This window comes from Pongo pygmaeus, chromosome Y (genome assembly GCF_028885625.2).
Source record: "Pongo pygmaeus isolate AG05252 chromosome Y, NHGRI_mPonPyg2-v2.0_pri, whole genome shotgun sequence".
NCBI classification, from domain to species: domain Eukaryota; kingdom Metazoa; phylum Chordata; class Mammalia; order Primates; family Hominidae; genus Pongo; species Pongo pygmaeus.
In genome coordinates this window covers 26,163,341-26,306,404 of record NC_072397.2, presented here as the reverse complement: position 1 = coordinate 26,306,404, position 143,064 = coordinate 26,163,341, and the positions used below count along the sequence as shown (strand labels likewise).

At 38.5% G+C, this 143,064-nt stretch overlaps 1 protein-coding gene across 2 annotated transcripts; it reads left to right on the top strand.

Moving 5' to 3' along the window:
• The first annotated feature begins 23,685 nt into the window (after window positions 1-23,685).
• On the top strand, window positions 23,686-86,284 carry LOC129025961 (deleted in azoospermia protein 4-like). 2 transcript variants are annotated; one of them, XM_054473498.1, is made up of 29 exons: window positions 23,752-23,969; window positions 30,266-30,412; window positions 30,687-30,778; window positions 31,337-31,388; window positions 31,824-31,887; window positions 31,977-32,116; window positions 33,521-33,592; window positions 36,040-36,111; window positions 47,981-48,127; window positions 48,403-48,494; window positions 49,055-49,106; window positions 49,537-49,600; window positions 49,690-49,829; window positions 52,143-52,193; window positions 58,572-58,718; window positions 58,992-59,083; window positions 59,644-59,695; window positions 60,131-60,194; window positions 60,284-60,423; window positions 61,818-61,907; window positions 64,251-64,322; window positions 66,661-66,750; window positions 69,073-69,144; window positions 71,485-71,574; window positions 73,898-73,969; window positions 76,313-76,384; window positions 77,160-77,194; window positions 81,882-81,980; window positions 85,991-86,113. In XM_054473498.1, the coding sequence occupies exons 1-28, from the start codon at window positions 23,967-23,969 to the stop codon at window positions 81,943-81,945; spliced, it is 2,340 nt and encodes a 779-aa protein (XP_054329473.1). In that variant the 5' UTR covers window positions 23,752-23,966; the 3' UTR covers window positions 81,946-81,980; window positions 85,991-86,113. The 2 variants fall into 2 exon arrangements, with proteins under 2 accessions (XP_054329474.1, XP_054329473.1); XM_054473499.2 differs by lacking the exons at window positions 33,521-33,592; window positions 36,040-36,111; window positions 69,073-69,144; window positions 73,898-73,969; window positions 77,160-77,194 and having other exon boundaries at window positions 23,686-23,969; window positions 85,991-86,284.
• Window positions 86,285-143,064: the final 56,780 nt, after the last annotated feature.

The following is a 143,064-nucleotide window of genomic DNA, read 5'->3' as shown; positions in this document are numbered from 1 at the left end:
TTTAAAGTACCTACAGAAATAAATAGTAGCAAGTCTGTGGAAAAGGGAGGGAGACATCAACAGGCCAGAAACTTGGACTCCTTTCTGTCAAGTTTGAGATACAAGGGATTGGATGGGAGGAAATGCCAGTTTTGACATTCAGGGTGTTCGTTCTTTCAAGAAGTAGTTACTGAGTGCTTGTGATTACCAGCTACTGCAGATGCAGGAGTGAACAGAATAAAATAGTGTCTCTTTGCTCAGGGATTTTACATTTTGATGGGAGAATTCACCTTCTAGGACTTACAGGAAGACGCTAGGCCTGCCTAGAGACTTATAGAACATTCTCAAGATCAGAGCAAGGGCCTAGAGCGGGAGCAAGCTGTGGGGCAGGTGGTGGAGCCAATCACATAACTTTGGGGACCACTCCAGCACCCTGTTATACACACAGGGCTAAGTGGCTATGACCTTTATCCTCAAACTTCACTTCTGTACTGACGGAAAGAATTGAAACGTGACGTTTTGAACTGGCAAAATGCTGGACTTCTATAACGTGGGAAGTGTCTCACTACTGACATCTAGTAATGCGGGATAAAAAAAAATAATAACGTTTTGTTTCCAATAGGCAGATAAACCCATAAAAAAAAGGAGGGAAATTCCAAGTACCAAAAATAAACTGAAAACTAGAGCAATGAATTGTTCAACTGATTCTTCTCCTGCCCTGGATATGGGGGCTGGGTTGTAGGGCAGCCGGTCATACTGGTTTGCCCAGGACTTACTGGTTTTAGCACTGAGAAATTCCTGCGTCCCTAAGGAAACCAGAAGGATTGGTCGTCCTAGGTGTGGGCAAAATGTTACTCTCTCTAAGTTGAGTTCTGGATGTTTAGGGGCAGGAGGTTAAGGGCTCAAGGTGGGAGCTGGAGCTGAGTACTCTGCGAAAAGCCGTTGTCCCTAAAATCCTTAGGAAAAGGATAGAGTGGGGAAAATGTAAATCATCACATGAACGAGCAGATGAGGAAGCTTGCCCCATCTCTGGATGAAGAAAATACGTATTTAACTCTCATTAAATTTTGAAACCCTAGACCTGCATTTCATCAAAGTTTGGGGTTTAAATCTATAACGTGTTATTGGAATCTGCAAGCCAAGAAATGGGTCCTCCTACACCATCACCCTCTCTCCTGCCTAAAGAGGTCCTAGACATGGGGCATCTAGAATGCCTGGCAGAAGCAAACATAAAGCCGACTTGGATGAATCCTTCTACAACCTAGGCTGAAAGAAAGTGATCCTATAAGGACACGCTCACAGTAAAAATTTGTAGAACACTACTTACCTTGAATAAGAATGGCATACAAACAAGAAAGTTAAAACTTACAGAAGAAGCTTCTCAGTAGCAATAGAAACTAGAAGATAACAGTAATATGCTCACGTGTGTACGCGTTTTTTTGGTGTGTTTTTTTTGTTTTCTTTTTCTCACGTTGTTTTTTTCCTCAACTTATTTGGAGTAATGCAGTCTATATTTTTAAGTGACTGTTGTACTATTTTAAAATGTAAACTTAAAATATAAAGCTAATACATAGCTTTACTCTCCTCTTGAATAATACAAAGGCTTTCAGGATGTTTTAGCTCTAGACACCCTCCCCTCTCTCAGTTTATATGTTATTCACTATTTTAGCTCTATCCTGGTTTCGTCATATAAATTAGACATCGTTTTTTAGACCCATCCACATATGTAATAACATTTTGCTTACCATTCCTTTGTATATGTCAGATCTGCCTTCTGAATCATTTTCCTTATGCCTGTAGCAAATTCCTTATAATTTCCTTGTGTGACAGTGTGATGTGGTAAACCCTTGGGTTTTTTCTACCTAAAATATTTTGATTTTTCCCTGTTGTTTCATAATTCTACTGAATACATGATTCTAGGTCTAAAAGTATTTTCCCTCTCAGAATATTGAGCATATTACTCTGTTATCTTCTAGTTTCTATTGCAGCTGAGAAATCTGCTGCCAGTCTTTTTGCTGTGTAAGATCAGTTTTTCTTTGGTGTTCTGAACTTTCACAATGATGTAAGTAGGTGTGGAGTTTTAAAAAATTTCTCCTGCTTAGGAGTTTTAACGTTTTCTGGATTTGTGTGTTAGTTCTTAACAGTTCTGAACAGTTTCACCCATTTTCTTGTTAAAGGTTAGCTGGTCAAGGGATCAAACATTATTTCTATTTTATATTTCATAAGTGATTCTTAGAATTTACTTTTCTTTAGATCATGAATTTTTCAAAGGCTGGTGCTGTTTTCTTGAAATCTTATGAAATCTCTTAAAAAATTTTTAGGATCAAAACTGATTGTATCCATTTCAATGTGTTAAGTAAGATTAGTGGCATAATTTGTATCAGCTCAGAAATAAATCTCTATATTTCTTTCTTATACGTTGGGGGAGAAGATGTATACATGCTGGTGTCTTTGAACACCTCTGCCAGTTCTTCTGTGCTCCTAAAGCACAGTTGGGAAACACTGGATTGGCAGAACTCTATAGAGCTTTAGGTATGCAAAGTTAGGCCCAAGGGACTAAAGAGTAGAGTTTCAAATTATTCTGCCTAATAAATGAGAATAATCAAATTACAAGGGGAGAAACCAAGCAAGGGGGTGGGGGGAGAAGTGGAAGTCCTGGAAGCTGGAGAAAAGAAGTAACCTTGCAGGTGGGCTTATTTGCTCACACCTGTAATTCTCACACTTTGGGAGGCTGAGCCTGATGGATTGCCTAAGTTCAGGAGTTTGAGACCAGTCTGGGGAACATGGGAAAACCCTGTCTCTACCAAAAATACCCAAAATTAGCTGGGTGTGGCAGTGTGCACCTGTGGTCCCTGCTCCTCAGGAGGCTGAGGTGGGAGGATCATTTGAGTCTGGGAGGTGGCGGTTGCAGTGAGCCAAGATTGCCCCCACTGCATTCCAGCCTGGGTGACACAGTGAGACTCCTTCTCAGAAAAATGAAATTAAAATAACCTTGCAAAGAGACAAGAAGTTGGATCCTGCAGTGAAAGCTATCTGAGTATATTAGAAACTTAAAAAATTTGTGTGTCCATGCCTCACCCCAGACCAATTAAATCAGCTGAGGGCAGGGCTCAGAAGTCAATATTTTTTTTTTAAGGAAATGTTTCTCTTGTTACTCCAATATGGAGCCAAATTTGAAAATTGGTGCTATTGGTGCTATGGAGGCTTGCTACTCAGTGTATGATCCTCAGATCAGCAACTTCACATCACGTGGGTGCTGTAGAATCTCAGGTCCCATGCCAAACCTACCGAATCAGAATCTGCGTTTTAACAAGATCTCCAAATGGCCCATGTGCACACTGACGGTCGAGAAACATTGCCATAGAGAGCGCTTGTAATAAACAAGTTGCACCCCTCTGGATTTGAGAATGCTTCACCTTATGAATAAATAGTCTTATTTTCTCAGCCTGTCTTGCAGCTACATCTTGGGCAGGTAACCTACAAACATCAGTGAGATGCACCCATCCCAAATTTTTAACAGGGGACTATTGATGCTGTAAAGAAGGGAATGCAGAGAATACTTTCTGGAGTAGAGTATCAACAGCAGCAGCAGCAGCAGCCGTGGTATCGGTTAGAGCGGCAATGGCCACTACTGTCAGTTGTGCAAGCCATGATGTAACTCAGTGCCCAGTGGTGACAGCTGAGGTGTCTTCACTGGACAAGTTCTGCGGCATGGTTTTGTGTGTCATTCCTGGAGACAGCCTGGCTCTTTGGTTCATTTTGAGATTCTGTGAGCTAGTTATCCAATACATTTTAATAAGTTGTTTTCCTGTTTAAACCAGCCAAAACTTCTGTGACTATTGCTTGCAACAAGGCATCTTGACTACATTAGGTGATGAGTGAGGTTAGCCAAACTGCTTTTAAAAAGAAGGTTAACAGCTTTGAGATTTATGTGATTATGTAGCATACTGTCCTGCCATTGTGTCCAACCTTTACCAAGCTTCCAGTACACACACAAATGCCTTATGTCAGTGGTATTTTGTGAGGAGTGTCGAGGACACTGTCCATTGCAACATGGGTCAGGGACGGCATGCTGATTCACGGCAAGATGATACGTAGATGAAATAATTCGGCAGAAACAGTAGCTTACAGCCAAAAGTGACCTGGAAAAGCAAAAATCGTAAGCTCAGTATGCCCAGCAAGATAGAAAGAACTATGTGCTATTCCCATTGCATGTTAGCAAATGTTTAAACCAATTCCATTTAAATCTCAGGGTATGGTGCCTCATCTTCTATTGGGCCTGTATTCATGGGGTCCAGCATGGCAACACACATCTCACGTACACTTGTGCATACTTACAGATATGTCTATTAACTGAGCAACATTGGCTTAAGTCCTGCTTATTCACCTTTAACCCTACTGCCTGCAATAATAGTTTATTCAGTCAAAACTTAAATCTCCTAAGCAGATTGTCTGAATTTTGGGATTGGTCTGAAGCAAACTTACATAATCTTCGTGATGGCCTCTTGATACTAAATATTAAATATTTAACTGAAAAATTATTGATTTGTTAAAAGTAATAATATTGACACAAGGCACTGATACTGATATGGTACATACTATGTACCAGGCATTATTGTAATCATTTTACTTCTAGTTCATCTAATCCTCATAACAATACTAGGTGCTATTATTATCTCAAATTTTACGGAGAAGGACGTAGAGGTACACAGAGGTTGGATAACTTGCCTGAGATCATAGTTGGTAGGCATCAGAGCTGTGATTTAAACCCAGTCAGACTTTAAAATCTGAGTTCTCAACCATTATGCTATATTAGCAAACTGCATGGAGGAAGAAAGCGGTAATATAGTGGGACAAATTTATGTATTAAATCTCTTGTTCCCGTGAGAGTAGCTAAACAAAGAAGCAGAACCACAAATCTAAGCCCTAAACAACACTATGGTGTGAATGTTTGCCCCCACTCAACCCTTCACCTGTACATACGTTGAAACTCTAGTCCCTGAGGTGATGGTATTAGGAAGTGGAGCCTTTGGGAGATGAATTAGGTCATAAGGGCAGAGCTTTCGTGAATGAGTGATGGTATTAGGAAGTGAAGCCTTTGGGAGATGAATTAGGTCATGAGGGCAGAGCTTTGGTGAATGGGATTGATGCCCTTATAAAAGAGGACTCAGGGAGCTTAGTTACTCCTTCTACCATGAAAGAATACAGCAAGAAGTTGGCAGTCTGCACCCCAGAAAAGTGTCCTCACCAGAACCTCACCATGCTGACACCCTGGTCTTGGACTTGCCAGTCTCCGAAACTGTGAGATACAAATTTCTGTTGTTTATTAGCCACCCAGGTTCAGATATTTTTATTGTAACAGCCTGAATAGATTAAGAAAGGTAGTACTGGGAGAGGGGTGCTGCTATAATAAATGCCTAAAACTATGGAATCAGTTTTGGAAATGGGTAAAGGGTAGAGGCTGGAAGAGTTTTGACACGTATCCTGGAAAAATCCTACACTGCTGTGAACAGACCAGGCCATAAAGGGCGATTCTGATGAGGGCTCAGAAGGAGAAAAGGAGAGCTGTAGAGAAAGCTTGACTCTTCTTAGCGAGTACCTAAGTAGTTGTGAACAGACTTCGTAGAAATACAGACAGTAAAGACCATTCTGACATGAGGAACATGTTATTGGAAACTAGAGGAAAGACAATCCTTGTTACAAAGTAGCAACAAACTTGGATAAATCATGTTCACGTACTATTGTTTTGTGGAGTATTGCTTTTATTATAGCAGCCTGAACAGATAATACATCTATCTACACTAATGAATTGCTCCAAAACAATTGGCCCTTGAGGAGACTATCTGCTTAACAAAAGTGAAATTTCCACATTTCCTTCTGAATTTTGCCTGTTAACAAATCTTTCAGTACTTTTTTCAAATGTTGGAATCAATCTTATCTCTACAGGACTGACTCCCTACTCACACACATACTTCTCCCAGTTGCTTTGAAACTGCTTTTTCTGCATCAGGAGGCATCACCACTGAGCAAACTCTTGAAGATCACAAGTTGAACACTTGTGGAGGAAGCGGAGAGAAAAAGCTGGTATAACTCACTCTTCTTCCTTTCCTCGTCCCTAATCATGCTAACCTTCATTTCCATAGTTTTATTCTTTCTATGTTAATCTTTTGTTTCTTATCCATTTTTGACAATACGAGTAATAGACAATATATGTCCCTTTCTTTAAAATACTAAAAACATTAAGGTAGGCTTAAGTTACCTTTTGACCACCAGCTCTACATCCCAGATCCATTCCCAGAGATTGGTAGTTTGGTGTAAATCCTTTCAGATATTTTTCTATATGTTTCCTTTTATACACTTATACACAACATTTGATATTTGAACGTACAGAACGTATTTACTAACATAAAATATGTGGTATTTTTATTATACTTGTAATAGAGAAATTATATTCATATAATAAGTAATATGTATATATATACACACAGTGTAGAAAATATATGCTTACACTATATATTTATACTTAAACGGTATATAGAGGGAATATATATTATTTTGGGGTATATGTTCTCGAACAAAAGTGCTATTAAAATGTATGTAACTTGATTTTTTTTCCTCCAGGAACATGACTCAGAAATATCTACATTAATAGGTAGATTTTTTTTCTTTTTTAGAAGTGGGGTCTTGCTATGTTGCCCAGGCTGGCCTGGAACTCCTGGGTTCAAGTGATCCTCCCACCTCAGCCTATGAGTAGCTGGGACTAGGGGGGCACACCATCACACCCAGTTACTCAGAAATTTGTAATGTCAGCATATATATCTACTTAATTCCTTTTAACTTTGGCATAATTTTACATAATATGGATATGCCACCGTTATTAGCCATTCCCTGGTCAATGGACATTTAGGTCATTTGTACTTTGTCATGGTTATTAATAATATACAATGAACCTCTCTCATTGGAGCCAAATGAGTATTTGTTTTTTCTGGGGTGAACACCAAGAGATATATCTGTCGGTTCATGGATATGCACATTTCAGATTTTAATAGATATCAGAAAATTGCCCTTTAAAGTGCTGTGCCAGTATGTACCAATTTACACTCCCACCATTTGTTAGTTAGAGTCTTCATTTGTCTATTCGCTTTCCAATATTGATATCACTACTCTTTAATTTGCCAACCTGATGGTCAAGAAGTGGCATCTCATTTTCATTTTACTTTGGTTTTCCCTGATTGCTCATGGAGTTAAACTTTTTTCTACTGTTTGTTGACTGTTTGGATTCCTCATCGTTGAAAGACCTGTTCATAGCCTCTGGTCATTTTTCATTTGAGTTGCTTGTCTTTATCATATTGTTTTGTGGTAATCTGGCTTCCTTCGTTTTTTTTGTTTTTTTTGTTTTGTTTTGTTTTTCTTTATTCAGACGGAGTCTGGCTCTGTTGCCCAGACTGGAGTGCAGTGGCGTGATCTTGGCTCACTGCAACCTCTGCCTCCCAGGTTAAACCAATTCTCCTGCCTCAGCGTCCAGCATAGCTGGGACTATAGGCACACAACACATGCCTGGCTAATTTTTGTAATTTTAGTAGCGATGAGGTTTCACCATATTGGTCAGGCTGGTCTCGAACTCCTGACCTCAGGTGATCCACCCACCTCAGCCTCCCAAAGTGCTGGGATTACCGGCATGAGCCACCACACCCAGCCACCTTCCTTCTTTATCTTCCTTCTCAGTCCTTCAGGCAAAGGTGCAGTGGTATTGGTGCCTCTTTGAAGTTCCACTTCAGTGTAATGAACTACAGTTACATTTATTTCCAAGAATTTCTTTTCCTAAACTGGAGAAATTTAAGCCATGAATCAGAGAGAAAGGGAAATCTCTGGTGTAAACATTAACCACTAACCTTTCAATGTCTTTGAACCCATCAACTCTGCTGGACCTCTTTCTAAAAAACAGATGAGAGTTGTTACTCGAGTCAGTTAGCCCTTTAGTACTTTCAAACTTTTTTTTCAGGAGCTCAAGGAATTGCCAAAGAGAAGGAGAACTGTTATCTGTGATTTCTAAAGTGCTTTCCTAAATATTGATTGCATTTTTTAGGCAATGCGACAATCTCAAAGCACTTTGCTAAGGGCAACATTGTGTTGTGGTCTAACAACTGTTAAATTTCTCATCTTGCCCCGATTCCCTTAATTTACAATGAGACTATCTGTAGAGAAATGAGGTGAGACATCAGGTGAGTAAATACACATTAACAGGGGCAGCATTCACAGATTCTCAGGAACGGTTCTGACAACAACTTGATTAATGCAAAACTAAATTAATCTCTGATCACCATAAAAAACGAGAAGCTGAAATGTTTCTTTTTTTCTCATGAAGGATTTTTTTTTTTTTTCTGTGACTTATGTGGAATTGACTGAAAAAAAAAAAAAAAGTCCACAATTTCAAAACCCTTTTGGCAAAAACTCTGTGTACCTATACCTAGCATTTCAGCCAGCATGAGCAAGTACGAGGAACTGAAACGACTCGTACTTGAGAATATAGTCAAAGGAAAACCATGGAATAAAGAAAAACCAGACACAGAGATAATATACATACTTTTTATAAAAAGGAAGGAAGTTGAGGGAAACCTTTTCTGTTATTTCCAACACCTAGTCAGTCAACAAGTTTTATTTTGTTTTGTTTTGTTTTTAAGAGACAGATCTTGTTCTGTCACCTAGGCTGGAGTACAGTGGTGTTGTCATAGCTCACTGCAGTCTCAAATTCCTGGGCTCAAGGGATCCTCCCACCTCAGCCTCCCAAGTACTATGTACTTGGGAGTACTAGTACTATGGGTACTAGTAGCTAGTACTATGGGTGCATGCCACCGTGTCCAGTTAATTTTGTTTTCATTTTTGTATTTTTTGTAGAGATGGGGTCTGATATGGTAAGGCTCTGTGTCCTCACCCAAATCTCATCTTGAATCGTAATCCCCATAATCCCCACATGTCAAGGGAGAGACCAGGTGGCGGTAATTGAATCACAGGGGACAGTTTCCCCCATACTGTTCTAATGATAATGAGTTATCATGAGATCTGATGGTTTTATAAGGGTTTCTTCCCCCTTCCCTTGGCACTTTTTCCTGCTACCTTGTGAATAAGGTGCCTTGCCTCCCCTTCACCTTCCACCATGATGGTAAGTTTCCTGAGGCCTCTCCGGGCATGCTGAACTGTGAGTCAATTAGAGCATTTTTCCTTTATGAGTTACACAGTCTTGGGCAGTTATTTATAGCCGTATGAAAATGGCCTAATAGAGTAAGTTGGTACGACCGAGAGTGAGGTGCTGCTATAAAGATATCCAAAAATGTGGAAGCAACTTTGGAACTGGGTAACAGGTGGATGTTGGAACAGTTTGGAGGGCTCAGAAGAAGACAAGAAAATGAGAGAAAGTTTGGAACTTCCTAGAGACTCCTTGAATGTCTTTCACCAAAATGCTGATAGTGATATAGGCAATGAAGTCCAGGCTGATGTGGTCTCAGATGGAGATGAGGAACTTGTTGGGAAGCAGAGTAAAGGTGACTATTGCTATAATTTAGCAAAGAGACTGGGAGCATTTTGCACCTACCCTAGAGATCTGTGGAACTTTGAACTTGAAGGAGAAGATTTAGGGTATCTGGTGGAAGAAATTTCTCCGCAGCAATGTGTTCAAGAATTGACTTGGATGCTCCTAAAAGCATTCAGTTTTATGCATTCATAAAGAGATGGTTTGGAATTGGAACAGGTTTAAAAGTGAAATGGAGTGTAAAAGTTTGGAAAATTTGTAACCTCATGATGTGATAGAAAAGAAAGAAAAACCCATTTTCTGTTGAGAAATTTGAGCTGGCTTCAGAAAGTTGCATAAGTAACGAGGAGCCAAATGATAGTCACCAAGACAGTGGGGAAGATGTCTCCAGGGCATGTCAGAGAACTTCATAGCAGCCCCTCTTGTTACAGGCCTGGAGGCCTAGCAGGAAAACATGGTTTCATGGGCTGGGCACAGGGCCTTGCTGCTTTATGCAGTCTTGGGACTTGGTGCCCTGCATCCCAGCCATGGGTAAAAGGGGATAACATAGAGCTCAGGCTATTGCTTCAGAGGCTGCAAACCCCAGGCCTTGGCATCTTCCACGTGCTGTTGAGCCTGTGGGTGCACAGAAGCCAAGAAGTTAGGTTTAGGAACCTCTGCCTAGATTTCAGAGGATGCATGAAAATGCCTGCATGTCCAGGAAGAAGTTTGCTTCAGGGGTGGAGCCCTCATGGAGAACCTCTGCCAGGGCAGTGCAGAAGAGAAATGTGGGGTTGAAGCCCCTCCATGGTCCCCATTGGGACACTGCCTAGTAGAGGTGTGAGAAGAGAGCCACTATCCTTCAGACCCCAGAATGGCAGATCCACTGACATCTTGCACTGTGCTCCTGGAAAATACAAAATACACTCAATGCCAGCCTGTGAAAGCAGCCAGGAAGGGGGTTGTACCCTGCAAAGCCACAGGGGTGGAGCTGCCTACGGCCATGGGAACCCATCTCTTGTATCAGCATGATCTAGATATGAGACAGGGAGTCAAAGGAGATCGCTTCAGAGCTTAAGATTTGACTGCCCTGAAGATTTCAGACTTTGCATGGGGTCTGCTGCACCTTCATTTTGGCCAATTTCTCCCATTTGGAATGGGTGTATTTACTCTGTGCCTGTACCCCCATTGTATCTAGGAAGTGACTAACTTGCTTTCGATTTTACAGGCTCATAGGCGAGACTTGCCTTGTCTCAGGTGAGACTTTGAACTTGGACTTTTGGGTTAAATGTTGGAATGAATTAAGACTTTGGGAGACTGTTGGGAAGGCATGATTGGTTTTGAAATGTGAAAAGGACATGTGATTTCGGAGGAGCCAGGGACAGAGTGACATGGTTAGGCTTTGGGTCTCCACCCAAATCTCATCTTGAATTGTAATCCCCATAATCCCCACGTGTTGAGGTAGAGACCAGGTGGAGGTGATTGAAACATGGGGGTCACTTTCCCCCATGCTGTTCTCATAATAGTGAGTGGGTTCTCATGAGATCTGATAGTTTTCTAAGGAAGTCTTCCCTCTTCACTTGGCGCTTCTCCTGACTGCTGCCTTGTGAAGGAGGGGCCTTGCTTCCCCTTTGCCTTCTGCCATGGTTGTAAGTTTCCTGAGGCCTCTCCAGCCATGCGGATCCATGGGTAAATTAGACATCCTTCTTTATGAATTACCCAGTCTTGGGCAGTTCCTTATATCGGTATGAAAATTGACTAGCATGGGATCTCAGGTTGGTCTTGAACTCCTGGTCTCAAGCAGTCCTCAACCTTTGCATATCAAAGTGTTAGAACTGTATCCCATCATATCAGGCCAACAAGTTTCTTTAAGTGGATTATCTAACAAATCTTCCTTTCCACTTCACCACTTCCTTTTGGACCATAAGACATATCCTTGGTTAAAGGAAAACCAGATCATGTTCTCGTTATTTTGGAATATTCCAGTACCTACATTAATGGTATTAATACCACTTTAAAACTCTATCAAACACTACTGTCAATATATCACTTTTCAGCTCTACTCAGAAACCTTCCAGGGTACCCTAGTAGCAATTTTATTATATTGAATATAAGCTTTAAATTTAAGCTGGCTCCTACAACCCTTCAATATGACCCCATCCTTTCTAGCTCAGCATTGTCTTCTCATACAGCGTTCCATGTTCCTTCCATTTAAAATGCTCTTCCAGCTTTTCTTTTATTCTCTGAATTCTACCTCTTACAGACAGTCCAATCAAGTTTTCCCTTCTTTGTGAAATTTTCTGTCTTCTCCACTTTATCTTCCCCTCTTATGGCCATTTCAGTACCCACAGTATGTAATGTGCCATTTTGGATGGCAATACCTGTGAAAATGGGGAAAATGTTTGGATTTGCATTGGGTTTGCATTGTCCCTAGCATTGCACTTAATGACACTGGTTTTCCTTTAACCAAGGATATGTCTTATGGTCCAAAAGGAAGTGGTGAAGTGGAAAGGAAGATTTGTTAGATAATCCACTTAAAGAAACTTGTTGGCCTGATATGATGGGATACAGTTCTAACACTTTGATATGCAAAGGTTGAGGACTGCTTGAGACCAGGAGTTCAAGACCAACCTGAGATCCCATGCTAGTCAATTTTCATACCGATATAAGGAACTGCCCAAGACTGGGTAATTCATAAAGAAGGATGTCTAATTTACCCATGGATCCGCATGGCTGGAGAGGCCTCAGGAAACTTACAACCATGGCAGAAGGCAAAGGGGAAGCAAGGCCCCTCCTTCACAAGGCAGCAGTCAGGAGAAGCGCCAAGTGAAGAGGGAAGACTTCCTTAGAAAACTATCAGATCTCATGAGAACCCACTCACTATTATGAGAACAGCATGGGGGAAAGTGACCCCCATGTTTCAATCACCTCCACCTGGTCTCTACCTCAACACGTGGGGATTATGGGGATTACAATTCAAGATGAGATTTGGGTGGAGACCCAAAGCCTAACCATGTCACTCTGTCCCTGGCTCCTCCGAAATCACATGTCCTTTTCACATTTCAAAACCAATCATGCCTTCCCAACAGTCTCCCAAAGTCTTAATTCATTCCAACATTTAACCCAAAAGTCCAAGTTCAAAGTCTCACCTGAGACAAGGCAAGTCTCGCCTATGAGCCTGTAAAATCGAAAGCAAGTTAGTCACTTCCTAGATACAATGGGGGTACAGGCACAGAGTAAATACACCCATTCCAAATGGGAGAAATTGGCCAAAATGAAGGTGCAGCAGACCCCATGCAAAGTCTGAAATCTTCAGGGCAGTCAAATCTTAAGCTCTGAAGCGATCTCCTTTGACTCCCTGTCTCATATCTAGATCATGCTGATACAAGAGATGGGTTCCCATGGCCGTAGGCAGCTCCACCCCTGTGGCTTTGCAGGGTACAACCCCCTTCCTGGCTGCTTTCACAGGCTGGCATTGAGTGTATTTTGTATTTTCCAGGAGCACAGTGCAAGATGTCAGTGGATCTGCCATTCTGGGGTCTGAAGGATAGTGGCTCTCTTCTCACACCTCTACTAGGCAGTGTCCCAATGGGGACCATGGAGGGGCTTCAACCCCACATTTCTCTTCTGCACTGCCCTGGCAGAGGTTCTCCATGAGGGCTCCACCCCTGAAGCAAACTTCTTCCTGGACATGCAGGCATTTTCATGCATCCTCTGAAATCTAGGCAGAGGTTCCTAAACCTAACTTCTTGGCTTCTGTGCACCCACAGGCTCAACAGCACGTGGAAGATGCCAAGGCCTGGGGTTTGCAGCCTCTGAAGCAATAGCCTGAGCTCTATGTTATCCCCTTTTACCCATGGCTGGGATGCAGGGCACCAAGTCCCAAGACTGCATAAAGCAGCAAGGCCCTGTGCCCAGCCCATGAAACCATGTTTTCCTGCTAGGCCTCCAGGCCTGTAACAAGAGGGGCTGCTATGAAGTTCTCTGACATGCCCTGGAGACATCTTCCCCACTGTCTTGGTGACTATCATTTGGCTCCTCGTTACTTATGCAACTTTCTGAAGCCAGCTCAAATTTCTCAACAGAAAATGGGTTTTTCTTTCTTTTCTATCACATCATGAGGTTACAAATTTTCCAAACTTTTACACTCCATTTCACTTTTAAACCTGTTCCAATTCCAAACCATCTCTTTATGAATGCATAAAACTGAATGCTTTTAGGAGCATCCAAGTCAATTCTTGAACACATTGCTGCGGAGAAATTTCTTCCACCAGATACCCTAAATCTTCTCCTTCAAGTTCAAAGTTCCACAGATCTCTAGGGTAGGTGCAAAATGCTCCCAGTCTCTTTGCTAAATTATAGCAATAGTCACCTTTACTCTGCTTCCCAACAAGTTCCTCATCTCCATCTGAGACCACATCAGCCTGGACTTCATTGCCTATATCACTATCAGCATTTTGGTGAAAGACATTCAAGGAGTCTCTAGGAAGTTCCAAACTTTCTCTCATTTTCTTGTCTTCTTCTGAGCCCTCCAAACTGTTCCAACATCCACCTGTTACCCAGTTCCAAAGTTGCTTCCACATTTTTGGATATCTTTATAGCAGCACCTCACTCTCGGTCGTACCAACTTACTCTATTAGGCCATTTTCATACGGCTATAAATAACTGCCCAAGACTGTGTAACTCATAAAGGAAAAATGCTCTAATTGACTCACAGTTCAGCATGCCCGGAGAGGCCTCAGGAAACTTACCATCATGGTGGAAGGTGAAGGGGAGGCAAGGCACCTTATTCACAAGGTAGCAGGAAAAAGTGCCAAGGGAAGGGGGAAGAAACCCTTATAAAACCATCAGATCTCATGATAACTCATTATCATTAGAACAGTATGGGGGAAACTGTCCCCTGTGATTCAATTACCGCCACCTGGTCTCTCCCTTGACATGTGGGGATTATGGGGATTACGATTCAAGATGAGATTTGGGTGAGGACACAGAGCCTTACCATATCAGACCCCATCTCTACAAAAAATACAAAAATGAAAACAAAATTAACTGGACACGGTGGCATGCACCCATAGTACTAGCTACTAGTACCCATAGTACTAGTACTCCCAAGTACATAGTACTTGGGAGGCTGAGGTGGGAGGATCCCTTGAGCCCAGGAATTTGAGACTGCAGTGAGCTATGACAACACCACTGTACTCCAGCCTAGGTGACAGAACAAGATCTGTCTCTTAAAAACAAAACAAAACAAAATAAAACTTGTTGACTGACTAGGTGTTGGAAATAACAGAAAAGGTTTCCCTCAACTTCCTTCCTTTTTATAAAAAGTATGTATATTATCTCTGTGTCTGGTTTTTCTTTATTCCATGGTTTTCCTTTGACTATATTCTCAAGTACGAGTCGTTTCAGTTCCTCGTACTTGCTCATGCTGGCTGAAATGCTAGGTATAGGTACACAGAGTTTTTGCCAAAAGGGTTTTGAAATTGTGGACTTTTTTTTTTTTTTTCAGTCAATTCCACATAAGTCACAGAAAAAAAAAAAAAATCCTTCATGAGAAAAAAAGAAACATTTCAGCTTCTCGTTTTTTATGGTGATCAGAGATTAATTTAGTTTTGCATTAATCAAGTTGTTGTCAGAACCGTTCCTGAGAATCTGTGAATGCTGCCCCTGTTAATGTGTATTTACTCACCTGATGTCTCACCTCATTTCTCTACAGATAGTCTCATTGTAAATTAAGGGAATCGGGGCAAGATGAGAAATTTAACAGTTGTTAGACCACAACACAATGTTGCCCTTAGCAAAGTGCTTTGAGATTGTCGCATTGCCTAAAAAATGCAATCAATATTTAGGAAAGCACTTTAGAAATCACAGATAACAGTTCTCCTTCTCTTTGGCAATTCCTTGAGCTCCTGAAAAAAAAGTTTGAAAGTACTAAAGGGCTAACTGACTCGAGTAACAACTCTCATCTGTTTTTTAGAAAGAGGTCCAGCAGAGTTGATGGGTTCAAAGACATTGAAAGGTTAGTGGTTAATGTTTACACCAGAGATTTCCCTTTCTCTCTGATTCATGGCTTAAATTTCTCCAGTTTAGGAAAAGAAATTCTTGGAAATAAATGTAACTGTAGTTCATTACACTGAAGTGGAACTTCAAAGAGGCACCAATACCACTGCACCTTTGCCTGAAGGACTGAGAAGGAAGATAAAGAAGGAAGGTGGCTGGGTGTGGTGGCTCATGCCGGTAATCCCAGCACTTTGGGAGGCTGAGGTGGGTGGATCACCTGAGGTCAGGAGTTCGAGACCAGCCTGACCAATATGGTGAAACCTCATCGCTACTAAAATTACAAAAATTAGCCAGGCATGTGTTGTGTGCCTATAGTCCCAGCTATGCTGGACGCTGAGGCAGGAGAATTGGTTTAACCTGGGAGGCAGAGGTTGCAGTGAGCCAAGATCACGCCACTGCACTCCAGTCTGGGCAACAGAGCCAGACTCCGTCTGAATAAAGAAAAACAAAACAAAACAAAAAAAACAAAAAAAACGAAGGAAGCCAGATTACCACAAAACAATATGATAAAGACAAGCAACTCAAATGAAAAATGACCAGAGGCTATGAACAGGTCTTTCAACGATGAGGAATCCAAACAGTCAACAAACAGTAGAAAAAAGTTTAACTCCATGAGCAATCAGGGAAAACCAAAGTAAAATGAAAATGAGATGCCACTTCTTGACCATCAGGTTGGCAAATTAAAGAGTAGTGATATCAATATTGGAAAGCGAATAGACAAATGAAGACTCTAACTAACAAATGGTGGGAGTGTAAATTGGTACATACTGGCACAGCACTTTAAAGGGCAATTTTCTGATATCTATTAAAATCTGAAATGTGCATATCCATGAACCGACAGATATATCTCTTGGTGTTCACCCCAGAAAAAACAAATACTCATTTGGCTCCAATGAGAGAGGTTCATTGTATATTATTAATAACCATGACAAAGTACAAATGACCTAAATGTCCATTGACCAGGGAATGGCTAATAACGGTGGCATATCCATATTATGTAAAATTATGCCAAAGTTAAAAGGAATTAAGTAGATATATATGCTGACATTACAAATTTCTGAGTAACTGGGTGTGATGGTGTGCCCCCCTAGTCCCAGCTACTCATAGGCTGAGGTGGGAGGATCACTTGAACCCAGGAGTTCCAGGCCAGCCTGGGCAACATAGCAAGACCCCACTTCTAAAAAAGAAAAAAAATCTACCTATTAATGTAGATATTTCTGAGTCATGTTCCTGGAGGAAAAAAAATCAAGTTACATACATTTTAATAGCACTTTTGTTCGAGAACATATACCCCAAAATAATATATATTCCCTCTATATACCGTTTAAGTATAAATATATAGTGTAAGCATATATTTTCTACACTGTGTGTATATATATACATATTACTTATTATATGAATATAATTTCTCTATTACAAGTATAATAAAAATACCACATATTTTATGTTAGTAAATACGTTCTGTACGTTCAAATATCAAATGTTGTGTATAAGTGTATAAAAGGAAACATATAGAAAAATATCTGAAAGGATTTACACCAAACTACCAATCTCTGGGAATGGATCTGGGATGTAGAGCTGGTGGTCAAAAGGTAACTTAAGCCTACCTTAATGTTTTTAGTATTTTAAAGAAAGGGACATATATTGTCTATTACTCGTATTGTCAAAAATGGATAAGAAACAAAAGATTAACATAGAAAGAATAAAACTATGGAAATGAAGGTTAGCATGATTAGGGACGAGGAAAGGAAGAAGAGTGAGTTATACCAGCTTTTTCTCTCCGCTTCCTCCACAAGTGTTCAACTTGTGATCTTCAAGAGTTTGCTCAGTGGTGATGCCTCCTGATGCAGAAAAAGCAGTTTCAAAGCAACTGGGAGAAGTATGTGTGTGAGTAGGGAGTCAGTCCTGTAGAGATAAGATTGATTCCAACATTTGAAAAAAGTACTGAAAGATTTGTTAACAGGCAAAATTCAGAAGGAAATGTGGAAATTTCACTTTTGTTAAGCAGATAGTCTCCTCAAGGGCCAATTGTTTTGGAGCAATTCATTAGTGTAGATAGATGTATTATCTGTTCAGGCTGCTATAATAAAAGCAATACTCCACAAAACAATAGTACGTGAACATGATTTATCCAAGTTTGTTGCTACTTTGTAACAAGGATTGTCTTTCCTCTAGTTTCCAATAACATGTTCCTCATGTCAGAATGGTCTTTACTGTCTGTATTTCTACGAAGTCTGTTCACAACTACTTAGGTACTCGCTAAGAAGAGTCAAGCTTTCTCTACAGCTCTCCTTTTCTCCTTCTGAGCCCTCATCAGAATCGCCCTTTATGGCCTGGTCTGTTCACAGCAGTGTAGGATTTTTCCAGGATACGTGTCAAAACTCTTCCAGCCTCTACCCTTTACCCATTTCCAAAACTGATTCCATAGTTTTAGGCATTTATTATAGCAGCACCCCTCTCCCAGTACTACCTTTCTTAATCTATTCAGGCTGTTACAATAAAAATATCTGAACCTGGGTGGCTAATAAACAACAGAAATTTGTATCTCACAGTTTCGGAGACTGGCAAGTCCAAGACCAGGGTGTCAGCATGGTGAGGTTCTGGTGAGGACACTTTTCTGGGGTGCAGACTGCCAACTTCTTGCTGTATTCTTTCATGGTAGAAGGAGTAACTAAGCTCCCTGAGTCCTCTTTTATAAGGGCATCAATCCCATTCACCAAAGCTCTGCCCTCATGACCTAATTCATCTCCCAAAGGCTTCACTTCCTAATACCATCACTCATTCACGAAAGCTCTGCCCTTATGACCTAATTCATCTCCCAAAGGCTCCACTTCCTAATACCATCACCTCAGGGACTAGAGTTTCAACGTATGTACAGGTGAAGGGTTGAGTGGGGGCAAACATTCACACCATAGTGTTGTTTAGGGCTTAGATTTGTGGTTCTGCTTCTTTGTTTAGCTACTCTCACGGGAACAAGAGATTTAATACATAAATTTGTCCCACTATATTACCGCTTTCTTCCTCCATGCAGTTTGCTAATATAGCATAATGGTTGAGAACTCAGATTTTAAAGTCTGACTGGGTTTAAATCACAGCTCTGATGCCTACCAACTATGATCTCAGGCAAGTTATCCAACCTCTGTGTACCTCTACGTCCTTCTCCGTAAAATTTGAGATAATAATAGCACCTAGTATTGTTATGAGGATTAGATGAACTAGAAGTAAAATGATTACAATAATGCCTGGTACATAGTATGTACCATATCAGTATCAGTGCCTTGTGTCAATATTATTACTTTTAACAAATCAATAATTTTTCAGTTAAATATTTAATATTTAGTATCAAGAGGCCATCACGAAGATTATGTAAGTTTGCTTCAGACCAATCCCAAAATTCAGACAATCTGCTTAGGAGATTTAAGTTTTGACTGAATAAACTATTATTGCAGGCAGTAGGGTTAAAGGTGAATAAGCAGGACTTAAGCCAATGTTGCTCAGTTAATAGACATATCTGTAAGTATGCACAAGTGTACGTGAGATGTGTGTTGCCATGCTGGACCCCATGAATACAGGCCCAATAGAAGATGAGGCACCATACCCTGAGATTTAAATGGAATTGGTTTAAACATTTGCTAACATGCAATGGGAATAGCACATAGTTCTTTCTATCTTGCTGGGCATACTGAGCTTACGATTTTTGCTTTTCCAGGTCACTTTTGGCTGTAAGCTACTGTTTCTGCCGAATTATTTCATCTACGTATCATCTTGCCGTGAATCAGCATGCCGTCCCTGACCCATGTTGCAATGGACAGTGTCCTCGACACTCCTCACAAAATACCACTGACATAAGGCATTTGTGTGTGTACTGGAAGCTTGGTAAAGGTTGGACACAATGGCAGGACAGTATGCTACATAATCACATAAATCTCAAAGCTGTTAACCTTCTTTTTAAAAGCAGTTTGGCTAACCTCACTCATCACCTAATGTAGTCAAGATGCCTTGTTGCAAGCAATAGTCACAGAAGTTTTGGCTGGTTTAAACAGGAAAACAACTTATTAAAATGTATTGGATAACTAGCTCACAGAATCTCAAAATGAACCAAAGAGCCAGGCTGTCTCCAGGAATGACACACAAAACCATGCCGCAGAACTTGTCCAGTGAAGACACCTCAGCTGTCACCACTGGGCACTGAGTTACATCATGGCTTGCACAACTGACAGTAGTGGCCATTGCCGCTCTAACCGATACCACGGCTGCTGCTGCTGCTGCTGTTGATACTCTACTCCAGAAAGTATTCTCTGCATTCCCTTCTTTACAGCATCAATAGTCCCCTGTTAAAAATTTGGGATGGGTGCATCTCACTGATGTTTGTAGGTTACCTGCCCAAGATGTAGCTGCAAGACAGGCTGAGAAAATAAGACTATTTATTCATAAGGTGAAGCATTCTCAAATCCAGAGGGGTGCAACTTGTTTATTACAAGCGCTCTCTATGGCAATGTTTCTCGACCGTCAGTGTGCACATGGGCCATTTGGAGATCTTGTTAAAACGCAGATTCTGATTCGGTAGGTTTGGCATGGGACCTGAGATTCTACAGCACCCACGTGATGTGAAGTTGCTGATCTGAGGATCATACACTGAGTAGCAAGCCTCCATAGCACCAATAGCACCAATTTTCAAATTTGGCTCCATATTGGAGTAACAAGAGAAACATTTCCTTAAAAAAAAAATATTGACTTCTGAGCCCTGCCCTCAGCTGATTTAATTGGTCTGGGGTGAGGCATGGACACACAAATTTTTTAAGTTTCTAATATACTCAGATAGCTTTCACTGCAGGATCCAACTTCTTGTCTCTTTGCAAGGTTATTTTAATTTCATTTTTCTGAGAAGGAGTCTCACTGTGTCACCCAGGCTGGAATGCAGTGGGGGCAATCTTGGCTCACTGCAACCGCCACCTCCCAGACTCAAATGATCCTCCCACCTCAGCCTCCTGAGGAGCAGGGACCACAGGTGCACACTGCCACACCCAGCTAATTTTGGGTATTTTTGGTAGAGACAGGGTTTTCCCATGTTCCCCAGACTGGTCTCAAACTCCTGAACTTAGGCAATCCATCAGGCTCAGCCTCCCAAAGTGTGAGAATTACAGGTGTGAGCAAATAAGCCCACCTGCAAGGTTACTTCTTTTCTCCAGCTTCCAGGACTTCCACTTCTCCCCCCACCCCCTTGCTTGGTTTCTCCCCTTGTAATTTGATTATTCTCATTTATTAGGCAGAACAATTTGAAACTCTACTCTTTAGTCCCTTGGGCCTAACTTTGCATACCTAAAGCTCTATAGAGTTCTGCCAATCCAGTGTTTCCCAACTGTGCTTTAGGAGCACAGAAGAACTGGCAGAGGTGTTCAAAGACACCAGCATGTATACATCTTCTCCCCCAACGTATAAGAAAGAAATATAGAGATTTATTTCTGAGCTGATACAAATTATGCCACTAATCTTACTTAACACATTGAAATGGATACAATCAGTTTTGATCCTAAAAATTTTTTAAGAGATTTCATAAGATTTCAAGAAAACAGCACCAGCCTTTGAAAAATTCATGATCTAAAGAAAAGTAAATTCTAAGAATCACTTATGAAATATAAAATAGAAATAATGTTTGATCCCTTGACCAGCTAACCTTTAACAAGAAAATGGGTGAAACTGTTCAGAACTGTTAAGAACTAACACACAAATCCAGAAAACGTTAAAACTCCTAAGCAGGAGAAATTTTTTAAAACTCCACACCTACTTACATCATTGTGAAAGTTCAGAACACCAAAGAAAAACTGATCTTACACAGCAAAAAGACTGGCAGCAGATTTCTCAGCTGCAATAGAAACTAGAAGATAACAGAGTAATATGCTCAATATTCTGAGAGGGAAAATACTTTTAGACCTAGAATCATGTATTCAGTAGAATTATGAAACAACAGGGAAAAATCAAAATATTTTAGGTAGAAAAAACCCAAGGGTTTACCACATCACACTGTCACACAAGGAAATTATAAGGAATTTGCTACAGGCATAAGGAAAATGATTCAGAAGGCAGATCTGACATATACAAAGGAATGGTAAGCAAAATGTTATTACATATGTGGATGGGTCTAAAAAACGATGTCTAATTTATATGACGAAACCAGGATAGAGCTAAAATAGTGAATAACATATAAACTGAGAGAGGGGAGGGTGTCTAGAGCTAAAACATCCTGAAAGCCTTTGTATTATTCAAGAGGAGAGTAAAGCTATGTATTAGCTTTATATTTTAAGTTTACATTTTAAAATAGTACAACAGTCACTTAAAAATATAGACTGCATTACTCCAAATAAGTTGAGGAAAAAAACAACGTGAGAAAAAGAAAACAAAAAAAACACACCAAAAAAACGCGTACACACGTGAGCATATTACTGTTATCTTCTAGTTTCTATTGCTACTGAGAAGCTTCTTCTGTAAGTTTTAACTTTCTTGTTTGTATGCCATTCTTATTCAAGGTAAGTAGTGTTCTACAAATTTTTACTGTGAGCGTGTCCTTATAGGATCACTTTCTTTCAGCCTAGGTTGTAGAAGGATTCATCCAAGTCGGCTTTATGTTTGCTTCTGCCAGGCATTCTAGATGCCCCATGTCTAGGACCTCTTTAGGCAGGAGAGAGGGTGATGGTGTAGGAGGACCCATTTCTTGGCTTGCAGATTCCAATAACACGTTATAGATTTAAACCCCAAACTTTGATGAAATGCAGGTCTAGGGTTTCAAAATTTAATGAGAGTTAAATACGTATTTTCTTCATCCAGAGATGGGGCAAGCTTCCTCATCTGCTCGTTCATGTGATGATTTACATTTTCCCCACTCTATCCTTTTCCTAAGGATTTTAGGGACAACGGCTTTTCGCAGAGTACTCAGCTCCAGCTCCCACCTTGAGCCCTTAACCTCCTGCCCCTAAACATCCAGAACTCAACTTAGAGAGAGTAACATTTTGCCCACACCTAGGACGACCAATCCTTCTGGTTTCCTTAGGGACGCAGGAATTTCTCAGTGCTAAAACCAGTAAGTCCTGGGCAAACCAGTATGACCGGCTGCCCTACAACCCAGCCCCCATATCCAGGGCAGGAGAAGAATCAGTTGAACAATTCATTGCTCTAGTTTTCAGTTTATTTTTGGTACTTGGAATTTCCCTCCTTTTTTTTATGGGTTTATCTGCCTATTGGAAACAAAACGTTATTATTTTTTTTTATCCCGCATTACTAGATGTCAGTAGTGAGACACTTCCCACGTTATAGAAGTCCAGCATTTTGCCAGTTCAAAACGTCACGTTTCAATTCTTTCCGTCAGTACAGAAGTGAAGTTTGAGGATAAAGGTCATAGCCACTTAGCCCTGTGTGTATAACAGGGTGCTGGAGTGGTCCCCAAAGTTATGTGATTGGCTCCACCACCTGCCCCACAGCTTGCTCCCGCTCTAGGCCCTTGCTCTGATCTTGAGAATGTTCTATAAGTCTCTAGGCAGGCCTAGCGTCTTCCTGTAAGTCCTAGAAGGTGAATTCTCCCATCAAAATGTAAAATCCCTGAGCAAAGAGACACTATTTTATTCTGTTCACTCCTGCATCTGCAGTAGCTGGTAATCACAAGCACTCAGTAACTACTTCTTGAAAGAACGAACACCCTGAATGTCAAAACTGGCATTTCCTCCCATCCAATCCCTTGTATCTCAAACTTGACAGAAAGGAGTCCAAGTTTCTGGCCTGTTGATGTCTCCCTCCCTTTTCCACAGACTTGCTACTATTTATTTCTGTAGGTACTTTAAAAGATTTTGGGGTGGGTGTGACGCTAACAGTGATTGTGCTAAACCTGTGCATTCCAGAAGCCATTTTGAAACTACAGCCCAGACACATTCTCGTTTTTTAAAACTACACCATATATTTCAGTATGCATACTTATTTCAAGGGTGTTTTGGAGGCGATGCGTGTGCCTGTCGGTCTACGTGAGGGCGGTGCCTGCCTGGGACCAGCACACACGCACTGCGTACCCTGCGTCCTCTACCCACCCACAGCGTGGGGGACGCCGTCATCCCCCGCAGGCCTCCACCCTCCAGGGGGCGTGAGCGCTGCCACCCATTGGCTGAGGCCGATACCACGCGCCCCGATACCCGGCACAGGAGCCACCTCCCAGAGACCCCCGGTCCACGCCTCAGTCGGCCTGCGCGCCTCAGCCTGGCGGTTCTACCTCCGAGGGTTCACCCGCCCTTGGTTTTCCTTACACCTTCGCCTTTGGCTCCTTTGACCACTCGAAGCCCCACAGCGGGTTCCAGCGGACTTCACCAGCGGACCCAGAAGTGGTGGGTGAAACACAGCCTCTGTTCCTCCTTGAGCCTGTGGGGAGCTGCTGCCTGCCGCCATCATGGTGAGTTGAAGGAAAGACCTGAGGGGCGAGGCCTGTGGGGTTTTCACCGGTGGGTGAAACCAGGCTGCGCCTTATCCTCGGTTTTCCTGTTTCGGGGCCACCCGCCTGGACGCATTAGGAGCCGTGACCCGCAGGGTGGGGCGAGGCGGCCTGGCAGCAGTGCGGCCCACACACAGAGAGAGGCAGGCACAGAAGTGGCGGGACAGCGAGCATGGCGTGGGTCCCCAGGACGCGCTGCCTCACAGTTCGCTTGCAAGGGCCACAGCCTTCGTGCAGAACCCATTTCCTGCCCCAGGTTCTCTCCTGGTAGCGATTTGGGGTGTGGGTTCCCCACCCCCACGCGTCCCCACCTCCACTCCTAGGCGCCCTTTCCCCCTCCCCCACTCCCATGCGCCCCCACCCCGCCAACTTCGTTTCTGATGCTCTCCCGGTGGCTCTGCAAGATGGCCGCGGGCCTGCTGAGGGACTTGGCTCCCTTCAATTGGGAGGGCCGGAACTTCTTCAGGAAGTGGTTCCCTCCTGGTGCTTGTACTGGGTGGGGTGGGTTGGTGGGGTTTGTGGGGGCCTGAGTGTGCTTGTACTGGGTGGGGTGGGTTGGTGGGGTTTGTGGGGGCCTGAAGGCATGGCCCACTAGCTGAGGGGGCTGGGTGGGAAGTGCCTCTGGTCCTTTCGCGGCTAGCGGCTGCTGGGGACTTGCTGATGGCGGCTCCCTCCTGCGGCGGCGACAGGCACAAAAGCTCACTCGACGCTATCTTTGTGGCAAGAGGTTGGCTTCAGTAGTTACCGTTGAGAATTTTAGAATTTTTAAACTCCAGGCACAATTTTTCCCTTCTAGATAAACCAGGAATCTTTGACAAAATGTCCAATTGGTAGATAATGTTGGGTGTGCATTCCTGCGAGTTTGGTAAATGCCCAGCGTTCGTTGAGCGCCGTCACAGATGTGGCTCTGAATACGCTGACCAAACACTGAGTCAAACACACGTGTTACATGCTCTGTGTGTGTGTGTCTGCATTGATAATTCTGTCTTTTCATTTTTAGAGATAAAAGGAGTTTTACACACGGTTTATATTACCATGTATAAACATTAAATATATATAAGCAACTATTATGTGTCATAAGTGTGCAACATGTTATCCATGCTAATAAAAAGTCACCTTGATTTATAAGTTACAATTATTTACAATAATACTTTTCATTTTTAGAGGTAAAGGGAAGAAATGCTTACAGTTTCATTAGGTTTTTTTCCTGATTATAAAAGTAGTATATTTACTCATTTGAAAACAGTCACAGTAAGAAAATAGCAGTCCATCTTAATACCAACACATAAAACCACAGTTAAATTTTGATGCATGAATGCCCTTCCAGCTTATTTTTGTGCGTGTATTGCGATTGCATATAGATAGGCCAACTTTTACAAAAGTCACATAGTACTGCTTAATACTATTTTACAACTTGCAGCTTTCAGTTAATGTGGGTATTATTCTGAAGATAACTTTCAGTATATCATGTTAAAAATTATGCTGTTGTTTTACTGAATTCCCTTATGATGAATACTTTTTCAGTATTGAAACTATCATGGGCTGGGCGCCGTGGCTCACGCCTGTATTCCCAACACTTTGGGAGACTGAGGTGGGCAGATCACTGGAGGTCAGGATTTCGAGAACAGCCTGATTAACATGGTGAAACCCCATCTGTACTAAAAATACGAAAAATTAGCCAGGCATGGTGGCGTGCACTTGTAATCCCAGCTACTCGGGAGGCTGAGGCAGGAGAATCATTTGAACCTGGGAAGCAGGTTGCAGTGAGCTGAGATGGTGCCACTGCATTCCAGCCTAGGCAAGAAAGGGAGACTCAGTCTCAAAAAAAAAAAAGAAAAAAAAAATGCTGTGAATGTCGTTGTGTAAATTAATCTTGGCACACTTGTACTATTAATTCCTTGAGATGAATTGCTGTAAGTGGCATTGCTGGGTGGAAGTGCTTTGCCATTTCATAACAATTTTAAATTATGCTCCTCATTAGTATAGTGGTGAGTATCCCCCTATCAAATTATGATACACCTTTTCCAAGGTACTCTTGGTAAAGCATGTGTCAGTATTTTCCCACTGATGGTGGGTAGAGTGATCTCTGTTCCACACCCTTTCTAATGAACGGTATTAGGATTTTTTACATTGTCAACCTAATAGCTGGATAATATTACACTATGTTGATGTGCACTTTTTTAAATCATCAATGAAGTTGATCATTGATCATTAGCTTTTTAAATTTCCTTTTTAATTTTATTTCCCTTATTGACTCATAAAAACTCTGTATTAATATTCGCAGTTGTCATACATAGTGGGAAAATACATATAGTAGTAACGATGAGGAGCCGTGGTGCCCTTACCTTATTCCTATTTTCAGCGGAGATGGCTGTAGTATTTCACTGTAAGCTTAACGATAGGGTAGAATTAGATTGATAGAAAATAAGAATCCTCTATTTCTATTTTACTTAGGTTTTTAAAAAATTGAAAAATGAATGCTGTATTTTATTAAATACTTTTTCAATGATGAATTAAAGTAGCGTATCCTGCGAATGGAGTATTCTTGCATTGCCAATATAAACTGTATTCTTTACTACTGGAGTTTTGCATTTGTGTTGAGGAGAGGGTTGGACCATCTTGATGAGGCTTTGTTGCTTATATGCTGTTGACCTTTGTAAAATGCATTGAGAAGTACTTTTTTCCTCTTTGAAAATTGAAGAAAAGAGTTTAAATTTCTTAATCTCTTCTTCTGTGTCTTCTATCTTTACTTCAGGTTTCTGGTATCTGTGTGCACCTCTCTCTGAAACACCACATACACCCAAGTTGCCTGTTTCTTCACAAGTTGAAAAAACTCCCAGGGAAACTAAGCCAAATACCATTGGGTGTTCTTTTTCAAGATTGTTTGGGAAAAATTAAAATTTCTGTACAAGTTGACCATGTCGTTGATTTCAAAATTTATCCCTATAGAGTTTGTGCATAACATTCTTTAATGACCACGGGCCACAACCCATTTTTCAGGTCTCAATATATATTTTTGCTTTTTCTTGCTTAGTTTTGCAAGGATTGTTTATTGCTTGAATTTCATCCTTCCCACCCAGCACTCCCTGAGAATCTGCTCTTGGATTAACTTCTGATTTTCACGTCGTATTTTCTTAATTTTAGCATTCTCTTTATTTGTTCCTCTTCCTATTGTTGTGAATGTAACTTTGATGACTGCAAATGATGGGCTTTTTCCTGGCCGGTTTATGTAAATATCAGTTTGCTTACATGTTCACATAGTAATTGCATTAGATAATACTGGCAAAGGAGCTGACGTCGCAGGAGTTTAATGATAATTTTTTCCAGCTTTTAGCTGTCTTTGTCACTTGATTGTCCGTCCGCATATAACAAGAAATGTGCTTGCTAGAAATTTGCAATGAGAGTTGTGTATATGATGGTCTTGAAGCTTACCCCTGTTTACTATTCCAACAATTCTCATTTCAAAATTCACCAACTCACTTGAAGGTATGATTAAGAAAATTACTTCTTTAAAGCAGTTTGTTGGCAGGATGCTATTGACGGTTATGATGGTACTTTCTTTAAAATTAAACTTTAGCTTATCCTAAGCATTCCTTTATATTTTTGACCATAGTTTAGAAATAAGCAAAGGCTATCTATTGATTGTGTTTTTTTTATATATATATATATGTACATTATATAATTATGTATAAATACACACAGAGTCGGAATTGAACAATCCCTGCTAGTCAAGCCATGGTAAAAATGAGGTACATTGCCAAAAATGAAGTACATGGCTTACTTTGTTAGCTTTGAGCGCCACCTGCTCGCTGAGGACTAGGACGTGATGGTGACTTGCTTAATTTAAAATGTTGCCACGCTGTTAAAGAGATTCAGTGAATTTTATATGTACGATTCCAGTTAAGCAGGCAGCCAGTTTGTAAGATCCAAGCTAAAGTCAAACTTCTTATAAAGTCAAATGCCTTTTTTCCTCTTTCCCAAACTGAGTATCCATTTTACTAATTATGTATAGAGTATGAGAATCAGAAGAGACACCCGAGGCCTTTTCCGGCCATTTCGTTTTCAAGCAAGGAAACTGAAACTGAGGTCATGAAAAGATTCACTTTCGTGAGCAATGGAAATCAGGTTCTTCCCAAACAAGAATTTTCCTCTTCAATTCTTGTGTCACTGTCACAAGGTTTCTTAACCAGACCCTTTGCAAATTTGGCACCAAATAATTCTTTATTGTAGGAGGCTGTCTTTGCATTGTAGGATGTGCAGTAGTATGCCTGGCCTTCAGCCCATCAGATTCCAGGAATACATCTCAGTTGTGACAGCCAATCTCTAAACGTCGCTGAATGCCCCTGGGGCTCAAAAATCTTGCCCAGTTGAGAATCAGTGCATTTCCATAACCTGTCATGATCTGACGCAGGTTTCTGCCAGATGTTACATTTCTAAATCAAAATACATCCAAACACTGTGGTGCAGAGACAATACCGTAATATAGCTTGCTTATCAAAGAAAAACATATCCAAAGTTCATCCACAAATCAAGGGGGAGTTGAAAAGGAGAGAAAGAAACTACAAGAGTTTCACAATTTCTTTTGTTTTGTTTTGTTTTATTCTGTTTGGGATTTCTGAATGAAGTGAGAAGGAATCGGTAAATTGTCTACAGGGAAGGGCAATCTAAGCAGGTTCCCAGTAGTTCAAGATAATGCAGCTTAATGTCATTTGGAAAAAACAATAATGGAAGACATTTTTAGAAAGGAAAAACTTTAAAAATAGTGTTGTAAATTTTTCTTCCACATCATTGTCATGAAATAACGCTGTTAAAGGAAAGAATTAGGAATGAGTTGCAAACCCAAAATAGCAGGTACAAGCACGAAAGAATAGAGAAATGCAGTAACCTCGGCTTTAGTTGATGTGACAATTTAGATTTCATGTGTAGTAAAGCTGTGTAGACTCAGTAACTTCTAGCATCTAATTAGCGAAGCAGGAACCCACCTTTCTTATTAACTTCTGTAACATTACTGTGGTGTTCAAAAAGATGTACAGTTTCTTTCGTCTTTTGTTTTCTTTCAGACAGGTGTATGTGTGATAGTTTTGTCTTTCGCAGCTTTTTGTACTTACCTTTTAAAGTCAACAGCACTTCATCAGTGATTTTTAAGTTAATGATGTGTCATAGTTTCCTGATGTTTCAATTAGTTCTTAATTAAAATTTTTTTCAAAATAAGTCAGCTAAATAGTGAAGCCAAAAAAGAAACTTGAAAACAAATCGGCTGAAAAGAAATTCAAATAACAGGACACTAACTTACATTGGCATTACCACTTTTACCACTTTATACGTACAAAATGAATTCGCAGATGTTATCTCATTTCATTCTCAAAGCAGTTTGCCCACAGATACGCAGTTGGCAAATAGGTGGCTTATAACCACTTACCTGTAAGGGACATAAACCTAGATCTCCTGACTAAATTAATTTTTGTTTCACTGTGCTATATTGTTTGTCCAACATATATATTACTTACGAATACTACTTCAGAAAATTTTACCTTAACCTTAGAGTCAACAGTGGAAAGAATAAAGACAGTTCTGATCAGAATCTAGAAAATGAATGAGTTATATGTATGTGTTTTTTTATCTGAAAATAAAGATGGCATGATTTATATCTATCAGCCCACTGTGAAAATTAGAATTATCAGATGGACTGATTTCGTGTTACTCAGGAAGAAAAATGTTATTTCAAAAGACGCTTTGAACACCCTAGCGTTAGGGAAGAGGATTATAAGAAATTGGTTTAAAACATTGAGGCTTATTTTCTTTCTGGTGCGGCTTTTTTTGTTTGTTTGTTTGTTTTGTTTTTGTAAGGTTTATCTTTAGTCTACTCAGTAAAGTGAAAAGTTGTTCATGAATATAGAACAAGATGATTTTAATAACTTTAACTTTTACAAATCTAAACTTTCTAGTTTAGGGTGTCTTTTTTAACTACTTCACAGAGTATTTTCACAAATACTAACTGAGTATTCTTCCATAGCATTATACAAGACTCGGTGATGAGCGGCAGTAGGTTTAAGAAAGTACTATATCCTTTGGTTAAAATTCCATGCTGATGTCCTCTGATTAGTTTAAATCCTGAGCCTGCACTGAGCTGCACTGGTGACTAATTTACAATGAAAGTAATTTATATAAAATATACTTAAAATACAAAAATGATATTTCACATTGTGTATGGGTTTTGCCTGCATATGTAATTATGATGTCTACTTTCCAAATTACAGTCTGCTGCAAATCCTGAGACTCCCAACTCAACCATCTGCAGAGAGGCCAGCACCCAGTCTTCATCAGCTGCGGCTAGCCAAGGCTGGGTCTTACCAGAAGGCAAAATCATGCCAAACAGTGTTTTTGTTGGTGGAATTGATGATAGGGTATTGTATTCATACCTCATTGTTACCTTAAAATACATTATGAACAATGGGATTTGGGCCCTGTTACAAACTTAATGTGTTTTTGTACTTCATGGAGGTTTAGAATTGCTTTTAGGTTTGACCCATAGGTACTAAAAATATCTTTGACAAAGAGCTACTGGTCATTTTGGGGATAAATGGGGAAGAAATTTCCCCCTCATGGTAGTAAAATTGTAGTAAAGTTGAAATTTTTGAATGCTGAATTTTTACTCTGACGTTCAATTCTGTTCCATAGACGGATGAAGCTGAGATCAGAAGCTGCTTTGGTAGATACGGTTCAGTGAAAGAAGTGAAGATGATCACGAATCGAAGTGGTGTGTCCAAAGGGTGAGTAATTTTATCAAAAATATCTGAACTCTAGTCCCCTGTTCTATAGGTATGAGACAAGACTTCAAAACTGATATTCTGACCCTTGTATAAATGAAATTGTTGCGGTGTTAATTTCTTTCACGTAGGGGATAAAAGGTTATTACCAGTTCTTTTATTTAATCATTTTTCTAATGTTTGCTTTGAAATGTCTGCAATTTTTATTTCATACAGATGAGTTAATCAGTTTTCTCACATAATTGTTTTCTTCATACGCTGCACCGCATCTTAAATTTTAACCACCTTGTCTTAGATAGTAAGTTAAATTCAGGTTCACAGATGTGAACTCTTTGTTAATCAATGAAGTTTTCACACTGCCCTAATCTAGCACATTTTGACATAGTTCTGCTTAAGAAAAAGTAGTATTTGTAGAGGATCTGTCATGTGCATGTTAGCAAATACTCATCATGGTATATTATTCAACTTTGGTCATGATCACTTCTGTATATAGAATAGTAGAAGTTCTGAACCATGTACTGTATGATGGTGATTTTATGCTTCATTTATCTGCCTTTATAGCTATGGATTTGTTTCATTTGTTGATGACGTGGATGTCCAGAAGATAGTAGAAGTAAGTAGTCTAATAGAAGAATCTCTTATTTATCTTATTGATACGACGTTGAGTGTTAGTGATATACTCAGACTTGTGTAAAATTTGGAGCAAGTTAGACTTGCTGTTCAAAATCCAAACTCAGAGTAACCTCCCATAACTTGATAGATGCTGTTTATTTTTGACTGGACACCTAGGTTCACGAACTACAGACAGGAAGGGTTGGAGTCAGGGTGATGAAAAGTTTTTGATCAACTTTCACTTGATGCCTGTTGACACTGATTAGAGTGGCAAGGGTAAGTAAGGTAGCTTCATGATGACAAATTTTAATTTGGTGCGTAGTTGTCACTGATCATCTATGATGATAGGCACTTTAGAAGACTTTAGGTGTTTACCCAAGTCTTGGAAGCTAAGACTTGAAAATGGATTCTAGTTTTGTTACTGTTCTCTTTTCAGTCACAGATACATCTCCAGGGTAAAAAGCTGAAGCTGGGCCCTGCAATCAGGAAACAAAAGTTCTGTGAGTAGGAAAAGAAATTGTTCTTTTTTGACCCGTGTAGCTTTTCAAATAACTAAAAGTAGGCTTTTTTCTTCTTGCTTTTCAAAAAGGTGCTCGTCATGTGCAGCCATGTCCTTTGGTATTTAATCCTCCTCCTCCACCACAGTTTCAGAACGTCTGGAGGAATCCAAACACTGAAACTCGCCTGCAGCCCCTAATCACGCTGAATCCTGTAACTCAGTACGTTCAGGTAAGAACTGCTTATGTTCCTGTTCTCTTGTTTATTGTAGTCATCCTTGCGTCTGTGGAATTGTATCTACACTTTCCATAGTAAGTGGCAATGGAATCCCTGTTTGAACAGTGTGAGTAATGGGAAATTTGTTACTTCTGTTAGAAATTTCTTATTCTTAGTGTTGGTTATTTGAGCTAAAAATCTTGCCAAGTATATATTGGCAAGGCTTTCTCTCAGAAATGACCTCTTTAGACACATGAACAAATCTCTTCCTATCTCTTCCTTTTTCACCCCATATAACTAGTTCCTAAAGTATTTGGAAGCCGCTCTCCTTATGTGTCTGCCTAATTTATTGTTCTCTAAGGTTAGAAGTTAACCCAGCTATTCTTTGCTTGCAATGCTTTCCAGATGCCTCGTCATATAAATTGCTGACTTCTGGATATATTCTGGTTCTGGGATGGGTAGATTTCTGATCTCTTTTACTCTATTTATAAATCCCATGAGTTTCTGGCATGTCATTTCTCTGATGCTGGTTGCTTTGATATTTAAAGTGGGATTTGACATCCTCTGTCACTTAGTGGTGATAAATAAGGTTTATTTTGTTCTGCGTTCCTTTCATTTCTGTGTGTGTTTAAAAGACCTTTTCTTTGACGGAAAATAAAGTAACAAAATAGTAGTGAAATAGTTCTTCAGTGTCTCTCATTTGTTGATATTTTCCGTGTACTTGAAACGTGTAGGGTACACGTCTTCTTCTTTTTCCTTCTCGGAGCAGTGGCTAGAAGAAAAGCCCTACTTGTTTCTAGCATTTACGGTGAGCCATTACTGAATGTGGGTGTATTCATGAATGCTGCTACCTGTGTGTTTTTAATTAGTAAGTATTTATTGAAACGTCGAGGACATTATACTGTCTCTTTTCCATTTGTGGTGTATATACTGCCCTTACTTTTAGGAAATGAAGTACAGAGAAAGCCGTAACATCTGTCGAAGAACTACAGTATTACCCTATAGTATTGTCAAATACAAAACAGTCTGGAAGTATTTTGCCAAAGAAGTAGCAAATGTATTAACTTAACTTAGGTTGAAATCTGTCTTAATAGAGCCTTATCACTAGTGTAAGAAATAACTTCTGGGTGGGCATAAGTACGCAGTATAAATAAAGTAAACTTTGGCTGGTGCAATAGTCACTTCTTTTGTCATTTGTCTCTTCCTCCTCCCCACCCAAAGGGTATCGCTTGACAGAGAATGTTTGTTTCTTCATGAAGTCAGTCATTCTTTTAGAATTCTACATTGCTGTGTATAGAAAAGTAATTACTATTTCAAAGTTTTTCGTATTTTTGTTATATTGGGAATGATAATTCTTTCTAATTAAAAAAAAAATGTTTTACCCTATTAATCCATTCTTTCTGTAAACTTTATTTTCAGGCTTATCCTGCTTACCCAAATTCAGCAGGTCAGGTCATCACTGGATATCAGTTGCTTGTATATAATTATCAGGTAATTGAAGAGGGAGTAAAACGATTTACTTTCAGCTACTATTGAGGCCTCCCACTTGTTTATACAAATTGCCTGAATAGTTTGTCATTTTAAACTAGTGAAATGTACCTAAAATTTAAGAAAACACTTAGAATTAGCGTAATGAAGCCCTCTGTATCGTTTAGAAGTGATGAAAGAGTATTGTGACAGGAGGGTACTTAGCAATAACTTTTCTGTAGAACAATTTCTGAGATTTGTGTTTCCGTCTTTGTTTCAGCATGTATTTTGTTATGTTTGCTGTTGAGGGTACCTAGCGATAACTTTTCTGTAGAACAATTTCTGAGATTTGTGTTTCCGTCTTTGTTTCAGCATGTATTTTGTTCTGTTTGCTAAGAGCTGAAACATACAGACTGACTTTGCTGAATTTTATAGAGATACAGAGTGAAATAAAAGCTTTACCCAATTCTTAGAGCACAGAATTCCAGTTGTATTTTTATTTTAGCTTGCTGCTTCATGTTAGTAGTTCTCTGGGTGTCGTTTCAACGATACGACTATATCTGTGACCCATAATCATATGTGTGGTAACAAATTCAAAGAATTAATATCTTTGAGAGTTCCACAATGCCATTTCCAGAAAATTGGGGAAAAGGTGAGGTTTTGTATGTAGAAGTAACCACAAGAAACTTCAGGGATTAGAAACCTAAAGTACTTCTTTTTTGTATTCTGTTTCTTTTGTTCTATTATCCAAGGAGCCAGCATGAGAAGTACTTCAATATTGTGTATCTCATGTGTTTTTGAAAATGTACAGGAATATTTGAATAATTTTGGTTTCCTTTTTTTTTGCTTTCTTTTTTTTTTTTTTTTTTTCCCCAAGATGCCACCACAGTGGCCTTTTGGGGAGCAAAGGAGTTATGCTGTACATCAGGTGAAGTGAATGCGCCAAACGTATACTCCCTGTTCTTCCTTGATTTTTTTCTATGTCATATATGCCTGTAAATTTTTTTAATCATTCTTTGTATTAAAGTGGCACGTTTTGTTACTTTCTTTTAAACCAATTATAAACTCCTATGGGAGCAACAGTGCCTTTTTCTCTCCCAGGTTTTTGCATGCTTAAGCAGTGGCTGGTCCACATAAGGATAAGAATTCAGTTACTTTTTGATAGACTATACAATCTATGAAAGGTAGTATTAATGTGGCTTTAGAATGAGCATGTATCTGCCTGGAATCTGCCTCTGGCTTTACCCTCCGTAAGAAAAATCTGTTAAAGAGAAACAGAATGTTTTGCTATTAATTACTCTTAAATAAGAATAGGAAGAAAAAAGAGTATTACCTCTAAAACAGCCGAACTGCTTTCCCCCCATATAACTAGTTCCGAAAATATTTGAAAGCAGCTGTCCTCATGTGTCTGCCTAGTTTATTCTTCTCTAAGGTTAGCAGTTCATCCAGCTATTCTTTACTTGCAGTGATATCCAGATGCCTCCTCATGGAGATTGCTGACTTCTGGATATATTCTGGTTCTGGAATGGGTAGATTTCTAATGTGTTTTACTATATTTATAAATCCCGTGAGTGTCTGGCATGTAATTTCTCTGATCCTGGTTACCCTGATATGTAAAGTAGGATTTGACATACTCTGTCACTTACTGGTGATAAGTAACGTTTATTTTCTTTTTAGTTTGTTTTATTCATGTCTTAGTTTAAAAGACATTTTCTTTGATGGAAAATAAAGTAAGAAAATAGTGGTGAAATAGTTCTTCAGTGTCTCTCGTTTGTTGACATTTTCCATGTACTTGAAACAGGTAGGGTATACCTCTGCCTCTTTTTCGTCCTCTGAGCGATGGCTAGAAAAAAAGCCCTGTTTCTCACATTTACTGTGAGCCATTCTGTAATCTGGGTGTATTCATGTGTCATGCTGCATATGTGTTTTCAGTCAGTAAGTATTTATTGAAACGTAGAAGACAGTATACTGTCTCTTTTCCAGTTGCGGATTATATACTGCCCTTAGTTTTTTGAAATGAAGTACAGAAAAAGCCATAACGTTTGTAGGAGAACTTCATAATTCCCTATAATATTGTCAGATACGAAACCCTTTAGAAGTATTTTAACAAAGAAACAGCAAATGCATTAATTTAACTTACATTGAAGTCTGTCTTAATAGAGCCTTATCACCAGCGTAAAAAATAACTTCTGGGTGGGCATAAGTACACAGTATAAATAAGGTAAACCTGTCTGGCGAAATAGTCACTTCTTTTGTCATTTGTCTGTTCCCCCTCCCCACCCAAAGGGCAGCACTTGACAGACTCTTTCTTTCTTCATAAAATCAGTCACTCATTTAGAATTCTGCAACGCTGTATGTAGAAAAATAATGTTTTAAAACTATTTCATAGTTTTTTATATTGGGAATAGTATTTCTAATTAACAAAATGTTTTATCATATTCGTTCATTCTTACTGTAAACTTTATTTTTAGGCACATCCTACTTACCCAAATTCAGCAGTTCACGTCATCACTGGATATCATTTGCCTGTGTATAATTATCAGGTAATTTAAGAGGGAGTAAAATGATTTACTTTCAGATACTATTGAGCCCTTTTTTTGTACAAATTGCTTGAATAGTTTGCCATTTTAAAGTAGTGAAATGTACCTAAAATTTACGACAACACTTAGAATTAGTCTAGAATGAAGGCCTCTGTATTATTTAGAAGTAATTGCGTTACATTTTGACAGGAATGTACTTAGCAAAAACTTTACTGTAGAACAGGTTTTTGAGATGTGGTGTCCCTTTCTATATTGTAGCATGTTTATTTTCATCTTGCTGTCAAATAGCTGAAACATCCAGACTGACTTTTATCAATTTTTTAGACAGACAGAGTGAAATAAAATTACTACCCACCTTTTAGAGCACAGAATTTGAATTATATTTGTATTTTAGCTGGCTGCTTCACATTAGTCGTCCTCTGGGTCTCTTTTCATAGCCGTGACTGTATATATGACCCATAATCATATCTATGGTAATCAATTCCAAGAACTAATATCCTTGAGATTTCCACAATACCAACCCCAGAAAATTGGGAAAAAGTTGAGGTTTTACATACAGAGGTAACATCAAAAACGTCAGGGATTAGAAACCTAAAGTAATTCTTTTTTCCGTTCTGTTTCTTTTATTAGAAGAACAAATTAAAGGAGCCAGCATCTGTTCTTCAATATTGTGTATCTTATGTGTTTTTGAAAATGTGAAGGAATATTTGAATGATTTTTGTTTCCTGTCTCTACTAAAAGTACAAAAAAATTAGCCAGGCGTGGTGGCGCACACTTGTAATCCCAGCTACTCTGGAGGCTGAGGCAGCAGAATCACTTGATCCTGGGATGCAGATTGCTGTGAGGTGGGATTGTGCCACTGCACTCCAGCCTAGGCTGCAAAGAGAGACTCAGTCTCAAAAAAAAAAAAAAAAGATGCTATGAATATCTTTGTGTAAATATCTTGGCACGCTTGTACTATTAATTTCTTGAGATGAATTGCTATCAGTGGAATTGCTAGGTGAAAGCACTTTGCCCCTTTTATAACAATTTTATAACTAATTCTCCTTTTTAGTATACTGGTGAGTATCCCCGCTTATCAAATTATGATACCCCTTTTCCAAAGTACTCTTGGTAAATCACGTATTAGTGTTTTCTCACTGATGGTGTGTAGAATGCTGTCTTTTCCACACCCATTCCAGTGAAAGTTATTAGTATTTTTTAAATTGTCAGCCTAATAGCCGGAAAATACTACATTATGTTGATGGGCACTTTTTAAAATCATCGTTGAAGTTGGTCATTGATGTTTAGCTTTTTAAATTACCTTCTTAATTTTATTTTTCTTACTGATTCATAAAAAGCTTTTTGTTAGTATTCACTATTCTAATACTAATAGTATTCACTATTAGTTATACATAGTGGAAAAAACATATGGGAGTGATAAGGAGGTGACCTGGTGCCCTTACCTTATCCCTAATTTCAATTGAGTTGACTCAACTAGTTCACTTGTAAGCTTGATGATAGGGTAGAATGAGATTGATCGAAAAGAAGATTCCTCTTTCTCTGAAATTTGACTTGGGGTTTTAAAAAATTTAAAAATGAGTGCTGTATTTTATCAATTGATTTTCAGTGGTGAATTAAAGTAATGTATCCTGCAAATGGAGTATTCTTGCATTCCCAATATAAACTTAGACTCTTTATATACGGCTGGAATTTCCCATTTGTGTTGAGGGCAGGGATGGATCATCTGGATGAGGCTTTGTTACTTATACGCTTTTAGCTTTGTAAAATGCGTTGAGAAATACTTTCTTCCTCTTTGAAAACAGAGTTTCTGCATAGCACTCTTTTATTATCCGTGGCCACAACCCATTTTTCAGGTCTCATATATACTTTTGCTTTCTTGTGTTTTCTTGCTTTGTTTTGCCAGGATTGTTTGTTGCTCGAATTTCATCCTCCCCACGCACCACTCCCCGAGAATCTGCTCTTGGATTTACTTAAGGTTTTCATTCCGATTTTCACGTCATATTTTCTTAATTTTATCACTCTCTTTATTTGCTCCTCTTCCTATTGCTGTGAATGTAACTTTGCTGACTACAGATGATAGGCTTTTTCCTGATCAGTTTATGTAAATATTTATTCCTATAGAAAAATAATATATATAATATAAATTTATTCCTATAGAGATTGCACGTAGCATTCTTTTGTAACCACTGGCCACGACTCATTTTTCAGGTCTCGTATATATTTTTGCTTTTTCTTGCATAGTTTTGCAAGGATTGCGTATTGCTTGAATTTCATCCTTCCCACGCAGCACTCCCCAAGAATCTGCTGCTGCATTAACTTCTGATTTTCCCGTCATATTTTCTTAATTTTAGCATTGTCTTTATTTGCTCCTCTTCCTGTTGCTGTGAATGTAACTTTGATGACTACAAATTCTAGCCTTTTTCCTGGCCAGTTTATGTAAATATCAATTTGCTTACATGTTCACTTAGTAATTGCATTAGATAATACTGGCAAAGGAGCTGACATCGCTGGAGTTTAATGATAATTTTCTCCAGCTTTTAGCTGTCTTTGTCACTTGATTGTCTGCATATAACAAGGAATACGCTTGCTAGAAATCGCAGTGAGAGTTGTGTATATGATGGTTTTGAAGCTCACCCGTTTACTATTCCAACATTTCTCACTTCAAAATTCACCAACTCACTGAAGGTATGATTAAGAAAATTACTTCTTTAATGCAGTTGGTTTGCGGGATGCTATTGACAGTTACGATGGTACTTTCTTTAAAATCAAACTTTAGCTTATCCTAAGCATTCCTTTATATTTTTGGCCATAGTTTAGAAATAACCAAAGGCTATCTATTGATTGTGGATTTATATATATACATATATATATACATATAAAATATTTATATATAAATAAATATATATAAAAATAGATGTAGAAAATATTTATATATATAACATTTATATAAAATATATATAACATTTATATAATATTTATATATATAACATTTATATGATATATATAATTATAGATATATTTATATATAATATTTATATATACATAATATTTGTATAGATATATAATATTTATATAGATATATATACCTTACATAATTATGTATAAATACACACAGAGTCGGAATTGAACAGTCCCTGCTAGTCAAGCCATGGTAAAAATGAGGTACATTGCAAAAAATGAAGTACGTGGCTTACTTTGTTAGCTTTGAGCGCCACCTGCTCGCTGAGGACTAGGACGTGATGGTGACTTGCTTAATTTAAAATGTTACCACGCTGTTAAAGAGATTCAGTGAATTTTATATGTACGATTCCAGTTAAGCAGGCAGCCAGTTTGTAAGATCCAAGCTAAAGTCAAACTTCTTATAAAATCAAATGCCTTTTTTCCTCTTTACCAAACTAAGTATCCATTTTACTATTTGTGTATAGAGTATGAGAATCAGAAGAGACACCCGAGGCCTTTTCCGGCCATTTCGTTTTCAAGCAAGGAAACTGAAACTGAGGTCATGAAAAGATTCACTTTCGTGAGCAATGGAAATGAGGTTCTTCCCAAACAAGAATTTTCCTCTTCAATTCTTGTGTCACTGTCACAAGGTTTCTTAACCAGACCCTTTGCAAATTTGGCACCAAATAATTCCTTATTGTAGGAGGCTGTCTTTGCATTGTAGGATGTGCAGTAGTATGCCTGGCCTTCAGCCCATCAGATTCCAGGAATACATCTCAGTTGTGACAGCCAATCTCTAAACGTCGCTGAATGCCCCTGGGGCTCAAAAATCTTGCCCAGTTGAGAATCAGTGCATTTCCATAACCTGTCATGATCTGACGCAGGTTTCTGCCAGATGTTACATTTCTAAATTAAAATACATCCAAACACTGTGGTGCAGAGACAATACCGTAATATAGCTTGCTTATCAAAGAAAAACATATCCAAAGTTCATCCACAAATCAAGGGGGAGTTGAAAAGGAGAGAAAGAAACTACAAGAATTTCAGAATTTCTTTTGTTTTGTTTTGTTTTATTCTGTTTGGGATTTCTGAATGAAGTGAGAAGGAATCGGTAAATTGTCTATAGGGAAGGGCAATCTAAGCAGGTTCCCAGTAGTTCAAGATAATGCAGCTTAATGTCATTTGGAAAAAACAATAATGGAAGACATTTTTAGAAAGGAAAAACTTTAAAAATAGTGTTGTAAATTTTTCTTCCACATCATTGTCATGAAATAACGCTGTTAAAGGAAAGAATTAGGAATGAGTTGCAAACCCAAAATAGCAGGTACAAGCACAAAAGAATAGAGAAATGCAGTAACCTCGGCTTTAGTTGATGTGACAATTTAGATATCGTGTGTAGTAAAGCTGCGTAGAATCAGTAACTTCTAGCATCTAATTAGACTCAGTAACTTCTAGCATCTAATTAGCAAAGCAGGAACCCACTTTTCTTATTAACTTCGATAACATTATTGTGTTGTTCAAAAAGATACACAGTTTCTTTCGTCTTTTGTTTTCTTTCAGACAGGTGTATGTGTAATAGTTTTGTCTTTTGCAGCTTTTTGTACTTACCTTTTAAAGTCAACAGCACTTCATCAATGATTTTTAAGTTAATGATGTGTCATAGTTTCCTGATGTTGTTTCAATTAGTTCTTAATTAAAATTTTTTTCAAAATAAGTCAGCTAAATAGTGAAGCCAAAAAAGAAACTTGAAAACAAATCGGCTGAAAATAAATTCAAATAACAGGACACTAACTTACATTGGCATTACCACTTTTACCACTTTATACATACAAAATGAATTCACAGAGGTTATCTCATTTCATTCTCAAAGCAGTTTGCCCACAGATACATAGCTGGTAAGTAAGTAGGTGGCTTATAACCACTTACCTGTAAGGGACATAAACCTAGATCTCCTGACTAAATTAATTTTTGTTTCACTGTGCTATATTGTTTGTCCAACATATATATTAGTTATGAATACTACTTCAGAAAATTTTACATTAACCTTAGAGTCAACAGTGGAAAGAATAAAGACAGTTCTGATCAGAATCTAGAAAATGAATGAGTTATATGTATGTGTTTTTTTGATCTGAAAATAAAGATGGTATGATTTATATCTATCAGCCCACTTTGAAAACTAGAATTATCAGTCGGACTGATTCCGTGTTACTCAGGAAGAAAAGTGTTATTTCAAAAGATGCTTTGAACACCCTAGCGTTAGCGAAGAGGATTATAAGAAATTGATTTAACACATTGAGGCTTATTTTCTTTTTGGTGCGGCCTTTTTTTTTTTTTTTTAAGGTTTATCTTCAGTATACTCAGTAAAGTGAAAAGTTGTTTATGAATGTAGAACAGGATGTTTTTTTAAAAAATTTATTTATTCATTTATTTATTATTATTATACTTTAGGTTTTAGGGTACATGTGCGCAATGTGCAGGTTAGTTACATATGTATACTTGTGCCATGCTGGTGCGCTGCACCCACTAACTCGTCATCTAGCATTAGGTATATCTCCCAATGCTATGCCTCCCCACTCCCCCCACCCCACAACAGTCCCCAGAGTCTGATGTTCCCCTTCCTGTTTCCATGTGTTCTCATTGTTCAATTCCCACCTATGAGTGAGAATATGCGGATTTTGGTTTTTTGTTCTTGGCGATAGTTTACTGAGAATGATGATTTCCAATTTCATCCATGTCCCTACAAAGGACATGAACTCATCACTTTTTATGGCTGCATAGTATTCCATGGTGTATATGTGCCACATTTTCTTAATCCAGTCTATCCTTGTTGGACATTTGGGTTGGTTCCAAGTCTTTACTATTGTGAATAATGCCACTATAAGCAGACACGTGCTTGTGTCTTTATAGCAGCATGATTTATAGTCCTTTGGGTGTATACCCAGTAATGGGATGGCTGGGTCAAATGGAATTTCTAGTTCTAGATCCCTGAGGAATCGCCACACTGACTTCCACAAGGGTTGAACTAGTTTACAGTCCCACCAACAGTGGAAAAGTTTTCCTATTTCTCCACATCCTCTCCAGCTCCTGTTGTTTCCTGACTTCTTAATGATTGCCATTCTAACTGGTGTGAGATGGTATCTCATTGTGGTTTTGATTTGCATTTCTCTGATGGCCAGTGATGGTGAGCATTGTTTCATGTGTTTTTTGGCTGCATAAATGTCTTCTTTTGAGAAGTGTCTGTTCATGTCCTTCGCCCGCTTTTTGATGGGGTTGTTTGTTTTTTTCTTGTAAATTTGTTTGGGTTCATTGTAGATTCTGGATATTAGCCCTTTGTCAGATGAGTAGGTTGCGAAAATTTTCTCCCATTTTGTAGGTTGTCTGTTCACTCTGATGGTAGTTTCTCTTGCTGTGCAGAAGCTCTTTAGTTTAATTAGATCCCGTTTGTCAATTTTGGCTTTTGTTGCCATTGCTTTTGGTGTTTTAGACATGAAGTCCTTGCCCATGCCTATGTCCTGAATGGTAATGCCTAGGTTTTCTTCTAGGGTTTTGATGGTTTTAGGTCTAATGTTTAAGTCTTTAATCCATCTTGAATTGATTTTTGTGTAAGGTGTAAGGAAGGGATCCAGTTTCAGCTTTCTACATATGGCTAGCCAGTTTTCCCAGCACCATTTATTAAATAGGGAATCCTTTCCCCATTGCTTGTTTTTCTCAGGTTTGTCAAAGATCAGATAGTTGTAGATATGCGGCGTTATTTCTGAGGGCTCTGTTCTATTCCATTGATCTATATCTCTGTTTTGGTACCAGTACCATGCTGTTTTGGTTACTGTAGCCTTGTAGTATAGTTTGAAGTCAGGTAGTGTGATGCCTCCAGCTTTGTTCTTTTGACTTGGTGATGCGGGCTCTTTTCTGGTTCCATATGAACTTTAAAGTAGTTTTTTCCAGTTCTGTGAGGAAAGTCATTGGTAGCTTGATGGGGATGACGTTGAATCTGTAAATTACCTTGGGCAGTATGGCCATTTTCATGATATTGATTCTTCCTACCCATGAGCATGGAATGTTCTTCCATTTGTTTGTATCCTCTTTTATTTCCTTGAGCAGTGGTTTGTAGTTCTCCTTGAAGAGGTCCTTCACGTCCCTTGTAAGTTGGATTCCTAGGTATTTTATTCTCTTTGAAGCAATTGTGAATGGGAGTTCCCTCATGATTTGGTTCTCTGTTTGTTTGTCTGTTGGTGTATAAGAATGCTTGTGATTTTTGTACATTGATTTTGTATCCTGAGACTTTGCTGAAGTTGCTTATCAGCTTAAGGAGATTTTGGGCTGAGACAGTGGGGTTTTCTAGATATACAATCATGTCGTCTCCAAACAGGGACAATTTGACTTCCTCTTTTCCTAATTGAATATCCTTTATTTCCTTCTCCTGCCTAATTGCCCTGGCCAGAACTTCCAACACTATGTTGAATAGGAGTGGTGAGAGAGGGCATCCCTGTCTTGTGCCAGTTTTCAAAGGGAATGCTTCCAGTTTTTGCCCATTCAGTATGATATTGGCTGTGGGTTTGTCATAAATAGCTCTTATTATTTTGAGATACGTCCCATCAATACCTAATTTATTGAGAGTTTTTAGCATGAAGGGTTGTTGAATTTTGTCAAAGGCCTTTTCTGCATCTATTGAGATAATCATGTGGTTTTTGTCTTTGGTTCTGTTTATATGCTGGATTACATTTATTGATTTGCGTATATTGAACCAGCCTTGCATCCCAGGGGTGAAGCCCACTTGATCATGGTGGATAAGCTTTTTGATGTGCTGCTGGATTCAGTTTGCCAGTATTTTATTGAGGATTTTTGCATCAATGTTCATCAAGGATATTGTTCTAAAATTCTCTTTTTTGGTTGTGTCTCTGCCCGGCTTTGGTATCAGGATGATGCTGGCCTCATGAAATGAGTTAGGGAGGATTCCCTCTTTTTCTATTGGTTGGAATAGTTTCAGAAGGAATGGTACCAGTTCCTCCTTGTACCTCCGGTAGAATTTGGCTGTGAATCCATCTGGTCCTGGACTCTTTTTGGTTGGTAAGGTATTGATTATTGGCACAATTTCAGATCCTGTTATTGGTCTATTCAGAGATTCAACTTCTTCCTGGTTTAGTCTTGGGACAGTGTATGTGTCGAGGAATTTATCCATTTCTTCTAGATTTTCTAGTTTATTTGTGTAGAGCTGTTTGTAGTATTCTCTGATGGTAGTTTGTATTTCTGTGGGATCGGTGGTGATACCCCCTTTATCATTTTTTATTGCATCTATTTGATTCTTCTCTGTCGATTTTGTTGATCCTTTCAAATTTCTTTTGAAATTTCTAGGAATTTAAATACAAATTCCTTTTGTATTTCTGTGGGATCGGTGGTGATATCCCCTTTATCATTTTTTTATTGCATCTATCTGATTCTTCTCTGTCAATTTTGTTGATCCTTTCAAAAAACCAGCTCCTGGATTCATTAATTTTTTGAAGGGTTTTTTTGTGTCTCTATTTCCTTCAGTTCTGCTCTAATTTTAGTTATTTCTTGCCTTCTGCTAGCTTTTGAATGTGTTTGCTCTTGCTTTTCTAGTTCTTTTAATTGTGATGTTAGGGTGTCAATTTTGGATCTTTCCTGCTTTCTTTTGGGGGCATTTAGTGCTATAAATTTGCCTCTACACACTGCTTTGAATGCATCCCAGAGATTCTGGTATGTTGTGTCTTGGTTCTCGTTGGTTTCAAAGAACATCTTTATTTCTGCCTTCATTTTGTTATGTACCCAGTAGTCATTCAGGAGCAGGTTGTTCAGTTTCCATGTAGTTGAGCGGTTTTGAGTGAGATTCTTAATCCTGAGTTCTAGCTTGATTGCACTGTGATCTGAGAGATAGTTTGTTATAATTTCTGTTCTTTTACATTTACTGAGGAGAGCTTTACTTCCAAGTATGTGGTCAATTTTGGAATAGGTGTGGTGTGGTGCTGAAAAAAAGGTATATTCTGTTGATTTGGGGTGGAGAGTTCTGTAGATGTCTATTAGGTCCGCTTGGTGCAGAGCTGAGTTCAATTCCTGGGTATCCTTGTTGACTTTCTGTCTCGTTGATCTGTCTAATGTTGCCAGTGGGGTGTTAAAGTCTCCCATTATTAATGTGTGGGAGTCTAAGTCTCTTTGTAGGTCACTCAGGACTTGCTTTATGAATCTGGGTGCTCCTGTATTGGGTGCATATATATTTAGGATAGTTAGCTCTTCTTGTTGAATTGATCCCTTTACCATTAGGTAATAGCCTTCGTTGTCTCTTTTGATCTTTGTCGGTTTAAAGTCTGTTTTATCAGAGACTAGGATTGCAACCCCTGCCTTTTTTTGTTTTCCATTTGCTTGGTAGATCTTCCTCCATCCTTTTATTTTGAGCCTATGTGTGTCTCTGCACGTGAGATGGGTTTCCTGAATACAGCACACTGATGGGTCTTGACCCTTTATCCAATTTGCCAGTCTTGTGTCTTTTAATTGGAGCATTTCGTCCATTTACATTTAAAGTTAATATTGTTATGTGTGAATTTGATCCTGTCATTATGATGTTAGCTGGTTATTTTGCTCGTTAGTTGATGCAGTCTCTTCTTAGTCTCGATGGTCTTTACATTTTGGCATGATTTTGCAGCGGCTGGTACCGGTTGTTCCTTTCCACGTTTCGCACTTCCTTCAGGAGCTCTTTTAGGGCAGGCCTGGTGGTGACAAAATCTCTCCGCAGTTGCTTGTCTGTAAAGTATTTTATTTCTCCTTCACTTAGGAAGCTTAGTTTGGCTGGATATGAAATTCGGGGCTGAAAATTCTTTTCTTTAAGAATGTTGAATATTGGCCCCCACTCTCTTCTGGCTTGTAGAGTTTCTGCCGAGAGATCCGCTGTTAGTCTCATGGGCCTCCCTTTGAGAGTAACCCGACCTTTCTCTCTGGCTGCCCTTAACATTTTTTCCTTCATTTCAACTTTGGTGAATCTGACAATTATGTGTCTTGGAGTTAGTTGCTCTTCTCGAGGAGTATCTTTGTGGCGTTCTCTGTATTTCCTGAATCTGAATGTTGGCCTGCCTTGCTAGACTGGGGAAGTTCTCCTGGATAATATCCTGCAGAGTGTTTTCCAACTTGGTTCCATTCTCCCCGTCACTTTCAGGTACACCAATCAGACGTAGATTTGGTCTTTTCACATAGTCCCATATTTCTTGGAGGCTTTGCTCGTTTCTGTTTATTCTTTTTTCTCTAAACTTCCCTTCTCGCTTCATTTCATTCATTTCATCTTCCATCGCTGATACCCTTTCTTCCATTTGATCGCATCGGCTCCTGAGGCTTCTGCATTCTTCACGTAGTTCTCGAGCCTTGGTTTTCAGCTCCATCAGCTCCTTTAAGCACTTCTCTGTATTGGTTATTCTAGTTATACATTCTTCTAAATTTTTTTCAAAGGCTTCAACTTCTTTGCCTTTGGTTTGAATATCCTCCCGTAGCTCAGAGTAATTTGATCGTCTGAAGCCGCCTTCTCTCAGCTCGTCAAAGTCATTCTCCGTCCAGCTTTGTTGCGTTGCTGGTGAGCAACTGCGTTCCTTTGGAGGAGGAGGAGAGGCCCTCTGCTTTTTAGAGTTTCCAGTTTTTCTGCTCAATTTTTTCCCCATCTTTATGGTTTTGTCTACTTTTGGTCTTTGATGATGGTGATGTACAGATGGGTTTTTGGTGTGGATGTCCTTTCTGTTTGTTAGTTTTCCTTCTAACAGACAGGACCCTCAGCTGCAGGTCTGTTGGAGTACCTGGCCGTGTGAGGTGTCAGTCTGCCCCTGCTGGGGGGTGCCTCCCAGTTAGGCTGACCGGGGGTCAGGGGTCAGGGACCCACTTGAGGAGGCAGTCTGCCCGTTCTCAGATCTCCAGCTGCATGCTGGGAGAACCACTGCTCTCTTCAAAGCTGTCAGACAGGGACATTTAGGTCTGCAGAAGTTACTGCTGTCTTTTTGTTTGTCTGTGCCCTGCCTCCAGAGGTGGAGCCTACAGAGGCAGGCAGGCCTCCTTGAGCTGTGGTGGGCTCCACCCAGTTCGAGCTTCCCAGCTGCTGTGTTTACCTAAGCAAGCCTGGGCAATGGTGGGCGCCCCTCCCCCAGCCTCGCTGCCGCCTTGCAGTTTGATCTCAGACTGCTGTGCTAGCAATCAGCGAGACTCCGTGGGCGTAGGACCCTCTGAGCCAGGTGCGGGATATAATCTCCTGGTGCGCCGTTTTTTAAGCCTGCCGGAAAAGCGCAGTATTCGGGTGGGAGTGACCCAATTTTCCAGGTGCCGTCTGTCACCCCTTTCTTTGACTACGAAAGGGAACTCCATGACCCGTTGCGCTTCCCGAGTGAGGCAGTGCCTCGCCCTTCTTCAGCTCGCGCACAGCGCGCGCACCCACTGACCTGCGCCCACTGTCTGGCACTCCCTAGTGAGATGAACCCAGTACCTCAGGTGGAAATGCAGAAATCACCCGTCTTCTGCATCGCTCACGCTGGGAGCTGTAGACCGGAGCTGTTCCTATTCGGCCATCTTGGCTCCTCCCCTAAATTTTCAACTCAGGATAATTTTAATAACTTTAATTTTTACCAGTCTAAACTTTCTAGTTTTGGGTGTCTTTTTTAACTACTTCACAGAGTATTTTCACAAATACTAAATGAGTATTCTTCCACAGCATTATACAAGACTCGGTGATGAGCGGCAGTAGGTTTAAGAAAGTACTATATCCTTTGGTTAAAATTCCATGCTGATGTCCTCTGATTAGTTTAAATCCTGAGCCTGAACTGAGCTGCACTGGTGACTAATTTACAATGAAAGTAATTTATATAAAATATACGTAAAATACAAAATGATATTTCACATTGTGTATGGGTTTTGCCTGCATACGTAATTATGATGTCTACTTTCCAAATTACAGTCTGCTGCAAATCCTGAGACTCCCAACTCAACCATCTGCAGAGAGGCCAGCACCCAGTCTTCATCAGCTGCCGCTAGCCAAGGCTGGGTCTTACCAGAAGGCAAAATCATGCCAAACAGTGTTTTTGTTGGTGGAATTGATGATAGGGTATTGTATTCATACCTCATTTTTACCTTAAAATACATTATGAACAATGGGATTTGGGCCCTCTTACAAACTTAATGTGTTTTTGTACTTCATGGAGGTTTAGAATTGCTTTTAGGTTTGACCCATAGGTACTAAAAATATCTTTGACAAAGAGCTACTGGTCATTTTGGGGATAAATGGGGAAGAAATTTTCCCCCTCATGGTAGTAAAATTGTACTAAAGTTGAAATTTTTGAATGCTGAATTTTTACTCTGACGTTCAATTCTGTTCCATAGCCGGATGAAACTGAGATCAGAAGCTGCTTTGGTAGATACGGTTCAGTGAAAGAAGTGAAGATGATCACGAATCGAAGTGGTGTGTCCAAAGGGTGAGTAATTTTATCAAAAATATCTGAACTCTAGTCCCCTGTTCTATAGGTATGAGACAAGACTTCAAAACTGATATTCTGACCCTTGTATAAATGAAATTGTTTGCGGTGTTAATTTCTTTCACGTAGGGGATAAAAGGTTATTACCAGTTCTTTTATTTAATCATTTTTCTAATGTTTGTTTTGAAATGTCTGCAATTTTTATTTCATACAGATGAGTTAATCAGTTTTCTCAAATAATTGTTTTCTTCATAGACTGCACCGCATCTTAAATTTTAACCACCTTGTCTTAGATAGTAAGTTAAATTCAGGTTCACAGATGTGAATTCTTTGTTAATCAATGAAGTTTTCACACTGCCCTAATCCTAGCACATTTTGACATAGTTCTGCTTAAGAAAAAGTAGTATTTGTAGAGGATCTGTCATGTGCATGTTAGCACATACTTATCATGGTATATTATTCATCTTTGGTCATGATCACGTCTGTATATAGAATAGTAGAAGTTCTGAACCATGTACTGTATGATGGTGATTTTATGCTTCATTTGTCTGCCTTTATAGCTATGGATTTGTTTCATTTGTTGATGATGTGGATGTCCAGAAGATAGTAGAGGTAAATAATAGAAAAATCTCTTTCTTATCTTACTGCTACGACGTTTAGTGTTAGAGATATACTCAGACTTGTGTAAAATTTGGAGGAAGTTAGACTTCCTGTTCAAAATCCAAACTCAGAGTCACCTCCCATAACTTGATAGATCCTGTTTATTTCTGAGTGGACACCTAGGTTCACGAACTACAGACAGGAAAGGTTGGAGACAGGGTGATGAAAAGTTTTTGATCAACTTTCACTTGATGCCTGTTGACACTGATTAGAGTGGCAAGGGTAAGTAAGGTAGCTTCATGATGACAAATTTTAATTTGGTGCGTAGTTGTCACTGATCGTCTATGATGATAGGCACTTTAGAAGACTTTAGGTGTTTACCCAAGTCTTGGAAGCTAAGACTTGAAAATGGATTCTAGTTTTGTTACTGTTCTCTTTTCAGTCACAGATACATCTCCAGGGTAAAAAGCTGAAGCTGGGCCCTGCAATCAGGAAACAAAAGTTCTGTGAGTAGGAAAAGAAATTGTTCTTTTTTGACCCGGGTAGCTTTTTAAATAACTAAAAGTAGGCTTTTTTCTTCTTGCTTTTCAAAAAGGTGCTCATCATGTGCAGCCGCGTCCTTTGGTAGTTAGTCGTCCTCCTCCACCACAGTTTCAGAACGTCTGGAGGAATCCAAACACTGAAACTTGCCTGCAGCCCCTAATCACGCTGAATCCTGTAACTCAGTACGTTCAGGTAAGAACTGCTTATGTTCCTGTTCTCTTGTTTATTGTAGTCATCCTTGCGTCTGTGGAATTGTATCTACACTTACCATAGTAAGTGGCAATGGAATCCCTGTTTGAACAGTGTGAGTAATGGGAAATTTGTTACTTTTGTTAGAAATTTCTTACTCTTAGTGTTGGTTATTTGAGCTAAAAATCTTCTATATACTTTGTGAGACTTTCTCTCAGAAATGATCTCTGTAGACATATGAACAAATCTCTTCCTATCTCTTCCTTTTTCACCCCATATAACTAGTTCCTAAAGTATTTGGAAGCCGCTCTCCTTATGTGTCTGCCTAGCTTATTGTTCTCTAAGGTTAGCAGTTAACCTAGCTATTCTTTGCTTGCAATGATTTCCAGATGCCTCCTCGTATAAATTGCTGACTTCTGGATATATTCTGGTTCTTGGATGGGTAGATTTCTGTAGCTCTTCTTTACTTGCAATGCTTTCCAGATGCCTCCTCATATAAATTGCTGACTTCTGGATATATTCTGGTTCTGAGATGGGTAGATTTCTGATCTCTTTTACTCTGTCTATAAATCCCGTGAGTTTCTGGCATGTCATTTCTCTGATGCTGGTTGCTTTGATATTTAAAGTAGGATTTGACATCCTCTGTCACTTACTGGTGATAAATAACGTTTATTTCGTTGTTCGTTCCTTTCATTTCTGTGTGTGTTTAAAAGACCTTTTGTTTGATGGAATATAAAGTAACAAAATAGTAGTGAAATAGTTCTTCAGTGTCTCTCATTTGTTGACATTTTCCATGTCCTTGAAACGTGTAGGGTACACCTCCTCTTCTTTTTCCTTCTCTGAGCAATGGCTAGAATAAAAGCCCTGCTTGTTTCTGGCATTTACGGTGAGCCATTACTGAATATGGGTGTATTCATGAATGCTGCTACCTGTATGTTTTTAATTAGTAAGTATTCATTGAAACGTCGAAGACATTATACTGTCTCTTTTCCATTTGTGGCTTATATACTGCCCTTAATTTGTGGAAATGAAGTACCGAGAAAGCCGTAACATCTGTCGAAGAACTACAGTATTACCCTATAATATTGTCAAATACAAAACAGTCTGGAAGTATTTTGCCAAAGAAATAGCAAATATATTAATTTAACTTACGTTGAAATCTGTCTTAATAGAGCCTTATCACCAGTGTCAGAAATTACTTCTGGGTGGGCATAGGTAGACAGTGTAAATAAGGTAAACTTTGGCTGGTGCAATAGGCACTTCTTTTGTCATTTGTCTCTTCCCCTTCCCCACCCAAAGGGTAGCACTTGACAGAGAATATTTGTTTCTTCCTAACGTCTGTCATTCATTTAGAAATCTGCATTGCTGTAGGTAGAGAAACAATTACTATTTCAATGTTCTTCCTATTTTTGTCACGTTGGGAATGATACTTCCTTCTAATTAAAATAACAGTGTTTTACCGTATTAATCCATTCTTTCTGTAAACTTTATTTTCAGGCTTATTCTACTTACCCAAATTCACCAGGTCAGGTCATCACTCGATATCAGTTGCCTTTATATAATAATCAGTTAATTGAACAGGGAGTAAAATGATTTACTTTCAGCTACCATTGAGGCCTTCTACTTGTTTATACAAATTGCCTGAATGGGTTGTCATTTTAAACTAGTGAAGTGTACCTGAAATTTTAGAAAACGCTTAGAATTAGCGTAATGAAGGCCTCTGTAGTATTTAGAAGTGATGAAATAATATTTTGACAGGAGGGTACTTGGCAATAACTTTTCTGTAGAACAATTTCTGAGATTTGGTGTTCCCATCTTTGTTTTAGCATGTATTTTGTTATGTTTGCCGTCAAAGAGCTGAAACATGCAGACTGTCTTTCATGAATTTAGAGATACAGAGTGAAGTAAAAGCTTTACCCAATTCTTAGAGCACAGAATTCCAATTGTGTTCTTATTTTAGCTTGCTGCTTCATGATAGTAGTTCTCTGGGTCTCTTTTCAATGATACAACTATATCTGTGACCGATAATCATATGTGTGGTACCAAATTCAAAGAATTAGTATCTTTGAGAGTTTCACAATGCGATTTGCAGAAAATTGGGAAAAAGGTGAGATTTTCTATGTAGAAGGAAGAACAAGAAGTTGAGGGATTAGAAACCTAAAGTACTTATTTTTTCTATTCTGTTTCTTTTGTTCTATTAACCAAGGAGCCAGCATGAGAAGTACTTCGATGTTGTCTGTCTCACGTGTTTTTGAAAATGTGTAGTAATATTTGAATAATTTTGGTTTCCTTTTTTTTTTTTTTCCCCCCCCCAAGATGCCACCACAGCGGCCTGTTGGGGAGCAAAGGAGTTATGCTGTACCTCAGGTAAAGTGAATGCGCCAAACGTACACTCCCTGTTCTTTCTTGATTTTTTTCTATTTCATACGTGCCTGTAGTTTTTTTAAATCGTTCTTTGTATTAATGTGGCACATTTTGTTACTTTCTTTTTAACCCAATTTTAAACTCCTATGGGAGCAACAGTGCCTTTTTCTCTCCCAGGTTTTTGCATGCTTAAGCAATGGCTGGTCCACATAATGATAAGAATTCAGTTACTTTTTGATTGACTATACAGTCCATGAAAGGTAATATTAATGTGGCCTTAGAATGAGCGTGTATCTGCCTGGAATCTGCCTCTGGCCTTACGCTCCGTAAAAAAAAAAAAAAAAAATGTGTTCAAGAGAAACAGAAATGTTTTGCTATTAATTACTCTTAAATAAGAATAGGAAGAAAAAAGAATACTACCTCTAAAACACCCGAACTGCTTTCCCGCCAAATAACTAGTTCCAAAAGTATTTGAAAGCAGCTGTCTTCATGTGTCTGCCTAGTTTATTCTTCTCTAAGGTTAGCAATTCATCCAGCTATTCTTTACTTGCAGTGTTTTCCAGATGCCTCCTCATATAGATTGCTGACTTCTGGGTATATTCTGGTTCTGGAATGGGGAGATTTCTGATGTGTTTTACTATATTTATAAATCCCGTGAGTGTCTGGCATGTAATTTCTCTGATCCTGGTTACCTTGATATTTAAAGTAGGATTTGACATACTCTGTCACTTACTGGTGATAACTAACGTTTATTTTCTTTTTAGTTTGTTTTATTTATGTCTTAGTTTAAAAGACATTTTCTTTGATGGAAAATAAAGTAAGAAAATAGTGGTGAAATAGTTCTTCAGTGTCTCTCGTTTGTTGACATTTTCCATGTACTTGAAACGGGTAGGGTATACCTCTGCTTCTTTTTCGTCCTGTGAACGATGGCTAGAAAAAAAGCCCTGTTTCTCACATTTACTGTGAGCCATTACGTAATCTGGGTGTATTCATGTGTGATGCTATGTATATGTTTTCAATCACTAAGTATTTATTGAATCGTAGAAGACATTATACTGTCTCTTTTCCAGTTGCGGATTATATACCGCCCTTAGTTTTTTGAAATGAAGTACAGAAAAAGCCGTAACATTTATAGGAGAACTTCATATTACCCTGTGGTCTTGTCAAATACAAAACCCTTTGGAAGTATTTTAAGAAAGAAAGAAAGCAAATGCATTAATTTAACTTACATTGAAGTCTGTCTTAATAGAGCCTTATCACCAGAATAAGAAATAACTTCTGGGTGGGCATAAGTACACAGTATAAATAAGGTCAACTTGTCTGGTGAAATAGTCACTTCTTTTTTCATTAGTCTGTTCCTCCTCCCCAGCCAAAGGGCCTCACTTGACAGAATATTTCTTTCTTCATAAAATCAGTCACTCATTTAGAATCTGCGGTGCTGTATATAGAAAAGTAATGTTTTAAAACTTTTTCATAGTTTTTTATATTGGGAATAGTATTTCTAATTAACAAAATGTTTTACCGTATTCATACATTCTTGCTGTAAACTTTATTTATAGGCATATCCTACTTATCCAAATTCAGCAGTTCACGTCATCACTGGATGTCATTTGCTTGTATATAATTGTCAGGTAATTTAAGAGGGAGTAAAATCATTTACTTTCAGATATTATTGAGCCCTTTGTTATACAAATTGCTTGAATAGTTTGCCATTTTAAAGTAGTGAAATGTACCTAAAATTTAAGACAACACTTAGAATTAGTCTAGAATGAAGGCCTCCGTATTATTTAGAAGTAATTGCATAATATTTTGACAGGAATGTACTTCGCAAAAACTTCACTGTAGAACAGTTTTTTGAGACTTGGTGTCCCCTTCTATATTGTAGCATGGTTTTTTTTCATCTTTGCCGTCAAATAGCTGAAACATTCAGACTGACTTTTATCAATTTTTTAGAAAGACAGAGTGAAATAAAATTACTACCCACCTTTTAGAGCACAGAATTTGAATTATATTTGTATTTTAGCTGGCTGCTTCACAATAATAGTCCTCTGCGTCTCTTTTCATAGATATGACTGTGTATATGACCCATAATCATATCTGTGGTAATAAATTCCAAGAACTAATATCCTTGAGATTTCCACAATACCAACCCCAGAAAATTGGGAAAAAGTTGAGGTTTTACATAATAGAGTTAACAACAAGAACGTCAGAGATTAGAAACCTAAAGTAATTCTTTTTTCTGTTCCGTTTCTTTTATTATAATAACAAATTAAAGGAGCCAGCGTATGTACTTCAATATTGTGTTATCTCATGTATTTTTGAAAATGTGAAGGAATATTTGAATGATTTTTGTTTCCTGTCTCTACTAAAAACACAAAAAGATTAGCCAGGCGTGGTGGCGCACACTTGTAATCCCAACTACTCGGGAGGCTGAGGCAGCAGAATCACTTGATCCTGGGACGCAGGTTGCTGTGAGCTGAGATTGTGCCACTGCACTCCAGCCTAGGCAGCAAAGAGAGACTCAGTCTTAAAAAAAGCGATGCCATGAATATCTTTGTGTAAATATCTTGGCACGCTTCTGCTATTAATTTCTTGAGATGAATTGCTATCAGTGAAATAGCTAGGTGAAAGCACTTTGCCCCTTTTATAATGATTTTATAACTACTTCTCCTTTTTAGTATACTGGTGAGTATCCCCACTTATCAAATCATGATGCACCTTTTCCACAGTACTCTTGGTAAATCACGTATTGGTATTTTCTCATTGACGGTGTGTAGAGCGCTCTCTTTTCCACACCCATTCCAGTGAAAGTTACTAGTATTTTTTAAATTGTCAGCCTAATAGCTGGAAAATATTACATTGTGTTGATGCCCACTTTTTAAAATCATCATTGAAGTTGATCATTGATCTTTAGCTTTTTAAATTAGGTTTTTAATTTCATTTTTCTTACTGATTCATAGAAGACTTTGTATTGGTATTCACTTTTGTCATACATAGTGGAAAAAATATATAGGAGTAATAAGGAGGTGCCCTGGTGCCCTTACCTTATTCCTGTTTTCAGTTCAGTTGACTCAACTAGTTCACTTGTAAGCTTGATGATAGGGTAGAATGAGATTGATCGAAAAGAAGATTCCTTTATCTCTATTTTACTTGGGTTTTAAAAAAATTTAAAAATGAGTGCTGTATTTTGTCAAATGATTTTCAGTGATGAATTAAAGTAATGTGTCCTGCAAATTGAGTATTCTTGCATTCCCAATATAAACTTAGACTCTTTATATACTGCTGGAATTTCCCATTTGTGTTGAGGGCAGGGATGGATCATCTGGGTGAGGCTTTGTTGCTTATATGCTTTTAGCTTTGTAAAATGCTTTGAGAAATACTTTCTTCCTCTTTGAAAACAGAGTTTCGGCATAGCATTCTTTTATTATCTGTGGCCACAACCCATTTTTCAGGTCTCATATATACTTTTGCTTTCTTGTGTTTTCTTGCTTTGTTTTGCCAGGATTGTTTATTGCTTGAATTTCATCCTCCCCACGCACCACTCCCCGAGAATCTGCGCTTTGATTTACTAAAGTTTTCATTCTGATTTTCACGTCGTATTTTCTAAATTTTATCACTCTCTTTATTTGCTCCTCCTCTTTTGCTGCCAATGTAACTTTGCTGACTACAGATGATAGGCTTTTTCCTGGTCAGTTTATATAAATACCAGTTTGCTTACATGTTGACACAGTAATTGAATTAGATAATACTGGCAAAGGAGCTGACCTCCCAGGAGTTTAAATAACGATAATTTTTTTGCAGCTTTTAGCTGTCGTCGTCACTTGGTTGTCCACATGTAACAAGGAATGTATTTGCTCTATGTGGCAATGAGAGTTGTGTATATGATGGTCTTGAAGCTCACTCCTGTTTACTATTCCAACATTTCTCATTTCAAAATTCAACAACTCGCTTGAAGATATGATTAAGAAAATTACTTCTTTAATGCAGTTTGTTTTCAGGATGCCATTGACGGTTACGTTGGCACTTTCTTTAAACTTAAACTTTTCTTATCCTAAGCATTGATTTATATTTTTGGCCATAGTTTAGAAGTAACCAAAGGTTGTCTGTTGATTGTGGATTTTTATATATACATTATATAATTATGTATAAATACACACACAGTGGGAATTGAACAATCCCTGCTAATCGAGCCATGGCAAAAATGAAGTACATTGCAAAAAATGAAGTACATTGCTTACTTTGTTTGCTTTGATCGCCACCTGCTGGCCGAGGACTAGGACATGATCATTACTTCCTTAATTTAAAATATGATGACTCTATTAAAGAGATTCGGTGAATTTTATATGTACGATTCCAGTTAAGCAGGCAGCCAGTTTATAAGATCCAAGCTAAAGTCAAACTTCTTATAAAACCAAATGCCTTTTTTTTCTTCTTTACCAAACTACGGTTGTTTCGGGTATCCAAATGAGTATGAGAATCAGAAGAGGCACCAGAGATCTTTTCCAGCCATTTGTTTTGAAGCAAGGAAACTGAAACTGAGGTCATGAAAAGATTCACTTTCGTGAGCAATGGAAATCAGGTTCTTCCCAAACAAGAATTTTCCTCTTCAATTCTTGTGTCACTGTCACAAGGTTTCTTAACCAGACCCTTTGCAAATTTGGCACCAAATAATTCTTTATTGTAGGAGGCTGTCTTTGCATTGTAGGATGTGCAGTAGCATGGCTGGGCTTCAGCCCATCAGATTGCAGGAATACATCTTAGCTGTGACAGCCAATCTCTAAACGTCGCTAAATGCCCCTGGGGCTCAAAAATCTTGCCCAGTTGAGAATCAGTGCATTTCCATAACCTCTCATAATCTGATACAGGTTTCTGCCAGATGTTAGATTTCTAAATTAAAATACATCCAAACACTATGGTGCAGAGACAATACTGTAATGTAGCTTGTTTATCAAAGAAAAACATAGCCAAAGTTCATCCACAAATCAAGGGGGAATTGAAAAAGAGAAGAACTACAAGAATTTCAGAATTTCTTTTGTTTTATTCTGTTTGGGATTTCTGAATGAACTGAGAAGGAATTGGTGAATTGTGTATAGGGAAGGGAAATCTAATCAGGTTCCTAATAGTTCAAGATAATGCAGCTTAATGTCATTTGGAAAAAACAATAATGGAAGACATTTTTAGAAAGGAAAAACTTAAAAATAGTGTTTTAAATTTTTCTTCCACAACACTGTCATGAAATAAAGCTGTTAAAGGAAAGCATTAGGCATTAGTTACAAACCCAAAATAGCAAATACAGGCAGGAAAGAAAAGAGAAGTGCAGTAACCTTGGCTTCAGTTGATTTCACAATTTAGATTTCATGTATAGTAAAGCTGTGTAGAATCAGTAACTTCTAGCATCTAATTAACAAAGTAGGAACTCCTTTCTTACTACTATAAGGTTATTGTGTTGTTCAAAAAGATACACAGTTTCTTTCGTCTTTTGTTTTCTTTCAGACAGCTGTATGTGTAATAGCTTTCTCTTAGGCAGCTTTTTGTGCTTTCAGAGTCAACAGCACTTCACCAGTGATTTTTAAATTAATGATGTGTCATAGTTTCCTGGTGTTTCGATTAGTTCTTAATTAAACTTTTTTTCAAAATAAGTCAGCTAAATAGTGGAGCCAAAAAAGAAACTTGAAAACAAATCTGCTGAAAATAAATTCAAATAACAGGACACTAACTTACATTGGCATACCACTTTTCCACTTTTACCACTTTATACGTACAAAATGAATTCACTCATTTATATCTATCAGGCCACTGTGAAAATTAGAATTATCACTTGGACTGATTTCGTGTTACTCAGGAAGAAAAATGTTATTTCAGAAGATGCTTTAAACACCCTAGCGTTAGGGAAGAAGATTATAAGAAATTGGTTTAAAACATTGAGGTTTATTTTGTTTTTGGTGCGGCTTCTTTTTTTTTTTTAAGGTTTATCTTTAGTCTACTCAGTAAAGTGAAAAGTTGCTTATGAATGTAGAACAGGATGATTTTAAAACTTTAATTTTTACAAATCTAAACTTTCTAGTTTTGGGTGTCTTTTTTAACTACTTCACAGAGTATTTTCACAAATACTGAATGAGTATTCTTCCACAGCATTATACAAGACACGGTGATGAGCGACACTAGGTTTAAGAAAGTAGTATATCCTTTGGTTAAAATTCCATGCTGATGTCCTCTGATTAGTTTAAATCCTGAGCCTGAACTGAGCTGCACTGGTGACTAATTTCCAATGAAAATAACTTATATAAAATATATTATACTTAAAATACAAAAATGATATTTCACATTGTGTATGGGTTTTGCCTGCATACGTAATTATGATGTCTACTTTCCAAATTACAGTCTGCTGCAAATCCTGAGACTCCCAACTCAACCACCTGCAGAGAGGCCAGCACCCAGTCTTCATCAGCTGCCGCTAGCCAAGGCTGGGTCTTACCAGAAGGCAAAATCATGCCAAACACTGTTTTCGTTGGTGGAATTGATGATAGGGTATTGTATTCATACCTCATTGTTACCTTAAAGTACATCATGAACAGTGGGATTTGGGCCCTGTTACAAACTTAATGTGTTTTTGTACTTCATGGAGGTTTAGAATTGCTTTCAGGTTTGAACCATAGGTACTAAAAATATCTTTGACAAAGAGCTACTGGTCATTTGGGGATAAATGGGGAAGAAATTTCCCTCTCATGGTAGTAAAATTGTAGTAAAGTTGAAATTTTTGAATGCTGAATTTTTACTCTGACGTTCCATTCTGTTCCATAGACGGATGAAACTGAGATCAGAAGCTGCTTTGGTAGATACGGTTCAGTGAAAGAAGTGAAGATAATCACAAATCGAAGTGGTGTGTCCAAAGGGTGAGTAATTTTATCAAAAATATCTGAACTCTAGTCCCCTGTTCTATAGGTATGAGACAAGACTTCAAAACTGATATTCTGACCCTTGTATAAATGAAACTGTTTGCGGTGTTAATTTCTTTCACGTAGGGGATAAAAGGTTATTACCAGTTCTTTTATTTAATCATTTTTCTAATGTTTCCTTTGAAATGTCTGCAATTTTTATTTCATACAGGTGAGTTAATCAGTTTTCTCAAATAGTTGTTTTCTTCATACACTGCACAGCATCTTTAATTTTAACCACCTTGTCTTAGATAGTAAGTTAAATTCAGGTTCACAGATGTGAATTCTTTGTTAATCAGTGAAGTTTTCACAGTACCCTAATCCTAGCACATTTTGACATAGTTCTACTTAAGAAAAAGTAGTATTTGTAGAGGATCTGTCATGTGCATGTTAGCAAATACTTATCATGGTATATTATTCATCTTTGGTCATGATCACGTCTGTATATAGAATAGTAGAAGTTCTGAACCATGTACTGTATGATGGTGATTTTATGCTTCATTTGTCTGCCTTTATAGCTATGGATTTGTTTCATTTGTTGATGACGTGGATGTCCAGAAGATAGTAGAGGTAAGTAATTCAATGGAAAAGTCTCTTATTTATCTTACTGATACGACGTTTAGTGTTAGTGATATACTCAGACTTGTGTAAAATTTTGAGAAAGTTAGACTTCCTGTGCAAAATCCAAACTCAGAGTAACCTCCCATAACTTGATAGATCATGTTTATTTTTGAGTGCACACCTAGGTTCATGAACTACAGACAGGAAAGGTTGGAGACAGGGTGATGAAAAGTTTTTGATCAACTTTCACTTGATGCCTCTTGACACTGATTAGAGTGGCAAGGGTAAATAAGGTGGCTTCATGATGACAACATTTAATTTGGTGCGTAGTTGTCACTGATCGTCTATGATGATAGGAACCTTAGAAAGCTTTAGGTGTTTACCCAAGTCTTGGAAGCTAAGACTTGAAAATGGATTCTAGTTTTGTTACTGTTCTCTTTTCAGTCACAGATACATCTCCAGGGTAAAAAGCTGAAGCTGGGCACTGCAATCAGGAAACAAAAGTTCTGTGAGTAGGAAAAGAAATTGTTCTTTTTTGACCCGGGTAGCTTTTCAAATAACTAAAAATAGGCTTTTTTCTTCTTGCTTTTCAAAAAGGCGCTCGTCTTGTGCAGCCACGTCCTTTGGTATTAAATCCTCCTCCTCCACCACAGTTTCAGAACACCTGGAGGAATGCAAACACTGAAACTTGCCTGCAGCCCCTAATCACGCTGAATCCTATAACTCAGTATGTTCAGGTAAGAAGTGCTTATGGTCCTGTTCTCTTGTTTATTGTAGTCATCCTTGCGTCTGTGGAATTGTATCTACACTTTCCATAGTAAGTGGCAATGGAATCCCTGTTTAAACAGTGTGAGTAATGGGAAATTTGTTACTTTTGTTAGAAATTTCTTACTCTTAGTGTTGGTTATTTGAGCTAAAAATCTTCTATATACTTTGCAAGGCTTTCTCTCAGAAATGACCTCTTTAGACACATGAACAAATCTCTTCCTGTCTCTTCCTTTTTCACCCTATGTAACTAGTTGCTAAAGTATTTGGAAGCAGCTCTCCTTATGTGTCTGCCTAGTTTATTGTTCTCTAAGGTTAGCGGTTAACCTAGCTATTCTTTACTTGCAGTGCTTTCCAGATGCCTCGTCATATAAATTGCTGACTTCTGGATATATTCTGGTTCTGGGATGGGTAGATTTCTGATCTCTTTTACTCTATCTGTAAATCCCGTGAGTTTCTGGCATGTCATTTCTCTGATGCTGGTTGCTTTGATGTTTAAAGTGAGATTTGACATCGTTTGTCACTTACTGGTGATAAATAACATTTATTTTGTTCTTCGTTCCTCTTATTTCAGTGTGTGTTTAAAACACCTTTTCTTTGATGGAAAATAAAGTAACAAAATAGTAGTGAAATAGTTCTTCAGTGTCTCTCATATGTTGACATTTTCCATGTAGTTGAAACGTGTAGGGTACACCTCTTCTTCTTTTTTCCTTCTCTGAGCAATGACTAGAAGAAAAGCCCTACGTGTTTCTAGCATTTACGGTGAGCCATTACTGAATCTGGGTATATTCATGAATGCTGCTACCTGTATGTTTTTAATCAGTAAGAATTTATTGAAACGTAGAAGACGTTATACTGTCTCTTTTCCAGTTACGGCTATATACTGCCCTTAATTTGTGGAAATGAAGTATAGAGAAAGCCGTAACATCTGTCGAAGAACTACAGTATTACCCTATAATGTTGTCAAATACCAAACAATCTAGAAGTATTTTGCCAAAGAAATAGCAAATGTGTTAATTTAACTTACATTGCAATCTGTCTAAGTGGAGCCTTATCACCAGTGTAAGAAATAACTTCTGGGTGGGCATAAGTACCCGGTATATATAAGGTAAACTTTGGCTGGTGAAATAGTCACTTCTTTTGTCATTTGTCTCTTCCCCCTCCCCACCCAAAGGGTAGCACTTGACAGAGAATTTTTATTTCTTCATAAAGTCAGTCATTTAGAAATCTGCATTGCTGTACGTAGAAAAACAATTACTGTTTCAAAGTTTTTCATATTTTTGTTATATTGGGTATGATATTTCTTTCTATTAAAAAAAAATGTTTTACCGTATTAATCCATTCTTTCTGTCAACTTTATTTTCAGGCTTATTCTACTTATCCAGATTCACCAGATCAATTTATATCTATAAATTCCGTCATCCCTGGATATCAGTTGCCTGTATATAATTATCAGGTAATTGAAGAGGGAGTAAAATGTTTTACCTTCAGCTACTATTGAGGCCTTCAACTTGTTTATACAAATTGCTTGAATAGTTTGTCATTTTAAAGTAGTGAAATGTACCTAAAATTTAAGAAATCACTTAGAATTCGTGTAATGAGGACCTCTGTGTTACTTAGAAGTGATGAAATAAGATTTTGACAGGAGTGTACTCAGCAGTAACTTTTGTGTAGAACAATTTCTGAGATTTGTGTTTCCGTCTTTGTTTCAGCATGTATTTTGTTATCTTTGCTGTCAAAGAGCTGAAACATCCAGGCTGACTTTCATGAATCTTGCAGAGATATAAAGTGAAATAAAAGCTTTACCCAATTCTTAGAGCACAGAATTCCAATTGTATTTTTATTTTAGCTTGCTGCTTCATGGTAGTAGTTCTCTGGGTCTGTTTTCAACGATACAACTCTTATCTATGACCCGTAATCATATGTGTGGTAACAAATTCAAAGAATTAATATCTTTGAGGATGCTACAATTCTATTTCCAGAAAATTGGGAAGATTGAGGTTTTCCATGTAGAAGTAACAACAAGAACTTTCAGGGATTAGAAACCTAAAGTACTTCTTTTTTTCTATTCTGTTTCTTTCATTATAACAAAGGAGCCATCATGATAAATACTTCAATATTATGTAACTCACGGGTTTTTGAAAATGTGTAGGAGTATTTACATAATTTTGGTTACTTTTTTTTTTTAAAAAAAAAAGATTCCACTGCACTGGCCTGTTGGGGCGCAAAGGAGTTATGTTGTTCCTCTGGTAAAGCGAATTAGTGAAACATATACTTCCTCTTCTTTCTTGATTTTTTGTGTGTCATATGTGCCTATAAATATTTTAAATCATCCTTTATATTAATGTGTTACGTTTTGTTACTTTCTTTTTAACCTGCCATGGCAGCAACAGTGCCTTTTTCTCTCTCAGGTTTTGTATGCTTAAGCAATGGCTTATCCACGTAATGACAAGTGTTCAGTTACTTGTTGGTAGATTATTTAATGTAAGAAAGGTAGTCCTAATGTGGCTTTACCTAAGAACGGTAGTATTAATTTGGCTTTAGAAGAGCATGTATCTGATTAGAATCTGCGTCTGGATTTACCAAGCATAAAAAATTTGATAAAGAGAAACAGAAATGTTTTTCTGTTAATTACTCTTAAAGAAGAGTAGGATTAAAAAGAGCATTACCTCTATAACACCTGAGCTGCTTTCCCCCATGTAACTAAAATATTTGAAAGCAGTTCTTCTCATGTGTCTGCCTACTTTATTCTTCTCTAAGTTTAGCAATTAATCCAGCTATTCTTTATTTGAAATGATTTCCAGATGCCTCTGCATATAAATTGCTGACTTCTGGATATATTCTGATTCTGGAATGGGTAGATTTCTGATAGTTTTAGATATCTGTAAATCCCATCAGTTTCTAGCGGGTAGTGTCTCTGATCCTTGTTACTTTGCTATTTAAAGTAGATTTGACATATTCTGTCACTTATTGGTGATAAATAACGCTTATTTCCTTCTTAGTTCATTTTATTTATATCTTAGTTGAAAAGACATTTTCTTTGATGGAAAATAAAGTAACAGAATAGTAGTGAAATAGTTATTCAGTGTTTCTCATTTGTTGACGTTTTCCCTGTGCTTGAAACACATACGGTATACCTCATCTTGTTTTTCCTTCTCTGAACAATGGCTAGAATAAAGGCCCTACTTTTAACATTTACTGTGAGCCATTACCGAATCTGGGTGTATTCATGCCTGCTGCGTACCTATATGTATTCAAACAATTAGTATTTATTGAAACATATGAGACTTTATACTGTCTCTTTTCCAGTATTGGATTATATACTGCACTTAGTTTTTCAACATAAAGTACAGAAAACGCCATAAATTCTGTAGAACTACATATTACCTTATAATATTGTCAAACACAAATCAGTCCGGAAGCATTTTTACAGGGAAATAGCAAATGTATTAATTTAACTTACATTGAACTCTGTCTTAATGTAGCCTTATCACCAGTGTAAGAAATAACTTCTGGGTGGGCATAAGTACACAATATAAGTAAGGTTAAGTATGCCTGGTGAAATAGCCAGTTCTTTTGTCATTTGCTGTTCCCCCTCCACGCCCAACCGTAGGACTTGACCGAGAATAATACATTCTTCATAACTCAGTCAGTCATATGCAATTCTGCATTGTTGTATATAGAAAAATAATTAGTATTTCAATGTTTTTCGTATTTTTGTTCTACTGGGAATATTTCTTTCTAATTAAAAAAAAGTTTTACCTTATTAATTCATTCTTTCTGTATAATTTATTTTCAGGCATATCGTACTTATCCAAATGCACCAGTTCAGGTCATCACTAGATATCAGTCGCCTGTATGTAATTATCAGGTAATGTAAGAGGAAGTAAAATGATTTGCTTTCCGATATTATAGAGGCCTTTAACTTGTTTATACAAATTTCCTGAATAATTTGTCATTTTAAACTAGTGAAGTGTACCTAAAATTTAAGGCGACACTTAGAATTAGAGTAGAATGAAGACCTCTGTCTTATTTAGAAGTAATGAAGTAATATTTTACTTGGCAGTAACTTTTCTGTAGAACAGATTTCTGAGATTTGGTGTCCCCTTCTTCATTTCTGGATTGTAGTTTTCATCTTTGCTGTCAAATAACTGAATGAAACATCCAAAGTTGACTTTGCTGAATTTTGTTAGGGAGATAGAGTGAAGTAAAATTATGATCCACTTTTTAGAGCACAGAATTCCAATTATATTTTCATTTTAGCTGGCTGTTTCACGGTGGTAATTCTCTGGATCTCTTTTCATAGATAGGACTATGTCTATGACCCATAATTATATCTATGGTGATAAACTGAAAGAGCTACTATCTTTGAAGTTTCCACATTGCCAACTCCAGAAAATTTGGAGAAAGGTGAAGTTTCATATATAAAAGTAACAAGAATATCATGGACTAAAAACATAAAGTACTTAAGTTTTCCATTGTGTTACTTTTATTATAATGAAAAAGGAGACAGCAGGATAAGTACTTCAATATTGTGTTTCTCATGTGTTTTTGAAAATGTGTAGGAATATTTTAATAGTTTTGGTGTCCGTTTTTTTTGTTTGTTTGTTTGTTTTTTTTTAAAGATGCCACCATAGTGGCCTGTTGGAGAGCAAAGGGATTGTGTTGTACTTGACATTAAGTGAATTAGCCAAACGTACACTTCCTGTTCATTCTTGATTTTTTTCCATGTCATGTGTGCCTATAAATATGTTTAAATGATTCTTTATATTAATGTTTTATTTATTTGTTTTTTTACTTTCTTGTTAACCCGTTTATAAACTCCAATGGGAGCAACAGTGCCTTTTTTGCTCTCAGGTTTTTATGTGCTTAAGCAATGGCAGGTCCACATAGTGATAGACTATATAATCAAAGAAAGGTAGTATTCACATGGCTTTAGAATTAGTATGTATCTGCGTAGAATCTGCCTCTGGCTTTACCAGCAATAGAACATTTGTAGAAGAGAAACAGAAATGCTTTGCTGTTAATTACTCTTAAATAAGAATAGGAATAAACAAGAGTATTACCTCTAAACCACCTGAGCTGCTTTCCCCCCTTATAACCAGTTCCTAAAGTGCATGAAAGCAGCTCTCCTTACGTGTCTGCCCACTTTATTCTTCCGTAAGTTTAGCAGTTCATCTAGCTACTCTTTATTTGAAATGATTTCCAGATGCCTCCTCATGTAAATTGCTGACTTCTGGATATATTCTGGTTCTGGAATGGGTAGATTTCCGATGTGGTTTGATATATATATATAAATCGCGTGAGCTTCTGGCATCTGATTTCTCTGATCCTGCTTACATTGATATTTAAAGTAGGATTTGACATACTCTATCACTTACTGTTGATAAATAGCGTTTGTATTCTTCTTAGTCTATTTTATTTATGTGTTAGTTTAAAAGACATATTCTTTGATGGAAAATAAAGTAACAAAATAATAGTGAACCAGTTGTGCAGTGTCTCTAATTTGTTGACATTTTCCACGTGCTTGAAACATGTATGGTATACCTCTTCTTTTTCCTTCTCTGAACAGTGGCTAGAAAAAAAGCCCTACTTGTTTGTGTCATTGACTGTGAGCCATTACTGAATCTGGGTGTATTCATGTATGCTGCTGCCTGTATGTTTTCAAACAATAAGAATTTATTGAAACATACAAGACATACTTTCTCTTCTGCACTATTGGATTATAGACTGCACTTAGTTTTTCGGAATGAAGTACAATAAAAGCCATAACATCTATAGAACTACATGTTACCCTATAATATTGTCTAATACAAAACAGTCTAGCAATATTTTTACAGGGAGATAGCAAATGTGTTAATTTAACTTACATTGCAATCTGTCTAAGTGGAGCCTTATCACCAGTGTAAGAAATAACTTCTGGGTGGGCATAAGTACCCGGTATATATAAGGTAAACTTTGGCTGGTGAAATAGTCACTTCTTTTGTCATTTGTCTCTTCCCCCTCCCCACCCAAAGGGTAGCACTTGACAAGAGAATTTTTATTTCTTCATAAAGTCAGTCATTTAGAAATCTGCATTGCTGTACGTAGAAAAACAATTACTGTTTCAAGGTTTTTCATATTTTTGTTATATTGGGAATTGTATTTCTTTCTATTTAAAAAAACGTTTTACCGTATTAATTCATTCTTTCTGTCAACTTTATTTTCAGGCTTATTCTACTTATCCAGATTCACCAGGTCAATTTACATCTATAAATTCTGTCATCCCTGGATATCAGTTGCCTGTATATAATTATCAGGTAATTGAAGAGGGAGTAAAATGTTTTACTTTCAGCTACTATTGAGGCCTTCCAACTTGTTTATACAACTTGCTTGAATAATTTGTCATTTTAAAGTAGTGAAATGTACCTAAAATTTAAGAAATCACTTAGAATTCGTGTAATGAGGACCTCTGTGTTACTTAGAAGTGATGAAATAAGATTTTGACAGGAGTGTACTCAGCAATAACTTTTGTGTAGAACAATTTCTGAGATTTGTGTTTCCGTCTTTGTTTCAGTATGTATTTTGTTATCTTTGCTGTCAAAGAGCTGAAACATCCAGGCTGACTTTCATGAATCTTGCAGAGATATAAAGTGAAATAAAAGCTTTACCCAATTCTTAGAGCACAGAATTCCAATTGTATTTTTATTTTAGCTTGCTGCTTCATGGTAGTAGTTCTCTGGGTCTGTTTTCAACGATACAACTCTTATCTATGACCCGTAATCATATGTGTGGTAACAAATTCAAAGAATTAATATCTTTGAGGATGCTACAATTCTATTTCCAGAAAATTGGGAAGATTGAGGTTTTCCATGTAGAAGTAACAACAAGAACTTCAGGGATTAGAAACCTAAAGTACTTCTTTTTACTATTCTGTTTCTTTCGTTATAACAAAGGAGCCATCATGATAAATACTTCAATATTATGTAACTCACGGGTTTTTGAAAATGTGTAGGAGTATTTACATAATTTTGGTTACTTTTTTTTTTTTAAAAAAAAGATTCCACTGCACTGGCCTGTTGGGGCGCAAAGGAGTTATGTTGTTCCTCTGGTAAAGCGAATTAGTGAAACATATACTTCCTCTTCTTTCTTGACTTTTTGTGTGTCATATGTGCCTATAAATATTTTAAATCATCCTTTATATTAATGTGTTACGTTTTGTTACTTTCTTTTTAACCTGCCATGGCAGCAACAGTGCCTTTTTCTCTCTCAGGTTTTGTATGCTTAAGCAATGGCTTATCCACGTAATGACAAGTGTTCAGTTACTTGTTGGTAGATTATTTAATGTAAGAAAGGTAGTCCTAATGTGGCTTTACCTAAGAACGGTAGTATTAATTTGGCTTTAGAAGAGCATGTATCTGATTAGAATCTGCGTCTGGATTTACCAAGCATAAAAAATTTGATAAAGAGAAACAGAAATGTTTTTCTGTTAATTACCCTTAAAGAAGAATAGGATTAAAAAGAGCATTACCTCTATAACACCTGAGCTGCTTTCCCCCATGTAACTAAAATATTTGAAAGCAGTTCTTCTCATGTGTCTGCCTACTTTATTCTTCTCTAAGTTTAGCAATTAATCCAGCTATTCTTTATTTGAAATGATTTCCAGATGCCTCTGCATATAAATTGCTGACTTCTGGATATATTCTGATTCTGGAATGGGTAGATTTCTGATAGTTTTAGATATCTGTAAATCCCATCAGTTTCTAGTGGGTAGTGTCTCTGATCCTTGTTACTTTGCTATTTAAAGTAGATTTGACATATTCTGTCGCGTATTGGTGATAAATAACGTTTATTTCCTTCTTAGTTCATTTTATTTATATCTTAGTTGAAAAGACATTTTCTTTGATGGAAAATAAAGTAACAGAATAGTAGTGAAATAGTTATTCGGTGTTTCTCATTTGTTGACGTTTTCCCTGTGCTTGAAACATGTACGGTATACCTCATCAATGGCTAGAATAAAAGCCCTACTTCTAACATTTACTGTGAGCCATTACCGAATCTGGGTGTATTCATGCCTCTGCGTACCTATATGTGTTCAAACAATTAGTATTTATTGAAACATATGAGACTTTATACTGTCTCTTTTCCAGTATTGGATTATATACTGCACTTAGTTTTTCAACGTAAAGTACGGAAAACGCCATAAATTCTGTAGAACTACATATTACCTTATAGTATTGTCAAACACAAATCAGTCCGGAAGCATTTTTACAGGGAAATAGCAAATGTATTAATTTAACTTACATTGAACTCTGTCTTAATGCAGCCTTATCACCAGTGTAAGAAATAACTTCTGGGTGGGCATAAGTACACAATGTAAGTAAGGTTAACTTTGCCTGGTGAAATAGCCAATTCTTTTGTCATTTGTCTGTTCCCCCTCCACGCCCAACCGTAGGACTTGACCGAGAATAATACGTTCTTCATAAATCAGTCAGTCATACACAATTCTGCATTGTTGTATATAGAAAAATAATTAGTATTTCAATGTTTTTCATATTTTTGTTCTGCTGGGAATATTTTTTTCTAATTAAAAAAAAAGTTTTACCTTATTAATTCATTCTTTCTGTATAATTTATTTTCAGGCATATCGTACTTATCCAAATGCACCAGTTCAGGTCATCACTAGATATCAGTTGCCTGTATATAATTATCAGGTAATGTAAGAGGAAGTAAAATGATTTGCTTTCCGATATTATAGAGGCCTTTAACTTGTTTATACAAATTTCCTGAATAATTTGTCATTTTAAACTAGTGAAGTGTACCTAAAATTTAAGGCAACACTTAGAATTAGTGTAGAATGAAGACCTCTGTCTTATTTAGAAGTAATGAAGTAATATTTTGACAGGAATATACTTGGCAGTAACTTTTCTGTAGAACAGATTTCTGAGATTTGGTGTCCCCTTCTTCATTTCTGGATTGTAGATTTCATCTTTGCTGTCAAATAACTGAATGAAACATCCAAAGTTGACTTTGCTGAATTTTGTTAGGGAGATAGAGTGAAGTAAAATTATGATCCACTTTTTAGAGCACAGAATTCCAATTATATTTTCATTTTAGCTGGCTGTTTCACGGTGGTAATTCTCTGGATCTCTTTTCATAGATAGGACTATGTCTATGACCCATAATTATATCTATGGTGATAAACTGAAAGAGCTACTATCTTTGAAGTTTCCACATTGCCAACTCCAGAAAATTTGGAGAAAGGTGAAGTTTCATATATAAAAGTAACAAGAATATCATGGACTAAAAACATAAAGTACTTAAGTTTTCCATTGTGTTACTTTTATTATAATGAAAAAGGAGACAGCAGGATAAGTACTTCAATATTGTGTTTCTCATGTGTTTTTGAAAATGTGTAGGAATATTTTAATAGTTTTGGTGTCCGTTTTTTTTTTTTTTTTTTTTTTTAAAGATGCCACCATAGTGGCCGGTTGGAGAGCAAAGGGATTATGTTGTACTTGACGTTAAGTGAATTAGCCAAACGTACACTTCCTGCTCATTCTTGATTTTTTTCCATGTCATATGTGCCTATAAATATGTTTAAATGATTCTTTATATTAATGTTTTATTTATTTGTTTTTTTACTTTCTTGTTAACCCGATTATAAACTCCAATGGGAGCAACAGTGCCTTTTTTGCTCTCAGGTTTTTATGTGCTTAAGCAATGGCAGGTCCACATAGTGATAGACTATATAATCAAAGAAAGGTAGTATTCACGTGGCTTTAGAATTAGTATGTATCTGTGTAGAATCTGCCTCTGGCTTTACCAGCAACAGAACATTTGTAGAAGAGAAACAGAAATGCTTTGCTGTTAATTACTCTTAAATAAGAATAGGAATAAACAAGAGTATTACCTCTAAACCACCTGAGCTGCTTTCCCCCCTTATAACCAGTTCCTAAAGTGCATGAAAGCAGCTCTCCTTACGTGTCTGCCCACTTTATTCTTCTGTAAGTTTAGCAGTTCATCTAGCTACTCTTTATTTGAAATGATTTCCAGATGCCTCCTCATGTAAATTGCTGACTTCTGGATATATTCTGGTTCTGGAATGGGTAGATTTCCGATGTGGTTTGATATATATATATATAAATCACGTGAGCTTCTGGCATCTGATTTCTCTGATCCTGCTTACATTGATATTTAAAGTAGGATTTGACATACTCTATCACTTACTGTTGATAAATAACGTTTGTATTCTTCTTAGTCTATTTTATTTATGTGTTTAAAACACATATTCTTTGATGGAAAATAAAGTAACAAAATAATAGTGAACCAGTTGTGCAGTGTCTCTAATTTGTTGACATTTTCCACGTGCTTGAAACATGTATGGTATACCTCTTCTTTTTCCTTCTCTGAACAGTGGCTAGAAAAAAAGCCCTACTTGTTTGTGTCATTGACTGTGAGCCATTACTGAATCTGGGTGTATTCATGTATGCTGCTGCCTGTATGTTTTCAAACAATAAGAATTTATTGAAACATACAAGACATACTTTCTCTTCTCCACTATTGGATTATAGACTGCACTTAGTTTTTCGGAATGAAGTACAGAAAAAGCCATAACATCTATAGAACTACATGTTACCCTATAATATTGTCTAATACAAAACAGTCTAGCAATATTTTTACAGGGAGATAGCAAATGTGTTAATTTAACTTACATTGCAGTCTGTCTTAGTGGAGCCTTATCACCAGTGTAAGAAATAACTTCTGGGTGGGCATAAGTACCCGACATATATGAGGTAAACTTTGGCTGGTGAAATAGTCACTTCTTTTGTCATTTGTCTCTTCCCCCTCCCCACCCAAAGGGTAGCACTTGACAAGAGAATTTTTATTTCTTCATAAAGTCAGTCATTTAGAAATCAGCATTGCTGTACGTAGAAAAACAATTACTGTTTCAAAGTTTTTCATATTTTTGTTATATTGGGAATTGTATTTCTTTCTATTTAAAAAAACGTTTTACCGTATTAATTCATTCTTTCTGTCAACTTTATTTTCAGGCTTATTCTACTTATCCAGATTCACCAGGTCAACTTACATCTATAAATTCTGTCATCCCTGGATATCAGTTGCCTGTATATAATTATCAGGTAATTGAAGAGGGAGTAAAATGTTTTACTTTCAGCTACTACTGAGGCCTTCCAACTTGTTTATACAAATTGCTTGAATAGTTTGTCATTTTAAAGTAGTGAAAGGTACCTAAAATTTAAGAAATCACTTAGAATTCGTGTAATGAGGACCTCTGTGTTACTTAGAAGTGATGAAATAAGATTTTGACAGGAGTGTACTCAGCAATAACTTTTGTGTAGAACAATTTCTGAGATTTGTGTTTCCGTCTTTGTTTCAGCATGTATTTTGTTATCTTTGCTGTCAAAGAGCTGAAACATCCAGGCTGACTTTCATGAATCTTGCAGAGATATAAAGTGAAATAAAAGCTTTACCCAATTCTTAGAGCACAGAATTCCAATTGTATTTTTATTTTAGCTTGCTGCTTCATGGTAGTAGTTCTCTGGGTCTGTTTTCAACGATACAACTCTTATCTATGACCCGTAATCATACGTGTGGTAACAAATTCAAAGAATTAATATCTTTGAGGATGCTACAATTCTATTTCCAGAAAATTGGGAAGATTGAGGTTTTCCATGTAGAAGTAACAACAAGAACTTCAGGGTCTAATTAGAAACCTAAAGTACTTCTTTTTTTCTATTCTGTTTCTTTCATTATAACAAAGGAGCCATCATGATAAATACTTCAACATTATGTAACTCACGGGTTTTTGAAAATGTGTAGGAGTATTTACATAATTTTGGTTACTTTTTCTTTTTTTAAAAAAGATTCCACTGCACTGGCCTGTTGGGGCGCAAAGGAGTTATGTTGTTCCTCTGGTAAAGCGAATTAGTGAAACATATACTTCCTCTTCTTTCTTGATTTTTTGTGTGTCATATGTGCCTATAAATATTTTAAATCATCCTTTATATTAATGTGTTACGTTTTGTTACTTTCTTTTTAACCTCCCATGGCAGCAACAGTGCCTTTTTCTCTCTCAGGTTTTGTATGCTTAAGCAGTGGCTTATCCACGTAATGACAAGTGTTCAGTTACTTGTTGGTAGATTATTTAATGTAAGAAAGGTAGTCCTAATGTGGCTTTACCTAAGAACGGTAGTATTAATTTGGCTTTAGAAGAGCATGTATCTGATTAGAATCTGCGTCTGGATTTACCAAGCATAAAAAATTTGATAAAGAGAAACAGAAATGTTTTTCTGTTAATTACTCTTAAAGAAGAGTAGGATTAAAAAGAGCATTACCTCTATAACACCTGAGCTGCTTTCCCCCATGTAACTAAAATATTTGAAAGCAGTTCTTCTCATGTGTCTGCCTACTTTATTCTTCTCTAAGTTTAGCAATTAATCCAGCTATTCTTTATTTGAAATGATTTCCAGATGCCTCTGCATATAAATTGCTGACTTCTGGTTATATTCTGATTCTGGAATGGGTAGATTTCTGATAGTTTTAGATATCTGTAAATCCCATCAGTTTCTAGCGTGTAGTGTCTCTGATTCTTGTTACTTTGCTATTTAAAGTAGATTTGACATATTCTGTCACTTATTGGTGATAAATAACGTTTATTTCCTTCTTAGTTCATTTTATTTATATCTTAGTTGAAAAGACATTTTCTTTGATGGAAAATAAAGTAAAAGAATAGTAGTGAAATAGTTATTCAGTGTTTCTCATTTGTTGACGTTTTCCCTGTGCTTGAAACATGTACGGTATACCTCATCAATGGCTAGAATAAAAGCCCTACTTCTAACATTTACTGTGAGCCATTACCGAATCTGGGTGTATTCATGCCTGCTGCGTACCTATATGTGCTCAAACAATTAGTATTTATTGAAACATATGAGACTTTATACTGTCTCTTTTCCAGTATTGGATTATATACTGCACTTAGTTTTTCAACGTAAAGTACGGAAAACGCCATAAATTCTGTAGAACTACATATTACCTTATAGTATTGTCAAACACAAATCAGTCCGGAAGCATTTTTACAGGGAAATAGCAAATGTATTAATTTAACTTACATTGAACTCTGTCTTAATGCAGCCTTATCACCAGTGTAAGAAATAACTTCTGGGTGGGCATAAGTACACAATATAAGTAAGGTTAAGTTTGCCTGGTGAAATAGCCAGTTCTTTTGTCATTTGTCTGTTCCCCCTCCACGCCCAACCGTAGGACTTGACCGAGAATAATACATTCTTCATAAATCAGTCATACACAATTCTGCATTGTTGTATATAGAAAAATAATTAGTATTTCAATGTTTTTCATATTTTTCTTCTACTGGGAATATTTCTTTCTAATTAAAAAAAAAGTTTTACCTTATTAATTCATTCTTTCTGTATAATTTATTTTCAGGCATATCGTACTTATCCAAATGCACCAGTTCAGGTCATCACTAGATATCAGTTGCCTGTATATAATTATCAGGTAATGTAAGAGGAAGTAAAATGATTTGCTTTCCGATATTAGAGAGGCCTTTAACTTGTTTATACAAATTTCCTGAATAGTTTGTCATTTTAAACTAGTGAAGTGTACCTAAAATTTAAGGCAACACTTAGAATTAGTGTAGAATGAAGACCTCTGTCTTATTTAGAAGTAATGAAGTAATATTTTGACAGGAATATACTTGGCAGTAACTTTTCTGTAGAACAGATTTCTGAGATTTGGTGTCCGCTTCTTCATTTCTGGATTGTAGTTTTCATCTTTGCTGTCAAATAACTGAATGAAACATCCAAAGTTGACTTTGCTGAATTTTGTTAGGGAGATAGAGTGAAGTAAAATTATGATCCACTTTTTAGAGCACAGAATTCCAATTATATTTTCATTTTAGCTGGCTGTTTCACGGTAGTAATTCTCTGGATCTCTTTTCATAGATAGGACTATGTCTATGACCCATAATTATATCTATGGTGATAAACTGAAAGAGCTACTATCTTTGAGGTTTCCACATTGCCAACTCCAGAAAATTTGGAGAAAGGTGAAGTTTCATATATAAAAGTAACAAGAATGTCATGGACTAAAAACATAAAGTACTTAAGTTTTCCATTGTGTTACTTTTATTATAATGAAAAAGGAGACAGCAGGATAAGTACTTCAATATTGTGTTTCTCATGTGTTTTTGAAAATGTGTAGGAATATTTTAATAGTTTTGGTGTCCGTTTTTTTTTTTTTTTTTTTTTTTTTTAAAGATGCCACCATAGTGGCCTGTTGGAGAGCAAAGGGATTGTGTTGTACTTGACATTAAGTGAATTAGCCAAACGTACACTTCCTGTTCATTCTTGATTTTTTTCCATGTCATGTGTGCCTATAAATATGTTTAAATGATTCTTTATATTAATGTTTTATTTATTTGTTTTTTTACTTTCTTGTTAACCCGATTATAAACTCCAATGAGAGCAACAGTGCCTTTTTTGCTCTCAGGTTTTTATGTGCTTAAGCAATGGCAGGTCCACATACTGATAGACTATATAATCAAAGAAAGGTAGTATTCACGTGGCTTTAGAATTAGTATGTATCTGTGTAGAATCTGCCTCTGGCTTTACCAGCAATAGAACATTTGTAGAAGAGAAACAGAAATGCTTTGCTGTTAATTACTCTTAAATAAGAATAGGAATAAACAAGAGTATTACCTCTAAACCACCTGAGCTGCTTTCCCCCCTTATAACCAGTTCCTAAAGTGCATGAAAGCAGCTCTCCTTACGTGTTTGCCCACTTTATTCTTCCGTAAGTTTAGCAGTTCATCTAGCTACTCTTTATTTGAAATGATTTCCAGATGCCTCCTCATGTAAATTGCTGACTTCTGGATATGTTCTGATTCTGGAATGGGTAGATTTCCGATGTGGTTTGATATATATATATAAATCGCGTGAGCTTCTGGCATCTGATTTCTCTGATCCTGCTTACATTGATATTTAAAGTAGGATTTGACATACTCTATCACTTACTGTTGATAAATAACGTTTGTATTCTCCTTAGTCTATTTTATTTATGTGTTAGTTTAAAAGACATATTCTTTGATGGAAAATAAAGTAACAAAATAATAGTGAACCAGTTGTGCAGTGTCTCTAATTTGTTGACATTTTCCACGTGCTTGAAACATGTATGGTATACCTCTTCTTTTTCCTTCTCTGAACAGTGGCTAGAAAAAAAGCCCTACTTGTTTGTGTCATTGACTGTGAGCCATTACTGAATCTGGGTGTATTCATGTATGCTGCTGCCTGTATGTTTTCAAACAATAAGAATTTATTGAAACATACAAGACATACTTTCTCTTCTCCACTATTGGATTATAGACTGCACTTAGTTTTTCGGAATGAAGTACAGAAAAAGCCATAATATCTATAGAACTACATGTTACCCTATAATATTGTCTAATACAAAACAGTCTAGAAATATTTTTACAGGGAGATAGCAAATGTGTTAATGTAACTTACACTGCAATCTGTCTTAATGGAGCCTTATCACCAGTGTAAGAAATAACTTCTGGGTGAGCTTAAGTACCCGATATATATAAGGTAAACTTTGGCTGGTGAAATAGTCACTTCTTTTGTCATTTGTCTCTTCCCCCTCCCCACCCAAAGGGTAGCACTTGACAAGAGAATTTTTATTTCTTCATAAAGTCAGTCATTTAGAAATCTGCATTGCTGTACGTAGAAAAACAATTACTGTTTCAAAGTTTTTCATATTTTTGTTATATTGGGAATTGTATTTCTTTCTAATTTTAAAAAACGGTTTACCGTATTCATTTTTTTCTGTAACCTTTATTTTCAGGCATTTCCTGCTTATCCAAATTCACCAGTTCAGGTCACCACTGGATATCAGTTGCCTGTATATAATTATCAGGTAATGTAAGAGGAAGTAAAATGATTTGCTTTCCGATATTAGAGAGGCCTTTAACTTGTTTATACAAATTTCCTGAATAGTTTGTCATTTTAAACTAGTGAAGTATAGGTAAATTTAAGAAAACACTTAGAATAAGTCTAGAATGAAGACCTATGTATTACTTAGAAGTAATGGAATAATATTTTGACAGGACTATACTTGGCAATAACTTTTCTGTAGAAGAGTTTTCTGAGATTTGGCCCTTCTATATTTCAGGATATAGTTTTCATCTTTGCTGTCAAATAGCTGAATGAAACATGCAGAATGACTTTCATGAATTTTTTAGGGATATAGAGTGAATAAAATTATTACCCAATTCTTAGAGCACGTAATTCAAATTATAGTTTCATTTTAGCAGGCTGCTTCACCACAGTTGTTGTCTGGTTCTCTTTTCATAGTAGATAGGACTCTATCTATGACCAATAATCATATCTGTCATAATAAATTGAAAGTAGTAACATCTTTGAGATTTCCACAATGCCAAATCCAAAAAATTGGGGAAAAGGTGAGGTTTTATATTTATATGTGGAAGTAACAAGAATATCAGGGATTAGAACCATAAAGCACTTCTTTTTTCCATTCCGTGTCTTTTATTATAATAACAAAGGAGCCAGTATAAGTACTTCAATATTATATATATCGTGTGTTTTTGAAAATGTTTAGCAATATTTGAGTAATTTTGATTTCCTGTTTTTTTTTTTTTGTTTGTTTGTTTGTTTTTTTTTTTTTTTTTAAGATGCCACTGCAGTGGCCTGTTGCGGAGCAAAGGAGGTAGGTTGTACCTCGGGTAAAGTGAATTAGCCTACCATGCACTTCCTGTTCTTTCTGGATTATTTTCCATATCATACATGCCTATAAGTATTTTTAAATGGTTCTTTATATTAATGTGTTACATTTTGTTACTTTCTTTTTAACCCAGTTGCAGTCTCCCATGGGCACAACAGTGCCTTTTTCTCTCTCAGGTTTTTGTGTGCTTAAGCAGTGGCTGGTCCACATAATAAGTGTTCAGTTACTTGTTGATAGACTGTGTAATCTAAGAAAGATAGTATTAATGTTACTTTAGAATTAGCGTGTATCTGCCTAGGGTCTGCCTCTGGCTTTACCAGCCACAAAAAACTTGTTGAAGAGAAACAGAAATGTTTTGCTGTTAATTACTCTTAAATAAGAGTAGGAATAAAAAAGAGTATTACCTCTAAAACACCTGAGCTTCTTTCCCCCCTTATACCTAGTTCCGAAAATATTAGAAAGCAGCTGTTCTGATGTTTCTGCCTAGTTTATTCTTTAAGGATAGCGATTAATCTAGCTCTTCTTTACTTGCAATGATTTCCAGATGCCACCTCATATAAACTGCTGACTTCTGGGTATATTCTGGTTCTGGAATGTATAGATTTCTGATGTCATTTACTATACCTATAAATCCTGTGAATTTCTGGCATGCAATTTCTCTGATCCTGATTACTTTGATATTTAAAGTAGGATTTGACATACTCTATCACTTATTGGTGATAAATAACGTTTATTTTCTTCTTAGTCCATTCTCTTTATGTGTTAGTTGAAAAGACATTTTCTTTGATGGAAAATAAAGTAACAAAATAGTAGTGAAATAGTTCTTCAGTGTCTCTCATTTATTGACATTCTGCATGTACTTGAAATGTGTAGGATTATACCTCTTCTTCTTTTTTCTTCTCTGAACAATGGCTAGACAAAAAGCCCTACTTGTTTCTAACATTTACAGTGAGCCGTTACTGAATCTGGGTGTATTCATGTATGCTGCTTCGTATATGTTTTCAAACAATAAGTATTTATTGAAACATATAAGACATTGTACTGTCCTTCTCCAGTTTTGGATTGTATACTGCCCTTAGTTTTTCGAAATGAAGTACAGAAAAAAACATAACATCTGTAGGAGAACTACATATTACCGTGTAGTATTGTCAAACACAAAACTATCTGGAAGTATATTGACAAAGAAATAGCAAATGTATTAACTTAACTTACATTGACATCTGTCTTAATGGAGCCTTATCAGCAGCGTAAGAAATAACTTCTGGGTGGGCGTAAGTACACAGTGTAAGTTAGGTAAACTTTGCCTGGTGAAATAGTCACTACTTTTGTCATTTGTGTGTTCCCCTGCCCCACCCAAAGGGGCTTAGCACTTGATAGAGAATATTTCTTTCTTCCTAAATTGATTCATTCGTTTAGAATTCCGCATTGTTGTATTTAGAAAAGTAACAAATATTTTAAAGTTTTTCATTTTTTTTTTAAATTTTGGGAATAATATTTCTTTCTAATTTAAAAAGATGTTTTACCGTATTCATTCTTTCTGTAAACTTACTTTCAGACATATCTTACCCAGATTCACCAGGTCAGGTCACCACTGGGTATCAGTTGCCTGTATATAATTATCAGGTAACTGAAGAGGGAGTAAAATGATTTATTTTCAGATACTGTTGAGCCCTTTAAGTTGTTTATACAAATTTCCTGAATAGTGTGTCATTTTAAACTAGTGAAGTGTACCTAAAATTTAGGAAAACACTTGCAATTGGTCTGGAATGAAGCCCTCTGTATTATTTAGAAGTAATGGATTAACATTGTGACAGGAATATAGTTAGCGATAACTTTTCTGTAAAACAGTTTTCTGAGATTCATTGTCCCCTTCTGTATTTCAGCATGTAGTTTTTCATCTTCACTGTCAAATAGCTGAAACATCCAGACTGACTTTCATCAATTGTTTAGGGAGATAGAGTGAAATAAAATTATCATCCCATTCTTAGAGCACAGAATTCCAATTATATTTCTATTTTAGCTTGCTGCTTCATGATAGTAGTTCTCTGGGCCTCTTTTCATAGATGTGACTATATCTGTGACCCATAATCATATCTATGGTGATAAGTAATAAATTGAAAGAACTCGTATCCTTGAGATTTCCACAATGCCAACTCCAGAAAATTGGGAAAATGGCGAGGTTTTACATATAAAAGGTAACAAGAACGTCAGGGGTTAGAAACATAAAGTACTTCTTTTTTCTACTCTGTTTCTTTCATTTTAGTAACAAAGGAGCCAGCATGATAAGTGCTTCAATATTGTGTATCTCATGAGTGTTTTAAAATGTGTAAGAATATTTTAATAGTTTTGGTTTCCTTCTTTTTTTTTTTTTTTTTTTTTTTTAAGATGCCACCACAGTGGCCTGTTGGGGAGCAAAAGGGGTTATGGAGTAAAGTGAAATTAATGAAACATATACTTCCTCATCTTTCTTGACTTATTTTTCTATGCCATATATGCCTATAGATATTTTTAAATGGTTCTTTATATTAATGTTTTATGTTTTGTTACTTTAACCCAATTGTAAACTCCCATGGGAGCAACAGTGCCTTTTTGTCTCTCAGGTTTTTGTGTGCTGAAACAGTAGCTGGTCCACATAATGATAAGTGTTCAGTTACTTGTTGATAGACCATATAATCCAGGAATGGTAGTATTAACTTGGCTTTAGAATTGGCATGTATCTGCCTAGAATATGCCTCTGGCTTTACTAGCCATAAAAAATTTGTTGAAGAGAAACCGAAATGTTTTGCTATTAATTTCTCTTAAAGAGGAATCGGAATAAAATGTTTTGCTATTAATTCCTCTTAAAGAGGAATTAGAGTATTACCTCGAATACACCAGAGCTGCTGTCTTACATCACGACTGGATATTTGAAGGATATAATAAGTGTTAAAATTCTCAAACACTCCCGTACTACCTTTGTTTCTTAGAATCCTTCTACCTCTGATTATGTTGATGCCTGGAAGAGATTTTAAAACCAAAGGCTGCCTTAATGTATTTCGACTTTTCGTTTAAAACAAGGTTTCTGAAGTAGCACAATTGAGTTTCAACACAACCTACGTTGAAACTTTTGATACCAGCTCACCTTTTTGAGGAATAAATAAGTAGCTTTTAAACGTATCTGTGTATCTGTTTAATTACACTTTCATTATTTTAAATATAGGCCTTATTCAGCTCTTAACTATCACTGTGGAGAAGTTGATACAGGAGGTGATGTTGTGCCAAATGAATGCTCAATTCATGAAGCTACCACACCCTCTGGAAATGGCCCACAGAAGGCAAACATCTAACTTTGAATTTTTTTAAAATATGTATTTTGTGTTTTTTTCTAGTTTTAATAACTTTTTTTGAGAAGCAAAAATTTTTGCCCAAATTTTAAGATGTTAGCCATAAATCATGGAGCTTAAATAATGGACCGATACTCAGAAGTTAATGTGAAGGTTGTTGAAATTTCAGATACCCCAAATATTCAGTATATACATAAAGGTTCTGATTCAGCAGTCGTTTCCTGTATTTCAGTTCCACTAATTTTCAAAAGCCATTCTTTAATAAATACTGTATTAATATGATTTGGAAGAATGCTATGGGAGGGTTTCCTCTAGAATTCTACTCAAAAGAAGAATTCGTATGAATTATATGTCCCTTTTCTTTTACCACAGTTTTGATCTTAAGCAGTGAAAAATATTATTTAAATAAGCATTCTCTCCATAACATTATATGTGGCAGAAGTTTCCAACAGTGGTGAAGTCAGGAGTAATTATTCAAATACTGAAATAGACAGCGTTGTTTCTGTTTTTTATCATTACTGCAAATTTCTGTAATAACAGTACTGTCACTCTTGCATCACATATGTTCTGTTAAATAGGTGGGAGTGTGGAAGTAGTTGATGTACTGGTAATAGGTATAATACCCAAGAAATCCCATTGGAGTGTAAATTCCTTGATTTGATATTGGATTATAAATAGTGAATAAATATTAAAACATACTCTTACAGTGTAATTGGCAGATTTTGTCCTGAGTTTTTTGTTTTTTTTTTTTTTTCTTGAAACATTGGAGTTCACTTAGGGATTTAACAAACTGAGCTTTTTAAACCAGTATTGTATCGCTAAGTTTCTAAAATAATTCTTTGATTTGTCAGAAAACTTACATACTGAGGATATGTGGTAGGAATTACAAATCACGTTTTTATGAATTTTTTTTTTTTTTTTTTTTTTTGGAGACAGGGTCTTCCGGTGTCACCCAGGCTGGGAGTGCAGTGGTGTGATCTCGGCTCACTGCAACTTCCGTCTCCTAGGTTCCAGTAATTCTCCCTACCTCAGCCTCCTGAATAGGTGGAATTACAGGCGCCCGCCACCCAGCTAATTTTTGTATTTTTTAGTGGAGAAGGGGTTTCGCCGTGTTGGCCAGGATGGTCTTGAACTCCTGATCTCAGGTGATCTGTCTGCCTCGGCCTCCCAAAATGCTGGCATTACAGGTGTGAGCCACTGTTGCCAGCCTCTTTTAGCATTTTTTGCGTTTCTTTAGAAATAAACTAATATGTTCAGTAAACCATCAAAATAAAAGAAACACACACCCTTATTAAGAGCGAGTGAAAGAACGAGTTGTCTTTACATTACTGAAAACTTGTGTGTTTCAGAAATCTGTGGACCGAAGCATACAGATGGTGGTATCTTGTCTGTTTAATCCAGAGAGCAGACTGATAAATTCTGTTGTTACTCAAGATGACTACTTCAAGGTATGAAAGGAATGGTATGCATAATTAAAAAGCCCACTTGTTCCCTCTCAAGTTAGCTGTTTTCCTTGTGGTACATGTATTTTGAGATTTCTTAGAGGAATTTTTTTTTTTTTTTTTTTTTTTGAGACGGAGTCTCGTTCTGTCACCCAGGCTGGAGTGCGGTGGCACCATCTAGGCTCACTGCAAGCTGCAAGCTCAACCTCGTGGGTTTACTTAATGCCATTCTCCTGCCTCAGCCTTCCAAGTAGCTGGGGCTACAGGCGCCCACCACCACGCCCAGCTAATTTTTTTCTATTTTTAGTAGAGACGGGGTTTCACCATGTTAGCCAGGATGTTCTCTATCTCCTGACCTCGTGATCTGCCCGCCTCAGCCTCCCAAAGTGCTGGGATTACAGGCGTGAGCCACCGCGCTCGGCCTAGAGCATTTAATTGAACTGTTGGCATTTGACTGTAACCCAATAAACCAGTGTGGGTTTTACTTGGCAGTATATTTTCTGCTGCCAAACCTTGATATATATATGTAGTCGAATTTAGGGAAGAACCCTGCAGCAGAAATTTGTAATTGAAAGGGTTTACTAGAGAAGAGAGTTAGTTGACTACCATGACCAAATAGTAAAATAAAATTTTAGATGCAGAAAGCAGATCTTGGCCGGGTACAGTGGCTCACGCCTGTAATCCCAACACTTGGGGGCTGAGGTGGGTGGATTGCTTGAGCTCAGGAGTTTGAGACCACCCTGGGTAACATGGCAAAACACCATCTCTACAAAAAAATACAAAAATCATCCAGTTGTGATAGTACATGCCTGTAGTCCCAACTACTCCAGAGGAGTCTGAGGCAGGAGGATTGCTTGAGCCTGGAAAGTTGAGGCTGCACCGAGCCGTGATCGTGCCATTGTAGTCCAGCCTGGGCAACAGAGTGAGAGACCTTTCTCTCAAAAAAAATAAAAATAAAAAAAAGAGAAGAAAAGTAGAACTTAATACATGCGTATTGGACTAAAGAGAAGAAAAGAAATGGTTTATTCAGATGATACACCTGAACAGTGTGAAGGGAGAAAAGGGGTAAAATGAAGCAGTAAAAAGTTCAGTAGAAAGAAAGAAAGGTTGATTCAGAGTTGGTGAAGTGGAAGAGAATGTGGCTAGTTGAATTCCAGAAAGATCTGATTTCTGATCCCACTTTCTATCCATGTTGGATAGACAAATCTTTTATTAAGGTTCTAGTTTTTACAAGTCTAGAATGAGAAGGTACAGGACTAAAGGTTTCTGGGTTCTTGTGGTTTTAAGTCTATAAATATGAAAAAGAACTAACCTGGTCAGCCCAGTGGGAGAAAAATACTATGGTTAATAAAGGGAAGGTGTTTTTTAAGTAACAATTTTATTGAAATAATAGCAGTAATACAATTTATGTATTTAAAGTGTGCACTTCACTGTTTTTTCGTATATTCAAGGTTGTGCAACCATGTCCACAATCAATTTTAGAATATTTAAATCACCCCAAAAATCACCCCACTACCTTAGCAGTCACCTGCTATTTTCCCAGAACTTGTGTATCCCCAGGCAACCACTAATTTACTTTTTTCCTCTAAGGATTTTCCTGTGGCGGACATTTCTTGTATATGGAATCACACATAATGATGTGGCATTTTGTGACTGGATGTTTTCACTCAGCATAATGTTTGTAAGGTTCATCAGTATTCTAGCACTTATCAGAACTTCATCATTTCTTTTCATTTGTAGATATTACTTTATTCTGTTTATGCATTCATCTGTTAAAGACATTTGGATTATTTCCATTTTTTAGCTGTTATAAATAATGCTGTGAACATTCACGTACAAGTTATTGTGTGGACATACGTGCGTGCTTCTCTTGCGTACATACTTGGGAATGGAATTGCTAAGTCATATTCAACCTTTAGTGGAACTGCCGGATTTGTCAAAACTGGCTACACACTTTACATTAGAAAGAAAATGTTTAACCATCGCTTTGTGTCTTAAAACACAACCAGCTTTTTTTCATCTGTGAATGGATATGGGATGAAGCTTAAGACTTTTTAAAAGGTTGTATTATGGATCATCTGTATAATGTAGAAGAGTAGAGGCACATAGCAGAATTAAGTTCTTAACATCTTTGCAACAGGGAGTAAACATATTTAAATTTGACATTTGTTCTCTTGTTGCTTCATTCTACATAGATAGTATAATTTAGAAAAGAAAGAACTGGAATTGTACATCAGCTTACCTTGCCCAAAGTTCTGATTACATTGGTGTCTGCAGTAGTACTTAAATTATGTTCAAAGCAGAAGACAGTCTTTCGTGTGTTTTTGTTTTGTTTTGTTTTTGTTTTGTTTTTTTGGTTTTTTTTTTGAGGTGACCTCATTTGGTCATCCAGGCTGGAGTGCAGTGTCGCAATCACAGCTTACTACAACCTCAAACTCCTGCACTCAAGGGATCCTTCTGCCTCAGCGTCCCGAATAGTTAGGACTACAGACATGCACCACCACACTTAGCTAGTTAAAAAGTTTTTTTTTGTTTGTTTGTTTTTGTTTTTGAGATAGAGTCCCACTCTGTCACCCAGGCTGGAGTGCAGTGGTGCGATCTTGGCTCACTGCAAGCTCTGCTCCCTCCCAGGTTCATGCCGTTCTCCTGCCTCAGCCTCGCGAGTAGCTGGGCCTACAAGGACCTGCCACCACGCCCAACTAATTTTTTGTGTTTTTAGTAAAGATGGGGTTCCATCCTGTTAGCCGGGATGGTCTCGATCTTCTGACCTTGTGACATGCCTGCCTTGGCCTCCCAAAGTGCTGGGATTACAGGCGTGAGCCACCGTGCCCAACTCCTGGGCTCAAGTGATCCTCCTGCCTCAGCCTCCCGAAGTGCTGGGATTACAGGCGTGTGCCACCATGTCCGGCCCAGAAAATATTTTTTTAAACTTGAGTTCTCAAGTTTGAAACTTGAGAACTCAAGTCTGGTGTTAGACAAAAGACTCCCTTTGAAACTTGCAGAGTTTTCTGCTTATTTGGGAGAGGAATCAGAAGTTGGTATCCTGCAGTTGTCTAACATCTAGACCTATTTTGATTGACTGCATGTTGTTATATTGAATTAGAATGCCTGAGATATTTTTGAATGTATTTACAATTTCCATAGCTGATTTCACTCTTCATTGTCTTAATTATCCAGCCCTTTCACAATCTTGCTTCCTACATGACCTCTGAAGATACATGTTGGTGTCCAGTTTTCTAGATTTTAACCTAAATAGATTATCACTCTTTTGACAGATGAGGTAACTTCCAGAAGCCACTTTTATGGCTTGAAATGAAACTGAAGCCTTAAAAATGAAGGCTGAAAATGAAACTGAAGTCTTAAAAAAAGGGCACAGCTTTGTAGAAAAGGAAATGTTATTACTCGTTTACTCATTCCCATTCCTCCTTGTAAGGCCTCTCACTTCTCTTTGCATGTCTGTAGGCAACATAGAGTGAAAATAAAGTTTTGCATGTATTTTAAAGTTTTATCTTCCTTTCTAAAGAATGGCACGTCTTCACAGGTTAATGATACGTCTTTAAATGCCAAAACTTACATATTTTAATCTAAAAACGTGAACTTTCAGATTGGAGAGCTGTTCGCAAGCTGTAGTTGCTATTAAATGCAGTTCAATTAGTGAAAAAAAGGATTTTTTACAATTACATTTTCTACCAGCTGTCTTTGGGACATCACTGCAAAATTGTTAACTAAGAAGTACATAAAATGATACTGAGTTTAAGTCCTGTTATTTCTGAGTTTACTGGAATTTGTTTTCTTTAATTATTGATTTCTTTTTTAACTGTTTAATAAAACTAGCCATCTTGGTACATTTATCATCCCAGTGTTCAAATATGCTTCCTGAAAAGAATCATCTTTTTTTCTTATTATTTGTAATGTTTAAACTCAAAACAAACGGTTTAAGTTTTGACGACTTTCAGACCCATAGTAGTCATCAGAAATTTTCGGTAAAATAAAAGGACTATTTCTGTCTTTTCTAGGATAAAAGAGTGCATCGCTTCAGAAGAAGTTTGACAGTATTTAAATCTGTTTGATCCTCTCAGCTGTCTAGTTTTGTGGGAAGTTGGTGGTTTTGAATATTAAGCTAAAAGTTTTCCACTGTTACAGAAATTCTGAATTTTGGTAAATCACACTGAAACTTTCTGTATAAGTTGTATTATTAGACTCTCTAGTTTTATCTTACATTGAAACTGTTCTTCCTTAGATGTTTATTTAGAACCTGGTTCTGTGTTTAATATATAGTTTAAAGTAAAAAATAATTGAGACTGAAAGAATGTTAAGATTTATCTGCAAGGATTTTTAAAAAAATGAAATTTGCATTTTAAGTGTTTAAAAGCAAATACTGATTTTCAAAAACAAGTTTTTAAAACCTGATTTGAAAGCTAAGAATTTTGATAGTCCGAACACAAGCATTTCACTTCTCCAAGAAGTACCTGTGAACAGTACAGTATTTCAGTATTGAGCTTTGCATTTATGATTTATCTAGAAATTTACCTGAAAAGCAGAATTTTTAAAACTGCATTTTTAATCAGTGGAACTCAATGTATAATTAGCTTTATTGAAGTCTTCTTATCCAAACCCAGTAAAACAGATTCTAAGCAAACAGTCCAGTCAGTGAATCATAATGTTTGTTCAAAGTATGTTATCTTTTATCTAGAATCCATATATATATATATCCAATTCGATTGGGATAGTAATTAGGTAACTAAAATTCTGGGCCTACGTTTTTAAAGAATCCGAGACAAACTAAACTTTACTAGGTATATAACCTTCTCAATGAGTTACCATTCTTCGTTTTTATTAAAAAAAAAATTTGTTCCTTGAAATGCTAAACTTAATGGCTGTATGTGAAATTTGCAAAATAACTGGTATTAAAGAACGCTGCAACTTTTTTATGTCACTCAAAGATTAATCAGGAATTGCTTTTATAAAAACATTGAAGTATTAGTTACTTGCTATAAATAGATTTTTATTTTTGTTGTTTAGCCTGTTATATTTCATTTTGTAAAATAAAATATGTCCAGAGGAGACAAAATAGGTAGTTTTGATATTTCTAAATCACGAAAGTTGTTTAGTAAGTATATCTTAAGAATCTGCTAGAGTTAAAGTTAACGTTGTTTCTAGATTAGGTAGTGTCCTCATTTTATATTGTGACCACACAGCTAGAGCACCAGAGCCCTTTTGCTATACGCACAGTCTTTTTTTCCCAGCCTCTTTTACTAGTCTTTCAGGAGGTTTGCTCTTAGGACTGGTGATGTAAAGAATGGAAGTAGCTGTATGAGCAGTTCAAGGGCCAAGCCGTGGAATGGTAGCAATGGGATATAATACCTTTCTGAGGGAAACATTTGTATCAGTATCATTTGATCTGCCATGGACATGAGTTTAAAGTGGCTTTCTGGCCCTTCTTTCAATGGCTTCTTCCCTAAAACATGGAGACTCTTAAGTTAATGTAGTTACTATGGGCCATATTAGTAATGCCCACTGGGGTCTATGATTTCTCAAAATTTTCATTCTGAATCTGAAGGAGAGAGTATTTTAACTTTAGAATTCTCAAGAGGGCTTTATTACACCTGAGAAATCAAAAGCACCATGAATTTGTCCATTAAAAATCACCCATAGTTTTTTTAGTGCTTTAACATTCTGATGAACATCATTCTGTGATTAAATCTCCAGATTTCTATAAATGATACCTATATTCTAAAGAGCTAATTCGGATTATTCCGATATGACCTTAAGGAAAAGTAAGGGAATAAATTTTTGTCTTTGTTGGAGTGAAGTATTTAAAAGCGTAAGGTAAGAGAGATACTAAGTCCTAAACCTTTCAAAATGGAAAATTAATTCTGAACTTAGAAAAATGTTTCTGCTACCTGTTGCTGATACTGTCTTTGCATAAATGAATAAAAATAAACTTTTTTTCTTCAAAAGTGTTTCTGGCTTTCTGATGTAATAATCTAAAATGGTGGGGAGTTGTGTGGGAACTGTGTAACAAGGTTTAAATTCGTATAACAAGCTTAAATTCTTAAAATGCAGAAGTATAAAGTTCAATTTACTAATCTGTCTGAGTTAGCCCATAAAATCAAATGTAGGTACAAAGATAAATTTAAGAGGTGCATCCACAGCAGTGCGGAATAGGAATGCTGATGAACACATCCAACTCTGCTATCTCACGGCTAAGGTCCCTCACATTTTGGATGCTATGAAGCATTTTGTCTACTGTACACTTTGGGCCTAGTCTCTAGATCATTTATTTCGGGGTATTGCAGTTGCCTAATGGAGCTTAAATTTTTTATATTGCATGTACTTCATGTGGATACAATCAAAAAAATCAGTACCACTTCTTCTAGCTCTAGTGTTGGTACTCAGTTCTATAAGCTGAGTCCAATGGAGAGGAAACTCTCCTCAGACACTCTCGTATTTCATTACTTAGTAAGCTTGCTGATTCATAACCATAAAGTTGACTCCAAGGATCTGCAGGATAGCAAACAGTGCTTTGTGCATCACCAAAGATTAAATTGTGATGTTTAGTGTCCAATAATAGGCTAAAAATTGGTAATTCTTTTATGTGCATATGTGTCTATGTGTATACATGTGTCTATATATGCATATATCTATGATTGCATATATCTGTGGTTACATACATACTACCGATTATCCAGAATATTTGGTTCTAGCTGATGAAGCTAGTAAGTTTTCAGTATTTTCAGACCCCAAAACTAGATTACATATGCGTTAAGATAGTTGCTTTACACCAGCTTGTTTCTAGTTTCGTATTAAATTATTAACACAAAAATCTTTGGAATTGAAAAATAACAGTTGAGCACTTTTTTGTAAAAAGTTCAAGTTATGGCGAAATCAAGCAGCTCTAAAAAGGTTGGTCACCTCCAAGAGTGTATTCTGCATGTTGGTTTTTTCTTCATGTAAAATCAGATTACCTTTAATTCAAAATAACTTCAAAATTGATAGTACCTGTCTTGCAGGGAAGTCATTGACTCTTAAAAATAAATACTCCACAGCACTTCCCTCGTTATAAAGCACCTCTAGCCCTTATTCACGAAATTTTTCTTGGCTTTTTTTGAAGGTAAACTGATAAAAATGGGCTGCCACATTGCTTAATCGCCTTGCCTACTTTCCTTGCTGTCAGTTGAGGGTAATAAGGAGCAGCAACGATAAGGCAGCATGCCACCCTGCTTTCACAAAGATGCCAATAGAGAAAGTGGGGAAACATAAGGGAGAGAAAAGTAGCATGTACATATTTTGATAACTGTAATCTATCCCTTCCCAACATGGGTAGTATGTCTCTGTATGTAACTGGTTGTTGTGAGCAAATTCCTTACCACTCATTAAAGACAGGACTTTCCATCTTTAGACAGTACATTTTGTAGTAGAAAACAATAGACATAAGTTCAAACTATGAACAGATGTTTTTGAATGCTCATGCAAAATATTCAATCTGCATAGCAAATAAATAATAGGTAATTCAACATTGCACTTAGAGTTAAAAACATCTGTCCAATATGGCTGTAGCTGTGGGCCAATCCCAAGAAAATGCAAAAAAAAAAAAAAAAAAAAAGTCTGTTGGTACAGAAGTTGAAACTACCACTGTACAATTAAACTCTATGGTCGCTATATTTTACATTTTTAACTGATCTGAAACAGTTTTCTAGTTAAAGTCTCTAGTTCGTTTTCCCAAGACAAGGCTTTGTATCTTATGTGCACCTTCATTAATGCTGTATGCCAGGAATGTGCCTTTTTCCACATGAAACTTCAAGATACCAACCAGTTCACTAGGTCTTTAACAATAGAAGAAATACTTGCATGACTGGGATAATCAGGTCATGAACACTCCTTATAAATTTGAAGCAATAGTATAACATTTTAAGCACTTTGGAAAACTGGAGGTTTCATAATCCTCAATCAGATCTTTTTATAGAAAAATCTAGCAAAAATACACTAAGGTTCTAATCACATCTATTATCTTTGCCCAAAATAAAATGGATAGACACACACTCTGTTCTGGCTCAATCTTAGATGAAACTTCAGAAGAAAGGCAGTTGATAATGATACAACCAGGCCAGCTGTTTAAGTGGACATGTCCCCTCTGCCCTTCTACATTTGTGTAAAAATTTTGATATGACTCTCCCCACCTCCTTCACACCCTCCATAAATCTGACTAGGCCAATAAGAATGGAGAGAGGTAATTTAAAAGGCAGAGGACATTTTCTCTTCGTTTTTACCTATGCTGATCCCCTACCTAGTGTTGGAGCAGCTTCACTGTGAGTAAAATCTGAACAGTGTTTAAGCAGTAAAATGGCTATATTGAGAAAAGCGTGACCTGCACTTTTTTTTTTTTTCCCCCCTGAACATGACTTGGTGGTTGCTCATCATTTTGGTTGGTGATGTGTCTTTCACAAACCCATATGCTCAGCATCCAAAGTTGTGTCCATGTTTAGATCAGTTCAATATTTGATAGGGCAGGTTTCCTCAAGATACCAATTTTACAGGGAAGTCAAAGAGCATCAGAGCTATCATAAGGGGTGTTTTTCAGAGGCCAAATCCTGGGCCCCATTCTCAGATGCTCCTGTGCTAATGCTCTGGATGGGCCCAGTAATCTGCATTTTTAACATGTGCCCCAGGTGATTCTGACCAGTGTAACATACTTTGAGAAATATGGCCTCAGTTGTGGAGCTCTCATTATATCATCTCAAGCTACCCCTGGATTTAGGATAGAAACGGCCCTGTCAGGTCAATTATGACTTTCAGAAAGGATTCCGTTGGCTTAATTCACCGAATTCATCTTTCCCTGCCAAGCCCGTGCCTGGGAATGCCATCTGTCCACAGGCAAGAGTAATTCATGAGTGGGCTGAAATAGATGGAACAAAAAGTTTGAAAACCAAGACTTGTGGCCAGAAATCAGTGACAGGAGGGAGTGACTACAGAGGCAAAGCTGGGTTCCAAGGCCAAGAGCAGGCAAGCCAAGGGTGAGGGACTAGGCTCCAGTGGGAGGGGGCAGAGTGGATATCGTGAGGACAGAAACACTGTTTGCCTCCTGGAGTGAAGAACTATGCCTTTGACTCACTTGACAAACTTCACAAATAGTATTACCCATGGTTCTTAGAAAAGTATGGCATGTCATTGCTCCTTTTCCTGCTGTGGAATTTACTACTACCTTTTACGTCTTTAAGCAAGAATGATAATAACAAATCAATATCAAAAAATATGTTGAGATCAAGTTCCAGAGACAGCCTTAGGCATTTGATACCCATATTCTTTTTGTATGTGTCTTTGTGTTTTAAAATTTCACATTAAATTCACTCAAAAGTATAAAAATATTTATTTAAAGAATAATAAATACCCAAGTTGGCTTGAGAAATAGAAAATTTCATTAATTAAAAAAAGTGCCCTCCCTGATCACACCCTCTTCCTCCCCAAGAAGAAGAAACCACTAAATTGAATTTTGGTTTAATCATCTACTGAATAAAATGTTTCTTTTCACAAGATTTTGAACTTTAAGAGAACATATACTGAATTTTTTTTTTTTTTTTGGCACATTGTTAGACTCATCCGTGTTGACTTGGAGGTTGTATTTATTTTCACTGCTTTTTAGTTGTATCAGTTGAATATTTTATGGCTTATTATTTCCCTTGCTGGGGGACAATTGAATTTTATTCTTCATTTTAAAATTTTAAATGTAAATTGTGTTGATTCGTTGACTGCTGTTACAAACTATGCTCCTACGAACATTGTTAAATGCCTCTGATCACTTAGGTACTTGAATGTCACAATAAAGAGTGAACTTTAAATCCCAGCCCCAAATACTTCCTGAGTAAGCTTGGATGAGCTTCTCACTGAGTCTTGGTTTCCTCCTTTTTAAAACAACGATACTAATATCTACTTTATAGTGTTACTATGAGATTATATTGGGCAACGCATCAATGTGGTTAGCTTCCCATCCACAAATCTACCCACCTGCCTCCCACTCAAACCCACCTAAGTTTTCTGTAGCCTTTACATTTCAATAACTAGAACTTCACAAGTGGTCTATGTACAGAGCAGCCATGGTTTGGTGAATGACTGTGTCCTGAAATGTAGTCTTTTGTGTATCTTCTTTGGTGGTAGGAAGAAGCTCATTATGCTAGGCTCTTCAGGATATTTTCTAGAATAGTTCCCTTTTTCTGAGAGGGCCTTGAATGAGTAGAACACTAACAAATGAGTGAAATAATGGTACATAGGCCAGCATTCCCTAAGCACAATTTCTGTTTTTCCTTCATGGAATGCTGGAGGTGGCAGGCAGGATTTCATATCCCATTCTTCTCATCACATGCATACTCCCTGATATTTGTATAGGATTTTAGGGTTTTCAGAGCTGCTTCATATATATGATTTTGTTCAGTCTTCATCAACTCCTTTGAAGTGCTTGACATGTCTAGGTTTTAGGTGTGATTTTCTTAAATGTGCACACCCTGGGATTTAGATAAATAAGAAACTGAGACTTTACATCTGGGCCATTGCTTTTTATACAATAAGAAACTGAGACTTTACATCTGGGCCATTGCTTTTTATACTATCTCATAGATAGCAGACTCTCCAAATCAAAATACAGAAATGTTTTCACTAATACATAATAATTATACACATTTATGGGATATCTCTGACAATCTCATACTTCCATACAATGTGTGGTGATCAAAACAGGGTAATTGGGATATCCATCACCTCAAATGTTTATCATTTCTTTGTGTGGGGAGCATTTTCTACCTATTTGGAACTACACAATAAATTATTGTTAACTATAGTCACCCTCCTGTGCTGTCAAACACTAGAACTTATTCCTTCTAACTGTATTTTTGTATCCAGTAAACAACCTCTCTTAATTCCCCTCCCCCAACCCCAACACTCCCTCTCTATAGGCTCTCTTAACTACTGTTCTACACTTTACCTCCATGAGATCAACTATTTTGGCTCCCACATATGTGTGAGAATAACGACATTTGTCTTTCTGTGCCTGGTTTATTTCTCTTAAAATAATGTCCTCGGTTCCATTCATGTTGCTGCAAATGACAGGATCTCATCCTTTTTAATGGCTCAGTCGTACTCCATTGTGTAGATGTACCACATTTTCTTTATCCATTCATCTGTTGATGGATACTTAGGTTGGTTCCAAATCTTGGATATTGTGAATAGTACTGCAATGAACATGAGAGTGCAGAGATCCCTTCAACACGCCATGCTGTTTTGGTTACTCCTACAGTTTTGCAGTACATTTTGAAATTTGCTAGTGTGATGCCTTCAGCTTTATTCTTTTGACTCAGGATCGCTTTCACTGCTTGGAGTCTTTTGTGGTTCCATAGAATTTTATGAGTTTTTTTTTGTTCTAATTTCTATGAAGAAGTATTTGGTATTTTCATGGGGATTGCATGAAATCTGTAGATCACTTTTGGCAGAATTGGTTATTTTAACAATATTAATTCTTCCAACCTGTGAACATGAGGTTGGGGTGTCTTTCTACTTTTTTGTGTAATCTTTAATTTATTTCATAAGTTTTTTTAATAGTTTTCCTTGTAGAGGTTTTTATCTCATTGGTTAAATTTATTCCCAGATACTTTATTTTATTTTTTGTACCTATTGTAAATGGGATCGCTTTCTTGATTATTTTTTCCTGCTGGCTTGTTGTTGGTACACAGAAATTCTACTGGTTTTGTATATTAATTTTGTGTACTGCAAATTTACAGAATTCATTTATCACCTCTGAAAGTTTTTTGGTAGAGTTTTAAGGGTTTTGTGTGTATAAGATAATGTCATCTGCAAACAGGGACAATTTGACTTCTTCCTTTCCAATTTGGATGCTCTTTTTTTTTCCCCCTTGCCTAATTGCTGTGGCTAGAACTTCTGGTACTATGCTGAATAAAAGTTGTGAAAGTGGATATTTTTGTCTGTTCCATATGTTAGAGGAAAACCTTTGAATTTTTCCCTGTTCAGTGTGATGTTGGTTGTGGGTTTGTTATATATGGCCTTTATTGTGTTCAGATATATTCCTTTTACCTCTGACCTGTGGAGAGTTTTTATCATGAAGTCCTGTTGAATTTTATCAAATGCATTTTCTGCATCTATTGAGATGATCAAATGGTTTTTGTTCTTCACTCTGTCAATGTGATGTATCATATTTAAGGTGGCTTGCATATGTTGAAATATCCTGTCATTTTGTTAATTATTTTCTGGTTGTTTTGTATAACGTTTGTTGATTTCTTTCTTATTGTTTATCATTGCAGTTTAGTATTTTCCTGTGGTGACAAAGTTTGATTCTTTTTCCTTTCTCCCTTGTATATCTGCTCTATTGGGATGAATCCCTTGCATCTCTGGGATAAATCCCACTTGAGGTCATGGGGAATGATCTTTTTAATGTGCTTAGTATTTGGTTTCAGTTTCTTAGTATTTGGTTGAGGTTTTTTGCGTTTATGTTAATCAGAGATACTGGTCTATAGTTTTGTTTTTTTTTGTTGTGTCCTTCTCTGGATTTGGTATTAGAGTAATGCTGACCTGAAATAATGAACTTTGAAGAATTCTCTCCTCTTCAACTTTCTGGAAGGGTTTGAGAAGAATTGCTATTATTTATTTAAATTTGTGGTGTAATTCAGCATTGAAGCCCTCAGCTCCTCAGTTATTTGATGAGAGGCTGTTTATTACAGATTCAGTCTTGTTACTCATAATTGGTCTGTTCAGGTTTTCTGTTTCTTTCTTTGAGACGGAGTCTCTCTCTGTCACCCAGGCTGGAGTGCAGTGGTGCGATCTTGGCTCACTGCAAACTCCTCCTCCCAGGTTCATGCCATTCTCTTGCCTCAGCCTCCTGAGCAGCTGGGACTACAGGCACCTGTCACGATGCCCAGCTAATTTTATGTAGTTTTAGTAGAGATGCGGTTTCACCATGTTAGCCAGGAAGGTCTCGATTTCGTGACCTCATTATCCGCCCGCCTCGGCCTCTCAAAGTGCTGGGATTAGAGCCATGAGCCACCGCGCCCGGCCCAGGTTTTCTATTTCTCACTGGTTCAATCTTGGTAGGTTTTATGTGTCCAGGAATTTGTCTATTTCTTTCTGCTAGGTTTTCTAACTTTTCGGTGTATAGTTGTTCAGAATAGTCTCTAATGATCCTTTATATTTCTCTGGTAGTCTCCTATTTCATTTCTGATTTTATTTATTTGGGTGTTTTTCTCTTTTATTCTTGGTTTGTGTAGCTAACCATTTGCAAATTTTATCTTTTCACAAAACCAACTTTTTCTTTTGTTGATCTTTTGTATTTTTGTAGCTCCCATTTTATTTCTGCTCTGATCTTCATTATTTTTTTCTTCTACTAATTTTGGTCATGGTTTGCTCTTACTTTTCTAGTTCCTTGATATACATTGTTAGGTTTTTAATTTTATTTCCACTTTTCAGATATAGGTATTTATTGCTGTAAGTTTCCCTCCTAAAATGGCTTTGTTGTATGGCGTAGGTTTTCAGATGTTGCTATTTTCATCTGTTTCCAGAAATTTTTAAATTATCTTTTTAATTTTTTCATTGACTTACTTCTCATTCAGGAGCATGCTGTTTAATTTCCATGTATTTGTATAATTTCAAAAGTTACTCTTGTTATCGATTTCTAGTTTTATTCCATTGTGGTAAGAGAAGATACTTACCATGTTTTCAGTTTATTTAAATTTGTTGAAACTTCATTTTGTGGATGAACATGTGGTCTATCCTCAAGAACATTCCATGTGCAGAATTTACTGATGAAAAGCATGTGTATTCTGCAACTATAGGATGAAATGTTCTAGAAATGTCTGTTAGGTCTGTCTGGTCTGAGATTCATTTCCTGTTCAACATTTCTTTGTTGGTTTCTGTATATATATATATCTGTCTAATGCAGAGAGTGAGTGTTGAAGTCCCCAACAATTACTATATTGAAGTCTGTCTCACCCTTTAGATTTAATAATATTTGGTTTTTATATATCTGGGTGCTCTGATGTTGGGTGAATATATATTCACAATTGTTATATCTTCTGGTTCAACTGGACCCTTTATCATTACATAATGACCTTTTTGGTCTCTTTTTACAGTTTTTGACTTTAAGTCTGTTTCATCTGATACGCATAGCTACTCTAATTCACTTTTGGTTTTTGTTCACATGGAATATCTTTTTCTGTTCCTTCACTTTCAGTCTATGTAATCACACAAGTGTCTTTACAGATGAAGTCAGTTACTTGTAGGCAGCATCCGGTTGGGTCATTTTTTTTTTTTTCTCCGTCCATTCTGCTAGCCTAAGTCTTTTATGTGAGGAATTTAATCTCCTTACATTCAAGGTATTACTGACAGGTGAGGACTTACTCCTGTCATTTTGTTAATTATTTTCTGGTTGTTTTGTATATCCTTTGTTCATTTATTTCTGTCTCATTGTTTATCATTGCAGTTTGGTCATTTCCATAGTGATAAGATTTGATTATTATTCCTTTTTTTGTATATCTGCTCTACCAATGATCTTTACACTTGTCTATGTCTCTATAATAATAATAATAATAATAATAAACAAAACAAAACAAAAAAACAGAAAAAAAAATAGTGACACATCTTTTTACTTCCAGATGTAGGACTTCCTTAACCATTTCTTGTAAGGCCAATCTAGCAGTGATGGACTCCCTCAGTTTTTGCTTGCCTTACGCAGACTTTATTTCTCCCTCATTTATGAAGGATTGCTTTGCTGGGAATAGCATTCTTGACTGATTTTTTTTTTTTTTTAGCACTTTGAGTTATATCATCTCATTTTCTCCTGGCCTGTAAGATTTCTGCAGAGAAATCCACTGCTAGTCTAATGGAGATTCCCTTAAATGTGACTTGATGCTTTTCTCTTGCCTTTGTAGAGAAAGACTTTCATGTGCATCTGAGTTTTAGTGTGCCAGTTGAGAAGGGTGTAGTGACTCTTTTTCAAGATAGGTGAAATGGTATGGCCTCATGCAGCTTCTTTGGCTTCATTCAATATCAGCAGTAGCTGTGGGTACCTCAGTTGCCTAGACCATAAAAATCTGTGGTAGTGATGGTGGCATAAGTTGTTAATATCCTCCATATCAAAGGCTTTGGGGGTTTTCTTCATTCTCATTTTCCACACACTGGGTAGATTTAGACTAGAGTATCCTTTCTGGATTCAAGTCTGACATGGCCTTTAAGTAGCTATAGCAGTGCTGGGTTCCAGGTTTAGGTGTTCCAAATGGCTATGGTGCTAGGTTCCTAGGCTCAAGGTCTCATGAACTGTTTGTGGCACTTGGATCTTGGGGTGCTTGTTTATTCTCTGTGGTGAGGTTGAATGCAGGTTGCCCAAAGATGTGTGACTCTGAGGTACCCCCTAGCAGCTTGTTTACAGGGATTTGGGTTGCAGCTGTGATTCTATCCCTAGTGGCCAGGGAGCAGCACTGGACGAACTCTGGTGAAGAAGGGGTGCTCTGGATGTTTGGACCTAGGGATGGCAGGGTAGTGCTGCAATTCGGGAACCTAAGCCAATAGGTATCAGTGGCAATGTGGGTCCCATTGTAGTAGTAGTAGTAGTAGTAGTAGTAGTAGTGGTAGTAGTTGTAGCTGTCGTAGAAGTAGTTGTAGTAGTAGTTGTAGTTGTAGTTGTTGTAGTTGTAGTAGTAGTAGTAGTTGTTGTAGTGGCAGTAGTAGTGACTCTAGACATTGTGATGGTGGAGTCAGCAGTATTCCAGATTCTCTGAGGCCAGGTGTAGCAGTAGCAAGTACCCTGAGGCCAGGTGTAGCAGTGGCAAGTAGCAAGTGGAGAACAGCTGTCCTTTGGGCCGTGTTAGGCAGGAAACAGCACCGTGATGATTTTACTTTCTAGGGAGAGGGGTGTCTCAGCAGCTCCAGCTCTAGGTGGCTAGTCCAGCTCTCCAGGGAATTAGGATACTAGAGTTGTCTGGCCTGTAGGTCTGACTGTCTCAGTTCAGCCACGGTTTTGCTTCTCTGGGATGCAAGGTACTACAGCAGTTTAGTTCAGCTTGGCCAGGGCACTGATTCCCCAGGTGGCCCAGACACCATTTTCTGGGACACAGGGCACTGCTAAAACTTAGGCACAGGGAGGCATGACTGCTCAAAGTGACTAAGGTATTGTTTTCTTGGAGACAGGGTACTGTTTCAGATCTGGCCTGAGGAGTCAGGGGAAGAGTAGGTGGATCAGCTCCACCTCCACTTGGCCCCAGGAGAAGTGTGTAACAGCTGCTTATAGCTCACCTTGGGGATGTTCAGTCACTAGGCTGGGGGTGTTGTGGTGGCAGTTTAGCCTCAGGGGTGAAGGGGACCTGTGCCTACTTGAACCCTGAGCACAACACACTCCAGCTGTAGGTCTAGCTGCAAGATGGTATATAGCACAGTAGACATGTGGGCCACAGAGGAGAACATAGTTTTAGCTACTTCTCTGAAGGGAGCACAGCTTTGTGAACTCTAGACAGCTCCTTCAGGTGGGCTTAGGTAGTGCCTGTGAGGACCGTAGGGCACCTCTGCCATGGTGAGGTCTGTGGATGTCCAAGGTGTTGATCGGGGTTGCTGGTGTTCTCTTGCTTACCTCCTCACTGTATGAAGAAGTTCCTCTTTGTTCCTAGCTTATCTCAATTTGGGGATGGAGTGGTGAAGGTTTGGCATTTCCTTCCATTCTCTTTGTGGCTGTTCTGTTTCTGTGCTCATCAGGGTTCCTGCTATTCCTCTGAGTTTCTCTGGAACTCTCCTTCAGTTACTCTCATTAAAATGTCGTGTTTCTGTGCTCATCAGGGTTCCTGCTATTCCTCTGAGTTTCTCTGGAACTCTCCTTCAGTTACTCTCATTAAAATGTCGTGTTTTTTTAGTCTTTCTGGCATCTGTGGTGGAGACAAGCTCTAGGGGCTTCTAGTCAGCCTTGCTCTTAATTAATCCAAGAGACAGAAATATTTTTGACTGGGCTTTATAAAAGCTATAACCAGGACTATAATGTGAAATGGGCAACTTAAAATTTGAGGGAGAAAAAAATTTACTTAGAATAGGTTGAGCTAAAATTTACCATGTGTCAGCAGGCTCTGTACGAAATTGCGTTCAGTAACTCCCCTCATTTAATCCTTACAACACCCTAGTGAAGTTAGATATTATTCTTATTTTTTGTATGTGAGAACACAAATACTTATACTATAAAATATCTTAGCTGATGTCACAGAGGTAGTTAGCTACAGAGTTAGGGGTCTGACTGCAGAGCCCCCCAGTTTACCACCCTAAATTCCTCTGTCACTTAAACTTCAATCCTTTCTCACTCCATGCCCTTTTCTTAGAAGGCAGTGGTTTACATAGAACAGATCTGATTTGTTTAGAATATGGAGAATCTTTTTAAAAATTAATTTGTTGAGGTGAAATTAAAATAATGAAATTAACCATTTTAAAGTAGCACTAAGTAGATTCATAATGTCATACAAACAGCACCTCTATCTTAGTTCTAAAATGTTTTCATCATGCCAAAGTAAAAATACCTTTAAGCAATTTTTCCCCATCCCACTACAACTGCAATCATTGGAAACCACCAATGTGCACTCTTACCTTTTCTGGATATGTTGTATAAATTGAATCATGCAGTATGTGACCTTTTATCTGCTTTCACTTAGTATGTTTTGTTCACTTAGCATACATTGTAGCAGGTATCAAATACTTCATTCCTTTTCATGGTTGAATAACATTCCTTTCTATGAATATATCACATTATGTTTATCCATTCCCCCTGCTGGACTTTTGGGCTGTTTCTACTTTTTGATTATTGTAAATAGTGCTGCTATAAACATGTGTGCACATGTACTTATTTATGAGTCCCTATTTTCTTCTTTTTTAATACTTTTATTTTAGGCTTGGTGGCACATGTGAAGGTGTGTTACATAGATAAACTCGTGTCATGGGAGTGTTTGTTGTACAGATTATTTCGTCACCCAGGAGTTAAACCCAGTAGCCAACAGTTACCTTTTCTGCTCCTCTCTCTCCTCCCACCCTCCTGCCTCAAGTGCCCCTCAGTGCCTGTTGTTTCCTTCTTTGTATTCATAAGTCCTCATCATTTAGCTCCCACTTATAAGTGAGAATATGCAGTATTTGGTTTTCTGTTCCTGCACTAGTTTGCTGAGGATAATGGCTTCCAGCTCCATCCACGTTCCTGCAAAAGACATGATCTTGTTCTTTTCGTATGGCTACATAGTATTTGATAGTGTATGTGTACCGCATTTGCTTTATCCAATTTGTCATTGATGGGCATTTAGGTTGATTCCTTGTTGTTGCTATTGTGAATAGTGCTGCAATGAACATTTGTGTGCATTTGTCTTTAAGGCAGAATGATTTGTATTCCTCTGGGTATATACCCAGTAATAGGATTGTTGGGTGGAATGGTAGTTCCGCCTTTAGCTGTTTGAGGAATTGCCATACCGCTTTTCATAAGGGTTGAATGAATTTACGCTCCACCAATGGTGTATAAGGGTTCCCTTTTCTCTGCAACCTCACTAGCATCTATTATTTTTTGTTGAGTTCTGATTTTTAATTCTCCTGGGTGTATACACAGAAATGAACTTGGGGGGTCACATGGTAATTCTGTGTTTAATCCTTTGAGAGATTGCCAAACTGCTTTCCACAGCAGCCGAACCATATTGCATTATAACCAGCAATGTACAAGTTCTAATTTCTCACCAGCACTTGTTAATTTTCCGTTTAAAAAAAGTATGGCTATCCTAGAGGCTGTGAAATGATACTTTGTTGTGGCTTTTATTTGCATTTCCCTAATGACTAATGATATTGAACATTTGTAAATCATGTTTGTTTGCCATTTGTATATATTCTTTATAGAAATACCTATTCAGTCCTTTGCTCATTTTTAAATTGGATTGTTAGGTATTTTTGTAGTTGAGTTGTTAAAAGTTGTTTATATGTATGTTCTCAATACCAGATCTTTATCAAAAATGTGATTCGCAATTATTTTCACCCATTTTGTAGGCTGGATTTTTACTTTCTTGGTAATGTCCTTGCTTTGATGCATAAAATTTTAAAATTTTGACAAAATATAATTTATCTATTTTTGTTTTCATGCTTTTGGTGTCATATGTAATAATCTATTGCTAAATCCACTTTCAAGAAGATTTACACCTATGGTTTCTTCTAAGGGGTATAGTTTTAGCTTTTATATTTAGGTTATTGATTCATCTTGAGTTAACGTTTTATATAGTATGAAGTAGGGTCTTGTCTTCCTTCTTTTGCATTTGGATATTCAGTGGTCCCAGCATCATTAAAAACAATTCTTTCCCCCACTAAAAGGTCTTGGTACCTTTTTGTTTGTTGAATAGTGATTGAAATCACTTTAGCTTAATCCAAAGAATCAATGAGACAAGGAAGGGCTGGGACTCTGCCCCATGTTTTCTTGATATGTCTGTCATCCATGCAGGTTCTTCTCAAGGTTCAAAGAAGGCCCATCCCAAGTGTCCTCCTCTCCACTGGCTGCTTCTCCTATTAGTAACAGACTCTAAAGTTTAGGAAGTCACCAGATTCTTCTCCCTAGTCCAGACCCACGAAATGGTTCTTTGTTGTTAGCAAGGATACAAATTGGATGCCATGGGTCTCATTCAGGCCCATTCACAGCCTTGTTGGTTTCACTTTTTCTTCCTTCCTCCTTTTAATTTTAACAGCTTCATTGCTGTTATTTAATATGTGCAGTACATAAACTGCACATATTAAAATTGTACACCTTGCTGAGTTTTGACATATGTATACAACTGTGAAACCATCACAACAGTGAAGATAAGAAACATTCCCATCATCTCATTGTAATTCATTCTCCAACCCACCCTCAACTAATAATCTGTTTTCTGTCACTGTGAATTACTTCAAGCTTTCTAGAAGTTTATATAAATGGAATCATACAGTATATACCCTTTGATCTGTGACTTCTTTCATTTCTCATAATGATTTTTAGATTTGTCTGTGTTGTTGCATGTATCAATAGTTTCTTCATTTTTATTGCTGAGTAGTATTTCATAATAAGGATTTTACACAACTTGTGCTTCCATTCTTATGCTGATGGGCATTTGGGCTATTTCAAGTTTGGGGCTATTGCAAATAAAGTTGCTACTAACATTAGTGTGTAAGTCTTTGTGTAGATGTATGCTTTTATTTCTTCTGGGCAAACACCCAGGAATTGAACAGCAAGGTCCTATGTTAGGTGCATTTTAAGTTTTTAAAGAAATTTCCACACTGTTTTCTGGAAACACACAAGAATAAATTAACATAATCTTATCTCTTGTCATCTTTGTGCTACTGTAATATTTGGAGGTTCTTTTAAAAATAAATGTGTACATCTTTGTCGCCCATGCGTTTGATTGCCTGGAGTAGATTTATTTGTTCTTTTTTGCACCTTCAATTCCTAAAACAGTCCTTTGCATAAAAGGATGGCTAATCAGCTTTGGATGAACGAATGTCAGATAATGGCTTATCTGAACCAAAATGAATGAGAGGGCAAAATTGGAGAGGATGAAAGGAGTAGAATAGGTAAATAAATAAAATAACACTGTCTTTGAAAATTATGCACGTAATTCATGATGGAAACAAATCCAAAAATAAAGAGTAGCTTAAAGAAGAAAATAAAAATCATCCATGATCCTTCATGTCACTCTTTAAAAAATTATTTTGTTGTTTTATTTTCTCTCCAGTATTCTCTTAAAGTTAAGGCCACTAGTTCTCAACTCTTCCTACACATCAGACTACTCAGGAAGCTCTTTTAAATAGGTCTAATGTCTGGATTCCATTAGAGATTCTAATTTAATTGGTCTGAGGTGGAGTCTGGGTGTCAATAGTTTTTTTTTTTTAAATCAATCTTTCAAAGGTAGTGATTTACATACAACAAAATGCATTTATTTTAAGTGTACAGTTCAATGAGTTTTGACAAGTATATATCCTCTGTATAAACACCACTCTAATCAAGTATACAATATTTCCATCATCTTCAAATACCCCACATTTCACCTCAGGCAACCCCGATCTGGCTTGTTACTATAGATTAATGGTGATTATTTGAGAATTTTGTATACACAGAATCTAACAGTCTGGCTCAGAGTCATCATATAGTTACATATGTCCATAGTTTATTCTTTTTCACTACTGATTAGTATTTCATTGTATGGAGGTACCACATTTTGTTTATCCATTCACCTGTTGATGGATATCTGGGCTGTTTCCACATGTTGACTGTCATGAATAGAGCTTCTGTGTACGTTCATATAAGTCTTTGTGTGGAGATATGTTTTCATTTCTCTTGGGTAAATGTGTAGGAGTAGAATTGCTGAGTCTTATGGTAAGTGTCTGTTTAACTTTATAAGAAACTTACAAATCATTTTTCTTTTTTTCCAAGACAGAGTCTTGCTCTGTCTCCCAGACTAGAGTGCAATGGCGTGATCTCGGTTCACTGCAACCTCGGCCTCCCAGGTTCAAGCAATTCTCCTGCCTCAGTCTTCTGAATAGCTGGGATTACAGGCACATGCCACCATGCCCAGGTAATGTTTGTGTTTTTAGTAGAGGCGTTGGTTTCACCATGTTGGCCAGGCTGGTCTCCAACTCCTAACCTCATAATCTACCCTCTCCGGCCTACCACAGTGCTGGGATTACAGCCACGAGCCACTGTGCCTAACCTCCAAACCATTTTTCAAAGTAGTTGTACTGTTTCGCACATCCACCAGTGATGTGTGAGTGTTCAGTTGTCCTACATTTTTGCCACAACACCAATATTGTCAGTATTTTAAAATTAAACCATTATAGGGGTCATTAGCGGTTTCTAAAAGCTCCCCTAGAAATGTGTACTTCTCTGTATATAATACATAGTACAAAGTGAAGAAAAAATAACTCTCTAAATGATTGTAATGTGCAGTCAATGTTGAGAACCACCGAGAACCACTGAGCAAGACTAGACAGACAAGTCCCAGGTATTTAAATAATGACATATTTTCATTTGTGCATCATTTTTTTCTTACCCATTCATTTATTCAAAAAGAACTATACTAGCTCTTTACTAAGTGTCGGCAACATAGAGATCTACAACAATATTTCTGCCCTCAAGAAGCTGACAAATTTCTTTTTTCTCTTAAGAAAACAAAATTTCACCTGTGTGACCACAGTCATTTCAGACAGTTTAGTTTTTAATTGGTCTTTCTCAGTATTTTGCAGCCCTGGCCTTGAGTCAGTCCTGATGAGGGGGAAAAAGTAACGGGATCATTCATGGTATTTGAGATGTTGCTTTCTTGATTTTACTCTTTTCCTTCCCTGCTTCCTGTCTCCCGTATTTGCTTTCATACATAATTCAGCTTTGGGAACAGGGTCTTTAAATGAAGTCACCACATGAGCCATAACAATATAAATAAAACAAAAATACTTTGCCTCCGGAATTGGCATATTGGTGACTGCACTCCATAGAGGCTATGGCTGATTTCTAATTTTTGTATTTTATTTTTCTCCTTTGTTTCTTTGATATAGGAAATCTTCAATAAAAAGCATATTCTAATAAAAATAAGACAAATTAGTGTAACATTATAAAATCCTCTCCAGAAGCCTATTAAATAAGTATAGTAGATGGGTAAAAAATAATATGGCCTATAAACTCTACAAAACTCACATGTAAAATTATGTAATCAAACTGTAAAATATTCTCTTATTTGCTATTAAATGTGCACTTTTAAGACTTTGAAATTGTACAATAATGTTTACCTCCTTGGAATTATTAGAAATAAGTACATAATACTTAATTTCTGTGCAGAATTTTTTTAATATTCTAAGAACTGTTAAGGTCAGTGTGAGAAGTGTTAACATTGGCTGCCACTTGCTTACAAAAGAGGTTCTACATACAGCAACTGATAGGAGATTCCATTTTCCTTTTTACTGGGGCTTTAGTGATTTCAGAGACCCCAACATTCTTGTGAAAAATTGACTAAAGAAGTCCAATAATGTGTAGAAAGTTATTTGTCTAGCTGTTGGTTTAAAGAAATTTCATCCCCAACATAGGTGGCTTTTCATCAAGAAAATATTTTCCAGCACAATCTCAAGCCAATTTAATCCCTTGATTGTATTCTGTACCGTGCAGCAAAGACAGTTTCCATGTTTGCTGTGTTCATTTTTATTTCGTTGAACTTTCTTTTCACTGCAATTCTTTCCTTATTTCCATTGGTTTTACACAAATTAGATTCATTGATCAGTTTTCTGTATCACATTAATTTTTCCTTATTTAGTTTCAACCACTGCAATTTTTGCTTTTGTTTTCCAAATCCAAATCTCCCTGACATCAAATGTTGCAAGTCTAAATGTCTTTCTAAAAGAAAATGTCTTTTGCAGCAACTTGGATGTAACTGGAGGCCATTATTCTAAATGAAGTAACTTAAGAATGGAGATCCAGAAACCATGTGTTCTCAGTTACAAGTGAGAGCTAAGCTATAAAGACACAAAGACATTCAGAGTTCTACAATGGACATCAGAGACTCAAAAAGGGGGAGAAGGTGGTGAGGCATGAGGGCTAAAAACTACATTTTGGGTACGATATACACTACTCAGGTGATGGGTGCACTAAAATTTCACATTTCGCCACTACACAATTCATCCATGTAACAAAAAACCACGTGTACCCCTAAAGCTATCAAAATAAAAAGTAAAAACAAAACAAAAAATAAAATTTGAATGAATTTTATTGAAAGTATGTGAGCCTTCTTTCCATTTTTAATCAATAGCACTGTTGCCATGTATGGTATCACCTGTTGTCAGTTTTATTTTATGCTGATTATTTCTACCAGCTGCAACAATTGGGAAATAGGCAAAAAGTTGGTTGTATTTATTTCCTAGATAATCAGTAACAAAATTCAGAGCAACCTAATGAGACAGAGTTATAGGTGCTCAGAAGAAGAAGAAAAGCTACAGTTGTGTGGAGCATGGATGGCTAAACTCTTGGTTAACTTGATGGGGTCAAAAGGACAAATGTGGGCCAGAGTTCAGATCTTTTGACAGGGTCAAAGGATCTGGCATCAGTCCCTGGCTGCTGTCTTCTAAGTTTTCAGTCTTGCTCTTCTCCATTCCTCACTGGACCCCGGGCCTCTTTGGAGCTGCCTGGACAGGAGCTCTCCTGGCCTCTGGCAAACTCCTGGCTGGGTTGTGGATGGAAATTCCTGGTACCCTTAGTTGAGTTCATACAAGCTGAACGAAAGGAACTAATTTTACTTGAGCCAACTAAACAAAACTGATATACGCACAGAAAATACAAAAGCACAGAAATAGATGAGGGTTCCATGCCATGGACATTTTAATCATGTGTATCAAGAACCTTTATAGAGTTCATGTCTGGCCCAGCCAATCCACTTCTGGGAAGTTATCTTAAGGTGATATACTGGACATGAGTTGAAAGATGTGTATACAACGTATTCATCAACAAAAATTGGAAGAAGCTAAATATGTTCTAATAGAGGAATAATTCAAATAGAGTATTTTCATACCATTTAATAGTCAGCTATGAAGCAGGGCTGGCAAACTTTTCTGGAAAAGAATAGATAGTAAGTATTGTAGATTTGTGGGCCATGTGGTTTCTGTCAGAAATAATCAATTCTGCTATTGTAGCCCAGAAATGGTGATAGATAGTACATAAAGGAATCAGCACATTCATGTTCTGATAAAACTTTGTTTATTTACAAAAAAAAAAAAAAAAAACCCAGGTGGAATTGGCTTGTGAGCCTTAATTTGCAGACCCCTGGTTTATAGAGAGGATATGGATTTGTATTTACTGACAAAGAGAGCTGATTGTAACATACTATTGGGTAAAAACAAAAGTAGATATCAGTATAGCATTTATGGTACGATGTCACTTATGCAAAATGAAGATTGGTACGTATATATATCAGTACAGAAGTGTCCAAAGGATGTTCAGCAAATATTAATGAAGATATTATCACTAGGTTGAAGAATTTGAGATGATTTTTTTTCCTTTTTTTGTTTTCACATTTTTTCATTACTAGAAAAAATATTTTTATTTAATAATTCATACTCTTTGACAAAGTACTTCCATGGTTGTTGTTGGGGTTGCCGCACAGCTGTGAAGCCTGTGTAGTTGCACAATTCAAGGAGATGCCATCACGTGGACTACAATGTGAAGGATGCCCCCAGAGTTGTGTGATGAGGCAGTCTTCCCACCTCCCGTTCTCTGTTCAGCTCTATCCAGTTAATTCAACAAGCATTTGTTTGGCATCTACTACACTAGACATTGTTCTAGACAGAAATATCAGGAAACAAAGCATATGAAAATGTTTGCCCTTATAGCGCGTATGTTCTAGTGAAGGAGAAAGATGATAAGGAGAATAAGCAGTGACACATATGCAAGGTTAACAAGTAGTAATAGAGCAAGGTGGCAAGAGAGATCCACATGGCTTCAGCAGAGTGAGATTTCCATTTTAAATAGAATGGTGGCAGCAGGCCTTACTCAGAAAGTTACAAATGAGCAAATACTTGAAAGAGGTCAAGTAGGAAATCATACTGATATCTTGGGGAAGAGCATTGCAGACAGTGGGGACAGCTAGTGCATAGGGTCTGAGGGAAAAGCATGCCTAGTGATCTTCAGGAACAGCAAGTCTGTTGATTTTTTGGTGTGGCTGAAGTGGAGTGAGGGAAGAACACAGTGGCAGGAGTGAGGACAGATTGGTAATGGGTGGCCAGATCACAAAGGCCCTCAGAGATCATAGTGAGGACATTGTTTTTAACTCCGAATGAGTTCTTAGCCACTGAAATATTTTTGAATAGAGCAGTATTGATATTGTTTGTCTGTGTCTCCACCTAAATCTCATCTTGAAATGTAGCTTCCGTAATCCCCACATGTCATGAGAGGGATCTGGTGGGAGGTAATTGAATCATGGTGGGGGTGGGTGGTGGTTGCCATGCTGTTCTCGTGATAGTGAATGAGTCTCATGGGATATGATGGTTTTATAAAGGGAAGTTCCCCGGCACACAATGTCTTGCCTGCCACCATGTAAGAAATGCCTTTGCTCCTCCTTTGCCTTCCACCATGATTGTGAGGCCTTCCCAGCCAGGTGGAACTGTGAGTCCATTAAACCTCTGTTTCTTTATAAATCATCCAGTCTTTATTAGCAGCATGAGAACACACTAATACAAGTGGCAAGATTTGATTTATGTATTTAAGGAGTCACTCTAGATACTGAGTTGAGAACAAACTGTTAGGGTATTAGGGTAGAGGTAGCCCTTGACAGTGTTTTGCAATTTTGTTTTTTCTTACCTGTATCCCCCACTGGCCTGTAGATTCCTGGAGGTCAAGTAGCCCAGTTTTTGGTAGAGGGAATAGCCGGTAGGAAGAAGGCAGGCAGGGCAAATATTTACAACCCTCATTTTACGGAAGAGAACATTGGAATTTAGGGAGGTTTAAGGGATGGCCGAGAGTCAGAACATGGTCAGCACCAGAAGAAAGGCCTTTCAATTGCAAGGTCAGGGTTCCTTCCACACTGGGACAAGAGGCAGCACCTACAAGATAAGGTAGAGGTGAATGAACGTAGGTGGCCTGAGTTAGATTCTGCAGAATTTTATGTCAGGCCAATGCATATAAATGATAATAGCTGACATCACATTAAAAAAAAGATGCAACATCTCATGAGATCTACTGCATGCTCCTGATTAGGAAAAGGAATGTTGAAACATAGCACTGAGTTTATAAAAATAGCATTTAGAGTATAATTCTCATTTTTTTAATACATGAATGCTTAAGAAAGATACTCATCAAATGTTAGCAATGCTTATTACTTGATGGTAGGATTTCAAAGAGTCTTAAATTTTCTTCTTTATTCTTTTCTGAATTATTTGAGTTTTTTGCAATGAGAGTGTGAAAACAGAAGACATAAAAAAGTTTGATGTTAGAAAGATACCATTAAGCTAACACTTACATACTCTTTGCTGTTCCACAGCACCTGTAGTACCACTATTTCTTTGTAAATTCTTCCAGGGCAGAGACTGTGTTATATTCATTCTTCTTTGCCCAGCATGTGGAACCTCCTACAAAACGGGTGTTCAGCAGGGTTTGTGGAACAAATGCAAAGTGCATTTGTCAACTGTAGCTTATATAATCTACATTAGACACCTAGGGGGGCTCAGGAATGACATGAACAGAGTTTCCAGCTGAGGGGAATTTCTTTTTTTTTTTTTTTTTTTTTTTTCTAGTTGGAGTTGCCATGGCACCCGGTATCCTGGTAAGAAAGTTTTAAAACGCTGAAGTGGTAAGTTTGTAAATTTGTGATACCTGGTGTCAAGTCCTACTTCAGGAATCTACAAAAATTGGGCCTTTTGAATAGAACTGTTTTAGTGAATAATCAGTGATGTGGCAACTTATTCTGATAATATTTCAATCTAGCTTTTTGATTTTAATGGCAGTTGCCTTTTCTATTGGGCTGCATCATTCCCAGGAAAGCCTTCTTTTAAAATCAGTACAGGATGTGCATCCTAATACAAAAATCCCAAATCCAAAAATGCCCCTGAATCTGAAAGTTTTTCAGTGCTAACATGAGATAGTGAAACCTTTGCTTTCAGATGGTTCAGTGTACAAAAACATTGTTTCATACACAAAATTATTTAAAGTGCTGTATAAAATTACTTTCAGACTGTGTGCCTAATGTATATATGAAACATAAATGAATTCCATGTTTAGATTTGGGTCTCACTCCCAGATATCTCATTATATATATATGCAAATATTCCAAAACCAAAATCAAAATCAAAAACAAACAAACAAAAAAACCCCGCCAAATCCAAAACACTTCTGGTTTCAAGCATTTTGGAGAAGGGATTTTCAACCTCTCCCTAGAGATTAATTTGTTTGATTCGGTCAATTGCCTGATTATTCAAACTCCTCAAAAAGTGCAGGGCTTTCCTCCATACCACCTGTTTAGGTTTTGAATCATTTAGGAAAAAAAAAAAAAAAAAAGTGACTGTCTTTAAGTCATTGATTAAAAATTAACAGCCTTAAAATGTTTCCATTCCTATTTTATTACAAATTATTGCTGGAAACAAGTTTTAATAGTGAGAAGGAAAGTTGTCACCCATAGGTTCAGGCATAATTTTTCAGTCTCCTTTACTCACTTAGCATGAGACTATAAACATTTTCACAATAATTTTTTGAATACTTGTGTAGCATTTGAACTTGCAGATTACCATACTGTACAAAACCATTGCACAATTAGCATACATTCATATTAGTGTTAGTTTTTCAGTGATTTTTAATTGAACAAGGAAATTTCACATATTTGGCTCTATTCTGTAACTACAAGCAAAATTTTAACTGACTTTTTCCTCTTTCAGATCCTTAATTATTAAACTCATCTGACCATTTTTATTTTTATTTATTTAATGGATGAAGATTGTATATACTGAAGGTGTACAATGTAATTATTTGATATACCTAAATTAGGTTGGTGCAATTAGTTGTGCACATGCAATTAGGTTGCACCAACCTAATACATTGTATAATTACTACAATCAAATTAATTAATACATACATTATCACCCATGCTATACATCAGATTCTCAGCAATTGCTCATCTTATAACTGAAAGTTTGTGCCTTTTGGTCAAAATCTACCCATTTCCCCCACCCCCATTCCCTGGCAACTGCCATTGTACTGTATGTTTTGATGAGTTCAACTCTCTTATATTCTGCATATAATATACTGTTGACCCTTGAACAGCATGGAATTTGAGCACTGACCCCTGCATAGTCACAAATCAGCATGTAACTTTTTCTTAAGACATGGGGTCTCACTATGTTGCCCAGATTGGCCTTGAATTACTGGGTTTTAGGGATCCTTCTGCCTGAGGCTCCTGAGTAGCTAGGACTACAGGCGTGTTCCACTTTGACCAGCTCTTGCATAAAACTTGATTCTCCAAAAACTTAACTACTAATAGTCTACTATTGACCGGTAGCCTTACCAATAACATAAACAGTTGATTAACATGTATGTTGTATATGTATTATATACTGTATTCTTACGCTAAATTAAACTATAGAAAAGACAGTTTTATTAAGAAAATCATAAGGAAAAGAAAATATATTTACTATTCCTTAAGTCAAAGCAGAGAGGTCTTCATGATCCTTGTCTTCCTATTGGGCAGAACTGAGGAAGAAAAGGAAGAGGAGGATTGGCCTTGCTGTCTCAGATGTGGCAGAAACAGAAGAAAATTCACATAAAGTAGACCTGTACCATTCAAACACATGATGTTCTAATAGTCTATGTGTTTGTTTTTATGCCAGTACCATAATCTTTAGATTAATATAGCTTTGTAACGTAGTTTGAAATCAGGAAATGTGATGCCTCCAGCTTTGCTCTTCTTTGTCAAGATTGCTGTGTTCAGGTTTTTTTGTGGTTCCCTATGAATCTTAGAATTATTTTTTCTCTATCTGTGAAGAATGCTGCCATTGGAATTTTGATAGTGTTTGCAGTGAACCTATAGATCACCTTGGGTAGTATGGACATTTTAAAATATTAATTCTGATACATGAACATGTGATATCTTTCTTTTTATTTATGTCATCTTCAATTTATTTTCTCAGTGTTTTATATACTGATATTTAAACTTCTTGATTAAATGTATTCCTAAGTATTTTTATTGTGCTCGATGCTATTGTAAGTAGGATTGTTTTCTTTCTTTCTTTTTCAGATGTGGTGTTGGGGTTTTTGTCCTTGCGATAGTTTGCTGAGAATGATGGTTTCCAGCTTCATCCATGTCTCTACAAAGGACATGAACTCATCATTTTTTATGGCTGCATACTATTCCATGGTGTATATGTGCCACATTTTCTTAATCCAGTCTATCATTGTTGGAGTTAATGGGTGCAGCACACCAACATGGCACATGCATACATATGTAACAAACCTGCACGTTGTGCACATGTACCCTAAAACTTAAAGTATAATAATAATAATAATGATAATAATAATAATAATAATAATAATAAAAGAAGTGCAATTCATTTTTAATGTTGATTTTGGTATTCTGAAACTTTACTGAATTTTTTTTTAGGTCTAACAGTTTTTTGGTGGAGTTTCTATATACAAGGTCATGTCATCTACAGAGACAATTTTGCTTCTTCCTTTCTGATTTGGACATTTTTAATTTCTTTTTCTTGCCTAACTGCTCTAGGTAGCACTTGTAGTACTATGCACAATAGAAGTGGTGAGTGTGGGCACCCTTGTTCCTGATCACAGAAGGAAAGCTTTCTGCTTTTTACCATCGGGTATGATGTTGGCTGTGGGCTTGTCAAATATTCTGTTTTTTCTGTTGAGGAACATTCCTTCCATACCTAATTTGGTGACGGTTTTAACAGCATTTTGAAGTATAAGTGACATAAAATAAGCAGCATATATATCTAGTGTACAACTGGATAAATTTTGACGTATGTATATACCCATGAAGCCGATCAATACAGTGAACATAAACATCACCCCAAAAGGTATCTTTGTGCTCCTTTGTAATCTCTCCTTCCTGTCTCTCTCTATGTACCCTCTTCTCAGGCAACCACTGATCTCCTTTCTGTCACACAGATTGGTTTTAATTTTCTAGAGGCATACACAAATGTAATAATACAATAAGTAGTTTGTTTTGGTGTGGCTTCTTTTATTCAGCATAATTACTTTAACATTCATTCATGTTGTTATATGTATCCATAGACCCTTCTTTTTTTTGTATGAATACACCAACGTTTGTATGAATACACCAACGTTTCTTTACCTAGTTACCTGTTATGGACATTTGGGTTGTTTTCAGTGTGGGACTTTTACAAATAAAGCTGCTATAAACATTTATATATGAGTCATTTTATGATACGCTTTTAGTTCTCTTGGATGTGCAAGTGCTGGATCATGTAGCAGGAATACGTCTGACTTTTTTTTTTTTGGAATTGAGTTACTATTTTATTCGTTTCCCACCCCCTCAATAGCCATTTTTATCTAAAGACAATATAGATGTTGAACTAGCTTGATTCTTTTTCATCTCCAACATATTAACCTTTTAGGACTATTTTCTTTATTTGTAGCATAACTCACTCAACACACTTTGCCACTTTTATGAGAAGGCTGCTTAACTTCTGGGGGTTTAACATCTGATCTCTGTGCCCAATACTGTGATGAGAACCTAAGGATACTGCCAAACAGTTTTCCATTTTTTGTTTCCAACAGTATATCAGTTCCAATTCCTCCACCTCCTTGACAACATTTGGTATTGTCAATCTTTTTAAATTTAGCTATTCTAGCAGGCACATAGTGCTTTTAATTTGTATTTTCCTAACTACTAATGATTTTGAACATCTTTTCATATGCTTATTTCGCATCCCTGTATCTTCTTTGTGGAAGTGTCTGTTCAAGTATTTTGCCCACTGTTTTACTGTTTTTCTAACTCAGTTTTGAGAGTACTTAAACATTCTGGATGAAGGCTGTTATCAGACATAGTCTGTGCAAATATTTTCTCCCAGTTTGGCTTGTTTTCTCGTTCTCTTAATAGCATCATCTGAAGAACAGAAGTTTTAAATTTTGATGAAATCCAATTTATCAGTTTCTTCTTTTATGGATCATGCTTTTGGTGTTATAGCTAAGAAATCTTTGCCCAATGCAAAGTCACAAAGATTTTCTTTTAGAAATGTTATCGTTTTTGGTTTCTAACTTAGGCCTGTGACCCATTTTTCAGTTCATTTCTAGGTATAGTGTGAAGTATGGACTTTGCATATGGTAACCAATTATTCTAGCACCATTTGTTGAAAAGACTGTCCTTTCTCCACTTAATTACATTTGCACTTTGTAAACACACACACACACATGCACACACAGACACACACACACTCCATATATATGTAGGTCTCTTTCTGGGCTCTCTGTATTTTTTAATGATATCCCTTGTCTATTGTGATGTCAATACCCACTATTTTGGTTACCATAGCTTAGTAATAAGTCTTGAAGTGAGATAGTGTTAATCTGCTTAGTTCTTCTTTTCCCAAATTGTTTATTCTTTTGTCTAGTATAGGTCCTTTTCGTTTCCACATAAATCATAGAGTCAGCTTGTCAATTTCTATAAAATGTCTGCTAGGGTTTTGATTGTGAGTCCATCAAAACCATAATTTGGAGATAATTGGCATATTCATAATAATGAGTCTTTTAATACATAAACATGGTCTATCTATCCATTTATATAGGTCTTTAATTTCTCTTGGCAATGTATTATAATTTATAGTGTACAGGTCTTTCACATTTTATGTCAGATTTATCCCTATGTATTTCATAGTTTTACGTTATTCAAAGTATTTTTAAAATTTCAACTTGTGATTGTTCTTTGCTAGTCTGTAGAAATACAATTGATTTTTTATTGATATTTTATCCTAAAACCTTAGCTAAAACCAATTGTTACTTCTAACTTTTTTGTGTTTCTGTTAGATTTTCTACATAGATGGCCATGTTGGCTATATATAAAGACAGTTTTATTTCTTCCATTCTGGATGCATTTTTTTCATGTCTGATTATATGTTCCAGTATCTCCAGCACAAGGTTGAATACAAGTGGTGAGAGCAGACATCCTTGTCTTAGTCCTGATCACAGACGAAATGCATTCAGTCTTTTATCATGAAGTATGTTTTTAGCTATAGATTTTTCATAGATGCTGTATTATTCAAGAGTCTCCAGAGGGGCAGAACTAATAGGAGAGATGTGTGTATGAAAGGGAGTTTATTAAGGAGTACTGACTCACCTGATCACAAGGTGAAGTCCCATGATAGGCCGTCTACAAGCTGACGAGCAAGAAAGCCAGTCCAAGCTCCAAAACCTCAAAAGTAGGGAAGCCAACAGTGCCACCTTCAGTCTGTGGCCGAAGGCCTCAGAGCCCTTAGCAAACCACTGGCATTAAGCCTGAGACTCCCAAAGCTGAAAAACATGCACTCCGATGCTTGAGGGCAGGAAGCATCCAGCACAGGAGAAAGATGAAAGCCGGAAGACTCAGCAAGTCTAGTTCTTCCATGTTCTTCTGCCTGCTTTATACTAGCTGTGCTGGCCGCTGATTCGATTGTGCCCACCCAGAATGAGGGTGGGTCTGCCTCTCCCAGTCTACTGACTCAAATGTTAATCTCCTTTGGCAACACTCTCATAGACACACCCAGGAACAATACTTTGCATCCTTCAAGCTAGTCAAGTTAACACTCAGTATTAACCATCACAGATGCCCTTTATCAGTTTGACGAAGTGCTTTTCTATGCTTAGTTTGCTGAAAGTTTTTATTTAATAATACATGTTAGATTTTCATCACCTGCTTTTTCTGTGTCTTTTGAGATGATCATGTGATTTATCTCTTTGCTAACATGGAGAATTGTATTGATTTATTTTCAGTGTAAAATCATTCTGAATTCCTGGGAAGTAAAATCCCAATTTATCATGATATTGTATCCTTTTTACATATTTTGAACTCAGCTTGCTAAAATTTTAATTTTTTTCTTCTATATTCATGAAGGATCTTGGCCTATAGTTTGCTTTTTTGTTACATCTTAGTAAGGTTTTTGTGTCATGGTAATTCTGGTCTCTTACAAGTATTCCCCATCTCATAAATTCTCTGGGATAGTTTGTATAGAATTGGTATTATTTCTTCGTTAAATATTTGGGAGAATTCGCTGGCAAAGCTATCTGGGTCTCGAATTTCCTTTGTGGGAAGATTTCTAACTACAAATTGAAAATTTTTAAATTTATTTTTATTTGTACATTTATTTATTTTCTGAGGTGGAATCTCTCTCTCTCACCTAGGCTGGAGCCCAGTGGTGCGATCTCAGCTCACTGCAACCTCTGTCTCCTGGGTTCAAGCAATTCTCCTGCCTCAGTCTCCCTTGCAGCTGGGATTATAGGTGTGTGCCACCATGCCCAGCTAATTGTTTTTGAATTTTTAGTAGAGACAGGGTTTTGCCATGTTACTCAGGCTGGTCTCGAACTTCTGACCTCAGATGATCCGCCTGTCTCAGCCTCCCAGTGTGTTGGGATTACAGGCATGAGCCACTGTGCACACCCTATATTGATTTTTTTTTTTAATATAAGGCTATTATCTGTTTCTTTGTGACTGAGCTTTGATATTTTATGTGTTTTAGGAAATTTGTTAATTTCATTTCCATTGTAAAATTTATGGGCATAAAATTTTAAAAGTGATATTCCCTTTCTATACTTTTTAATATCTTAGAAACTAGTGATACCTATTCTCTCATTCCTAATATGAAAAATTTTGATCTCTCCTTTTTCCTAATCAGTCTGTCTTGAGACTTATCCATTTTCTTTTGCTTTGTTTTTGTTTTTCCTTTCTCAGATGGAGATTCAGTCTTGTTGCCCAGGCTGCAGTACATTGGGTCGATCTCGGCTCAATGGGGCAACTTCTGCCTCCTGGGTTCAGGCGATTCTCCTGCGTCAACATCCTGAGTAGCCGGGATTACAGGTGTGCACCACCAAGCCCAGCTAATTTTTGCATTTTTCAGTAGAGATGGTGTTTCACCATATTGGTAAGGCTCATCTAGATCTCCTGACCTCAGGTGATCCACCTGCCCTGGCCTTCCAAAGCGTTGGGATTTCAGGCATGAGCCACTGTGCCCAGCTCCATTTTATTTTTCTTGTCAAGAAACCAACTTTGTTTTTGTTGATTTTCTCTATTTTTGTCTTCTATTTTATTGATTTCTCTTTTGATCTTTATTATTTCTTACTGTCTGCTTCCTTTGAGTTTAATGTGAACTCTTGTTTTTATTATTTATTTCTTGATGTGGATCCTGAGGTCATTGTCTGGAATCATTTTTTTTTTTTTTTTTGGTAAAATAGGTATTTGGTGTTATACAGTTCCATTAGTATTAGTATTAGTATTAGGTGCCAAATATTAGTGGCATCCTATGCATTCTGATATACTGTATTGTCATTTTCATTCACTTCAGAATATTGTGTAATTTCCCTTTTGATTTCTTCTTTGAACTATGAGTTATTTAGAAGCATGTTATTTAGTTTCCAGATATTTGGGTATTTTTCAGTTATCCCTCTTCTATTGATTTCTAATTTAATTTCACTGTAGTCAAAGAACATATTTGTATGACTTGAATCTTTTTACGTATATTGAGAATGGTTTTATGGCTCAGAATGTAGTTGGTCTTTGTAAATGGCCCATGTGTACTTGAAAATAATATGTATTCTGCCTCCATTGGATGGAGTGTTGTAAAAATGTCAATTAGGAGTTGTTTGATAGTATTGTTCAAATCTATTATACCCTTGCTGATTTTCTGTCTACTTGTTCTATTAATTATCGAGAAAGGATTATTGAAATTCCCAACTACAATTATGGATGTGTTTATTTCTCCTTGCAGTCTATTAGTTTTTGCCTCACGAATTTTGAAGCATTGTTATGAAGTACATAAACACTTAGGATTGTCACATTTTCATTAACTGACCAATTTGTCATGATGAAATGACTACAGTAACATTTTTCACTCTAAGATTGACTTCTTTTAGTATATTAATAAAGCCTCTGTCAAGGGCTGAGCTGGAGAGAGAGCTGAGCTGCCAGGTTTTAACGTGGTCAGTTAAGAAAACGGCCAAACTTAAAAGAAAAAGAAAAAAAAAAAAAAAGAGACCATCAAGACTTTATTCACTTGTGCAGTAGTATAAGCAAGAAGCAAAAAAGGAATAAGTGGCAGCTCCCAGAATGTTCCATGTTTTCCCCCATGGAGCAGCTCAGAGGAGGGGAGTTTGGGGTATGGGGGTGATCATCTCCTGGCTTAGGGAGAGGGGCTGCCAAACATGAGCCTCCTGCTATTTCGTTCTTGCTGGGAATTTATGCACCCTGTGGTGAAGGGTGGGAGTTTGGGGACGGCTAGCAGTGGAAGATAATTAACACTGAGAACCACGGAGGTGGAGGTTGTTGCAGTGAGCCGAGATCGCGCCACTTCACTCCATCCTAAGCGACAGCATGAGACTCCGTCTCCAGAAGAAGAAGAGGAAGAGGAAGAATGGGAGGGGGAGGGGAGGGGAGTGGGGGGTGGGGGAGGGGGAGGCGTGGGGGAGGGAAGAAGAGAAGAGGAAGACGAAGAAGAAGAAGAACAACAACAACAACAACAAGAACAACAAGAAGAAGAAGAACAGAGAAAAGCATGTTGTTCAGGTTACCCTCAAAAAGCTGGTCTCCAGTAGAGGCAGCCAAGAAAGACCTCTGCCAGGACCCCCCTGATCCAGGGACCTCTGCAAGGAAGTATCTGGGCTGGGAATGCAGGTATGTGTAAGAACATAAGTGCGGGGGGAACTGAGTCTTGGATACAACTCCCTTAGGATACTGTGTGCTCTGTGCACCGAGGCTGGGTGGGGAGCACCCATGGAACAAACCCTGTGATAAGGCCTTTGTAATGGCTGAAAACTCACACACAGCGTTGGGTTTTGTCTCTCAGAAAACTGCTCAGCCCCTCCAGCTTCCTCTTGACCAGTGTCAGCAATAGCATACCCTTGTCAAAACATAAGACTATTTGGCCAGGGCCCGTGGCTCATGCCTGTAATCCCAGTACTTTGGGAGGCTGAGGCAGGTGGATCCTGAGTGCAGGAGTTTAACAGACTGGCCTCAAGAAAAAAAAATGTTTTTTTTCACTTTTAACCCATTTGTGTCTTTATATTTTAAAGTGCATCTCTTGCAGGCAGCACAAAGTTGTCTTGCATTTTTATCCAGTCTGACAGTCTGCCTTTTAATGGGGCTATTTGGACTATTTTTATTTAAACTTTTCATCTGTAATGGCTAACTTTCACTCTTTCACATTGGCATTTGTTTCTTATTTGTTCCACCTGTTCTTTGTTCCTTTTTTCCTCCCTCTCTGTCTTATTTTAGATTAATTGGATTAATTTAGATTAACTGGATTGATTTGAATTAGTTGAGTATTTTTATGATCTATTTTATCTCCTTTATAGAGTTATTAGCTATAACTCTTTGTTTTGTTATTTTAGTGGTAGCATACATCTTTTCTTATCACAATATACTTTTGAGTGATATTATACCTCTTCATATGTGGTATGACATCCTTAGATGAGTATACTTCTATTTCTCCCCCACCAGCCTTTATGTTATTGTGTTTGTTTTCCAATTTATATAAGTCATAACCCCAATAATACATGGTTATTATTTATGTTTAAATAGCCAATTATCTCTTATTTGGTAATTTTTATTGTGATAAAATATACACAACATAAAATTTACCATTTTACTTGTTAGCAGTGGTGAATCCATACAAGACTGCAGCAACCTCAATTCTTACCTCCTTCAGAAGAAATAATTCAACCAAAGGGAATAAGGCATAGGGAGAAACTGAGGCAAGTTTAAGGGAAGGAGTGAAAGTTTATTAAGAAGTTTTAGAGCAAGAATGAAAGGAAGTGAAGTAGACTTGGAAGAGGGGCAAGCGGGTGACTTGAGAGATCAAGTGCAAGGTTTGACCTTTGACTTGGGTTTTTATGCTTCTGGGGTGATTGTGCCCTTCTCCCCTGATACTTCCCTTTGAGTGGCCTGCCAGCACTTAGTAGGGGCCACATGTGCAGTGTGTTTACTAAAGTTGTATGCAGGCTGCCTTGAAACATTTTTCCCTTACCGGTTGAGTATTCCCTAAGGAAGGTCATATACCAGTTCATTCCACCATTTTGCCTCTTAGTGTGCGTGCTTGAGTTCACTCACCCAACTCCTGAGCTCTAATCAGGAAGCTGCTGATCATCAGTTTCAGGTGTTTTCTATCTATTGGGAGACTGACTTTCCCTGGTGCCAGCTGCAACTAATTATTATTTTAGAGACAGTTTAACAATCACCTCACTATCACCTTATGGTCGCCTGACATTCCTGGTGAAGAGGGCCATCTCCTTCCCTGCTCATGTCTGCCTAACTACCTATGGTAACAAAAGCTTTTTTTTTTTTTCTTTTTCTTTTGAGTCAAGGTCTTACTCAGTCACCCCAGATGTCGTGCAGTGGGGCAATCATGGTTCACTGCAACCTCAACCTCCAGGGCTCAATTGATCCTCCCACCTTAGCCTCCTGAGTAGCCAGGACTACAGGTGTGTGCTGCCACACCTGGCTAATTTCTGTATTTTTTGTAGAGACAGGATTTGCCTTGTTGCTTAGGCTGGCCTTGAATTCCTGGGGTCAAGCTCTCTGTTGGTCTCCACCTCCCAAAGTGTTGGGATTATAGGTGTGAACCGCCGTGCCTAGACCCCCAAAGTATCTTTTTTTCAGAAACAGTGTGATAGCTCTCAAACCATCACCTAACATTCCTAGTAGGAGGGGGAAGATCTCTCTCTTGCCCCAGTCATGCCTCTCTAACTACGTGTAACTAGTTAGCTCAGCTTACTGTTATAATTTTTCTCACGGATACAATTTTTGCAAAGGCACTTTCAGTACTACCAAAATAAATAGTAATCAACCATTTGGAAAGCATTTAGAAGTAATTGAAGTCCCTACTTACACCAAATGAGGAAAAGCCAAACTACACTGTGGGACACACAGTAAGGCCCTGCATCATTCAGCTGTTGCTGTGCAAACACCTCCTCAAGACTCCGCAGGATAAAGCAATGATCATTTATAATTGCTCACGTGTCTGCAGGTCAGCTGCTTTTTGGCTGACCTAGGCATGGCTTAGCTAGGCTGGCTCTGGAGTGTGTGTCTCTCATTCTCCTCTGGTGGCAAACAATGGCAGATGACAATGGCAAATGTGGAAAGCCTTTAAAACAGAAATCTCATAACGAGTTCCCTGTCACTCCCATTCATCTCAGTCTTTCAGCCAAAGCAACTGATATGGCCAAACCCCACATCAAGGGGTGGGGAAATATATTTTGCTTATTTATTAGTAGCAAAGTCAAATGGTGGTCAGTGCAGAATGGGTTGAATGACACAACCTATCATCAGCCCTGAAGAAACTGGGTTTTTCAATGTTAGTAGTATAAATACTCATCATGGCCAATTTTAAGCTGCCTTCTTTCCTTCACTCCATCCCTCCCTCCTCCCCTTCTGCCCTCCTTCCTGCGTTTCCTCCCCCCCCCATTTCTTCTGTCCTTCCCTCCTTTTCTTCCTTTCCTTCTCACATCCTCCTTTCCTTTCTTCCTCCTTCCCTCCTTTCTTCCGTATTCTCTGCCTCCTACTCTAGAATTGACATTTCACAACAGGCAATCCATGTCTGTCTTAGTCATTGCTTAGAAGTACCTGGCACATAATGAAGGCTCAGTACATATTTCTGGAACAAATAGTTGACTAATTGAATAGATGATCCTTTCTTAATTCTGTACCAGGATTTAAGAATTATTCAAAGACGTCATTGTTTTAAAATGACCAAGTACTGCTCAGCACTTTCAAGTTCACAAAGCATGCCTCATGCATCATCTCTATGATCTCTACCCAGGTGCCATCCTGACGAAGCTGGGAAAGGCTTTTCTCTTCCTCCTCACTTTACAAATGAGGAAACAAAGACTCAGAGGGATGGAGGTTCCTGCTCAAGGCCAAACAGCAAGTGTGTATCCACAAGTCTGACTCTCATTCTGGCAGTCTTCTCAGTGGTCTCCAGGAACTGTTTAGCTCTTGGGGGGATCTCACAAGGGACGCCTGGAGGCTTCAGGGAGAGCTGTCCCAAGGAAGAGGAGAGAAAGACATGGTGGCGAGGAAGGAGGATTGACGACCAGGGAAGGCCTTACATAGACCTCTACCAGGCTGAGCCTCTGGCGTCAGGCCAGTAACATAGTAATTCAGGTCCCCAATCCTGATTCTGTCTCTAGATTCCCACTAACCTCCCCACAGACATGGAGCATTGAGCCCCCCTTCCCCACATATAGAGTACCCCAGATAGAGTAGGCTCCACACCTAGCACCCACCTACTTGCAAGACTATAGCAATGAACAGCAGAGTGCAAGCTGAGATCCACAAGCTGAACTTGGTCCCCAGGGATGATTTGTTTAGCCCCTGTAGTGTTTAAAAAATTTACAAGCAGGATAAAAACCATTTACAAGCAGTATATCCCAAGTGGTTGGTCGATTTTGATAAACAGAAAAATCTTGCCACACATCCTGGCCATTCTGGGCTGACAGCAGTCATCCACCTGAGATCAGATAAGTGTTGTCCAGTTCAATGCAGCCTATCAATGCAGCCAGTCAAACCAGTTCAATGCAGTCCAGTTCAATGCAGTTTCCTATCACCTCTCCGACTTTCCGGGGAGCCGTTGACTGCAGTTTATTTCCATGCTGGAAGTTTTACTTGTGTCAAAAAACATACCTCTGAAACCGAAGCTTATACCAAAAGAAGAAAAACAAAATATGTAGAGCTTCATGATTTTATTACATCGACTCACAGGACCCTGAGTTGACAAGCCCTGGGCTATGCCTCAGTTTAAAATATATTCCTTCCTTCCTTCCTTCTTTCCTTCCTTCTTCCCTTCCCTTCCCTTCCCTCCCTCCCTGCCTCCCTCCCTTCATTCCTTCCTTCCTTTCTCTCCTTCCTTCCTCCTCCTCTCTTCTCTTTTTTCTTTTCTTTTCTTTCCTGACAGAGTCCCTCTGTTATCCAGGTATGGCATATAATACATGCTCACACCACCACACCCAGCTAATTTTTTAATTTTTATTTTGAAGAAATGAGATATTGCCATCTTGCCGAGGCTGGTCTCTAACTCCTGGCCCCAAGTGATCCTCCTGCTTCAGCCTCCTAAAGCATTGGGATTGCAGGCATGAGCCACCTAGCCCAGTTAAGTACACCTTTTCCTAGTTCTGTCAACAATCTCACAAAGCTGGCATCCAGAACCCTCCTTTAGGTGAGGATCCTTGAGTTAAGAGGTGTTGAGAGACTTGCCCAAGGTTAAATAACTAGAAGTAGACACAGAATGTGAAGATAACACCTCATCCGGCACAGGCATCCCCATAAATTGCATTCCCACCCACACACCACCAGTGTGTTCATTGTGACAGGGTGTGTGACCTGACACAACAGCCCTTGTGTAATCTGACACATTCCCATGAGGTAGCAACATAAACCAACAAAGCTTTCCAGGACAATGCCTTTGTGGAAATTGGTTTTCTTGCGTTATTAGGGATTTTAAGGCAGAACGGTTTTTCCCCTCTTTCTGTCTCTCTCTCAAAAAAAAGCCCTTTCAATACCCAATATTGCATGGCTTTCATGCCAGGCATAAAATGAAATTTGCCATAATCCATTGCCTAGGGAGAAAGTCGTATGTGTGTGTCACAACTGACATCTGTTAAATTAAGTAAGCAAGCAATAAGAAGGTCTGAAATATATTCTTTGTTGAAGAAGTCTTGCAGACACTGATCAGCTGCCCTGTACAACTGAGAAGAGAGCAAGCGCCTTTCTTTTCCCCCAATGTGTGCCACTGAAAGCCTCCAAGGAGGACAGAAGCAGAGGATGGATGAACTTGCACACCATGAGTTTAGCACTTCTGTTTCAAGTTCAAGCAAAATGGCTGAGCACAGCAGGAATGACCACATTGCCAGCTCCACCATACCTGCTTCCTCCCCAGGGCTGAACAGGAGCTCAGGCTAGTCCTTCCTTACCTGCTACTTCTTTTGCAAAGTGTAGGAAGGTGTGAGGCTTCATCCAGACCACCTGATCAGTTTTGACCATCAGCATGTTATTATGGTGCATCTATTCTTAAAATACATTTGTTCTTTTGTTTTCCTCACTAGCAAGGAATTTTGAACCAATAGCTCCAGAGTTAGCCCTTGCAATTTATTAATCAAGCTTCATTATGAATATGAGAATGAGAACAGATGTAATTCCAATATGCAGCTGGAGTATCAGCTAAGATGTGGTCCTTATAGAGATATATTAGGATCATCAAACGAGAAAGAGAAGCTTTGCCTATGCAACCAATTATAACTGTGGGATGGTGTATTTTGGGTATTGGAATTTTTTGATAAACATAAGGATAGGCAGAAAGCCCTTCAGTTTCAATCCTTTGTTTTGTCCTTTCCCTCATCCCTAGAAATAGGTTATGTATCTATGACAATAACAGTGAGTGCCTCCCAAAAAACCACACACGTTTTCAAACCTCCCCTGCAGTTGAATTGAACCATGTGGATGAGTTCTGGTAAACGGGAAAATATTTTCTTATATTTTCTTTGAGTTCTATTGTGGTTTTATTTTTGTATTTAATCCACATGGAGTTTCTTTTAGTATATTAGTTTCAAGGCAGTTGTTCCCAGACTATTTAATTAATCTGTCCTTTTCCTGCCGATTGCAAATACCAATCAGTATATGATAAATTCTGATTTATGGTTCAGTAATCAATTTTCTCATTCCTATGTTGGTATCAAATTCCTAAATTAGAGTAATTTAAAAATATGTCTTACTATCTAGTAAGAGCTATCCCCTTTAATTTTTTAAATGGGGTCTCACTCTGTTGTCCAGGCTGGTCTTAAACTTCTGGGCTCAAGCAACCCTTCTATCTCAGCTCAGGCTCCAGAGTAGCTGGGACTACAGGCTCACACCACCACACCTGACTCCTTTAAAAAAATTAATTTAGTCACTTTTACAAATGTATTCTTTGAGTAGAATTTAAAAATCAGTTTTCTAAGTTAAAAAATCAAAGATTGACTAAATTCACAGGGTGACTGGGAAATAATTGATATCTTGTCAGGCCTGAGACTTCTCATTCACATGTGTGAGTTTCCCTTCATTTCATGTCTGCTTCCGTGTCCTTAGGCCATTTTGTATTTCTTCTGTGTTTGATTCTGAGTATTCTATGATTTTGGTTGCTTTTGTAAATGGGATATTTTTCTCATTTCTCATCATTTTTTTCTAATTTATTATGGCTGAATGTTATTCCACTGTATGTATATATCACAATTTATTTATTCACTTATCCATCAATGGACATGTGGTTTGCTTCCACCTTTTGGCTAGTGTGCTGCTATCAACATGTGTATGCATGTACTTGCATCCCTGTTTTCAATTCTTTTGGGTACAGATGCCTGGGAGTGGAATTGCAGGGTCCTGTGATAATTCTGTGTTGAGTCATCTGAGGAACCACCAACTATTTCCTGCAGTAGCTGAACCATATTACATTCCCACCAGCAATAGACAAATTCCATTTTCTCCACATCCTCCCCAATACTTGCTGTTTTCTGTTTTCTTTTTAAAAAATTATTGCCATCCTAATGGGTGTGCAGTGGTGCCTCATTTTTATTTGCATTTCCCTAATGATGAATGATACTGAGCATGTTTTCATGTGTTTGTGGGCCATGGTCTATCTTCTTTGGGAAAATATCCACTCAAGACCTTTTTCCATTGTTTAAGGGATGGTTTGTCTTTTTGTTGTTAGTTTCCTAACTTTTTGACAGGAAAAAAATTAACTGAAAGTTGCTGTGTTTCATAGGATACTTTCAAAAGCAACAACTAGAAGATGCAACTCAAAATGACTTAAATGATGAAAAATGTTAAATGTTTGAGTGATCAGGTATGGTTCTAGCATTCTCCACATATTAATTCATTTAATTATAACAAGAATACTACAGGGTAGGTATACAAATCATAAATATCAGGCACAGAGAAGTCCAAAGTCACACTCACACAGCTGGTAAGTGGTAAAGTTGGAATTTGAACCTAGAAAGTCTGACTCCGTAGTCTCATCTCTGAGTGACCAGGTAATAAGTCTACAGAGAGGCAGTACTGGCATTGATTGGTTTAGCAGCTCAACCTAATACAGGAGTCTAGATTTGTCAATGTTCCTATTCTGTTACCCTAAGCACGTTGCCTTTGCCTCAGGGTCCTCCCCTCATGGTTGCAAAATGGCTACAACAGCTCCAAGCATCATATTATCTCCCAGCAACATCCAAATGACAGAAACAGAAAGTCTCTTTGGTTTCTTCCTTTTTAAGAGTAAGGAAAACTCTTCTAGAAGTACCTCTAGCAGACTTCTCATTGACCAGAATTGTGCCACATGCCTCATCCTAAACCAATCACTAACAAGGGGCACAGAACTACAATTTTGGACACAGACTAATCAAGGTTTATACCTTGAAACTTCAATGGAGTCCAGATTCTAAAAACTACCTGCTGCTCAGTTCCTGAACAGAAATCATTTTCTGTTAACAAAGAAGAAGGAGGTAATCACTGTCGAGTTGGTGACCAACAGCTGCTGCCACAATTGTCATTTACTTCTGTTAGCCTCAAGGTTAGTGATATCTTCTCTGTGGGCTGGTGATTTCTCACCCTTGATTTCTGCTAGGCCATGTGTCTGATATCTTCTAGGCCACAGATGCAACATGTACAAGAAAATCTGAATTCCCACCACACATTTGTTTGCAAAACTCTGTGCGCCATTTCTTTCTACTTCTGACAGCTACCCCTACAGATCACAGGGGCAAGCATCTCTTTAGGGTGACCTTTGCATGTTTATCCTAATTGCAGATTAAAACTGTAAGCACTAACACTCGTAATTTCCTAGCTTCCCACTGTAAAAAGTCCCCCTAAGTGATATTTAATTTCACGTGCTTGCCAAATCTTAAATCCAAAAGCAAAAGCCGATTTACCTCTGTACTGAAATTAAAACTATACAAAGTTTTTGGCTTTGGGGGCACATGTCACTTTTCCCAGTGGCCCTTTGTAGGTCAGATTTAAGTTAGGAGTCTCCCTGACATTTGAAAATGTCATCAAACTATCCTGGCTAAAAAGAAATGAAGAAGCTTTCTTCCACATTTATGCAAGTCACAGGAAATCTTTCTAAGGGGACAAAGTGAAATAGTCTTGGGACAGATATTTCACTCCATGTTTATACAATGAATACACTGCACTGAGCATCTGTGAATTTTTCTGAACATTGCTCCTAATCCAATTTTAATGTATTTCTAGTCATGAAAACAAAAACAAACACACTTAACCTTCAAAAGGGAAGAGGAATGACTTTGACTTCAGGTTTTTCACAAATATCTGTAAATAGCTGAACAACCCAATCTACATGATGATCTTTCTGCTATTGCTGGATGAGTCAAGTTCTGCCTTCCCATTTACTCTGGAGCTCATGTGAGATGGCTGTGATTTAACCAGAGGAAGCTCAAGTCATAGGGCTTTGTGGTAGTGAGTTTTTCTTCAAAGAAAGGTAGTAAGTTTCCCATAATAGAAAGGATTCAAGCAGAGGGCAGATGGCCTTTTGTCCAGGATTCTGCATAGTACAGGTTGAACTTAGAGAACTTACTGAAGGCCTCTTATTGAAGGTCTCTTTCAAAAGATCCTAGGAGAAGTCAGGAGAACAATCCTTATATGCCTGTGATGTTTTACGAATCAGAAAACCCTTAGACATGGGCTTTGTCTCATTTAAATATCAAAACAACCCTATGAGGTAGGTGGGTTGATTATTCTTGTTTTACAGATGATGAAATTGAGGTTCTGGTAGAGGTTAAGCAACTTATCTAGGGTCACACATTTAGGAAGCGAGGTCGTAGGAACTCCAGGTCAGAGTTATCTCCATCCTCAGGACAGGGCAGAGAGGAGGCAGGCCCATTCTGCATGGCTGGAGCATTGTTAGGCGGGTGGCTACACTGCTGGGCACAGAGAAGTGGTTGTGGCTGCTCCAGCCTTTCTCTTTCTCCTACGCCCTAAGGCTGGTCATCGACAAAGCTCTCTGTCCTCAAGGACCCCTATGTATTCTTTCTCAGCTGCTGCAGCTTGGAGCTGACCTGCCTCCCAAAAGCCAAGTGTGTGAAGCCTGTGATTTATACTTGCTTGGTGTTTCAACCCATGCCCCCTTGGTGTTTCAACCCATGCCCCAAATACACCTTTTTAAAAGGACCACCACAGAAACACCTCCAAAGCAGGGGGCTATCAGGCAGGCTCTCTCTCAGCCCACAGTTTTGGCAAGGGAGAAGGGGAACACTTCTGCTCAGTAGGGTCATTCCAGTCATGCCGTACAGGCTACTCCACCTAGTCTGAATTGTGTGAGAACAGAAAAGAAAATGCCACTGCTTGGTGGGGAAAGAATGTTGGTGGAGGGGACAGGATGTTCTGTTTCAATCTCCTCACAGCCCCCAGGCTCTGACATAGATGGGAGCACAGAGTCCCTTGTGTGAGGGCCTGGGAACTGAGCTTTCTTCCACGTAGTTCTCCCAATCACATTATGCCCTTTTCTGGTAATTCAGTGGGAAACAGATCCATCCAAGAGTCTGGGCTGGCCCATAAAACGAAGGTAAATATCCCAAAGAAAAAAATTATTGTCAATTACAGAGACCATGTGTTCACAGGAATAAACAGGAATACAACTGAGCAGAAAAATGGGTGTATCACCACACATTCCATCTGATCAGGCAAGAGATGGGCCAGAAATGAGTTTCATATCTTTTTTCATTTGGGTCAGCCAGAAGGGGATATATGAAAGGGAATAAAGTATACACAGATAGCTTCAAAAATAATATCTCTAAGCTTTTAGAAAGCCATCCAGTCTCGCTACTCCTAATGCAACAGGAAGTTGTTGCATTTTTGTTGAATCTGGAAGACTTTTCTCTCTCTGCTTGACTGTATTTGACCATACAGGATGAGCCTTGGGCCTGCTGGCAGTATGTTTTCTAACTCTGGGGGCCCGAGGAAACTGATGTTTGGAGAGAGGTCAGTGGCTTGCCCAGGGTTACACAGCTTGGAAATTTGAGGTCAGGACTTTCCCTGTCAGGTGCATCCCACACACCTGGACAAGACCCAGGCATGAGAGGAGCCAGACACCCACTGCACACCAAGGTGATGTGCGGGTCCTGATTTCCTCACTATTTTCACCCCAAGGGCTTTCTCCCATTGGAGCTACACTGGGAGATATGTGCTGTCTAAAAGGAGGGATGCTGGGGACTATAAAGGGACACTCATGTTTCCTGTTCCCACACCAAAGGTTTGAGATGCAGGAGCTTAAAACCCTGACCCTTACAGTTCAGGTACTAAGTTGATGCCAGAAGCATTTGATTTGGAAGATGTAAATAAAGTTGGAAGAGCTGGTTCTTCTCACTCCAGAGAGCGGGAGAGAAGAGAGACTAGGGGCCTCGAGAGTTTGGCTGTTGGTAAATGTCACTGAGAAAGGGGACTGTGCCGCATTCCTGCCACAGACCTTTCATAGCAGCACCCAAGGGAGATGTGGGAAATGCTGAGATGATTCACTCCAGCCTCAGGAAGCCCTGGCTGATGGGGCTAAGGCAGATGAGGTCTTTGTGGACCAATGATGGAGAGCATAGGAGAGCAAGGGCATCTCAGAGGCACAACAGAGTGGGTGGTGATGGAAACCAGGTGACCCCTGGGATTATGACTGTCACAAACCCTGGGAGTGATGGAGATAAATTATCAGCTGGGCCATATGTAGTTGTGATTTTTATAGTTTAGAAATGATCAAATAGCAGCAATTTCACATTGTTTTGTGTAACATCATGGGAAAGCCTGAACTGCCTGCTATTTCATTTCTACCATGCAGTAGAATAAGAGTTTGAAGTGGAACCAAATTCAGTCTTAGTCAAAGACAATCAGGCTTCTCACCTATCTGCATGGAGGCTATGTGTAGCACTAACCACACTGAAATGCCTCAACACTACCTCGCCACCAAGCAGTTCTGCAGATGCCTGATGGTTCAGATCTCTTTCCCCAGGAGGATCCTGGGATGTCTTCATAACATTCGACTCTAATTTGAATGGATTCTCCTCCACATCCTGCTGTTTAAGATTTACATATAGTTTTTGGTATTCTGATGGAACATGCTTGGGAGCTGGGGAAACTTGTTCTTTCCTCACAATTCAATCCAGTTTTCAGTCTTATCTATGTCATACGCCTGTGAGCACAGGATGAGAGGAATATAGGTAATTTCAGAAAACATGCAGGAGCCTACCATCATCAACTTTACTTTTTAAATGGGTTGGGTTTTGCTTCATGTTGGGAAGCTCAGTTCCTCCTGAGTGGGGAATGGTAGCCGGGAAATTGCTGGTCAAATCATCAGCCCTTTGTCCTCCTGGCATGACACAGGAGCCTGGGAAGGACAGAGGAAGTGGCTGCCAGGGAGGTTAGAAGGCATTACTGCTCCACAACAGCCATATCTAGGCATAGCATGGTGACTTGTATGCCATGGTTCTCAAATTGTGTGCTAAGGCTCTCTGAGGTGCCTCAGTGAACACATCGGAACACTGCAAGATAGTTTAGCCTTTTGAAGGAAACTCATTAACATCTGTCAGATACTGTGCAAAAGCACTGGTTTCGATGGTTTTGCACACTATCTGAGTTTCAGATAGTTGCTATGATAAAAAAGATGCATTGTGAAAAAAATCAGTGTGAAATAGAAAATGACAATGGCAGTATCCAATCTGAGTCCAAGGTCTGAGTAATTGTTCAGTGCCCAACAGGCACACACCTCACATTACTAAGAAATTGTGGCCGGGTGTGGTGTCTCATGCCTGTAATCCCAGCACTTTGGGAGGCCGAGGTGGGTGGATCATGAGGTCAGGAGATCGACACCATCCTGGCCAACACGGTGAAACCCCGTCTGCACTAAAAATACAGAAAAAAAAAAAAAAGCCATGCGTGGTGGCGGGTACCTGTGGTCCCAGCTACTCGGGAGGCTGAGGCAGGAGAATGGTGTGAACCTGGAGGTGGAGCTTGCACTGAGCCAAGATTACACAACTACACTGCATCCTGGGCAACAGAGCCAGACTCCATCTCAAAAAAAAAAAAAAAAAAAATTGTAATCATTTGAAAATAAAGTAAATGTATTTTTATTTCAGTCCGTCTGTGTTATTTTTTCCTGAAGTGGCCAAGGTGTTTTCAGGACATAAATAATTGGTAAATTATTTGGACCCAATTCATAAACAAATTTTAGGGTATTTCTTTTGACCTGTATGTGCCACGAAAAAATTACAGAGCTACTAGGGGAGCTGTGATCTGGAAAAACTTGGGAATCTCTGTCTTAGTGAGAGGTGACAGCGTGCTGGCAGCCCTCGCAGCCCTCGCTCGCTCTCGGTGCCTCCCCAGCCCCAGCGCTCATTCTGGCCATGCTTGAGGAGCCCTTCAGTCAGCCGCTGCACCATGGAAGCCCTTCTCTGGGCTGGCCGAGGCTGGAGCCGGCTCCCTCCGCTTGTGGGGAAGTATGGAGAAGGAGGCACGGGGAGGGGAGGGGGAAGGGGGGACGGGGGGGAACCGGGGCTGCGCAGGGCGTTTGCTGGCCAGCTAGAGTTCCAGGTGGGCATGGGCTTGGCGGGCCTGCATTTGGAACCTCTGGCTGGCCCTGCTGGCCCCAGGCAGTGAGGGGCTTAGCACCCAGGCCAGCCACTGCGAGGGTGCATTGGGTCCCCCAGCAGTGCTGGCCCACCGGCACTGCCCTGGATTTCTTGCCCGGCCTTAGCTGCCTCCCTGCGGGGCAGGGCTCCAGACCTGCAGCCTGCCATGACTGAGTCTCCTGACCCCTACCCCCAACGTCCCGGGGGTCCCTACCCCATCCGCCACCCCAGTTTGCCCCCAAACCGCCCTCCAAGCCGCTGTCCCCACAGACACATCCCCCTGCAATGGCTCCCGCCCCTGCATCCCCCACCTCCACACCATGGGTTCCTGCAGGGCCTGAACCTTCCAGATGTGCCCCACCCCCTGTTCCATGGCACCCGGTCCGATTGACAGCCCAAGGGCTGAGGAGTGCGGGCACATGGTGAGGGACTGACAGGCACTCCACCTGCCTCCTGGTGTGAAATCCACTGGGTGAGGCCAGCTGGGCTCCTGAGTCTAGTGGGGACTTGGAGAACCTTTGTGTCTAGCCAAGGGATTGTGAGTGCACCAATCAGCAGTCTGTGTCTAGCTCAAGGTTTGTGAACACACCAATCAGCACCCTGTGTCTAGCTCAGGGTTTGTGGATGCACCAACAGGCCCTCTGTATCTAGCTAATCTGGTAGGGACTTGGAGAATCTTTATGTGGAGCTAAGGGATTGTGAATGCACCAGTGGGCACTCTGTGTCTAGCTCAAGGTTTGTAAATCCACCAATCAGAGCTCTGTGTCTAGCTAATCTGGTGGGGACTTGGAGAATGCTTATGTCTAGCTAAGAGATTGTGAATGCACCGGTAGGCACTCTGTATCTAGCTGAAGGTTTGTAAATACACCAATCAGCACTCTGTGTCTAACTCAGGGTTTTCAAATACACCAATTGACACTCCGTATCTAGCTAACCTAGTGGGGAGGTGGAGAAGGTTTGTGTCTAGCTCAGGGATTGTAAACGCACCAATCAGGGATTGTAAATGCACCAATTACCTGTCAAAAGAGACCAATCAGCCCTCTGTAAAACAGACGAATCAGCTTTCTCTAAAATGGACCAATCAGCAGGATGTGGGTGGGGCCAGATAAGAGAATAAAAGTAGGCTGCCTGAGCCTGCAGTGGCAACCTGCTCGGGTCCCCTTCCACACTGTGGAAGCTTTGTTCTTTCGCTCTTTGTAATAAATCTTGCTACTGCTCACTCTTTGGGTCCACACTGCCTTTATGAGCTGTAACACTCACTGCGAAGGTCTGCAGCTTCACTCCTGAAGCCAGCGAGACAATGAACCCACCAGGAGGAAAGAACAACTCCAGACATGCTGCCTTAAGAGCTATAACACTCACCACAAAAGTCTGCAGCTTCACTCCTCAGCCAGTGAGACCAAGAACACACCAGAAGGAAGAAACTCCGAATACATCTGAACATCAGAAGGAACAAACTCTGGACATGCTGCCTTGATGAGCTGTAACACTCACCACCAGTGTCCACGACTTCATTCTTGAAGTCAGTGAGACCAAGAACCCACCAATTCCAGACACATTTTGGCGACCACCAAGGGACTATCGCCTGTCACCAAGCAGTGACTACCATCAGACCTCTTTTGCTTGCTATTCTGTCCTATTTTCCTTAGAATTCAAGGGCTAAATGCCAGGCACCTGTCAGCCAGCTAAAAGTGACTAGTGCGGCCACCAGACTAAAGACACAGGTGTCAGGCTTTCTGGAAAAGGGCTCTCCAGCAACCCCCAACTCTTTGGAGTTGGGAGTGTTGGTCTGCCTAGAACAAGCTTCTGCTGTTTCTGTACTTCTGGGCTGAGCCGAGGGTCAACAGAGAGGAAAGCCATGCAGCTCTGGGGTCCCGACAACACGTTGGTTGACCCGCAGCCATAAGCGGAACTCTCAAAGGCATGTCACCCAAGCGAGACTCACCCATCTATCTTACCTATCCTGACCCTTGCCCCCTGGGTCCAAATGCTTGCCACACAAACTTCCTCTTGCCTCTCTTCTCTGAGGTTAGTCGTGCTTCTAAAAATTGTTACCTGTCTCTGGTGCTTTTCTAGTTTCTCCTATAAGAATGATTTCTAGTATAAACTCCAGGACTCTGTTACTTTCTTTAGGCACCCAGCCTCACCAATCAGAAAGACATAATTTTTGCCCAAAGCCCCATCATAGTGGGGACTACCTGGAATTTTAGGATCCCTTCTCAGACTAATAGGCCTAACCAAAGCTATTCCTGAAGCTAGGATATGGGGAGCCTCAGAAGTTGTATCCTTCCTATTCATGTAAGTGAGGACAAAAGGTATCACTCTTCCAACCCTGGAGATCCCTTCCCTCCCTCAGGGTATGGCCCTCCACTTCATTTTTGGGGCATAACGTCTTTATAGGACAGGGGTAAAGTCCCAATACCAACAGGTGAATGCTTAGGACTCTAACAGGTTTTTGAGAATGTGTCGGTAGGGGCCACTAAATCCAATTTTTCTCGGTCAGTCCTCTTTGTGGTCTAGGAGGACAGGCAAGGGTGCAGGTTTCCGAGAATGAGTCGGTAAGGACCGACCTTCCTCGGTCCTCCATGTGGTCTGGGAGGAAAACTATTGTTTCTGCTGCTGCATTGGTGAGCACAACTATTCTGACCAGCAGGGTCCAGGGAGCATTGTGTGTTCTTAGGCAGGGGTGGTTTCTGCTGCTGCATTGGTGAGTGCAAGTATTCTGATCAGCAGGGTCCAGGGACCGTTGTGGGTTCTAGGGCAGGGGGAGAAACAAAACAAGCCAAAACCACAGGCGGTTTTGTCTTTCAGGTGGGAAACACTCAGGCATCAACAGGCTCACCCTTGAAATGCATCCTAAGCCATTGGGACCAATTTAACCCATAAACCCTGAAAAAGAGGTAGCTCATGTTTTTCTGCACTATGGCTTGGCCCCAATATTCTCTCTCTGATGGGGAAAAATGGCCACCTGGGGGAAATAGAAATTACAGTACTATCCTGCAGCTTGACCTTTTCTGTAAGATGGAAGGCAAATGGAGTGAAGTACCTTATGTCCAAGCTTTCTTTTCATTGAGGGAGAATACACAACTATGCAAAGCTTACAATTTACATCCCACAGGAGGACCTCTCAGCTTACCCCTATATCCTAGCCTCCCTATAGCTCCCCTTCCTATTAGTGATAATCCTCCTCTAATCTCCCCTGACCAGAAGGAAAAAAGCAAAGAAATCTCCAAAGGACCACACACCCCTCCGGGCTATCGGTTATGTCCCCTTCAAGCTGTAGGGGGAGGGAAATTTGGCCAAACCTGGGTGCATGTCCCCTTCTCCCTCTCTGATTTAAAGCAGACCAGGGCAGACCTGGGGACGTTTTCAGATGATCCTGATAGGTACATAGATGTCCTACAGGGTCTAGGGCAAACCTTTGACCTTGCTTGAAGAGATGTCATGCTACCCTTAGATCAAACCCTGGCCTTTAATGAAAACAATGTGGCTTTAGCTGCAGCCCGAGAGTTTGGAGATACCTGGTATCTTAGTCAGCAAATGATAGAATGACAGCCAAAGAAAGGAACAAATTCCCTACTGGTCAGCAAGCCATCCCCAGTATGGATCCCCACTGGGACCTTGACTCAGATCATGGGGACTGGAGTCGTAAACATCTGCTGACCTGTGTTCTAGAGGGACTAAGGAGAATTAGAAAAAAACCCATGAATTATTCAATGATGTCCACCATAACTCAGGAAAGGGAAGAAAATACTTCTGCCTTCCTCTAGCAGCTACGGGAGGCCTTAAGAATATATACTCCCCTCTCACCTGAATCCCTCAAGGGTCAATTGATTCTAAAAGATAAATTTATTACCCAATCAGCCACAGATATCAGCAGAAAGCTCCAAAAGCAAGCCCTGGGACCTGAACAAAATCTAGAGGCACTATGAAACCTGGCAACCTTGTTGTTCTATAATAGGGACCAAGAGGAACAGGCCCAAAAGGAAAAGCGAGATCGGAGAGGGGCTGCAGCCTTAGTCCTGGCCCTGAGATAAACAAACCTTGGTGGTTCAGAGAGGACAGAAAATGGAGCAGGTCAGTCACCAGTAGGGCTTGTTATCAGTGTGGCTTGCTAGGACACTTTTAAAAAGATTGTCCAGTGAGAAACAAGCTGCCCCCTCATCCATGTCCCCTATGCTGAGGCAATCACTGGAAGGTGCACTGCCCCAGAGGACAAAAGTTTCCCGGGTCAGAAGCCCCCAACCAGATGATCCAACAACAGGTCTGAGGGTGCCTGGGGCAAGCGCCAGCTCATCATCACCCTCACTGAGCCCCGGGTATGTTTAACTATTGAGGGCCTGGAAATTGACTTACTCCTGGGCACTGGCACGGCCTTCTCAGTGTTAATCTCCTGTCCTGGACGACTGTCCTCAAGGTCCATTACCATCCAAGGAATCCTGGGACAACCTGTTAACAGGTATTTCTCCCATCTCCTGAGTTGGAATTGGGAGACTTTGCTCTTTTCACATGCCTTTCTTGTTATGCCTGAAAGTCCCACACCCTTATTAGGGAGGGATATATTAGCCAAGGCTGGAGCTATTATCTACATGAATATGGGGAACAAGTTACCCATTTGTTGTCCCCTACTTGAGGAGGGAACCAACCCTGAAGTCTGGGCAGTGGAAGGACAATTTGGAAGGGCAAAAATGCCCACACAGTCCAAATCAGGTTGTAAGATCCCACCACTTTTCCTTATCAAAGACAACATCCCTTAGGGCCTGAAGCTAATAAAGGATTACAGAATATTGTTAAACATTTGAAAGCTCAAGGCTCAGTAAGGAAATGCAGCCATCCCTGCAACACCCCAATTCTAGGAGTACAAAAACCGAACAGTCAGTGGAGACTAGTGTAAGACCTTAGACTCATCAATGAGGCAGTAATTCCTCTATATCCAGTTGTACCCAACCCCTATACCCAGCTCTCAAATACCAGGGGGAGCAGAATGTTTCATGGTTCTGGACCTCAAGGATGCCTTCTTCTGTATTCTCCTGTGCTCTGACTCCCAGTTCCTCTTTGCCTTTGAGGATCCCACAGACCACATGTCCCAACTTAACATGGACGGTCTTACCCGAAGGGTTTAGGGATAGCCCTCACCTGTTTGATCAGGCACTGGCCCAAGATCTAGGCCACTTCTCAAGTCCAGGCACTCTGGTCCTTTGGTATGTGGATGACTTATTTTGGCTATGGGTTTGGAAGCCTCATGCCAGCAGGCTACTCTAGATCTGTTGAACTTTCTAGCTAATCAAGGGTACAAGGTGTCTAGGTTGAAGGCCCAGCTTTGCCTACAGCAGGTCAAATATCCAGACCAAATCTTAGCCAGAGGGACCAGGGCCCTCAGCAAGGAATGGATACAGCCCATACTGGCTTATCCTCACCCTAAAACGTTAAAACATTTGCCAGGGTTCCTTGGAATTACCGGCTTTTATTGACTATGGATCCCCAGATGCAATAAGATAGCCAGGCCCCTCTATACTCTAATCAAGGAAACCCAGAAGGCAAATGCTCATCTAGTAGAATGGGAACCAGAGGCAGAAACAGCCTTCAAAAGCTTAAAGCAGGCCCTTGTACAAGCTCCAGCTTTAAGCCTTCAGGACAAAACTTCTCTTTATACTTCACAGAGAGAGCTGGGATAGCTCTTGGAGTCCTTACTCAGACTCGTGGGACCACCCCACAACCAGTGGAATACCTAAGTAAGGAAATTGATGTAGTAGCAAAAGGCTGCCCTCACTGCTTAAGGGTAGTTGCAGCAGTGGCTATCTTAGTGTCAGAGGCTATCAAAATAATACAAGGAAAGGATCTCAGTGTCTGGACTACTCATGATGTAAATGGTATACTAAGTGCCAAAGGAAGTCTGTGGCTATCAGACAACAACCTAGTTAGATACCAGGCACTACTCCTTGAGGGACTGGTGCTTCAAATATACATGTGCATGGCGCTCAACCCTGACACTTTTCTCCCAGAGGATGGGGAACCAATCGAGCATGACTGCCAACAAATTGTAGTCCAGACTTATGCCACCTGAGATGATCTCTTAGAAGTCCCCTTAACTAATCCTGACCTTAACCTATGTACCAATGGAAGTTCATTTGTGGAGAATGGGATACAAAGGGCTGGTTATGCCATAGTTAGTGATGTATCCATACTTGAAAGTAAGCCTCTTTCCCTGGGGACCAGTGCCCAGTTAGCAGAACTAGTGGCACTTAACCAAGCCTTAGAACTGGGAAAGGGAAAAAGAATAAATGTGTATACAGATAGCAAATATGCTTATCTAATCCTGCATGCCAATGCTGCAATATGGAAAGAGAGGGAGTTCCTAACCTCTGGGGGAACCCCCATTAAATACCACAAGGAAATCATGGAGTTATTACATGCAATGCAAAAACACAAGGAGGTGGCACTCTTACATGGCCACAGCCATCAAAATGGGAAGAAGAGGGGAGAACAGCAGCATAAGCAACTGGCAGAGGTAGGGAAAGACCAGCAAGAAGGAGAGAAAAAGAAAGTCAGAGAAAGAGACAGAGGAAGAAGCAGAGAGACAAAGAGAAGGAGTTAGAGAGAAAGAAGGACAGACACACAAAGTCAAAGAGGGACTTAAAAAGAGGGGAAGAGACAAAGAAGGAGTCAAAGAGAGAAAGAGAGAGAAAGAAATAGTAAAGAAAAAAGCAGTGTACCCTATTCCTTTAAAAGCCAGAGCAAAGTTCTGTCTACCCAGACAAGGCATATTCTTCTTATGTGGAACAATGACCTATATCTGCCTCCCCACTAACTTGACAGGCACCTGCACCTTAGTCTTTCTAAGTCCCAACATTAACATTGCCCCAGGAAATCAGACCTTATCGGTACCCCCCAAAGCTCAGGTCTGTCAGTGCAGAGCCATACCACTGATACCCCTACTTATAGGGTTAAGAATGGCTACTGCTACAGGAACTGGAATATCCAGTTTATCTACTTCATTATCCTACTACCACACACTCTCAAAGGATTTCTCAGACAGTATGCAAGAAATAACGAAATCTATTCTTGTTTTTTTGAAGCAGAAAAACATATTCTTTATTTCCGATAATTTCCTTTTCTATTTTTTTTAAATTTTTTATTATTATTATACTGTAAATTTTAGGGTACATGTGCACAATGTGCAGGTTAGTTACATATGTATACATGTGCCATGCTGGTGTGCTGCACCCATTAACTCGTCATTTAGCCTTAGGTATATCTCCTAATACAATCCCTCTCCCCTCCCCCCTCCCCCAACCCCACAACAGTCCCCAGAGTGTGATGTTCCCCTTCCTGTGTCCATGTGTTCTCATTGTTCAGTTCCCATCTATGAGTGAGAATATGTGGTGTTTGGTTTTTTGTCCTTGCGATAGTTTACTGAGAATGATGATTTCCAATTTCATCCATGTCCCTACAAAGGACACGAACTCATCATTCTTTATGGCTGCACAGTATTCCATGGTGTATATGTGCCACATTTTCTTAATGCAGTCTATCATTATTGGACATTTGGGTTGGTTCCAGTCTTTGCTATTGTGAATAGTGCTGCAATAAACATACGTGTGCATGTGTCTTTATAGCAGCATGATTTATAGTCCTTTGGGTATATACCCAGTAATGGGATGGCTGGGTCAAATGGTATTTCTAGTTCTAGATCCCTGAGGAATCGCCACACTGACTTCCACAATGGTTGAACTAGTTTACAGTCCCACCAACACTGTAAAATTGTTCCTATTTCTCCACATCCTCTCCAGCACCTGTTGTTTCCTGACTTTTTAATGATTGCCACTCTAACTGGTGTGAGATGGTATCTCATTTTGGTTTTGATTTGCATTTCTCTGATGACCAGGAATGATGAGCATTTTTTCATTTGTCTTTTGGCTGCATAAATGTCTTCTTTTGAGAAGTGTCTGTTCATGTCCTTTGCCCCCTTTTTGATGGGGTTGTTTGCTTTTTTCTTGTAAATTTGTTCGAGTTCATTGTAGATTCTGGAGGTTAGCCCTTTGTCAGATGAGTAGGTTGTGAAAGTTTTCTCCCATTTTGTAGGTTGCCTGTTCACTCTGATGGTAGTTTCTTTTGCTGTGCAGAAGCTGTTAAGTTTAATTAGATCCCATTTTTCAATTTTGGCTTTTGTTGCCATTGCTTTTGGTGTTTTAGACATGAAGTCCTTGCCCATGCCTATGTCCTGAATGGTAATACCTAGGTTTTCTTCTAAGGTTTCTATGGTTTTAGGTTTAACATTTAAGTCTTTAATCCATCTTGAATTAATTTTTAATCCAGCATATAAACAAAACCAAAGACAAAAAGCGCATTATTATCTCAATATATATAGAAAAGACATTGACAAAATTGAACAACCCTTCATGCTAAAAACTCTCAATAAATTAGGTATTGATGGGACGTATCTCAGAATCATAAGAGCTATCTATGACAAACCCACAGCCAGTGTCATACTGAATGGGCAAAAACTGGAAGCATTCCCTTTGAAAACTGGCACAAGACAGGGATGCCCTCTCTCACCACTCCTATTCAACATAGTGTTGGAAGTTCTGGTCAGGGCAATTAGGCAGGAGAAGGAAATCAAGGGTATTCAATTAGGAAAACAGGAAATCAAATTGTCCCTGTTTGCAGATGACATGATTGTATATCTAGAAATCCCCACTGTCTCAGCCCAACATCTCCTTAAGCTGATAAGCAACTTCAGCAAAGTCTCGGGATACAAAATCAATGTACAAAAATCACAAGCATTCTTATACACCAATAGCAGACCAACAGAGAGCCAAATCATGAGTGAACTCCCATTCTCAGTTGCTTCAAAGAGAATAAAATATTTGGGAATACAACTTACCAGGGACGTGAAGGACCTCTTCAAGGAGAACTATAAACCACTGCTCAATGAAATAAGAGGATAGAAACAAACGGAAGAACATTCCATGCTCATGGGTGGGAAAAACCAATATCATGAAAATGGCCATATTGCCCAAGGTAATTTATGGATTCAATGGCTTCTCCATCAAGCTACCAATGACTTTCTTCACAGAATTGGAAAAAACTACTTTAAAGTTCATATGGAACCAAAAAAGAGCCCACATTGCCAAATCAATCCTAAGCCAAAAGAACGAAGCTGGAGGCATCATGCTACCTGACTTCAAAGTATACAAGGCTACAGAAACCAAAACTGCATGGTAATGGTACCATATCACCGATATAGATCAATGGAACAGCACAGAGCCCTCAGAAATAATGCCACATATCTACAACTATCTGATCTTTGACAAACCTGAGAAAAACAAGCAATGTGGAAAGGATTCCCTATTTAATAATTGGTGCTGGGAAAGCTGGCTAGCCATATGTAGAAAGGTGAAACTGGATCCCTTCCTTACACCTTATATGAAATCTATTCTTACTTTACAATCCCAAATAGACTCTTTGGCAACAGCAACTCTCCAAAACTGCTGAGGCCTAGACCTCCTCACTGCTGAGAAAGGAAGACTCTGCACCTTCTTAGGGGAAGAGTGCTGTTTTTACACTAACCAGTCAGGGATAGTACGAGATGCTGCCTGGCATTTACAGGAAAAGGCTTCTGAAATCAGACAACGCCTTTGAAACTCTTATACCAACCTCTGGAGTTGGGCAACATGGCTTCTCCCCTTTCTAGGTCCCATGGAAGCCATCTTGCTGTTACTCAACTTTGGGCCCTGTATTTTTAACCTTGTCAAATTTATTTCCTCTAGAATTGAGGACATCAAGCTACAGATGGCCTTACAAATGGAACCTCAAATGAGTTCAACTAACAACTTCTACTGAGGACCCCTGGACTGACCCTCTGGCACTTTTACTGGCCTAGAGAACTCCTCTCTAGAGGACACTACAACTGCAGGGCCCCTTCATTGCCCCTATGCAGCAGGAAGTACCTAGAGCGGTCATCAGCCAAATTCCCAACAGCAGTTGGGGTGTCTGTTTAGAGGGTGGATTGAGAGGTGACAGCATGCTGGCAGCCCTCGCAGCCCTCACTCACTCTTGGTGCCTCCTCGGCCTTGGTGCCCATTCTGGCCATGCTTGAGGAGCTCTTCAGCCTGCCACTGCACCATTGGTGCCCTTCTCTGGGCTGGCCAAGGCTGGAGCTTGCTCACTTGGCTTGCAGGGAGGTGTGGAGGGAGAGGCATGGGCGGGAGCCAGGGCTGCATGCAGTGCTTGTGGGCCAGCTAGAGTTCTGTGTGGGTGTGGACTTGGTGTTCCCCGCACTTGGAGTGGCTGGCCAGCCCTGCCGGCCCCGGGCAGTGAGGGACTTAGTACCCAGGACAGCAGCTATGGAGGGTGCACCAGGTCCCACAACAGTGCTGACCCACCGGTGCTGTGCTCGATTTCTCACTGGGCCTTAACTGTCTCCCCATGGGGCAGGGCTTGGGACTGCAGCCCACCATGCCTGAGTCTCCCCCAACTGCCATGGGCTCCTGCATGGCCTGAGCCCCCCTGACGAGCACCACCCCCTACTCCATGGAGCCCGGTCCCATCAACCACCCAAGGGCTGAGGAGTGTGGGTGCATAGTGAGGGACTGGTGGGCAGCTCCACCTCTGGCCCCAGTGTAAGATGCACTGGGTGAGGCCAGCTGGGCTCCTGAGTCTAGTTGGGACTTGGAGAACCTTTGTGTCTAGCTAAGGGATTGTGAGTGCACCAATCAGCAGTCTGTGTCCAGCTCAAGGCTTGCGAACACACCAGTCAGCACCCTGTGTCTAGCTCAGGGTTTGTTTGTGGATGCACCAGTTGGCACTCTGTATCTAGCTAATCTGGTGGGGATTTGGAGAATCTTTTTGTCTAGCTAAGGGATTGTGAATGCACCCATCGACACTCTGTGTCTAGCTCAAGGTTTGTAAATGCACCAATCAGAGCTCTGTGTCTAGCTAATGTGGTGGGGACTTGGAGAATCTTTATGTCTAGCTAAGGGATTGTGAAAGTACCAGTCAGCACACTATCTAGCTCAAGGTTTGTAAATGCACCAATCAGCACTATGTGTCTAGCTCAGGGTTTGTAAATACACCAATTGACACTCTGTATCTAGCTAATCTAGTGGGGATGTAGAGATCTTTTGTGTCTAGCTCAGGGATTGTAAACCCACCAATCAGCACCCTGTCAAAACGGACCAATCAGCTCTCTGTAAAACAGACCAATTGGCTCTCTGTAAAATGGACCAATCAGCAGGATGTGGATGGGGCCAGATAAGAGCATTATGACCTGAAAATATTTTGAAAACTGTTGTGCAGATGTAGGTAGTCATTTTTGTTGAAACATTGATGAAGATGCGCACTCATGAGACCATCTTAAAAGGGGCTGGTTGGTAGGAAGGAAAGCCTGAATTAGTGCAAGGTCTGAATAATCGGGTTCCTTCTTACTTTTTTTTTTTTTAAATAAAACTTAATTGTTCACAGCAGTTTCGAAATACATTTCAAGGTCTGCCACTTAGAGGCAAATTTTAACAAAGAAAGGCCAGGCACAGGGGCTTATGCCAGTAATCCCAGCACTATGGGTGGCTTTGATGGAAAGATACCTTGAGGCTAGAAGTTTGAGCCAGGACAACATAACGAGCCCCTGTCTCTACAAAAGTTAAAAATTAAAAAATTGCAGATAAGGTGGCATGTACCTGCAGTCCCGACTATCTGAGAGGATGAGATGAGAGGATTGCTGGAGCCTGAGATTTGGAGGCTGCAGTGAGCTTTGATCATGTCACTGCACTCCAGCCTGGATGACAG

Excerpts from the sequence above, each read along its gene's own strand:
- LOC129025961 (XM_054473498.1), top strand. Across the intron at positions 49,601-49,689 it reads AATCAGGAAACAAAAGTTCT|GTGCTCATCATGTGCAGCCG; the intron begins GTGAGTAGGAAA and ends CTTTTCAAAAAG. Across the intron at positions 52,194-58,571 it reads GGAGTTATGCTGTACCTCAG|TCTGCTGCAAATCCTGAGAC; the intron begins GTAAAGTGAATG and ends TCCAAATTACAG.